This window comes from Coloeus monedula (assembly GCF_965178545.1).
Source record: "Coloeus monedula genome assembly, chromosome: 4".
In the NCBI taxonomy this organism is placed as follows: domain Eukaryota; kingdom Metazoa; phylum Chordata; class Aves; order Passeriformes; family Corvidae; genus Coloeus; species Coloeus monedula.
The window spans coordinates 41035303-41179481 of NC_138784.1; the positions used below are offsets into that span (position 1 = coordinate 41035303).

The 144179-nt window shown below is 39.1% G+C and overlaps 1 protein-coding gene across 2 annotated transcripts; it reads right to left on the reverse strand.

The window, feature by feature from the left end:
* Positions 1–1746: 1746 nt before the first annotated feature.
* CNOT2 (CCR4-NOT transcription complex subunit 2) lies at positions 1747–84501 on the reverse strand. 2 transcript variants are annotated; one of them, XM_082279773.1, is made up of 15 exons: positions 84406–84501; positions 35604–35726; positions 24512–24578; positions 20995–21142; positions 20196–20378; positions 17725–17804; positions 16434–16559; positions 13784–13908; positions 12154–12274; positions 11886–12042; positions 10037–10098; positions 9891–9940; positions 8984–9084; positions 8261–8405; positions 1747–2881 (listed from the first exon to the last, which is right to left on the reverse strand). In XM_082279773.1, the coding sequence occupies exons 2-15, from the start codon at positions 35712–35714 to the stop codon at positions 2795–2797; spliced, it is 1563 nt and encodes a 520-aa protein (XP_082135899.1). In that variant the 5' UTR covers positions 35715–35726; positions 84406–84501; the 3' UTR covers positions 1747–2794. The 2 variants fall into 2 exon arrangements, with proteins under 2 accessions (XP_082135899.1, XP_082135900.1); XM_082279774.1 differs by lacking the exon at positions 84406–84501 and adding an exon at positions 83873–84141.
* Between the last annotated feature and the right edge of the window lie 59678 nt (positions 84502–144179).

Here is a 144179-nt window from a genome sequence, read left to right on the forward strand (position 1 = left end):
TTTTAAAACCAGTATTCTAGTATCTCCCTATTCATAGAGTTAGTGGAATGTGAAAACATATTAAATAAGCCTCAGACCTTAACTGTTGGTCTGAAAATCTCCAGGTCAATTCAGCCACCTACCTGCCACATGAATATGTAAATGAGGGCTGAGGTTTTCTTCCTTTGAGTAAAAAAAGCAGTACCTTCTTTTTTTCAATTTTTTAAATTAATAAGGTATCAGTTAAGAAGTGGTTTCACTCTTACACCTTGTCTTCTGTTTTCTTGCTTCAACCCAGAGTGTAATACGAAATTAAGTCACAGATTCTGAAGTCTCCATATACACTTATTTAATTGATAAATGAGAGCCAGACTCTTCTTCCACCTGGAAGGAGCAAAGCACCAGTTCCATGCTCACAGGTGAGAAGTTTCCCAAAATCAGGCATCTCACATTTCTGAAAGACTGGGCAGTTGAATACAACTGCATCATCAAGTATTTTTTGGGAGAACTTAGGTTCCCAATTTCAGCTTAATTGTTTTTAAAGTGTCACAGGTATTTAGTATTTTAATGTAACTGATCTTGCTCCCTCTACCATATGTAGTTAATTTCCACAAATACAGTAAGAAATAATTACATTTGATTTAAAGATGGAAATACTACTTCAGGAATCCTTACCAAATTTAAAAAAAAAAAAAGAGCAAAGGTCATAGTGAGCCTCTGACCGTAAAAAATGTAACATTAATTGTGGAGGGAACAAGATGCTTTTGGAAAATTATCGTTCTGAAAATTTATAAATTTATGTTTGGATAACCAAACAAATGTTTGAATCTGCTTCGGTTTGAGAAAAAGAGAAAGCCACCATTTTTTTCAGCTGTATTAGCTATCATATGGATATCATATGGATTATAACCATCCCCTTCTTTCAAGCTGGAAAAACTTTGTTTTAATCATAGAAAAAAATATCAACAAGCTTATATTTTTATATTTACTATCCTAAAATAGATATTAAAAAAAGTCCAGAATTTAAAGTTTGCCATACACCTGATACAGAACCACAGCAAGGCCACTAACGGTCCAATTTCCGAGCATAATTCAATACATGCAAACAAGCTGCTTTTGCACTACATAGAAAAATGGGTCAAAACATAAAAACAAAATCCCAGGATTCACTGACACATCTTTTCTTGCTTTGGCAATTTCAGGTATTTTTCAATGATCTGCATCACCAGAGGCAACTCAATGAGAAGTGGCAACCGTATCTAGAAAAAGAAAACCATCCCAACAGCTCAGGTTTTTCTTCCTCCGCTCAGAACAGTTACAGTTTTCAGAACCAGTCTATATTCAGTTTATTTGCATCTGGAAGTTCAAGTAGAAGCGATCACCAAATGAAATGTATTTCTGTTTTAAGTGGGAAAACATCAACATGGAACTAAGCTGTGATCAGTTCTAACCCAAGTTTCTCCCATGCGATGAATTCTTGAAGCATCTATCATTTGACACGTTACCCACCCATTCTTCTAAAAATTATTTGCTATTATAGAGAGGGGATCTGAAACCAAGGTTAACCAAACTTTTTGGCCATGGAAACTTTACTGTGGAAAAGAATATGAAACTCTCATAAATTTACTTGTCAGCAGCAAAAAGACTCTTCAAGTGTCTTAACCACTGTACAGCTCAATAGTTTTAATACTTCAATTTTTTTTTCCATTTTTCATTGTTGAAGAAATAATTTCACAATCTCAAATCAAAGTCAACACTGCAGTGAGGAGAGCTTTTCTACTTTATTACAAAGAGAAGAAGCCTTTATGTGGTCAGAAAATACAAGATTGATCTTTTTTTTTTCTCTTCCTATGAAACGCTGCTGTTCAAACAGCCAGAGTGAATTGTCTCAGTTCACTTCTTTAAGTCCCATCACATTCACTTGGGTATGGATGTCCTTGGCTGCTGAAAATCTGGCCCTTTAGTGCACAGGGCGACAAAGTAGTCCCCTGACCAGCAGTTCCAGAATGTCCCGTTTTCATATATTGCATCCATGCACACCTCCTAAAAATGAGGTACAGCAGGGCAAACATTTTCCAAAATAGATGTCATATATATAATATATACACATTCGTACATACATACCTTTATTCATGTGATGTCCAAAAATTTAAAAAAAATGTACACATTTATTACAAAATCGTAACAAAGACTGGACAGTGTTTTGCTCATTCTGGAAAGATGAAGCTCAGTAATACACAACTCTGGAAACTAACCAGAGACTGTGGCAATATCTTTCTTCTAAACAGTCAGATATTCTTGCATTAAGCTTGGCGAAAACTGCCTTTCAAAAACAGAAGGGGAAGTAAAATGAAGGAAGCAAACCTTGCTCATCTTTCCAAATGAAATACGAGAAGGATCTTCACATAAAAATGCACAAACATTTTTTATTACCAATAGTGCTACAATGAACAATGCAAATTTTGTTGTCTAATTTTTTGTCTTTTTTCTTTTTTTTTGTTTTTACATTTTGGAAAACTAAGTGGTAAACTTTTGTCAGTGTACTCGCTTGTCTTTACAGACCCAAGCTTGTCTGCTGGCAAAAAAGAAAACAGAAACAAAAATTCAGACCCTGCTCAAACTAAAGAAAAACAATTACAAATTTAGTTGTTGGGCAGCACATAATTAGTAAGGCAGGACCTCAAATGGTGACCCTTCACATGAGCCAATTGCCAGATCCTCAAGGAATTAAAACCAGGATGCCTGAGCCACATCAGTTCTGCAGTTATGTTGAGTATTGTGCTGAGACAGCCATACCCCAAGAAAAGGGAAGTCTTTAGAAGGCTTGCTGAGCAGGGTTGTAGTTGAAGGTTGATGGCAGATGAGGCCTTTCTTCTAATTTGTCATATTCCAGGTGGAACTCCTACAGTTAAAAAAAAAAGACAAAACCAAATAAAACAATGTATCATTAGCCTGTCAAGACCTGGTCTACCAGCCATATTGGAAAAGCACAAATACAGAGGAGATCAAGTACTAACTTATCCTAAGGCAAAACCACATGACTTTGCTATCTTGGATTCCATATTTTAAGGAGAAAAAAGGAGTAAATTAAAACAATCCTAAGCCATTACACCCACAACACGTAGGCTCTCCTATTCTTTTCAATGTTACACGACCCTCAGAACCCTTGTTATAATCTCAAACAATTTGATATATGCATGTACACAAAAAACACAATCACAGCATGAGCTGAACTATAAACAAAACATGTCTTTCAACATGTCCGGAGTACAGAGGCTTATTTTGGATGAACTAAAGTTTGGGAATATTTTTGTGTCATACTACCAGACCAAATGGCTTCAAGATGCACCAGGGGAGGCTCAGGTTGGACATCAGGGAGGTGTTCAAGAAACAACCGGACTTAGTGCTAAGGTCTATTTGCCATGGTGGTGACCAATCAAATGCTGGATTTGATCTTAGAGGTCTTTTCTAACCTAAATGATTCTGTGAAAATGTCCCGGTTTCACCTTTGGAAACATTACCTAAAATGCTAGAGACAAAATACTGAGGCCCACTTAAGCCAAAATTTATCAAAATATTCCACCACATTTCATACTCATATTTAAGTCCCTGACCCACCAAACCTGAAAGTTTGTATTTTTCAGACCCTTTCAGTAGTTTTTAACTGTGTCTCATCCCTATTTTATCTTCATTCAAGGAACGGGGTAAGCAGAAGTTTCAGAACTGTTTTTTAAGTGTGGTTCTTGGTAATTCAACAACAACAACCTTGGACATACACAGATAATTTATTTTGCCCAACTTGGTGAACCTCAGTAGAACATCATCTGTGTCTGCAAAACAAACTTACCCCACTATTTTCACACAGACATGAAAACATAGAGTAATGAAGAGACTATTTTAGAACACTCTCTGAAATGATTAAATAGTGTAAAATTCAGTACACGTAAATCTGTACTAAATTAAAGACTAAATCAATGCAAGAACAGAAATAAAATCTAGGGAATCCAACTCTCAGAACTCTCTTCTTTCAACGCAAAACAAAGTCCATTTAGCACAGAAAGAACATTCAGCATAGTAAGGAAACAAAGTAGTGGAAAATGTGAAGCATTCTGTATTCCTCTAAGAATACTGTCCCTAAAACTGGAAAACCCTAGCAAAACCTATGTGGGGTTACAGCCATCTGCACTGAAACATTGCACATCTGCTCCATTTCTAGTTCTCGGCTCTCTACTCCAACCAAAGACTTTTTTAGTTTTTTTTTTTTTTTTTTTGTCTGGTTGTTTTTTGAGGGTTGTTTATTTATTTAGGTTTAGGTCATATATACACAAGTGAATTGCTTCTGGCATTCCTACTAAAAACTGCATGCCAGTTGGTCTATGTTCTCTTTTTGTGCAGATGCTGAGACTGAAGAAATACTGCTCCCTCCTTGGGTAAGAAGTAAGATCAAGGGCTACAAGTCCATGCACATACTTTGGTGTCATAGGTTGGGTGGATCTTAGAGGACCTACGGCAAGGGTGGAGAGGGACTTTTTGCAAGGGCATGTAGTATATGACAAGGGGAAGTGGCTTTAAGCTGAAGAACAGTAAGATTTAGATTGGATATTAGAAAAAAATTCTTTACAGTGAGGGTGGTGAGGCACTGGAACAGGCTACCCAGAGAAGCTGTGGATGCCCCATCCCTGGAAGTGTTCAAGACCAGGTCGGATGGGGCTTTGAGCAAACTGGTCTAGTGGAAGGTGTTCTTGCCCATGGCATGGTGGTTGAACTAGATGGTCTTTATAGTCTCTTCCCACTCGAACCATTCTATGATACCATGATCTCCAGTAATTCTGCAGTCATTTTATAATAAAAAGATACCACTCAAGCTTTCTCTGCCTTTCATGGCTGTCAAGGTTTCTATCTTGCACATAACCATGGAAGGACCTGCAGATACTATCAATCTGTGGTCAGCTTCAATCAGTTAAGTGAACTTCCACAAGCTCTGAAATGCCTTCAAAATTACCCATGGAAAACTGCTAAATAAACTGCTAAGATACAGTTAAGTATCAGAAACCAGACAGTATCAGTATCCTAAAAAAGGGTTTTCCAAACTTACGGTTGTTGCAAGACTCTACTGGCGGTGGTAGCTGTAAACAAAGTGTCTGGAATAAATGCTCAAGAGGCTGATAAATCCTTTGTGTCCCACATTATTTGATTTTTCTTGAAAGAAGTTATTCAGCCTTCTTTACTTTTGTTAAAACTGATCTAGAACACTAATCTACTAAATCACAACTGGTTTATGTTTTTACAAACGTAAGTCTTACAACTTAGTTATCTAAAGTAAACTGCTGTATTTCACTGCAGCAGTACTTCACACTGCAGTGTAATTTAAAATAGGGACAATAAATATGTAAGCTTATAATGCAAAACACACATCTGCAAAGCACAACACATTTAGAATATGCGCTGCCCTATATTTGAGCATCTACACTAGAACAACAACCAAATTTATAAAGCACCTTGAAAAATAATTGAATATGCACATATAAGAGACAGCAATTTACAAGCAAGTATTCCTGTCTGACTGCTTCAAAAAGGACTAGTGAAACTGTTAAACAGCAATTATTATTGTGGCCTTCTAAGGAACTGATATTCTCAACATCCACTAATAATGTAGCAGTTATAATGAGACTGAAATTTATCAGAATTCCTTTTTTTTCCAGCTCCTTATAGGTCTAATTTCCTGAAGTATTTATTAGTTACTTCTGCATTTGTTAGAAAAAAATTACTTGGCCATACTTTTCCTTGCATTCAAAGCAACACAGATTTATCAAATATTGCTGCTTCTTGTTTGGGTAAGTATGTATTAGTCTTCCTCAGAGGAAACCTCAACTCCAGAAATTAATACCAGAGGTAACAATATTACCACAGAATGCTAAGATCTCACATGACATACATCTAAGTTCTTACTTATCAAAGGTGCAAATGTCAAAGAATTATTTCTAGTATGCAATTCCTTTTCCACGCAACAAAAACCTCAGTTTTCCCCAAAATCTTTCTCTAGCTTCCTGTGATCAATGCTCAATTTGCCTGCTCAAAGTTAAATAAAAAATTTCAAAATAACAGTCCAGTTCAATTTTTTACATTAAGGAATACACAAGCCTAGAATAAAAGATATTATTGCTTCTTATGGACATTGGGGGGGAATAAATAAAATAATCACATTCCTGGTGAAAATACCACTGCAAGTGAAAAACTTTAGAAAATACTATCCCTCTCCTTACTAGCTATCAATTCCTTCTTAATGTTGGGGGAATTATTTTCAGCATGCAAATAAAAAAGTGAAAAACTTTAGAAAATACCATCCCTCTCCTTACTAGCTATCAATTGCTTCTTAATGCTGGGGGAATTATTTTCAGCATGCAAATAAAAAGAAGCAAATCTATGTAGATCTTGGGAAAAACCATACAGAGGACAGTAGTGACTCCTATCTTTCCAGCACCTCAGGAGTGCCTAACAGGAGGATGTAGTGTGCATCACTCAAGCACTGGATGCTGAGCTTCAGAATAGCACTCAGGATTCCAAATAGAGACAATATTACCTTAAGAAGTAATGCTAAAGCATCAAATAGCAGCTGCATACATTTACTACAGGTAGAAAAAAGAGACATTGAAGAGGTTACTCTCCTTATACAATGGGCACCACTTCCTCCTAGTAAAAGGAAATGCTGTGTGTCCACACAAGCTAAAACCACAATTCCATTGATATATGAAACTACATGAGGCTCTTATTACTCATAAATAAATGGAACACATTCAGTTGACTCCAGAAAAGAAATCTATCCTTTCAAAAGGTAATTACTTCCCCTCTGATGACCTTCGGCAATAATAAAATAGCTTTAAACAGCACCCTGGGGGAATGTAAGGAAGCATACTACGCAAACGAATAACTCAAGTAGAAACAAAAACTTTCCTTTTATTTGGGTTTTCTTTTTGAGGAGTGACACTTTTGTTTAGAAGTTTTGGCATCACCTTGCACTTAGGAAAAACCATACAAGCAGGGCTCGCCATTGAAACTGTCAGTTACAGACTCTTGCATTTTCCTGTGGCAGGAGAGTCAAGGAGTCACACGTGCAATTGGACTAAAGAACCTCCCATATCCTTCGGGGCAACTGGAATGTTAATTTCTGACGGGAGCTTGCAGAAGCTATGCAAAATTACTGGGTGGAGGGAGTGGGGGAGGAAATAAAAATAGCCTGTATCTAGTTAATGTCTAGATGGCAAACTTCAATATAGACAGAGGAGGACACTGAACTTTATTGTCTTTAAAGCTGATGTTTAAAAACACAGCAGACATGTAACTATTTAATGCAATGTCTCAATCTCCAAGTATATAGATACAACTCGCCCACAGAAATGAAATGCCTTTTCAGCAAGTAATTCATAAATTGGGCTGCAGGTGAAAAGAATTTTCTATGAAATACCTAAGCACATAGAATCACAAAATATAGTTCCAACATGCTGGAATCACATTTGTTGAGTTCAACGTTAATCTGATTTGATCTGCTAAGTGTTTTTTAGAGAAAAGGAAGAGTGTGATACTGTATCTACAGATGGTCAGACATAGAACATTATTGACAGTATTAATGGACAGAATGGGACAGAGATTATGACAGCTGGGAAGGGAAAAAGCTATAGCTTTCTGATTTTTTAATGCCTCTTGGTCTACAATACAGAAACAAGCATCATGGAAATATGCCTCCTGCTCAGAAGAAGTTATTCATTTCAAAGAACACTGACTTTCAAACAACAGAGCATGGAATTCCTAAGTATGGGTAAGGAGAGCCTGCACCCAAAAACCAAAAAAGCATTCCCTGCACCCATCCCACAACCATTTTAAATTCCAAAGTGAGGTGTGGTAGCATCCTATTTAGTTTTCTAATGCAAAGTAATAAAAGGTTTGGAAGTAAAACTTCTAAAATGCCAAATAATGTCTTCCATTCCGTAACTGTACACTGTGGAAAGAGCTTTCACTTTTAACAAAACTCCTAAAAGAAGTTTTATGTCCTTCTATCTGCCAAAGAAAACCGGAAATAAGAGAGACAGCTCCTTATTTTCCGCAAGCAAGCCAGTGTTTCAGACCACCTTTATTCTCTCAGACATCAGAAATTAAGGTAATGAACCGAAATAGCAGGAGGTTAAGTTTGAGATTTTTGTGAAGAAGATTTTTGTGTTTTACTTTTGTCTTTGTAAAAATACATGGCTGATGAACTTAAAACAGCTACACAAGGGAAAAGAGATACCTTAGCTACTTTCCTCCAGTTAAGACAGTCAAAGAAGTAGTATGTTCCCCTCTCGTACGTATTGGTTTTCATTGTTGGCTCCATGCCGGGTGCCCTGGTGATCCATACTCGTTCCTCTTTGTGGTATCTCCAATCCCGGTTAAATCTTCCATTTGTAATAGAAATGAAAAATAATTCTTAGTGTTAGTTATCTGAAATTGACTCAATAAATTAACTTTAAAGGTTTCAATCAGAACTGTACAATGCATTCAAATCCCAAACAAAATTTCTATGACATTGTTAAACCTGTGATTTCATACCTCTTCCACACAGTTACTACACCTCAAACTAAAACACATGAGAATCTTCAAGTCTGGTATGTTCAAACAACAAACTCTTTTAATGACTATTTACTGGTTCTTGTTTTGTTGATGATAGGTAAGTTACACATTCAATAACGACTGGCACCTGCCATGTTTTCCACAGTGCTTCATAATGCAAAATACGTGAGACAGGCTTTTGACTTCCACTATATGAATGTAAAAAAACTCTGTACAAAATGACACCAAGGTTGGAGGAGGTATTTTAAAAAAAGATTTACAGTTCAAGATTGACTAAGCTTCTTGCTTTCAATGTCTAACTTGTTGGGGTATTCTGCTGCTTGGTTTTTTTTTTTTAACATCTGCTGTTTTATTGTTGCAATAGATTAACTCATATAAGACTGACAAAATAGTTTGAACGTACAGCTCTACTGCTGCTAATAGCTGTAATACATCTCCTCCATTCATGTAATAGAGATAAAACAGGAGATCTTCTCCATATCGGCCAAGTTTTATTGCAGCCAGCTGCAAAAGATTGAAGAAAACGAGGATGAAAAATCACAACAGATAAATGTTTTAAAACACACTACCCCACTTAAATAACACAAGGATACATTCAGAACTTCCATCCTTCCATTTTAAGTGTGTTGAAAATGATATTCTAATACAACAAGAGTAATAGTTATTAAAACAATATTTTTTTCTTCACTTTTAGTTAACCTTTCCAAGTTAAAGCATACAATGGAAAAATACAGATGTAACAAATCAGCAAGACAGAATTTTCTCCCTGTATCTATCTGTGTATCCTCATCAACTTATTTGATTTGAAAAAACCCAACAAAACAACTTCTGCATGTATTTGCTCCCTTCACGCCCTATAAAGTAACATTACTAAAATTTCTTATGCTATTTTTCAATGATCCCTACAAACAGTTGAAAGAAAATATATCTCAAAAAAATCCCCTTTCATGTAGATATGGAATACAACAGATAAATGAGAACACAATTCTGAGCTTATCTTAAGAAGAAATACCTCCATTCAATTTGGCATTTGAATTGCATCACAAAAAACTTCATGTTCACGTGAAGGGCAAACTCTTAAAAACGTACTGTGCTTTTTAGCTAGTCTTTTGCATGCCCATTCTCTTTTTGTAAGACATAATGGGTGCTTGATGGGTCCAATCAGCCTGTTAACACACCAGTGTTTCTATAAAGACTGAGGACATGCACAAAATGCACTGATTTTGAACCTTACCTATCTGAAAGAAAATTTCAAAAATTACTGATAATAAATTAACAAAAAATGCACACACACACACACACGTACTCACCTTATCCCTAATGTGAATGTTAGTTAAGTATTCAGATGGAACATGGAAGTCTAAAAAAGAATCGGAATTGATGCAACTATTAAGACATGTAAATGAATATAATTTGCAAATATTGATATTGAATTTAATAGTTACTTCTCTCTTACCTATGTCTTGAGGTCGACAAGGTGATGATGCCCATGGGGATGCAAATTTGGGATAAAGATTTCTGAAGAAAAAAGAAAAGCATAAATTTATAAAAATTAACCCCCAAACCAACCAACCAACCATCGCCCTCCACCACCAACGTCGCAAACTTAAAAGCTGTATCTCACAACTAAATCCTTAGCTGGGGTGAGAAGAAAGAAGGAAACCTTCCTAAAGCAGCTACATTTATTAATTTTCTTTTTAATATGCAGAGCAAGGTTGCATTTAAACTGCCATGGGAAATGACAGGGTCAAGATTTCCTTTTAAATCTTTCCTTCAACTTAGGTGCCAGAGGTCCCAACCTTTTCCAGGTATCCAATGTTATCCAGGGTTTCAATTTAACTAGGAATAATTGTCACAAGCCTGGTGGGTTCTGATTTATTAGCCTATGATTTAAAAGGGGAAGAAAAATTTATAGTGGTAGGTTGCTTTTTAAAACTAACTAGTAAAGATTTTACACTTCTTCAAAACAGAAGTTAGAAGGGTTAATTTAAACCACTAGCAATATATATAGAATTCTACAATTTTGTTTCTAAAGAACATTTATTGTGCTCATTTTTTATGTCAGACAGGTGTTTTTACCAACCAAACTACCACAGAGGGCAGAAAAATTTGCCTTTTCATATGTGACATAGTTTTAGTTTTTCAAACAATTCAGAGGGCAAGCAAAGAACATTTAACACAAGGAAAGATCGCAGGCCAGACACTGAGGTCTGCATGGGCTGTTTTGTTTGCAAAGCTTTTCTGCAGCATAAAGTAAAGCCAGCATCATAATATAGGAACTGTCTGAATTAAATGTTAACCCTATCCTCTCCATCCAAGAATCTAAATACACTATATATAGTAATTAAATACTAAAAATACAGTTAGTTACAGCATAGCTGCTAAGAAAAAGCAGAATAATAAGGAACCATTTTTCCTGTGCTTGATATCCATATTCATCAAGCTTCCCTGATTACATGCAACTCCACGTAAATTTATGAAAGATGGAAACTATGTGTGTATGCTGTCTGGTCTTTGTTTTTTTAATCAGTAAGTGCAAACTTTGCAATACATATACTACTCTGTCTATAATGCTAACACTATATAAATGTGTGCTGAAACAAAATGGTGTGAGATTCTCAGCCAAAAATCAGAGCACCAGAAATTAATTTTTTGTTACAGTCACTTAAAATATACCAGTTTTGTCCATACTGATCTGAGTTCCTTCTGTAACTAGTGGAAAAAGAGAGGCAGCACCCTGTATTGGTTGGTTATTCATCTCACCTGTTGTAAGCACTTCTCCTACCATTAGTGCAGTCACTAACTACTCTTCTCCCCATTGCCTCTACAGCAAACTTGGATGACTAAACTAGTTCACTTAGGTGAACTGAATCACTGGAAGTTAACTATAAAACTACACTTTCATTTAAACTGATCCAGTGCAGCCTAACACTGCAGGTGTTCTGTTCATCATTACACTAATATAAATTGAATGATCCCCAAATTGCCCAGAGTTAAGTGTAGATATCCCCAAGAAATATTACTATTTGAAAAGGAATGTACACATTACACTTATAAACAATATACTATCAATTCCTTGAAGAAAGTCCTAAAGAAGCTAGGAGAATAAGCAAGGCCACTAGGTTTACCGAAAGCTTGCCATGAAGCTTCATTATGAAAATTTTATTTTCCTGTCATTACGTTTTCAAATTTTATTTGGCAAAATAGCTTGTGGGTTTGACAGTCAAGTGAGCTAAGTGAACGTACTATGAATGACGGCATAATAAAACCAAAACTGAAGACAAGATTAAAACACAGAAACTTACTCAGGAGAGTTGAGATTGAGACCTAGTGTTGTTAAATCACTTCCTAGTGCAAGGTGTACCATTCCTGGATCTGTCTCTGCTGCCCTGATGAATGTTAACAAGCCAATCATTCCAAACTGGTCCGTCACCATCCCTTGAGGAATGTTGGTAACCCGACCTAGGCAAGAAGAACAAATTAATTTTCTCCGTTTAAGTAGTGGAGCAATCAACAAGGTGATCTAAATAACTGTCAAAACTTTTAAAACAGAAAAAGTGGAATGACACATACCATCAGGTAACACCTGGATCCCTTTTTTCTGCTGGTTGTTGTTTTGCGTAGTTGAACTTTTATCTCCAGGAAACTTGGGCCCATCTGTGCTGGATGATGTTTTGCCTGATGTACTCAAATTCTATTAAAAATAATTTGCAGAGTTGGTATTGATGAAAACAAACCAAAATGAAAATACTTTTGACCATATATTTTCATTCAAGCACTCTAAGCCAGTACATCAAGTTACTCCAATATATGGCATCAAGCTGAAGCTCCTGAATTCTGTTGACATACCTTTCCAAAGTATACCTGTCATACAGCAATTACTATTAATAGGCTAAAGGTTTCCAGTCTAAGAGAATAAATTATTTTACACTTGAGTTGGAATACACAGTGGATATCCCAAGTGCCTGTGACCAGCGGTTCTTTTGGACTCACCACATAATGGATGTTCCGCATAGTCTTGCTCCTGTATAACACTCCACAACACAGTAACACGTAATACTCAAGCCAATTTCAGGTGCAAGCAATATACAATTGGCCCATTTGAAGCTACCAGGAAAGACATGTAAACACTATGTCTGATATAAACACTATGCTGCACTATGTCTGGCAATAGACTATGTAAACAGACTATGCTCCAGGAACCTATATACTGACAAAATATATTTGCCATATGTATAATTTCTTACTCTTCATTATTATTTACAATTCTACAGTAATACAATTAATCATATTTACTGTCTCTCTCTCCTTACTATACTCAGTACTAACTGTATCAGAACATTTTCCTCATGATAAAACTGCCCACAACATTTGGGGCTAGACTTCCTAATCTCCCTTTGTTTGAACAGTTCATTTTTTAGTTCTTACATGAGTTTGTTGTCATGTCTACTACTTATTCCCCAGTATTTATGCCACTGTCATTAACATACTTTTTGCAATTAGGAGTAGTAAAGCAATCAGAAACTAGAATATCTTGTCAAATCCTGCAGGAAACTGTCCTCTGTCAACTACATTTTATTCACCTTTCATTTGCATAAAATAGCATTTTTTATTACAAATCTTTCAGAGTAAATAATGAAGAAAAACCCATAATCTTATAATCTAAGATATATATCTAATGCACAATAATTATACCAATACTTAAGATATAATGTATCTCAGTAGTCTACAATATAGCTGCCAATGCTCTCTATTAAAAGAGCTTGTTCCCTCTGATTCTGCATCTCCCTTAAGAATTTTACCTTAAAGTAATATTGTACCACCTAACTTTTAAAGGATTTGACTACTTTGAAGAAAAATTACAATGTATAAATTATTACTACTGAGGAGAGGCATCAGTAGCAAAAAATGAGCTGTAATTGAGAGAAAAAAAATACAAATCGCAAACTTAAAAAATATTATCAGTTCTCAAAAATAAGTTTTGACATCTCCAAGAAGAGTGACTGTTTGGACCAAAAAACTTCCTGAGAAATTCCATTTACATAGTTACATTTCAAATGCTGCTTTTACAATATCTCTCATTAATTTAGAGGGGCAAATTTGAAAATCTCTTATTAAAAATATAATCACTGACCATTTTAAAATATAATCATCAAAAGAAATATGAACACTGAAAATAAGAGAGGATTTAAGGTTTGCTTACAGATTTATTGTCATCATTACTCGATGTTGGATCTTTGTAGCTAGAGCCCGGTAATGCTGGAAAATCTTCATTGTGTATTGAAAAGTCCTGGGACTGCTCACTTGCTGGTTTTGTTACCATTCCAACTATCATCAAAATGAAAGCAGGAATAACATTAAATGACTGCTAAGTAAAAAATTTCTCTTCTGCTGATCTTGCTTAATGTCCATTTTCATTACGTGCAAGCTGTATAGCAATGACTTAAAAAAACAGGTAAAGCAAAATAAAGCAATTCATTCAAAACATCCACACATATTAGACTAAAGCCTCTTATTTATGTGTGAGCTGAGAAACACTCTGGGTTAAATTCATCGACACATCCACTGCACCTGTTTCACACATCCAAATAATCAAATAATCTTTTCAGGCATTATTAAAGCTGTATTTAGATAAATCCACTGATCAAGGATGCACTGCTTTTAAAAGTATGATACGTTTTTTCTCTGTCCCCTAATTGCATGAAGAATTTTTTTGCATAATCTCTTCAGAAGCACGTATTCTCAAAGGACAACCAGCTAACTTGCAGCAGAACATGTCAACAATGAAATACTTGCCTATGACATAAAAATGACTCCTACTTTCAGTATGAAAACTGAAAGCATTTAGCCTGCAACTCTTAGTGCTCTGACCCTAATTTAAAAAAAAAGCAGGCCAGTCACATTGGAACATGGACAACTGAACAGGAATTTTTTTTTTTTATAATGCCAGTTCAAACCAAACCAAACAAGCCACACCACACACCCAAGAGTGACTAGACTTTGCTGAGACACAGAGAAATAATATAGTGATTTGGTTGCAAAGAACACTGCACTAGAGGAACAGAAGACAGAAGGAAGTCTAGGTCCTAATTTTCAAAGACTCTTAATAAATGGATAGGACTAAGACGGTTCAGTATGACAACATACGACTTTCTTTAGTATTCTGGAATTAGAGATCTAAGTTCCTTTATTTAAGAAAAAAGAACAACACTGAGTTAATCTTGTTTCTGCTGTTCAGCCTTTTCATCCAGAGTTATTACAATTTCTTCCACTGGATGAATGAAACTGATAATGAATTAACTTTAATGCATATTCTTATTCCATCTAAAAGTTATTTGAAGTATAATTTTCCTGAATAACTAAGCATGAGGAAAGTAGGTCTCTGCTCTGTTTCAAATCTTCTCTTTCTTGTCCACAACCAAAAGTGCTCTCCACATTTTGTGCTGGAAGACAGTATCCTGTGTATCTTACATTTTCATTTTTAGATTGTTTATACCTCCATACTCATCTGCTGCACTAAGCAGATGCTCAGGGTAACTCTTCAGAGAACTTTGTTTCGTGGTTCACCATGCAGTCATGCAAACTGCAATGCTAGCACCAAAACGGGGAAATGGTGTAAGCACAAGAGCAATTACAGATTTTTTTTATGCTGCAGTGCTGTTTAATATTGAACTCAAGCTTCACGCTGAAGTACATCTGTGTGGATCTCCCTCCTATCTTCTAATAATTTTTCACATACTGTCTTCTTTTTCAGAGTTGGAACTAGATGGTCTTTAAGGTTCCTTCCAACCCAATCCATTCTACGATGGACAAAATCTTACATAAGCCTCTAGCTGTATTAAGTCTCCACTCATGCTTGATGTGAGTTTTGAGTGTCTTCATCTGGGGAAGTCACTTTTTTCCTGTGTTTAACATTTCAGTTCAACTTGTTTAGTTTTTTCTCACAGCTATCTTATGCAGAGGGCCCTGGTCATGCCAAATCCATGAGGCTACTTGCTCTTGATAATGTGGTATCTATAATGTCCAATTAAAGTTGGAGTTATCTCTGAAAAACACTAGCTTTTTATAGTTAGAAAACACTAGGTTATTTTTGGTTCAAAATCGACAAGTGTCACAAAAATAACTTATGGTTATAAATGCAACTTTTGACAGTAGCTGATGCAACATGCGTGACAAAATCTACTAAAGCAGTAACAAAAATAAAGTTTTGTGCCTCACACTAGCTTACCTGAATTTTTTCAAGACCCAAATAACAAGATTTGTATCCACCTAAAGGCTTTTCCTTTTATTATTTTTTAACCTGTACAGCAAGAATTATATGACACATGCTTGGAATCTGACTGATAATAATTGATGCTTACAGGTTATTTTTTTGAAATCTGATGTTCATCATAAGGGTGACAGTGAACAGTACAGCAGCCAATACTATCAATAAACAGCAAAAGTTTACAATATGTTTACAGCTTATGACTTTTTACACAGTAACACCTCTACTAATCTAATACTAATCCTGTAATTTGCTACTCAGACATCAACAGCTCTTGTATACACGCAATTTGAATAAAACCTATCACCTAAGAAATTTCAAGAGTGAGCAGCCTCAGAGCAATCATACCATACATACCAAAAATCCCCAACAATCCCTACTGGCAGTGAAACTAAAGCAGATTAGTTCTAATACTTATGAAAGGGAGTCTCCAACCACAGATACTGATTACTCATTTTTTAAAATGAGTCTTAGCAGTTTACGTGTCTGGCATTTTTGAAAAGACTGTCTATTGTCTTATGAACAGAAAGAGGTGAATCAAGCAAATTTCATTTCACTCAAAGAGGTTTCAGAAGTATGGTCTTACCATAGGGTGCCCTTCCAGCTAAAGGGTTTATTAATGGAGTTGGATTGCCACTTCCTTCCCTTCTGTTTCTGTCTGCTAGTGCTGGAAAATCTGAGAGGTCCAGTCCTGTCACATTTTCACTTCCATCTACAATAAAACCAGGTATTTTTAAATCCCTTATGTATTTTTTTCAAAGACTTCATTATGAGCAAGATAAATGTAGGACATACTTTCTTTCAAGTTGATCTTTTTTCTCATTCTATAATTATTACAAGTAACTACAGCTTTTGTGTTACAAGACTAGCCTAAAGAGCATCAGGATGTTTGAAGTTTGCCTTCAAACAATAGCTAGTCAATAGCATTTAGTAAGGTCACCTCCTCTTGAATTAAAGACTGTACACATAAAATACAAGCAAACTATCAAAATTTAAGTTCTAGAAAAGGTATTTAAATTTCTTTTAAATATGCTTTAAATTTGAAGAGCTATCAAGAAGAAATTTGAGAGAATAACCCATATTAGCAGCAGCATCAAACAGCTCTATTGTCCTTAGATAAGGTAAGATAAAGCTTAAGCAGCTGAAAAGCCAATGCAGTGCAAGTTACATGGCAACACTTTTTGATTTGCAGCAGAAAATGCTACATAGGTGAGGCCAGAGCTGCAGCTCATAAAAATGTCACAATGTCCTAGGGAATGCCTAAGCCCTTCTACTCTTGTGATGTCACCAGCACCTCAGGTTGCTTCATATATGCAGCCACATACAGAAGCATCAGCACAAATGAACCTAAATCATTTATGGAAAAAGATATTTTCCCCTCTCTAGTTCACTAAATTCAGGTGAAGAAGTAATTCCCAGAGAAAAATCACAACTTAAATAACTGACTGAAAGGATCATATGATAAAGCAGCTGTTCAAAAGGAGTTTGAGATTAAAAAAAAAAAATAAATAAAATGCTTTCTGACTGCTTTCACATACCTAATGCTTTCATAGGAAATGGATAAATCTTTTCTTCTCTGATATCCTTTTCAGGTTCAAGAGCTATTTCATATTTCTAACCAAACAGGTATAATCTACAGCCATGTGACGTACAGCAAATATACTACAGAACTACTTTCACTTTGTCTTCAGAACTAGTAAAATCCACTGCTAATGAAGTAGTACCCAGTTATCTAGCATTGCTCTTGGAGCACCATTTTTATGGAACAACTGAAAATGATCAGAAAGTTGCATTCCAACAGAACCAAGTATTTTTAATTAGACTTTAAAAAAATCTCTACTGTAGTTTAAGATCAGTATTACATAGAGTAAACTCACCCGTTCCATTAAAAATGTTACTTGATAAGGAGTTATTCATTCCAAATGCCTGATTTCTGTTCATCCCAAATCCAGACATACTGTGAAAAAAATCCAGGAAGTCAGATAAAAGGACATACATACTTTGTATTTCCAGTGGAAGATATTAAGGGGGGGAAAAACCCTGAAATTATTTCAAGCCTAAGCAACCCATATTAACCTGAACTCAGTTTTCAATTATTTTCTGAAAACACTGAGCAGCAGCAACAGGCACTGCTCAATCAGGTCAACTGGAATGACTTCAAAATATCTTAGTTTTTTAATAGCCATTGTGTATTAAGACATCTGTCAACAAACAAGTTATGACAAACATGATCGTTATTCAATATTTCATATACAAAAATGAAGCAGCAGTAAATGCAGTAGTTAAAAATCAGGCTGTAATCCATTATTTGGCAGGTGGGAAGCTCGATCATGAAAATGACCAAGCTTGTCATGACTCATTTATAAGCTAAACAGTTATGATGTACAATCACGACCATGTACACATGGCATTTCTGTGAGCAGAGGGATGGTCTCTGTCAAGAGATGAGCTACAAGTTCCATACAGTCAGGCAAAAACATTTAAAAACATCTAAATATCACATTGGACTACTGTGGTTGCACAGACACCTTCACAAACAATCCATTTCATCCCGCAAGAGCTGGAGAGTTCAAGAAGCCCAAAGGTAGGGCCCCAGCTGAGTGAAATTTTGAATGTCTGCCCTGTGGAAATCACAACATCTAGTTTTCCCCTGTAAGAGGATAGAAGCTGATACTTTGGAAATTTCCATAAATAAAAATATGAAATGCTTCCCTAGTGGAAATTTTACCAATTCAAACTTTTTACACAGTTACAAATCCGAAGCATTTAACTCTAATTTGAAATACCTTCAAATGCTTCATGTTCAAAAATCTAACCTAAAAACTTTCATTGCTCCAAGGAAGCAACTATTCAGAAAATGCTTCTTGAAAGTCACATAATGCATGCACCTTACAAGCCAATGACATAAATTCTTTCCCAAAATATGTTTAACAAAATTTTGAAACTATCAATTATCCATTGGATATGTACTACTATACTTCCATAGGCTAATAAGCTGTGGAATAAGAGCCAGTCATTGTTTCAGAGATATTTCCTTCTCCATTTTTAAGACTTGTAGCTTATTGAACATGAGAAATGCTAACAGCAAAGGATAAGCATTTTAATTCAAATATTCCTACACACAGGGATTTCATTATCCACCCTACAGCTGAATGATATTTAAACAAGAACTTTGTACACATGTATCAATATCCAGTATCATTGTCCTTTACACACAGAGTTTTTAAGTATATTACTATTTCATCCTTTTGTGATCTCACATTTCAAAAATACTTTAAAATACACTATCTTTTAAAATGATACCTCTACTTGCCACTATACAGGACAGAAAAGACAAACTCTGCTTAAACAGAGGGAAGAGACAAAGTCTTTTCACGCTCCAAGACCGCAAACTGCTAGTACCGGATCACACTATTTGCTGTGATTGAGAACAGCATCTGTATGCCTGTTTCATTGTGAAACTACAAAACTAAACAACCTGATTAAAATTCAGATTAACTGTGACATTAGTTTTTACTTTCCTTTATCTATTTTGTAAAATACTAGACTGGGTTAGAGGTGGCACCTGACTGCGATGAGCTTGTTTGTGCTCTGTACAAGAGGCACTCCTCTAAGGAACAGCCTGAAGGGAGAAAAAGAACTTAACTGGGAGCACAGGGATCACGAAGTAATGGAACCCAGCCTCAAAAGCAGTCAGCCATGCTAAGCTGTGACTACACACATTTAATTATTAGAACTAAGACACTACGTACTACAAGTTTATCAGTATGAATGAAGCATAAACACAGCACTGTAACAGTTAAAGCATAATGATGTATGATGTTAGTATCCTGCCCAGAATTAGAAAAGGAAGAAACTGAGAAACCTTTGGCATCCAAATGAGCACTAAATCCCTAAATGAATGGTAAGCCACTCTTCTCTGTATCATTCCAGAATTTAAACAAGTAAAATACTAGATCCTTACTGTGTCTGAATCAGTTTACTACTCTTGCAGAATAACTACTGTGTTTTTAAATTTTGCCTTCCTTCTTCCCAAAGTCATAGATGAACAGTTTTAAAACAGATGCACATGCTGAAAATTCAAGGTATGTTTCAAAAATAAACTTGGGAATATCTGAGAAACATCACATACTTTAGAACAGATGCAGTAGAAATTCAGTAGTCAGAAAAAGAACTTAGCTTAAAGGCCTCAAAGACCTTATGAGAATACTACAAGGAGCTTCAAAGTTTATTGCCCAGACATGAATACAGGAAGCAGGTTTAAAGATTTATTCTAATGGATAAAAATTACATTTCCAGTGCAGCATGTCTATAGCTGTACAGGGATGGTCCAATTAAAGAGCCTTACCTGTTCACAGTAAAAGGTTGTCGAGAGGGTTGCTGCTTTGGCATACATATTATGCTTGGAGAGCTTCTGTTGGGGCTGCCTAACCCTGAACTGCTCATGCTGTTTGTCCTGCTGGGAATTCCAATGCCCTGACCAACCTGGGAGTGGTTCATCATATTCCTAGGATTCATAGGCAATATCCCCCTGAAAGAGAAAAAACATCCACAGAGATGAATCTGTACAACAGTATTTGGCTACTCATTTAGATTACTAATGCAGGATAGACTCCGAGCTGTTGCAACTTAATTTGTGCTTAGCGACCAAACACTGTGTTTGGATTATTCTATAATTAATGCAGTTCCATATTTCTTCAGAAATACCAAATGACCAAATACCAAATACCAAATAGTAATCAAGTCCTTCGTCAGGTTTAGATAAATACTTAAGTATTATGCATATGAAAAGGCGTTACAGCTCTTTTCTAATGAGCACTTCAGACCTACAATCTTTGTATTCTTACACGGTGTATGACACCACACCAAAATTTTAACTGTACAGTCAAATAACAACCTCTTACATTCTGAAGCAGAATTTGCCAGCAATTTGTCCTTTACATACAAAAATAAAATACTGTCTTACAGTAAATCCTTACTTTTTTATGGTATTATTTCCCTAACACAGGCAGAGGTCCATAGAAACTTAGAAACTACTTTTCTTCTTTGTTAATTTATCAGACTGCAAAGTATGAGACAAAATATGCAGAACATTTAACAAGAGCTCTGCAGAAAGACACGCAGAAATATCGGCTATCGATAAATACCTGCTCGGAGATGGAGGCGTGTGAAGTGACATTGTTGGTACCCCTGTTGTTGGCGTTACGTGGCTCGGTAACTGAGTGCCTTGTGATAAGCTGCGATTTAACTGAGGGGTATTGTTGCTCATTCCCCTCATTGGAAGGCCTAGTGCACCTATTGAAAAAAAATTCAGAGGGGTGGAGATACAGAGCAATCAGGAACAAGGTCTTCTTCCATCAGGTGTAGATGGAAACAATTTATGGTGACAATGTACAAAAAAGTGTAAAGACTGAAGGTAAGTACAGTGTAAAAACTAAGTCCTCATTTGGATAGTAGAAACCCAATTATCAAATCTATCCCCACTTCTGTTTAACTCTGGAAAGGCTCTTTAAGGAATTTCTTATTTGAAGCCACTAACAAAATTTTGTTTCCTCTGAGACGTATACTGTAAAGGGCTGAATTTTGAGGTTTTTGATCAGGACATGAAAATCTACAAATTATTTCAAAAGAAGACAGAATTTAGGAAAATCGGTAACTTCACTCAAAAAAATGCTAATTACTTTTGAATAAATAAGTATGTATTTGATGAGTACTTAGAACACTGATTTGTCTTGCTAAAAATTAAGCAAATCTTTGATGAAAAAAGCAAGTGATGGATATCTAATTAACAACAACATTGTTTTTAGGACAGCAAAAACAACATTTGAGGCCAATTCTCTCTTTACAGTTTAAGTAGCTTCTTTATGGCAACAGTACTTCAGTGTCTGTGATCAAGTTTGACCTTATAAGAAAAGAAAGCAAGCAAAATTTTAATGGCCCTCTATTAGCATTTAAAAACATACAGAAGAGTTTTAACAATGTGATCAAAAGTATTTTCTACACAAACAATTGTGTGTGACAGAATAAAGCAAGCACTTCAGTGAGGTAAAAAATTCAATTACTTTCATTGAGAACAGCAGAAAATAGCCAGTTACTGCTCTGTGTTTCAAAAGGTCCAAAAACTTTATGAAGTTTTTCACCATTCTCACATCACTTTTCTGTGTTTAAGAAGTTCCAGAATTATGTTCAAAGACAAGAAAAAGTTATTTAGTGCAACACGGCAATAACAACAAATTTAGCAAATAAAAAACAATGGCTGTGACAACTCCTATTGCTTTGGCATAAGGCTACTGAGGCAGACTGACAGAACTCAAAACCTTATCTTGCAGACCAAACAAAAGAAAATTCTGATGGATCAGCACTCTCCCATGGTAGAACACCCCTGCAGAAGAGCTGAATATGCCAGTGTATAACATGGTTAAATACTAAGAATGCAAAGAACAGACATGGCATATGCTCAAATTATTATCATGGACAAAGCCTGAAGAAATCTCCCAGTCATCCAGCTTTTACACTTTAAGAACTGCAGTCTGTGTCATACCCTAAAATTTGCAATCCAGGGAGTTTGCAGTAAAACTCAAGTGTTTAAAACATTCAGATTTATCTCTATACGTTCAGATTAAGAGGTAGCGTGACTTGCTATAACAAGCATCCTAATATTTCATTAAAAGTTGATTACATTAAAGTGTTCACTGTAAATATTTTGGCAATTTGCTGCATCAGAATAATTTCAATGAGCATAAATATATATTATAAATAATATTTCCCCTTGATTAACAATTACATGGGATTTTAAAAATAAAATGAGACCAAAAAAATTACATACACTTTTGAACGAGATACAGCACACCAAAAAACCCGATTAGGATATTCAACTTAATTTTGTGCAAGCATTTGTTTTAGCAAAGCCAGTTTTAGATGGTTATTTCTTCTTGTTGGCTTTCTTTAAACTTGAAGTTTTAACTGTTAAAGTTGTCACAGTGAAGTAGAACCATATTCCTGGCAAGGAGGGGCAGTTGAAATATTCACCATATGAAGAAAAAAAAATCCCAAACCCTTTTTTCTTACACTTTCCACTTTTCTAATGGACACAAGAGATCTACATAGACTGTGTTGGAGGCAGACCAATGAAATGGCTGATTTCCTTCCTACTTGTCGAGTTTAAGTTACATTAATGCTGTAACATGACATCTTGCTTAATGACTGACAGCCACCAATCATTAAAAGTGCATAGGTGCTATCAGCTTTGTTTTTCCTAAAGTATATTTTAATCATAACCATGACTTTAACACAAAAGTTTCTTGCCCCTCTTTCTCAAGATCAGGTAGAAACTGAAACCTGATAATATTTATTTTCAAGGTTTTAGGCATACATGTCTCCATGTTACAGAGATTACATCCTAGGCACAGGAACCAACTGAATGAACAACCAAGTTGATAAAAAAAGTTTACCTTAAAAAATAAACAACAAATAACTGTGATAAACAGAATTAATAAACTATTTCAGTATCTGTATACAGTTAAGTCTGAAAGGTTCAACAGTGCCAGAATGAGCACCTTGAAGACAAGAGCCAAACGTGACTCTCACACTGGCTAGAAGCTGCTCATATAAATCCCAGTAGCATTAAAATGGCAGTTTATATTACAGGGTCACTCATCAACAGCCACTGAGATAGGAAAAAAACTTCCAAAAAACCACTGCCACCAAAAAACAAACAAAAACAACCCCCAAAACCCCACTGTATTTTTAAAACTATTTCAAGAAAGCCGAAAGAAGTCGGGAAGGCCATGCATCTAGCAAATAAAGCCTTTAGTTTGTCCAGATAAAAAAGTCCAGACTCTCTAAAGTTCTCTGAAGACACTTCTTCTTGGAATCTGAGTCAAATGCACTTAGCGAGACAGCAGAAAACATTTAAAAGCATACAGTGACAAAGGAGAGATGATATTCACAACCAGTTTTACTTGTGGAACTGTATCTAACTCAGATATTCTGAGCCACTGCCTGAGTGCACCTCTCGGTTACCAGAAGGTTTAGTTCTCAGTGCTGGCCCTAAGTTAGGTGGTCCTTAAGTCAGCATTATAATCACTGAGACTGTTGCTCTATAGCTCTTCTATTGCAACAGTGTCCATATGACTGGCAGATACATGAAATCTTCAAGGTACCGGAAAGAAAAAAAAACAGTGATGCAGAAAGCAATAATCCTAATCCTAAAGGCATGTCTCTTTGTCAAATCCAAGTTGCCAAGCATGTACACAAGATTTATTGTGTTCCTGTAGAGCATGAAATACCAGTTACATTTAAGGTATAATTTCCTTCTATTCCTTATATAGTTGTCTGAACTAGGCTCATTTTGGCCCAGCTTTCTTTCTTTAGGTTTTTCCTTCAGAGAGTCTGTTAAATCACAGGTAATTAAATCACAGATAATAGTATGGTTATATTTGGACATTTAGCAGTTATAAAGTGACATATATGACATTTTGCACAGTAAACACTGCAAAAATGCGTATTAAGCAAAGCAAAAATGTATCTTAAAATAATTGTATATAGAGACATACTCTCGTTTTTACAATCACCAGAAAACAAAGCCATCTGCATGTTCCAGAGTGTCAAACTGTAATATATTTAGCATAAAATAAAAATATTATTGATAAAAAGAATTCTTACTTTGTTGCCCGTATAAACTTGCCCCAAACTGAGACAGCTGACCTGATGTTGATGGTGATGCCAGCATCTAAAATGTAAGAAGATTAAGAGGTTATTAAAGACATAAAGATACTGTGCTATCTTGATCTGGAAGTTTACAACACTATGTTATGCCAAGAAAACCAAAACAACTGAAAACTCATTCAAAGTCATGAAAAAATTTAGAAACTCCCCAAAATATCAGTACAGTAACACATGTAGCAGTGTATTACACATCAATAAAAATTTATGACTTCACCTGTATAAACACAGACTTTTACTTGCAACAAAGAGCACGAAGATCTACAAGCTTTCAGGTTTCCTTACAGCTAGAAGACCCATCATTACAGAAAAAGAAATACTGCTTTACTTAAATCAGAGATCATCTTCCTCTGCAAACCATGTCTCATACAACCAGATCACTTCCTGCTCAACAAGTGAAAGTTTTGTATTATCCTTTACAATATAAGTGGATAGGTAGCAGCAGGTCTATATGAACAGATACGAACTTCAGATAAGATTCCATTGTTAAAATTATAATACACTGCCCTAAGAGCTAGCTTCATGCTTGTACACAGATATGAACAGGACCCACAAATGTCAGAAGCAGTATTTCTTGCTCTACCATGCCCACTTTAGAGAAATCATGTATTACTAAATATTTCCATTAAACCCTTTATCAACTTTCAGACACCACACCAGAAATGTGACAAACTCTAGAGACTCTTGGGAAGAGTAAGATCTAACTAAAAATCACCAGCACCATCTATGAAGAAAGATGGAGATTTGGGTTTGCATACCCCAGAAAGAAGGCAACTAATGTAGGCACATGACACCAGATTTCCAATCTCTGTTGCAAGGGGAAAAGAAAAAACTGTTCTCCATGCTTCTGAAGAAATGTAGAGTATGAATTAATTTGAGAAACAGTATTAATAACTTTCTAGACAACAGTCTAAATACTTGGAAAAAAACCCTTTGCAGTCTTGAGGGAAGTTAAATATTGGAACATCCATCCCCATATGCTTTTTTTTGTTGATTAGCTGTTCACCAACACTAGGTATAGCTGATTGTCCCCCTGGAGCAAGAAGAGTTATTAGCTGACCTAATCCCTCCATCCACAACAGCACATGCTACTTCTGCTTAGTAACACATGGGCAAATAGCTGCTTGTTTAGTGAATTAGTCTGGACTTGGACTGAATTTTAGGATGGTTTCATGGAAAGGAATGTCTGGATTCTTAGACATCAGGCAATTTCAACCTTTTTCGACTTGAGAGTAAAGAATTCAAATCAAAATAACTTTACTGTGATAAACGGCAAATTGCTTTGTTGATATCACCTAGACAGATGAAAAATTCAAACAAACCTTATAAACTGAATCTGCTAGTTGTCTATACTGGGGCCAAATCCAGATGGTAGAAATGAGAAAGAAGACATGCAGGGTAAGTCACTAAGTATCAAAAGTAGCATTCACATCTGTAAGTCACAAAGTATTTATGATTTTTTGAATATATACAGAAGGCACGAAAAAAATTACAGCAGGCAATTACTGTAGACCATCAGAAAATAAATCAGTAATATTACCTCAACATACATTATACTCACACATATTAAGAACAGAGTGCACATATTTGATAGTAAGCAACTACAGGAACAAACATCCATACTAGTGTACATAGGCGATTTGAAACAGCAAGATCTTCTTTCTTAGTGAAGAACTCACTGTGAACAAAAACCCACTTTAAGTAACAACCAATGGCTTCAGCTCAGCATTCGTATAACCAAGTTCACAGGCCATAGCTGCATCAGCAAGTGATGCAGCCAGAGGGAAGAACATTTGTAAAAAAAAAAAGTTGGCTCTGGGGGCCTAACAGCTACTGTATGGTTTCCTAACTAAAACACTTGATGCCATGGACTAGTGAGTGGACTAGCCAATTAGTGAGTAGCACATGTCTGGTGCACTGCAGAAACATCACTTCCAACCTGTTTTTATTCAGAAGGAATAAAATTCACTCACACTAATGTTGCTCTGCAATACGAACCAATGCATGATGAAGTGGGGACACTGGGGAGATAAGACTTCAAAAGCATACTTCCCCCCCAAACCAATCAACTGATGTTCATTAAACACTGATAAAACAAGCTGACACAGTAGTTTTTAAGAAAGGAAAGACAAAGTAAAATGATGAAGTTAAAAAAACGGCATTCAAATTTGATATATTGGAAAATCCTAGAACATGTTGCAAGGTGTGAAAAATTGTAATTCTATGGGGAAAAAATGAGAGGCAGAAAGTTATAAGACAATGATAAAGGCACAGACAATGATAAAGGCACACAAGTTCAAAAATAAAAACCAACAAACCAGACACTGAGAGAGAAACATCAGTCAGAAAGTACTACCAGCTTTGGGACAGATAAGCAAAGCAGTTAAGCCAAAAAAGAACATCCCAGAAGCACAGCTGCTCGGGGAATTCAAAAATTGCTGTGATGGCATGTGATGTAATAAGCAGAAGATGGTACAGACCTCAGCATGAAAATCTTTTATTTATAATGTTAATTTAGAGTAAAAAGCTCCATAATTAAACCCCCAAGAGGCACTAGATTACTTTAAAGAGAGGAAAAAAAAGAATCCCACCTCTTGTACAATGAATACTACTTGATTTTTAAAATTCATTTAAAAGCAGTAGCAAATAATATTTATTGAACACTGCTTATTTTGAAACATTGCAAAGTAGGTCACATCTATTGTGCCACTTACTTCTACATGAAAAGTTAATTGCAAAATGACTTGTAGAGAAACCTTTATAGAAAACCATAATAAAGGCCAAGCATTAAATTCAGTAAGTCTGATAACTTCATGTCATAACATGCTTAGAACATCAAAGACAACAAGCCTCAAGAAGGAATCAATAAAAAATCCTGTGGATCTGTTACAGGAAGATTAAATGCAGCGTTTCTCAAATCTCATGGAGAACAAATACAGTCTATGGGTATCTCATTCCATCTCTACTTTATTAAACACCTTTTTCTGTCATATCTAAGTAAGGAACAATTTTAAATTGTCTTGTTTTTCTATTATTTCCATACAATTTAGACCAAGAAAAAAAAATTAAATTCAGCAAAACCCTAACCTATTCTACCAAAATTTCTTGATTTGCATTCAAACCCTCTGCACCACTATGATAGTCTACTCAAACTTGGTCTACCAAAGATAATGAAGATTCAAGATGAATGGCATTAGTATTACTAAAAACACTCCTTCTGGCATTTTGCAATCATTATTTCCTCTGACTGGGCTACTTGCTACATGACACAGAAAATAAAACAGCTCTCCATGAGCATGCTTGCAACTGTGACTGGAAGTCACTTGAATTTCTTTTAGTCTATAACAGCCAAAGGTCATAACCTTAATAAAAACCAAAGCAGGCTAAGACTTAAGGTGACTAAAGCATCTTCCAGTTGTTAAGACCTACTAAGTTTTACACAATTATGTCAGAATCTTAGGGAAAAAATGCTCAGAATTATAGTTGCAACAACCTAAATCAATTTGCTAGTGGTTAACAACCACAAAACCCAGCATGGGATTTCTTCTTTTCCAACCTTGTATCGCCAAACTAGGCAGATTTTTTTTCAATTAGCTTTCCCTATGTTGTTATTAGGAGACAGAGGAGGCCTAAGACTTGCCTCTCCCATGGGACAAGGCGACAACTGATCAAAAACGACGTTGTGTAACATGAAGGGTGCACTCTGCCAGCATACTGGAAAGACCAACACTCAATACTGGCAGGCTGAAAGACTAAGTTGATGACAGTCAACTTAGGACATGGATATCATGTTACTCACGAGCCTCAAACAGTGACAGGGGAATTCTGATCATGGAAGATTATGCATCTAAACTCAAACCAACTGATGATCCAAGTAGATGGCCCAATTTTTCTGGACTGGTCCACACCAAGAATCAATAAGCTGCAAGGGGCTATCAGACAATTTCCTATCCCTAGTGCTGAACAAGATTTTACTTTAACTGCTTTCATTACTCTTGATCAGTTTACTGCAATAAGTTCATTTGAGAGTGTCAACAGATCTCGAAAAACCAGCACCAGGAAATGCTTACATTTGCCAGAACTGCGAAAAAACTGCTGCACTTTGCAACCCTCTCAGCAGAGTGGAGAACATAGGCTGCAGCCCTCCTGAAAGCAGAGGGAGGTGGTAGGAGGGAGGTCCAGTGGCAGAGCTGGCTGAACAGGCTCCTGCCTCCCCGTGCACTGCAGCATCCTGCCTCTTCCAAGCAAAGCCCCAACTCAGTGTGGGGACAGCTGCCTGTCACCATCACTGACGTGGTAGCACACACTGGCAGGGTGGCACCAAGAAAACTCAGTAAAGCAATTCTGTGAAGGCTGCTACATTATGTAGTTATAGCCCAAAGCTACTTTCTTAAACATGAGGCAAGCTGTAGCTAAAATACATTGATCTAGCACTACAAAGTCAACCCCTAAAAGCAAAATATGTTAGAATAAGCAAGTTTGTGAGTAATATCAGGCCTGATAAATGATGGGTTTCTCACAGATGCAAACATCAGCATAATTTTGTATTTACACTACTTTATTTCTGGTATCTACCATCTGTGCTGCACTACTTAATAACAACGTCTGACCCACAGCCTCGAAAGAAGAAAGCGTTATACTGACGTAAAAAACAGTAGTAAAACTAGTCAACAAATAACAGATAAAAATACGTATTTTTCTAGACTGACAGTTTTTAGTAGTGTTATTAGTCTTCCTCTTTAAACCATCTTTTAATACAGCACTCACAAAATTCCCATTTTACATTAAAGTATTTCCAAATCTCAGTATCATAAATCAATGAAAACCTTGTATACATATATAAATACAGGTTATTATCTGCCAGTGAAAATTACTACTGATGTAAATAATTTGTGAAATATAAATCCAAGTACAATACTGGAAAATAAATGAAATTTTATTCTATCTTTCATATTTCATCACTTCTGGTTGGTTGTGATCTTCTGCCTCTAGCAGCACTGGGAAGTACAAGGAGGTAGGACCACACTGTTGATGCCACCAATATCTCAAGATCTTAGAGACAAGATGCTGCTTTTGAATGACAGTGACATTATTTATGTGAGGTTAAGATGGCTACCGAAGTAAAGCTCTAAAAACAAGTTCTCCCTGTGTAGAGACATTGTTTGATAGTACAGTTTATCAATGAGCCAAATGACTACTGAAAGCTCATTGACAAATGCTATAAAAACTGCCAAAGCAATTAAGAACTAGGACAACAAAGCAAGTATTTTATACCAACTAAATAACTAGCTGCATACAAAAAAACCCAAACAAAATGCCCACCACTGAGCTCATAAACCATCAATATTACACAACAGCATGTTCAATGAACTGAGTTACTGGGTAAGAAACCATAACCTTCCCATTCTAGAAAATGCACATGATTTTATGCATGGAATTAAGCTAGTTCAAGGCACCACTTCAAAAGCTAAAGCTGACATATAAAAATTACTATACATTGTGAAGTGGAGATGCAGTAAAATAAAGCTTCTAGATGAAGATGGAGCACAGAAAAGTATAGAACACCTACCATAGTAATTTAATTATTCTATTAAAAGCCTAAATACAAACTCAGTCATAGTGAAAGTTATACTACAGTCATCAACAGTAAAATTAATGTCCTTGTGACATAATTCCAAATTGTAAAGGGATGTGAACTAACTTATATTCAAATATTTATTTGTCAGATACATACTTGCATACTGTGTGAAATAGTATAAAAAAACCACTTTTGTCCCTAAGCAAAATTACTTTATGATGTATTGTTTCATTTGATAAATCCATTTAGGTGTAAACTTACAGGTGACACAGTAAAGGGCACATTTTATATTTGAAACTTTTTTGTTCTTTCAGCATACTGTATATCTTTCTTATGAAAATGCACACTATAGGCAGAAAGACGATAGGCTCTGAAAGGGAACTGCAATAAAACACAGAGTTCCTTGAATTTTTACCGATCTCATTTCCTGCAAGTCCTTCCAACTATTTTCATCAATGGCACTGCAATTTTCATACTCCTAAAGTTTGTTTGTTTCCATCAGGGTTTTTGCTTTGTGGTTTTTTTTTTCCTTTCTTTTGTTGGTTGAGTTTTTTTAAAAAAAAACCTTTTGTGTACACAGAAATACATGCAAGGAATGTTTAATCACTCTTCAGGAAGGTGAAAAGTAACTGCTGCTTTGTAACTCACACTTCAAAGAGTGAAGCCTAAACCATGCGTTTCACAAAGAAAGCAGGGCAAACCAACTCACTACTCAGTCAAATCTACAAGAATGTTTATGTGCAAAGTAATGCATGTGAAAATATTAATTTGCCATTTACAATTAAAGACATTCATCTATTTATTTCTCAAAATAAACTTTAGGGGTTTTTCTCCCTCCACAAATGGATCAAAACTATTCAGACAATTACAAGTTAGGTTAATGTACAGTATCTCCATTCAGCCAACCAGCACTGGTGCGAATGCTACAACTGCTCCTGACACAAGGGGGTTTCATGGGAATTCTTAAATACATACAACTCCATATGAAGCATCTGAAGTAAAATTATGACTAAGGCAAGAAAGATACCTTAGAAAACAAGATATCAGACTTCCTCAGAATCCTAAAATAATAGCATTAGAAAGTCAGCAATTCATCTGAAACAATGAGATTCAGCAACCTTAAAGCCAAAGTTGTCTCCAGAAGACTGACTAAACTCTTAAACATTTAGTTTCCAAAACTTAGCAAGATTCTGGATCTCAATCACAATGGCAAGCTAAGCCTTCAGGTTTTTCTCTCTTGTAGAAGTACCAACTCCTTATAAGGCCAAGCATTTCAAAACACAGTAAAAGTAAAGGTTCTATAAATCAGTTTAATAGAATCACAGTAAAAGGCCTTTGACCACCTTTCATTGTACCAGCACCACTGACATCTGCCTTCGTGCAACTGTCTCATGACAGAGGAACTCCTGAATTTCATCCACCACAGACATGCTTCAGCTCAGGATGGAAGAAACTTCGGGAAAGCAGGCTCCCAGAATCAACAACCCATTTTTCTGTACTCAGTATCCAAATCTGAGAACTTCCTAGTGCCAGGGAGCTAGATAAACAATTGCAATGAGACAAATCTAATCTTCAAGCTAGATCTCACCTGCCACAATTAAAGGTAAAAATCAGAAGTATTACTACTACCTTACAGCAAGCATTTTACTAACTGTTGAGTAACTGGGAAAGAAAATGAACAGCAAAGCATTGGGCCAAGATTTGAAAAAAACATTAACTGAAAAAATCTCCTAACTTTCCTGATTGGGCAGACCTTCATTAAAATGCATGTCTGTCTACTGTCAGATTTATGACAACAGTTCAGACCAACAGAAGATGCTCTGGTCTTACACTCTCATGTACACATTTTCAGTAGATTGGGCTAGATTGGTCAAACCTTGTGGAGCCCTTCTTACATTCTCATACATCAGAAATCAGAGTAGTTCAGACTGAATAGCTCCAATCTTTTCTCAAAGCTCATCTGCATTTTTGTTTTGTTCATTTAAAAACTGTAGTTTCAAAAGTACATGAAGGGCCTTGAGTTACTAATTTCTACCACTGTCGCTCTATCCAAATAAAAATACATGTATTCATGTCCTGAAAATTATTTTGCTGAGTGCACAGACAGCTTAATTAAGTTGGTGAAATTAGCCACAAGTAAGCCCTGCAATTATTTTGTGGGCACACAGTGCATCATCTTGTCAATTTATGTTACAAGGACCCCACTTGTTTCCAGCCAAAAGGCAAACTATTTTCTTAACCTGTTCTGTGTTCTGAAAGTACTATAAAACACCTAATTTCTTTGTTAAAGGATTACTATGACCTGGTTATCATGCACTGACCAAGTGCAGAAAAATTCACAGACAGAGCATTCATGTATATACTCTGTTCCACTTCCCTACTTAGCTCAGCAAGCGTGTAATGACTCAAGGCAAAGCAACTTACTTAGTAAAAAAGAAGCATAAAACGGCTTGAGCAAAATGTAATCTCATCTAAGGAACCATAACTTATCCAATCAGTATCCGTATGATCTTGGAAGCACTTGTGCATGTGAGTAACATGCAACTTTTCCATTTCTATTACCATATTAGTCCTGTTTATCTAGAACTCCTTTCTCTAACGAATAAACAGTAATTTAAAAGAAAACTTCTAGCTCTTAGCTACACTGAGGCTGAAACAAAAGTAACATGTCCAAAATTATTTGCTGCTAGTTCTCTCCCCACGTCAAAAGTCTTTGAAGTTTAAGACAGGACTTGGCTTGAATTTACTGTAAAAATAAGTTTTATAAAAGTAAGTTCTGAAGTTTATACAAATATGCTAGCAGTAATAGTCCTTACTCCAAATCTCAGGAGGATTTCACCATTCCCTATGTTCCTCCATTTGGAGTATACATACACACACGAGCAGCAACAGTTCCTTGGAAAGTAGTAACATTCAAGATCAGAGTAAGTACAACTTCAACAAAGTGAAAACCAGAAACATCTAGTTATATCCAGTATAAGGGTAAATACTAAACAAGCTTTAATCTTTCCTAAAGAACAAAATTTAAGGAGGCCATTCACAGAGGCCTCCACCAAAACCATTTTATTTCAGTTTGAAGAACTCTAGAAGATAAATGAAGCATAAATGAAGGACTCTGCATTCATATGTACATATCATACACTGGAGAGAAAAAGAATTAACATTTAAGTAAATTTTTACAGGTCAGTTGCAAAACCCTGCAACATTAATTTTATCTGCTTTCAGTAAAGACATAAATGAAGCTGAAAATGAAAAAAGAGGAGTAATTTAAATTGCAGTAAAACTGCACCTTGTTTAGATAATGTAAGAGTGATTTACTTCTTTCCCCAATATTTCTTCTACTTTTATTTTATTCACACAGTAGATGTGAAGACAGAAGGATTCAAAGTGCTTCAAGATCTAGAATGCTGGAATTTTTCCCCCAGGTGTTCATAAAATTTGATCTAGCTTTCAAAGATTAGTCTTTATTAGCTTACTAGGAGAAAACTCTGAGCAATTTTACTTTAGCCTGTCAATACTGTTATCGAAACAACAGAGTCAATATATTTATTTTCATATACAACATTTTTAGCAGAATTCTAGATTAAAGACTATTTGAAAACATGGTTATTTTCAACAGGAAAAGGTTTTCAAAGCCACAAAAGAAGTTGGAAACTAAGAGAATGCCTACCTTCTTATCTATGGTGAGCCAAATGAAACAGCAAATGGAACATGTAATACACTATATACGTTTAGCTACACGAGTGATCAAAGGTGTACAGTCAGTATTATCACCGTAAATTTATTTTGATAAAAACTTATTAAGATAATAATAAGAATAGCATGTAACAGTTTAAAATTTCATAAGCATAAACTCAGAAAGTTGTAATGGTCAATAGTGAAGCTACAGGAGCTCAGGGAACCTTAAAAATGATTTGGAAATAAAATTTTAAAAAGCTTTTGCAAATCCACTCTTCTATTTCTTGTCGGAATGACATCACTCTTCTGCCAACTACAGTAGGCTTCTATGCCCCATTTTGGCCACTTCTCCCACAAGCTTTCATGATTTCTCATTTGTCATTCCTGGTGTCTGGAACACCCACCTTCCTTGTCTTGAAGTTCCATTCTAAGATCCACTTCTGCAACTGTGCCTACAGAAAAAGTAGGCAACTAAAACATTCACTGTGTCAACAATGTGCCAAGCCATCAGCTTTCACTGTGTACACTGTGCAGCATAACATTTATCTCACTTTACCTTTCTTACTACACCATAGTGATGTTTCCCTCAGTGCATGAAGTCTAAAAGTGGGGATTTAATGTACAAAAATCACTTTGGAGAAATACTGTCTATTGGTTTTAAGAGTGATAGCTGCACCTCATGGTGAAAGGATGTATATGCAACATCCTAAATACTCCATTGTGCCTACATGCATCTGTGGTACATGCACACATGTAATCAATATAAAGAGAAAAGAGCAGCCCATTTAGTTTTCTTTACACTATACTACATTTTAATCCTTTGCTAGTTCACCTGAAATTTCTTATCAATTTATGGAACTGAATTGGAAAGCTGCATTCATGCTTTTTTGTTCCATTTTGTCTGAAAAGGCCTTCTACTCTCTAAACCTATTTTCTTCTCTTTGAAAATCTAAATTAAAATTCAGCTAAGAGTCTGTAGGAAGTGCTTATGTTGATACAGGTCAAGGTCTATCAAGACTGTGCTCACAACTGCTATTAACTTTATTTCTAGACAGTCTTGGAGGCATACCTGAAGCATTTGCACCTTTGCAAAAATTTGAACAGATATATTTTTTTTTTAATTAAAAAGAATATGTTGCCTACACATTAAATGCAAGCCTGCCATGAGATGGTATTACTGAGCTGCAAGTGACATGAACTTCAAGCCACACTTTCAAGTCCTCCATGTATTTCTACACGCCACTCCATATAAAAGTGAAATACTTTACTGCCTAATTTATTTAGCTTTGGTAAGAAGCAGCAGAGCTTCAGTAATGCCAATGCAGTTCAAACATACAATCTGTCATTACAAAGAGGAAAAAATGTTTAGGAATTACTAGTTTCGTAACTTTGTGGCTCTACAAATAGGAGAAATACCTAACTTAGACTACTTCAGCACACAAATTGCACAAGGCGTTTTCAGAAACTAAAAATGGCTGAAGATGTAAAACGCAAAACCACAACAAAAAAACTTTGTAGACACAGCATGTAAGCACAAGATATAATCAATAACTCAATTTAAATTACAAATACAATTCTTCAAGATGAAAAAAACCCCAGCCACTGGCAAGCATACGGCTGAAGTTCACATGAATAAATTCACTAAAATTAAAGCACTTGCCACTGGAAACAGCCATGTACAGCTTAAAGCTAAATGAAGCCTCTCCTCACGTACATTTCACATACTTGAAACCACCCCAGTACTGAAAGAAGAAAATTTAAGTTTATTCAACTTACATCTTTTTCTGACCGATGTGGGAACATCGACGATTGGCTGTAGTACATGTTCTCATCATGGTAGTCACCATCAACTCCCTCTACAAACTTCTTCCTTGAAGCACCAAACATGCTGTTTGTCACCTAAATAAGAAGAAAACTTATTATATACCATACATGATTTGGTTTGCTACATACTTGGTATATATTTTAAATATATATATGTAAGGATTGTTAAAAACCCCTGCCTCTAAATATCTGGAAATTCTGCGTAAAAATACTTTCCCATATATTGCCAATGTAATGGTTCTTTCAAGAGGGATTTTCATCTGACATAAACTCATATTCCAGAAACAACTGGGGTGGGGAGAGGGGACACATTTCATTTTCTGGAAGAGTGCTGTTATGTTTATTGTTTTTTGAGTTCCATGACCTTACACCCAAGCTTATTTAAAACTACAATGTGTCAGAAAACAAAAGAGCAAACTTCCCTAGTTTTCCTCTCCTCAGGTACACATTTTCAACCTAAAAGGAAATAATTAAGGAATATTCTTTAGAGCTCAGCCACCTTAAAAGAAATAACAAAAATAAAAGAGAGGGGGAAAAAAAAAAAGATCCGTGAAATCTTCCATGTCTCATCACCTGAACTTGGAACACCAGCTTTTCTACTTAACCCCACTCAGATCCATGATTAAGTAAGGGAAGGTTGAGCTTAACCACACTCAACAACCTCATCACAGACTGGCAAAGTTACGGCAGACAGCCCATAAAAGCCCACTAGATTTTATTTTATCCTTACTCCCAGGAGCACACACGCACACAGAGCTGCTAAGTCAGGAAATGGAAACTAAAGAAACAGCAGCCACACAGCTGGTCACAGAACCTTAATTCATTAGCAAATTTAATCCTGCAGCAAGGTCATACAATGTCACTAAAGCATCTACTGCACACAGTGCATACTTATATACCTGACTCTCATTTAATCATCTGACTATGAAGCTACAGCCCAGCACAGTGTGCACTAACCAAGCACTGCTTTAACCAAACAGGTTAACATTCAAACCAGTGAAGCAGCACATGTGGGTCAGCACAGAGCAACCTGCCCAGTTTCTTGTACCATATGGGGAGACTGGAGAGAGTGCAACCAACAGGATGACAATCAACCCTGAGCTATTGCCCTATGTAATTTATCTTCACAAGGATCCTTATCATCTTGAAAGTTAAGGAAGCTAAGGTACAGTTAACTTATGAAATGTTCTGAACCTTAAGATTTATTATCTTCACTACAGCATTAGATAAATTTAAAAAACCAGGATTTTAAACTTTTTTTTTTTAAGCCAGTTTGCACTACCTTAGGCTCATGCTTGAAACTGAAATTTCAAGATATTTCTTTTGGTTGGCTGCAAGAAGAGTTACTTTCAGCCAGAAATCCTCTTGACAAAAATCCCTGCTGACACAAAAGTACTGTGATATTCCTCACCATGTGGCTTATTCAAATTTCACCTTTACTGATGAAGATTTCTAGGCAGTGTTTAAATAACACGGTTGTTCCTATACTGGTAAGAACTAAACCCCATGATTTCAAAGTCATAGTACTTTTGAGTAAAAGCAGTCAACACCTGGGATGCATTTAATACAGCTATACTCACTGAATAGTCTCAAAACATTTGGCTAAACACAAGTCTATTGCACTACTCCTAGAAGAGGATTTCAGATATTCAGTCTACTGATATTCCAGAACAAATGTAAAATCTGTTACAAATAGGTGAAGGATGGCATGTAAAGGTACTGTATACCCTCCCCAGATGGAACTTGTATTTTATGTTTTTTACAAAAGATGTGCAAATATAAGGTCCCACAGTGCTAGAATGTGATCAGCTGACTTTCACACTTACAGTGAAGCTTTCATTACACTGTAAGCATATCCCACTGTGTCAATCCCCTTACAATGCAATTATCACCTACCAGATGGGATGGAGCATTTAACAGGCTAAGGGATTATCTTGTCCTTTGCTCTGCCTGAGTAAAGCGCAGAGAGATGAGCAGTTGCATTTAACTGCAGTAAAAAGGATAGTGAAATGCCTTGGCGAAGCTATCTTCAGCAGTGAAGAGAAGGTGGAGTCTCATCCAACTACTGCTCCTGAGAAGCAGAAAAGCAGCTTCTCACAAGTCCCAAAGAATTCTTTGGTGCTCCTTTAAAAATACCTGGGATACGAAAAGGATTATTCTTTTGCCACATAACCTTTTCTTGTGATACGTCATCAGAGTAACAACTGAATTGTGATAGAAAGCAAGTCACTGACACTGACACACACGGTACTGTACCAATGTAATACCTAACCCTGAGCTACAATACAGGAGCTATATAAGGGGAAAAAACTATTCTGTCTTTGACCCTGCAGATTTTGATCTTATTTCTGCAAAGGTCTACACATGGCTGGCTACATATGTACTGTAAAGACTTCTGAGTCAGCAGATCAGAGCTCTCAAAATATATGTCGATAGCTGCTGCAAGAAAGTTCATATGTCCAAATAGAAAGTCTTTCTACTGAAAAGCTGACAGATATTTTAAATTCTCTACTAAATTCAAACTTTCCAAAAGATTATTTTCTATACTGATAATTATATATGACAGTGGCCTAAAAAACTAATCAAGGCTATACCCTGAAGACTGATGAAGTACAATGGTATTAATATGGAGTCTGACAAGAGCATGGTTATTAAGAAAGAAATGAAGAAAACTTTTAATAATTAGATAAATATTGATATTTTTATTGGAAATCCATATTTCTACAAGACACCTAACAGAAATGTGCTGATGAACTCCAGAGAACAGAGCAGGCTGCAGCTGTAGGGGAAGAGAGGAAGGCTGAGGAGCCTGCAGTGCTCTTGTCTACTACCCAGCTGCATCACTGCACCCAACTACTCTGAAGACCGCCAAAAACTTGTTGCCAAGACTGACACTTCCTCACAGCAGCATTTTTATAAGTGATTTTGTGTTGTTCAACTCTGCCAAGTGAAGCAGTCGCATGCAATGTTCAAGCTATCCAAACTCCCACTGAGGGAAGTGGTACAGGCACTGGAAGGCATTCTGGCAACTGCCTACACCCCTAACAGGATTCCACTCCACTAGAAAGAGTTGTCACCTGTTCTTAGGGTGAACCACAGCACAGATCACAACAGAGAAATGCGGTGGCACAATTCACACTGCTATCCAGCCCTGTCACAAAACTAACAGCACAGTAACATGAGGTGAGCTGCTAAAAGCCAGTAACAGGAAGAGCAGGAACTGGGATTAGAGACTTCAGCTGCAGCTGCTGTAGCCAGGTTGCTTACTTTGTGCTCATTCTGAAGCTGAAACCAGCAGACAATTTATCTACTTCCCAATAGTCACTGGTGACAGTAAATGGCTGGCAGACTTCTGAATCAGAGCACCTATCCCCATGCAGACTTTTATATTACAGCAGGTTTATGCAATGACAGTGTCATATTGATGCCAGGTTAGCAGCAGGCACCTTCCAATCCATGTTAACTTGTTCCGGTATTCACGAACATACTCATTAGTCACTCATGCTACAAGCATATGCACAGATATTGGAAAAACACTGCTGTGGTACTCTTTGTAAGAAGGTGTGAGAATAACTGGGTCGGCACCAAATGCAGGCAGATCTGCAGATGGAACTTAGCTGCTTATTTCCTAGGACAAGAAGCCACCAGGAAACCTCACACAGTTCCCTTTTCACAGACTGATAGATCACTGCCCAATCAGCTATGAAAGTAAATACAGCAAAGTTCATGAAGCACTTGCAAATAAATTTTAAACCCTTTGGAAAGTAACAGTGACCTGAGGTTTTGGACCTTCAGGTACAGGGTCTATACTGGTGAGGTGAAGAAAGGTAGAAATCAGCTCTTATATAAGTTCCTCATTCATACATATACACGCGCGCACACACACACAGAGGCCAACACAATCTGACAGAAATGGTATGGCAACTGCGTGGCAATTTTATTAAGCGAAGAATTCTTGCCTCTCAGACTAATGTCACACAGATCTCTCTCCTAATCTTCTAACTACTCTTCCTATCCTACTGTGGGAACTCAGCTCTCTGTTGCACAAGACACACTGGCAGTGTAACCATTCATTAAAAATGTAAAAACGGTGCATTTAGGTCAGTTCAGACTTTAGCATAATATTGCTTAAGTACTTGCAACTCCCACTGGTAGACCCATGCAAAATATTATTAGAAAATATTCATGGTGACACAGGAAAGAAAGGGAAGGAACCAGATGTTAGGAGTTAAGAGAACTAACCAGCCACGTGGCCACAAACCACATCCACTTCTGATCAAGTGTGCTTCTTTCAAAGCATGAGCTGCACTTGGGTCAGGGCAAGCCTTGGTATCAACACAGGCTGGGAGGTGAACAGCTCGAGAGCAGCCCTGCTGAGAAGGACTTGGGTGTGTTGATGAATGAGAGGCTGGACACCTGCCAGCAATGCGCACTCATAGACCAGAGAGCCAATTGGATCCTGGGCATCCAAAGCAGCGTGGCCAGGAAGGAGGGGATTCTGCCCCTCTGCTCTGGTGAGACCACACCTGGAGAGCTGCACCCAGCTCTGGGGTCCCCAGCATGGGAAGGACATTGCCTTAATGGAATGAATCCACAGGAGGCCACCAAGATGATTACAGGGATGGAACATTTCTCCTATGAGGAAAGGCTGAGAGAAATGGGATTATTCAGCCTGGAAAAGGTTTGGGGGTGATTTAATTGTGGCCTTCCAGTACCTGAAGGGAACCTAGACAAAATATGGATCATATAGTGACAGGACAAGAGGGAACAGCTTTACACTGACAGCGAGTAGGTTTAAATTAATGTTAGGAAGAAATTCCTCATTGTGAGGGTGATGAGGCACTGGCATAGGCTGCCCAGAGAAGTTGTGGATGCCCCATCCCCAGAGTTTTCAGGCTGGATGGGGCTGTGAGCAACCTGGTCTAGTGGAAGGTATCTCTGCCATGGCAGGGGTTTGGAACTAGATAATCTTTAAGGTCCCTTCCAGTCCAGACCACTCTATGATTCTATGTTTAAAACTCACAATTTCAAGCTAACGTTAATTGAGCAAAATGCAGTCAGAAACCTGATAAGACCTTTAAATTCTTCTGTGGAACATTTCCTAACAACCACTACAGGAGAACTAGAAGAGCTGTACAAATGTTATGAACTTTAAGGATCTAATAACAAGTTTGCTGTGGTCATTGACCTTTATCCTTCAGCTGAGAACATAACACAAAACAATAAACATCACTTATTTTAAAAAGATTTAAAGAGAAATATTTTTATTTGTGAGGAACGCTGCAGTATACTGTATTTCAGCACAAAAAAATCTGTCACCAATAACTGAAAATATCTTTGTGAAACTGAATTTGTATGGAAAAACTATTAAAAATTTTGTCTTAGCTGCAAGAAAATCTTCAAAATTTACTTATAAAGTGGTACTATGATTGTATATTAATATGTTAGTTTAACAGCCTGAAGCAAATTATACTATTAAAAAATGAAAACTAATTATATTTTTTGTTTTGCCATATTACTATAGGCAGTGCCCAAAGAGAGCTCACTTACACCACTAACACAGCCAAATCTAAACTAAGATGATAAATCTCACAGGAGAATTAACACTTTCAAATTTCCATAGAGAAAAAAATAAGCAAAAGCAACATTGAACTACAACTGAACTCATCTTCATGAGAACTGAAAACTATATATAGTAATACAAGTTAAAAAAAAAAAAAAGAAACCATTTCAGGAATTCCAGCAACATCTTCCCTTTCAGGCCTCTCCAGTGACTAGGGTGTTTGTCAACATGAACACTTTCATTACATGGAAGCAATTAAAAGTTGTAATCTCAGTCTGATGTTACAGAGCTTCTACCCATTTATATACTATTGCTTCTGATCTTGCTGCCTAGGTCTTAATAAGCAAAGGCAATAATTTACTCTATTTCTTTTCTGTCACAAATCACTGTTTTCACATAGGATAATATACTTGCACATCTGAAGTATCAGCAAAAGTGACCCTTAATGAGCCTTTCAGTGAGAAATAAGTGTCTCTCAAAATGCCTGTCAAAAATCATGTGAACCACCAAATCAGCCTGCAATTTAAGTCAAAATACAGAATTTGGAATTCCATCAGTTGGTTAGCTAGCATAAATTCAATTTATAGTAAAAAGTACTACTGTTTATGGTCCTATTTCTCAGCATCAAAGATAATTCCTATTTAGCCCAAAGTGGAACTGATATACAATAGAATATATATATATTACCAAGTTGCTAAATGCAAAAAATATTTCAAATCCCAAACCCTCACTGATAAATTAAAGCTATTAAAAAAAAAAAAGTACACTGGTACGAATAGATACCTTTAATTTTCTACACGAAAGACAAAACAAAACTAGAAGTTGAGATCCTTTGTTCTCCCATTTCACTTCACAATCACAGTCTGTCCACTTCTCCAAGGTGAATGATAACCTCCACTAGCACTGTATGATTATGCTACAATAGTCCCTCAAACAACAACTTTGTAGCACCAAAAGAACATCATCACAGCAAATGGAATCTTTCACTATATTTCTCTTTTTGTTAAAAGGTTTTTGTCCTTGATTAGCTTAATACTGGCACAGTTTTGCACCCATTATAAGAATACAATAGTATAATAGGTATTTTGTTCATCTTTTGTTTCTGTGTGACCTGCTCTAGGTGACCCTGCCTTGGCAGGGGGTTGGACTAGATGATTTCCAGAAGTTCCTTCCAACCCTAATGATTCTGTGATCTTTAACAACTGGCTTCATATTCTTTTAAGTTACGTAAGTCTTTAAGTTTCAATCTCAGAAACATGGAAGACTAAAAGACCACCAAACCATGAGAGACAAATCTGTCAAAAAAATTTTTAAGTTGGATAGCCTTTAGAATAAACTCCAGTACTTGTGTTTTATGATACAGAAACTGATTATTTTCCAAATTCACACAGCATTGTAGAAAATAACAGCAATTACAGACTTACACAGGTCAAGTCTCCGAATAGTTGAAGATGCAGCTGATCTCCTTGAAACACTGCATAGTCTTTCCTTTCAAAAAGTAACTATGACAAACAAGATGTACTGCAACCTACATGCAGGAATGCCACACAAAAATTTGGAGCATCAAGGAAATAAAGGACATATAGTTATGATTTTAGACTACCCTCCACTCCTATTCTCAAGAACAAACATCTACAGGGCAAAGTTTTACAAGTATTCTATGAAGTATAATAATGCCTTCAAAAGCTACACTAAAACCATGAATGTATGCCATATGCAAACTATACCCAAGCAATGCAGTCCCTAACATCAAAAAAGCCACAGGAATTCTCCTGAACAAGATCGACATGCTGTTTTTAACCATCTTTAACTCTTACAAAATAAACATTATAAAGCACTCCTGAAACAGAACACCACAGCAGGAGCAGGAAAAACTATCCTACATTAAAATAATAAAACCAACATTGAAATTGCTGAAGCTGAACTTGAAATTGTGATTACAAGAAACTCCATTTGGTCTCATAACATGGTTGACACTATGCCCATCCTGGGGCAGAGTCCTGCAGGTTCTCCTCCTATTAATCACAGGCAGAACACTTGGAATATATTAGAAACCAACAGTAGTTGCGGACTTGACTTTTCGTTAAGCTGGATGCCTTTTATGGGTCTGATCAATGAGTTATACTCATTAGGAAAATAATCTTCTGACAGACCATTCAACGAAATCTGAACACCTGTGAGGAAGACTTTTCAAATACAAGAAAGACAGCAAGAGATTTGCAGAAGCAACAAGGGCAAACTAACTTGTGCTCTATCTAGAGCAGCTTGGGGAGAAATCAAGATGATGAGACATGCACTCCACCTTAGTCACTGAATGACCTGACAAAGAGAAGTGTGTCTCCTTTGTAGACGTGGCAAAGAAGTCACGAGTCCTGACTACTGCACACATCTGCACACCCACACACAGGGTAAAACACACAGCTGTATTTTCTGTCAAGGACGTGGTTTAGGAATTTTGTCCACTGGGAACAAAGAATACTTGTCTGACGTTACTATAAAAATAAACTTTCCCTATAAAAACTGGTACTTGGTTAATGTAGGAATGAGTCAATCTTAGAGAGGAGAAATTCAGCTGTAAAGTTTGTAAATAAATAAACAAAAACACTCAAAATTCCATTCCAGAAAGATAACGAAATGTCTTCAAATACTCTCATAATAAACTTATTAGTACAGTGTCACTTCTCCTGGCTCCTCAAAAATTTATTTTGCGAGTTTCTCTCAACCAGTATTTTACACCTCAGTTTTTAATAAAAAACTGCCATTGGAAGGTATCAGAATGGCAACTTCCTACCTTCTTTTGCTTAATAAACTTTGACGCATCCCATTATGTAATTCAGACCATACTGGTTGAAAACTACTTGAAGTTTAAACTAAAAATTGATTTTGTAATTGAAAAACATTGCAGTTTGCCATATGAACTGCATTACTACTTTTGAGTATTTCACTGTTGACACAACAAGTTTCACTGTTTTTCAGAAATTACTCTTCTATAACAAATTAGAATAAGATAACCTCTTATTCAGCAACTTCATCTACTTGAATTTTATTTCCAGTTTCATACCTGGGGCTTGCCTCTTCTGTTGGTTTGTGGCATGTTCTTTTAATAAAATAAATAAAAATATACTTTAACCAATTGGAAATTCTAGATCTAATCAGATGCCCTCTGGAGAATTCCTTAATAGAGCATATACAATTGTAAAGCCCAGCTTTAAAAGATCAGAAAATCCCTGTTACACTAAGTTCTTCAGAAATAACAAAATCCTACTATTCCCTCCAGGCCCCAGAGAAAGAAGTTGGAACTTGACATTTTCTTAAACATTGCAATCCTCAGAGCAAATTGATAAAAATGGAACTTCCGTGTTCAGCAAAATTCTGGTGTAGCAAACTGTGCATATGGCCAAACTCACATGATGTGCAGTCTGAAAGCTGGATCAGGTAACTGGAGAAATGAACCCATAAAGTAAAATCACATTAAGCACGTGCACATTGTTCTGAAGTTCTCAGAAATGTGACAGATTCTATAAATTTCTCATGGAAGCAAAAAAGGAAATGGTGACCAAAAAAAGCCAACAGTTCAAAGAAGTTTGCACTTCCTACACCAAAAACTAATTTCTGCACGAAATAAATCATAGAACTGGTTATAAGTAAAATTAGCTGAAAACTCAAAAGAAGGGTGCCAAGACAAGGCAAAGCAGATACAGGGAATAAGAAGCTTGAGTCTGAAAAAATTTGTTGTCGTTTGTACTGGCAACAGAAAATGGGATTTTAACAGGGACATACCATTCTGACCTCAGAGTACTGGTCCTTTCTTCAGGTAGTACTGCCCCTCTGCCAGAATGCACCAGAACAGGGCAGTTGTTTAATATATGTTTCGCAACACGTGTATGAGCATGCAGCGGAGAAAAGATTCTTAAGGGACATAAATGCACTCCTATGAAGAGAGCTAAGCAGGTTAAGTGATAATCAGACAGGCCATAAGCCAGGTTTGGAATTCTAGCATCTTAACTCTTTGAAACCCCAGACAGGTTAAACATGTTAAAAAATATAAATAAATACAGCATGACTTTTGCTAAAAAGCTTAGAACAGTTCTGGGAGAAGAAAAACGCTTCTAAGACTTTTCATTCATCACTGGTATTTAACAGTCATCACATATTCAAAAAAAGACATTTTTAATATCAATTATAACAGAAGTTAACTAAGTAAGATTAAGTAATTTGGACTCCAGCTTCACAATTAAGAGCGCTGCAGTGCTAAATTATTTCTTCTCTATCAGTTTCGATATCAGCATGACATACTTTGCCACCTCTGATGTTTGGTATCGCTCCCAGCTGCTCAACAATTTTTTCCACAAACAACAGACAACTCAGATGATGTACAAATGGACCAACACAGCTTAAACTGAAAAACAAACCTGGGCCTCATCTAGTCCAAGTCAGCACTACAGTCTGACTTCTGAAGCAGAGATAACTGCTCCCAGTATCAAAGAAATGATACAAAGGTTTCATTATAAGGAGCATCTCAAAAACCTTTATGTTGATGAGTCCTCTAAGAAGCTATCAAACAGAAGAAAACCCCTGGTGGAGTAACATGCAAACATTTACACTGAAATCAGAATCTGCCAAATCAGAAATTTTCACAAGAATAAGCTGGTGGTGAGGAAAGAGGAAACAACGCTCTCAGATTTTAGAGAGGCTGTATCCCTCCAGGGGGTGCGAAAGTGAAAATGGCCTGCACCAAGGACACCGTCAGGACAGAAGCTGGTAGCACGGGGATGGAAGCGGATGAGTTGGAAACATGAAGGTCAGCTGGGCCTCACAGGCAAGGAAAGATGGTTGCAAGGACAGCGTTGATATGCTTGTCAGTAAGCAAGTAAAATGACCACAGGCCTGCTCTATTGCTGGGAGTGGTTTTTTCCCCATTTTGCTTAATCTTATTGTGGTCCCTTACATCACACCTAAGCCAAGCTGACACAGTTTCATCTGCTAAGTGCCTCCAGCTATCTCTGTAGACTCATTACCTTACATACTGTTCAAGCAATATTTAATACTTCCAACACACCCAAATCAGTTGAAACCAAAAATGCCGATTGATAAGCTTTTAAGATCTGTATTTCTGTAAAATATTAAGTCTTATTAGACGATGTACATCACCATATCTATTAGGTAGTCTGCATCTGTTCACTGGACACAGTCCTGGTGGTTCATTTACCGTTTAAAGTCTTTCGCACTATATATCAGACAGGCAGATAAAAGCTTGCAAACCAAATGGAAAAACAAATTCTGAAGCGTGAATTCAATTTTGGTTCATAATCACACGATTTAGGTGTTTCCATCATGTCAAATCTCTTATTGTATGAGAAGAATAAAAGATTAAAAATTAAAGAATAGGGCTCCTTTGACTTTTTATTTACCTACAGCTGAGACTCTCAGCCAGGAAGCTAGATTTCTGCATCTGTGCTTCAGCTAAAACAGCAACCATTGCTCCAGCTGGGACATTTCCATGATGATTTTGAACAGGTTCTTCTTTCCAGGAATACTGCAGGTTGGTTTTTTTTTTCGTTTGTTTGGGTTTGTTTGGTTTTTTGGTTGGTTGGTTTTTTTTTGGTTTGGTTTGGTTTTTTGTAAGCACAGCACCAACTCCACTGACTTTTTAAGACAGCTGCATTGCCTACCTATTTCTTACTGGATAGAGTCAAAACTTTCATGTTTGGTTAATCTAAAATACTGTATTTTAAATAAGCTCTGGTTTCCCGAGCATTTCCTGCAGCTAAGCACTGTACAGTCAGATGCACAGCATGACTGATAGTGTAACAACAGAGTATTTTTTTCTTTCATTACTGTGATGGAGTTGATATTAAATAAGTCAGTACTAGACCCATTTCTACTCCAGCTTCTGCCAGGGCGGGGGGTGGGGGAAGGTATGTTGTTGGTGTTTGGGAGGGGGGGGCTTTTTGTACAGAAGCACAAGGTAGATAAATCTTTTACCTGAATAAGACAGCAGCTACTTTTTATCTTCTATCAGTACATTCACACATACAGTATTTAATGTAAGCTGCTAACCATTTGTTTGAAGCACCTCAAGAAAGAGGTAGTAACAGTATTTTTAATTTAAGCTGAATTTTAAGAAATACAGGCTTCCCTTTGGTTTGGGCTTTTTTTTTTCTCCCAGAGGTATTCTAAAAATAGAAACAGCTGAGACTATTCTGGCCAAAAAATTTATTCTGCACACACAGCACATCAAAATCTTGTCTTACCTTAAAATACAATGGGAAAATTCAAAACATTAAGTATGTTTTTAATATATTAAATCCTTTAAGGAAAAGAAATAGTTACGAGCAGCCACAACCTCCTGGCAGCATACCTGCCTCTCAGTGACTCTCCTTCTCCAGACTAATGTTACAGTGTGCAAAAGCAGAAACATATCCCAGGAGCACAGACAGGTTAAATTCACTTATGGCTTTTTAGAGTGTCCTCCTAAAATATACATATGAGTCTGTGACTCTTTGGGTCAAATACAAAGCTACAAGTCAAAATTATAGACTTTTACCCTTTAGTTATTTATTTACTGGGGTTTTTTTTTTTAAATGAAACTCTTAAGATGTTTCCTAAGTATTCCAGGGCCTGTTTCTTGTAACCTTCTGATTATACAGCCAGGCTACATTATGATTACAGCTGTACCAGGCTCAGACATAAAACAAAGTTTGACAAAACAACTTTGAATGTTTTTACATCGTATCTGAAGTACAAGGCCAAACCAGTCTCAAAAAAAAAAATTGCTGATTTTTTAAGAAAAGACAATGGAAAAGTACCAGAATTATTTAAGACTTTAAGTTTCTGAACCCCAATTCCTCATTATTTTTCATTATTTAAGTGTTAAATGATACTACTCCACAGTGGAAAATGATAAATTATAGACTGAGCTCTCTACTACACTATCACAAATGCAATCAACAAGTAAAATTAAGGAAGTGGTAAATGCACCTATCATGCCCTTCTACTGTACTAATCTTCCACATGTTTATTTTAAACCTCTCCAATACTCTGTTGTCCATTAAAGTTGTCAAAAAATGAATTAGACTAGCTATGCACCCTCTCATTTATGCACATGGACTTTAGTCAGATTCCCATATTGTAAAAACTTCGGCTTTATACTGTAAACTTTGCCCAAATATCAGAAACTGAAATAATACAGCAGTTTTAAATTAAAAGCAATTCTTCTTGGAAGGGACAGACTTTACGCCACAACATTTCAAAACAGAGCTATCTCAAACTGGCAGTCTAAGCTCAGACTGCAAATGTTGCCGAGACCTGGCCCAAGCCCCAAACATGGGCTCGTCCCCTCCATCTCATACCTTCCTCACAGTTTCTCAGAAAACAGTTGCATTCAGAGTTCCAAAACAGCACAGCAATGTTTAATGTCTCAACAGCCTGGTAAAACAAGCAACAGAGCATTGCTTCCTGTTATTCTGGTCTCATATTAAAAAAAAAAAAAAAAAAAAGAGTACTTTTAGTGAAATTGGGACTACTTAATCTTTAGCTAATGTACACACTTTGCTCACAGTTCCTGCTTCTGATTTCACAAGATTCAGAGGTCATCCTGACCAGCAGCATTACTTCGCTTTCATCTAAACTTGCAATAACAAAACACTAAAATGAATTTTAGTTTCAATTCATTTTACCAGTATTCTTTGAAGTATTCTCAGGGTCAGCCAAGTCCAGAAAGAAGTTCTTGCTTCTTGAGTGATAAAATCCTTTTCCTGCCCACCCCTGGCCTGCACAATTTTGAAGCAGAATCTTAAAAGTTTTGCTTTTAAAAAGAAACATCGTTCCAGAATTAAATCTTGTTCAAGAAAGATAAAGACTAATTTCTTTACCATATTTTCAAAATCTAAATGAATATTCTGAAGTCACGAATATGTCTCTCTCTTAGCATCAGGCTGGCAAGAATATGGAGGGTGATACATTTAATCATGGACCTATATACTGGATAACTGGAGGCAGCTACATGTTGCATAAATTTATAGTTATTCTTAAACAAAATACTGCTCAGATACTGCAGCTCTCTTTAAGTGACTGAAGTGTACAGTAACTAGCTCTCAAAAACTGCAAATGTCAAAAGCGATTACAAATATTGAAGTATTCTTTGTGTTTGATCTTCACTACTGTCATTTTTTAAAATATCGTTTATGTATCTCTGTGGTGCCATAAGCTTTTTCTGGTAAACAAATATTTTCCTTGCAGCTTTTTTTAACCCTTTCCCCCTTTTTAGAAGGGAACTTACCCAAATGCTTATTGCTGTGAAGAATAATGTTCCCGGAGGCAGCATACATGAACAGCCTACAGAGCAAGCATGGCACACAATTTGTAACTCCCAAAACCTAGCCACCCACAAAAAAAAGATGTTTTCCTAGCTCTGACCAGCATTTATCTTCAAACTAGTTCAGAAACAGTAATACTATTACAGTATACAGGTAAGTATAAAAGAGCCAAAAATATATATTTCACATAGTGACTGGATATATATTACACATCAAAAGCTTTTTGCTTATTAACAGAAAAAAACCTTGACAAGACAATATCACCCACATTTAAGTGAAATGCAGGGGAAAAAAAAGTCACAATCACATGATTTTTTAAAAATAATTTGAACTTAAATAGTTATCAAACAAATTCTATTGCACACAAACCATTTGCCTCCAATACTGGAGATTCCTGGAAAGGAGGATCCAATACTTCTGAAGTACTGACCTGAATTTTTTTTGAACAACTTTTAAAGAAAGGCCCAGATGATTCAATAAATTAAACACCTAACAAAAGCTTTGAAAGCAGAACAAGGAAAACCATATATACAACAGATAGCTGGTAGAATGCAGTTTACTTAAGTCTCAAAGCATTCTTTGACAATAAGGTTGTTTAGGATACTTTAAAATTATTTTTATAATGACAGTAAATCAGTTACAGGGAAGGTGGAATACAAACACATAACCATGATCCACTACAGGCTGCAGCTAGAAAATTTTAATGGTAAGCAAGCTTTCTGGATTTTGAAGTGACAGAGAAACCTTCTACACATTCAGCAGACAATTCTTACATTAAGAATATAATTCATGTACTAAGGGTTTGAATAGGAAGATTTTTTAAAATTTTTTTTTATCATGGAAGAGTCACTACAGTGTGCATCATCACTGAGCAGGATTTTCACAAGGCATAATGTTTCACAGCAGTGAAGTCTACTGTCACAGTCCTGCTCCTGGCTGGCTCCTTAAGTTTTCAGCCAGCTGGGTTCTTGGTCCAGCTGTGCTGTGTGGTTACACTGTGCCATAGCAGGTGGGACAATGTAATAGCCACAGCCCCAATTTACAGTATCTTAACAGCCAAGAAACTGTATCTGAAGATCAAGGCAAGCACCCTACTGTCCATATTCACTTTATCAAAAGGATGGATTCTTGTATGATGGAAAACACTGTTAAGCAAGTATAGTAAGTAACTGATCACCTGTGGTGGTAAAATTGAACTGGGGTGACCAGTGAAGTTGCCATCCTAAGTTTTTCCATCATGCCTGTTCACAGGGGCTGCTGACAAGCTGCAAACACAAGCAGCAACTGAGGTACCACCAATTTACTTCTGATAGGTTATATTGAAGTTCATACAGGATTTGCTACAATACCTTGTCCAACCATCCCTACAGCAAGTACAGACACCTCTGGGACAGGAGCAAGAGCACAGCCAAGGAGAGTAACCAACACGCACCACCCCACTTCCCTTGTGCAGACGCCAGTCGTACGGTTTTCTTCATTTGCTCAACTGTCTTTTCACTGGGGAAGATTGACAACAAAACCCTAATAAACCCACAGGGACTAAAAGATCTTAATCATTGTTAGCTTCATGCTTCTCATGTAATGTCAAATATTAACCCCCCGTCTAAAATTTCAATTGAAAAGAACAAAATATTGACCAATGCCTGTAAATTAATGATTCAAAAACACTACAGAAAAATAACCTGTCAGCAAGCCATGAAGAACATACAGAGAAAAGAAGCACCTTTTTTGTTAATAAATTTGCTAAACTTTAGATTAAATGCTTAGATAGCTAGTTTGGGAATGCATAGCCCTAATTAAGCAGATAAAATTAAGGGGCTGTAAATTTTCTTTTAAAAAGGACTTACAAGTTTCTACATTTCAGGTTATTTACAGAAGAATTAATTCTATGAAGACTTTCAGTATACCATGGCTCCAGTTTAACAGCCTTCTTTCTCAAAACGCTGATAAATTTCAGAGGAAAAATTATTTCAAATATCAATTATATACAGTGATCCAACAAACCAGGAAGAAAGCTGTGACTTAGCTTAGTTAGGAGAAGGACAGGAGCCCCTCTGGGAACTTTGTGACTTCCAATACTTACCTGATCTTCTACTCCGGATTGATGTTTCTGAATGTCTTCTCATCAAGAGCAAAGTATGCATGCAGTTCTCTATAGCAATTTTCCAGTCCCCTTCTGTAAAGATCACTAAATTTTATAATTGGCCTTGCACTTTAATATAAAGTGGAACTTCATAATTTGCTTCCTCTTCCCATATATGCTCGTAGGGACAGATGTATCTTCTGAATCAGGGGCTCTGAAATACAACTTTCTCATTCTTGTTCAAATCAACAAATCTGTTTACAAGGATTTAATACAAACAAAAATCTGCATCTGAAGACATTCTTACAAAAGCATCCCTCAGTTCTAAGTCCTGTTCTAAAATACCTACTTTTAAAGGAAGCAAAACTGACAGTCTTGCATTAAAGGCTTCTGTAAAATTTCTTGCTACAAAAAGTGCTAAACTGGAAATGAGAGACAACACAGATATAGAAGTGCACAACCAAAGAAGGTTTCTTTTACAAGGCAAACCTATTTTAATACTTCAAAAAGAACAAAGCTGAAGATTACTCTCAATAAATGAATGACTTTTCATGTGTGGATCCCGTTTTTCAAAACAGGTCTGTCTGGTACTGCTTTATGAAGTATCTGATCTAGTCCAAATTTAAATAAGCTGAATCACATCCCATGGGGCTCTCAAGCTCTACCAGTCCTTATTCCTCCTACCCTGGTACCTGCACATGTCTCAAGCATTACTGGTTTTAAAAAGGGATCCTATTGCCTGGTTTAGAATACATAAATTCATGAATGAGAACACTCATCTGCCTTCCTGATCACTGCAATTAAATCAGGACAACTTTTGTTGTCCTGATACCAAGGGTATCTGGAACTACAACTTCTCAAAATCCTGGTTACCAGTCTGCATGCTCCACTGCTGTACTTTAAACACTGGCTCTCACCTGCACAGGAAACTGCAATTCCATACCACAGGCTTCTCCAGTCTCAGCTTCTTTTAAGCACTACATGGGAGATTGAAGAGAAACACACTTTGCCACAAAAATAATTTTCAGAAACTACTGGTGAAAGCCACAGTCTCTAGTGGCAAACTACCTACCCAGCCTTGCTCTAGGAAAGCCAAAACAATCTGGGGACTATCTGGGATGCAAAAGCAGCACTGATAAATTACCCTGAGGAACAAGAAACCAAACTGTGCCAAGCGTAACTTTTTCCCAATCATTTGGGATTCTGGGACATGAGCTAGGAGCCCATAGGAGAAACTTCACATTCACACTTAAATCCTCAAACTGAATTCTAACTGAGCATAATAAACAATACATGATAACAGAAAGGAAAAACTCTTCAAAATTACTTCTGGGACTTTCCACAGTGTATCATTAAATTCAAACACATATTACCAAAATGTAAAACAGAGTAATCACAAAAGCAAGCTATTCTTGAGGTTTACTGACTCTTCTGCTCATCTTAGCTTAATGAATCCTAAGCATGTCAAGACATGTTCCTGGGAACGTGACCATGCTACTTTCAAATCCAGTATTTTGGGGTTTGGCAAAACCCCAAAGCTAATTCATCTGTTTTTAACTTCATGCTTTATCATATTCACTTTTTTTCCCAATAATTTGTTGGCTTTTCCTAACCCACAAACTGCAATCCACTCAACTTCCTCCCTAATTCACAAGTACGTAACAAATTTTACATTTAAAGTGCCATAATACCCAATTTAGAAGTGTCACCTCCTTTCTACTCTATGTTCAGGCCATAAATACAAAAACTGGCTACACTGCATAGCACCACAGTTTGAGACTTGCAATAAAAAACAAAGCCACGGAATTTCTACTTATTGATGTTAAAATAAAAACCAAAACAGTCCTGAAATTGAAACTTTCATCTTCAAAGATGATTTTATTGAATTAAATGCAATGCTATCCCAAAGTATTTCATATAATTATTAACAACACACATATCTGTACGAGAAAAACCAAGGGGTTTTTTTGTGGATCTTTTTAGCCTTTGTCATTTCAGCCGAAGGAACACTAGGGATTCCAAAGAATGTTTATGTGTAAAGCAGACTGTTAATACGAAGTATTTATTTCTTTTTTTAAGGGGATAAACAAAACATGTTTCTTATCCATATTCCAAAATGCAGAACTCATCCACTCACCGTATGATACAGCTGCTGCAAATTTACAATCACAGAACCTTGACTAACTTTCGTTATGATTACAGACTGCAGTAAATGATACTGAAGTGTAACAATTACTGCACCATGTTTCAATGCACTGAATGCAGTAAAACACAGATAAAGATGCCTGTGCCAAACCGCTTTATATAGTTATGCTCAAATTTGGGAAGACTACCACTTTTGGGAACGCTGTGTTTACAAATCCTAAAGAAAAGTATTTGCAAAGAAATCTAAAGCACATGTAAAAATAAACAGACTTGTTTTAATTTCTCTCGACCACTCAAATGTACGTATGCATCATTCTACGTCACTTTTTAATAAAAAGTCAAAAAGGTAGGGGGCACATTAATATACTTCAAAGCCAGTTCCTTCAACACCTCATTGTGGAATATACTACCTAAATATTTTAAAGAACAAAATCTTAACATTCTGAGAGCTAATCCCCCTCCCTTAGAATAAGGTTGTCCTCAAAGAACCTTAAGCTCACTGAAAATCACAACCTACCTACACACTGTACTTTTGTTCATTAATTTTTTGTCTCTGCTCAGGTAAGCCAATTTTGACTGATGACCACTTCCCGTAAATGAAGTGGATCGATAAACCATTATTAGTAAAATATATTGTTATCTTCCAACCTTCTTACAATTCCTACTGTTCCATAAACAGGAAAAAATCCATACTGAAAATAAAATGAAAACGAACTTATAATAAAAAGGTTCTGAGTAGTTTTAAAGCAAAACCTAAATGCAGTAAAAAACAATTATCACACTCAAACTAAAGCAGGAGTCATTTACTAGAGAAATTTCATTTTAAAAACAAAATTATTACTTGCTTGAAGATTTAGGAAAAAGATGGATCAGCAAGTTAAGTGCTGGGGTCTTTTTTTCCAGAAAAAAATATTAAAGGCTGCAGAGATCTAGATCTACAGCATCTAGAGATCCTTTCTCCAAACAGAAAGCCATAGATGCCTTCATCCTGTAAAGACAAGTTATTCTAGTAATACAGATTTGCCTCATAAGAAAACCACATAAGAAATCACAAATGTCCCCAAAGTTATTTTTAACCGTGTATAATTTATTCTCTGTTAACCCCAACAGAACTTGAATACTGACAACTCTTTCTGTTACCCACCTTATAGGGAACTTTTCCACCTTACAAAGAAGACAGAAATGCTTCCAAACCCAGTGCTTGGGACAACAAAAGAATAACTTCAAATTCATGAACCAACAGTTTTCAGAGATGACTGGAAGGACAAAACCAGAAGCTGAAAGCACAGAATCCCTATTTCCAAATCCAAAGGAGAAGAGGGAAAAGATAAACCACCCCCAACAGAAAACTTAGTTTACTGAGAAAATAATGGAACGAAAAATAAAAAAATAATTAAAAACAAACAAAAAAACCACCAAAACTAAAAGAACACCAAAAAGCAATTGGGAAAGCAGATGGTGACCTTTCAGAGTCTCGAAAAGGAACCTGCTGTTGCACACAATCACAAAGTTGTAATTTTTTTTTCACCAAAAAGCCAAAGAGCACATCCGCATTGTAAGAGTGATGCCCAGAAGAGGCATAATACAACCAGCTGTGGGGTCCTGCAGTTGCATGGTTGAACTCCACCAAGCGTTTTGCATCAGCCCTTCTCACAATGCTTTCCTAGGGTTCCTTACCTCAGAAAAGTGGCAACATTTCAAAGGAGATTTGCTAACTAATTTGGATATGCTTATTCAGTAAAAAAATTTTAAGCCATTCAACCGAAACACTTCAGTGAAATTATTCCTGAAGCACTGACACTTTAGAGGATCTATTCAAGGAGGCTACCACCAAACACAGCCTAAAAGAAAGCCTGAAGAAAGCAACCAAGTTGCCCAAGTCCACAGCAGTTAGTCCTGTGGTCCCTGAGCAATTCGAGTGCAGCCACAGGTTCAGTGTACCATGCAACACAACCCAGTCTGGCAATGGTGAGGCAATGGGAGGAAGAAAAGCAGGACAGGCTGCTGTCTCCAATGCTGCTACACAACTGAACAGCACACCCAGCCCCATCACATCCAGCAAAGAAAAAGCAGGACAGCAGGCAAATGTCTTCCTCCTTCCACTTACGAAGTCAACATACACCACCAAAAAGCCAACAGGAAGCTTCAGATGTCCCTGGTTCTGTCAACAAACCTGGCCTCTCAAGTTAGGTAACCAGATAATCCAGACACTCTTCCTTCACCAGCACAGAGCAGTACTGCTGCCCAAAGCAAGTAGGACTCGGCACTGCTGGATACAAGGATGTGTCTGACAGCTGGCTCTCCATCTGACAAAAGGAAAGTGGTATCAAATACTGCAGCAAACCCATAGGTTTCTGTTTTGAGGAAGAGATTTCTATAATGACTTCATAACCTGTAGAAAAATACAAATCATATCACCTAAGTCTTACAGGAACAATCCTTCTGTCTGGAAAGGGACTGGATCCTTCAGGAGCTACAACATGTAGGACATAAAACTTTACAGCTTCCACAACTCCCTTCTGGATAGATTCTGAATTCACCTCACACTCACTAATGCTGCTTTCTTTACTTGCCTTAAAATGTTACGATTTCAATTCTAGCATCCCTATACTTGACAATATTAAGTATTTCTTCTAACACTGTAAACATTAAAACTGCATTAGGTTTATTTTATTATGTAAGTTCAAACTGGCTACACACGGAATGGCTCTTGTCAACGAGTCTTATATACCTATTGATGGAAGCATGCATCATAGCTGGCATGCAAATAATAATAAAGTCATAAGAGAAATTGGAGAGAAAGGGTTATATGCTTTACCTGAACAAACTTAATCACAGCATAAACAACCGGTATTAGGGTATAATGACTAAAGTTTCACAATTTCAACACAGAACTAGACTGCTCCTTTGCCTTGCAGGAAGGGAAAGGGCTTGGGTTGCAAAGCCTCTCTAGGCAGTGTTGCAGAAAGAGCTGGGTTTCACTCAGCTCCTCCCTCTCCTCTCTTTACAGCATCAACCAACTACACCAAAGCAGCCTTTTGTTCAGTTCCAATGGAAGAAAGGCATCTCACACCATTACAATGCGAACTTCACCAGACCAATTAAAACACTATTGCTGAAATTCCACAACACTCCAGTCCCATAATCCCTAGGACAGCAATTGATAAAACATGAGTGGGACCCTACTCAAGTACAAAATATTTAAGACTTGAGAAGACTATAGCCAAACCAAATAGTAAATAAATACATTTTGAATGAGAAAACGCCAATCTTCATTATTTTGTTACGTATGTATATAACGTTATATTAAGATAACATGCTAATCCAAATATTAGTCTAGTTCACCCATACAAACACAAACGCTATTCTCATAAAAATCACTTTATTATTACAGGGCTCATTTTCCATGTTTTATGGGAAATTAGAATTCTTCAGCCAAAAGGCTGTGCATCAAACTGTGCTCTTTTTTTCCCAATCAGATGTTAACTTATTAAAAATTTTTCAGGAAACATCAGATTCTCCCTAGCAAACAGATACCTCATACTCAAGAGGAGCAGTTGCTATCATATTCTGCATGGTAGTTTCTGGCTCCTGAGCTTTCAGTTCTCCAGAAGGTAGAAGCCAGTATCTACTGGGCAACACAGTTAAACGGCTCATGAACCCATGAGAGCCCTTATACAATCTCCCTGAGGAACCTATCCCCAGCATCTGATCACACTTAACCCAAATTCTCTCCAACCTCCTGAAAACCCTTTCATACAAAGCATCATAACAATCTTGTCCCTTCCCTTTTCCTCTCACTTTCCTTTTGCACTTGTGAGGCTAAGTATTGTACTTGTTCCCAGCAGAGAACAGCTCCAGTTCTTCCCCTCTGCTTTTCTGGTCCAAATTGCTAGAACCATTCCTTTTCAGTCCTCATAACAGTTAATAGACTTCTGTAAGTACAGTGTTCCAGGTGAGGTCCTAACATCGTTGAACGCAGCCACTGTATTTCCCTACTGTTTGGACACATGCAGTCCTATGAATACATCCCAGAACAGTGTCAGCTTCCCTCTTTCCCTCAACAACATACTGCAGGTTTGAGTGTCTTACTGTTCACTACAAGGACTACCTCCTTCCCTGCTAATTGAGCAGTACTCCTCATCACAGATTTGTACTGTTTGGCATTTCTGTACTTGCTTTTTTATGCAAAGTGCATATATTTACTTTCTGTTCTCTCAGCCAATAATTCAGGAAAGTATTGACAAGTACTAGGCTCAAGAAAATGCATATGAAACCTGTAATTTCCCCTACAACTTCACAGTGAAATACACATACTAGTTTTCCAGACAACTTAGAGAAACTTTAGTCTATGACACACCTCCTTAACTAAGTTATGTAGACCACACCAGCGTGTGCCAAAAGCTCTTGTTGAAATACACAGGATCTACTCCTCCTTCTCTACTCAAACATTCTGCTTCACCACTGGAGAACACAATTGTTTCAGCACAGTTTGGTTTTGCATAAAACCTTTCAAAATAAGCTTGAAGAATAACACCCAATCAGACTCCATCTGCAACCTAAGTTTAGGCTTCAGCTTTACAAGCCCTAACCAAGAGACTCACCCTCCGTTCTAAGGAACTGAGAAAAAACATTTCGAGGTGTTTAAAAATCTTAACAATAACATTATAAGAAGAAACAAAGAAACAACAACAACAACAAAAAAAAAAAAAATCAACATACACTAAGAACTATCTTATTTTAGAAGAAAGTAAGACAGAGCAGAGGTCACAGAAAAATAATTTTTTTTTTAAAAAAAAGGGCTATTAATATTAGTTTTGACAGAATAAAAATATCTATATTTTCTCAAACAACAGCTTCTTTTCCTCCCTCCTCCCTCCTCCCTCTGATTTTCAGAAAAACTACGCAGTATTCACACTGACAAGTCCCACTTTGAATTTCAGACCATACAGCTTGGACAACTGTCTCCATACAAAGAAATCCTAGTTAAAAAAACCCCAAAAGATACATTATAAGGGCCAGAAAAACTGAAAAATATTTCTTCAAGAATTCCAATCTTTAATACAGATTAATGCAAGGCCAAAACAAAGATGCTTCTGACATTGAAACCTTAGGCCACATAGAGCAAACACAACAGGAAGTGTTTTACTATTGGAAAGATTTCATTATTTAATTTTCAAATTCCAGTAAAAATTACAGTCAAAACTGTTTATACTGAAGCACATTAAAATATGCATGTAATTTTGCATAATTTCCTTGACGCTAAACTCAGATACAGCTTTTTATAGTCTGCTTCTATTTGTGATATATTAGTTTAATATTTGCATTTTGAATACTGCCTGCATTTTTCCCTGTAGAAGAATTACTTTGAAAGATCTTTTTTCTGTAGCCTCAGACTCTATAGTCTTGACTGATGGACAATTTCATTATTTTTAATTTTGATTTGCATTTGTCATAGTTGAGTATTAATTTTATTCCAGCATTGTTCTTTAAATTCAAATATTCTAATACTGCTTTGATTTCACACACCTGAAAAACCTTCATCTGATCAGTGATCCTAACCCAAATCACTTCAGGTCATTTTCAGGAACAAACTGTCCAGACAACTTTTTTTTTCCCCTTACAGAGAAATAGCACTGTTCTCCTGTGGGCACTAATGCATAAATTAAAAAAAAAAAAAAAGTTTGTCTAGGTAATAAGGCCCTTTTGTATGCTCCACCAAACCAACCAATTCTGCAGTACAGGTTTTTTGCCAGTAATTGAAGAACTCAGAAACAGCTGCATTAAGAATCCTGCTTTCAAAAGCAACACTTAGGCTTGCCTTACCAACAGGCAAGAGAAGTGTCAGGGAAGGAATCGCTCCTGGAGTGATCTCAAGCCACTGCCTATAAAAGAGATGTCTGAAGAGGCAGGTGAATCAGATTTCAAACTGTTAGTAGTACTTAAATATAAGTGAGGTAGACCAAGTCACTGCATCTAACTGAGCATACTTCACATTTCCTCTGATCTTGGAACAAAGCCAATAATCCTAAATTTGTCACACCAGAATTCTAATGGCTCATGCTAAAGAGAATATGATCATTTTATTTGTCACACAGATATGTGACCAGCATCTAAAATTAATAACTAAACAACCACATAAACTAAAACAAAGTTTACCACTTACTGTATTTATCTGCAGCTCATTTACTCATTCTCTCACATATTCTATTTCAACTGCATCTTACACTAGCCTAAGACAGCTCTACATTGCCATTAGTATCTCAGGACACAGCACTTAAAGCCTAAAGTAGAACAGGCACCAATGAACCGCACTTAGGAGAATCAAAATTATTTATAAACTGCCCAAACATACAGAGCTTTGGCAAGAGCACAAAACAACTACACAAAAGACAGTTAACAGAAAACAAACATTATGCACAAAAGACCAGTAATCTTGAATCATCTTTTACTACAGATACTACCACTATTAACTTCAGTGGGAGACAGCTCTCAAAGCAGAATCACCACTGCTTTGCAGACAAGCTCACCTTCAAGACTTGAGTGTCACATTTAGTAAGTACAGATGCACAGAAATATCCAAGTTAATCTTCTAACTATCCAGGTAAAATTAAGTAGGGAAAAAGGAACACTTGGAGCTTGTTTTAGTGTAAGTTTCCCCTTTAACCACTTCATGAAATAAAATCACCATCGTCTTTTTTTGCATACATAAATCCAAATTACAGTAACAGTTTCCATTCAGAAAGAATCACCATCTGATAATTATGAAGAAAAATAATGCAGGATTATGAACTACCAGCTTTAATAAATTAACGGAGAGATAATCCTAAAACTCACATTTCTGTATACTTTTCTGTCAAGTATACTTGTAAACAAAAATAAACCTCTCTACGCCAGGCACCAGCCTTACAACCACATTCTTGTTCACATAGACAACCTAACCAATCCCAGCAGAACAAAGATTCTCATTTCACCAAACTCAGGGGACAGGGGTATAACAATCCACAGATCAAGATATAAAGATATAAACCATACACACAAACACATGAATGTGTGTTCATGCAAATCTCAATAAAAAGGTCTCCCTACAGACTACAGATTTCAAAAGCTTTACCAACTGGTAGGATTTTTTTTTTTTAATTTGTTAATACAAAACCCTTATAAGGCAAGCTTTCTTTTATCCCTCCTGCCCTGAAAAGATCACAAAGAGCAATGGAAGAGTATTCAAACCCCTAAAACCTAAGACAATATTCAGTTTCTGGCTAACCATATTCACATTCAACTGCATTTCTCAACTGCTTCTTTCAAAATTCTTCATTAGCCTGTATAACTTGACAACTCCTTCTCATCTTTCACTTTTAATTCCTCCACATATTGCACCTCTGACAAGATAAGAGATGTTGATTTCAGTTATCTGTGCACAAACTCATGTCTTTCTCAGTATCTGGGAGAGCATATACACCGAAGATTTCATCTGGGGACTGAATTTCCAATGGAAAGACTACTTATTTTTAATAAAGATAACTAAAAATTACAAAACGTTCATTTAATTAGATTTCAGATTGCTAAATGGATAAAAAGGGGCAAGTAAATGTCACCACAAAAACACATAAAAATACAGAATTCCAAAGACACTGACTTGGTCCACATTGCACAGATGTAACAGAGGTTCCCTACAAGGAGGGATGGTAAGAATGAATACCAGTAGTCTTTTCAGACAAGAAGCTAGCAAAAAAATCTTAATGTGCTAAACAGGCAAAAGTGTGAAAAGTGGCTAAATTGACATAACTGTAATATTGAGCCATTTCCAGTGCTGAAATAACCCAAAATGAGAAAAAACATGCAGATGAAAGCAACTTCACATGCGTATATGGTCCAAAAAAAAGTAGTAACTGGTTTGGTAGCAGTAATCTGATTTGGGCCAGTGTAAGTAACTGTTTACAATGTCAGTGAAACTACACAATTTCATGTTGATACTACCTGCTTTTATCGTCTCATATCTCTTCTGTTACTTGGAAATTACAGCTACCCAAATCATTAAGCTGTTTTACAATGTTCTTCTTCTCAATAAGGATATTCCAAAATACCTATTGTAGGTGATCACTATTTTAATTCAAGAAATATTGGATTAATATTATCCTAAAAACTGGAAGACATTACTGCCGGAAAAAGGAAAATGGAAAGTATCTTCAGGCCTCCAATAAGCAGAAGCAAGTCTAAACAAGGAGCATGGATATTACAAGAGCAACAAACTTTCTCATTGGTCTGAGGGAAATTTTGAACCTGGTGTGCTAAGGTGTTCAAATCACAACACACACCACTTCAACACAACCATAAACCAAAATGCTACTTCAAGAATTATTCTCTGAATGCATAATAGAGATGACATATCTATCTGTAGATGTACCTCACAGGTCCCAATCTCCCACTCAGGATCCAAGGCATGAAGTGACTGAGACTTTTGCTAAGGTGCTCACAACACCCAGAGAACAACTAAAAGGCAAACTCAATCCCTAATATGTTAAATTATTTTGTCTTGGTGAACATCATGTGACTTTACAGCATTTTCTTCAGTATTGCTATACTGTAGTGATATACACAATCATTGTCACGCAAAGACAGCGACCTCTCAGTCCCTTCACTTCACTGACCAGCTACAGAAAGACGATGTGACATTTCATTTTCTCTGGGATGAACAACTCTAAAGTGTACGACCTGTGCATCCCATCCTAGATTAAGTAAAACTAATCCTAATTAAACTTTACATTGTAAAGAGAAAGCCATTATGAAAACAAACCTAAGGGCCTTACTAACACCTGGGGATGGTGCTCTCTCTGATGGACAAAGATGGCTGCAGACCTGCATTGTTTATGAAGTTATTTCATTCCCAAATGATGTGAACAAGACAGAGACTCATTAACGTACCCCACAAATCCGCAGCCTGAAGCACATGCCTGCACAGGTTAAATAAACAAACATCAATCTCATATGCTGTTTTGCACCTAGCCACCATCTTTTGGCCCTGCCCTACAATACACACACCTTGAAGAGACCACAAAGCCACTATCACAGATGCCAATGACAAGTAGGGCAAGTAGATTTAAAGGCCAGAAACTTCAAGTAAAAAACTGCACAGCTTGGGAAAAACCAAAAATAGCCAAGTGTTGTCAGCAAACAGGGGAGGGCACCAAGAATACTCCAGCTAAATACCACTTACAAATAGAAGAGGTCTCTAATTGAAACAGCTGTGAGCATACACGGATCTCTGTGTGAACACCTATGTAACTCGTGCCTCAAAGGTAAAGCAACCTTCACATCTGTTAAAAACCTGCAAAAATAATGGCTTTGTTTGTTTGTTTAGTATAGTTAAAGGAGTATTACATTCAATTAGATTGAGCAAATAAGTGAACAGGTTAACTAAGTATTTGTCCAGCTGTTCTATGCAGGATTCAAGGTCCAGCTGTAGAGCACATGCAGACAGTCCCAACAGCAACAACCCAGCCTCTGGACAATGGCAGTTCAGCACACATCAACGCCACTCATCTGAGCACATCTGCAATATTCCTGCTTTTTTCTTTGAAGTTGATCAGTATACACCATTGCAGCTAAATGAATACACACACTGAAACTGAATTTCGTTCCATTACATCTAATAGATTCTGACTTCTCGAAGTTTTCTTCAGCTTAATTCTTCAAGCATTATTTATATTTCATATATTTATGTAGAGCTATAAGCACACACCTGTGCCAGCCTAGCCCAATCAGGCACTGATGCAGATCTGTTTTGTTTAAGTTATTCAAACAACACAGCCCAGACATGGACGTATTTTTTTTTTCTCCAATCGCTCCATTTAACTCAACACCACAGTACATTATCCCATGCATGTTTCAGGAATTTTATTTACTGATGTTTAAGTGTATATTAGATAACTCCAAAATGCCTTTATTTGTCAGCAGAGCAATTTTACAGTAATGCAGCAACAATAACAGAGCAAAATAAAAGTGCAATTCATTATAAACAGCTACATAAGCAGGACTCTGTAATACAAAGGTAAAGAGATATGCCTTCACCCTTAATACACACATACTTCTGTAGAGAATCAAAAGCACACTGACTTCACTAAACACCTCTTGTGGACTTAATTAAACCATGAAACAGTGGTTTATGCTCTTGTCAGCTCTGCTAGCAAACAAATGCCAAATCACTGAGGAAACTTAATTCAAAATATCATTACTCTCTTTGCTTGTTTGGTTCGAGAGCACTTTGCAGATCACTGGTTTCACTCTTACAGGCCCTTCGTGGCACTCCCACCTGCCCAGACCAACCAGTGTACAAGAGCAACAAACAACTCATTTAATAAGAAGGAGCAAGGTAGTACTGACAATTAATCAAACTGCACATCTGTTCCAGCTGATCAGTGTCCAGGTTATTTTGCCTTTGATTAGGAAACACCTTTTTATTCCTGATTGGCAAATCCAAAGTACCTAGAAACAACATGAAGTTTATTCACTTCATCTCTCATAAACCTTCTCAGTTCTCAAGTCAGTGAACTATTCAGCCTTTTGCTCTTTAAATTGGAATAGCTAAATGGCAAACTTTTCTTTTGATGTATTGCAGGTGACAATACAAGAACTCTTTGGGTCAAATTATTGCTTCAGTATTGTCTATGCTATCCCACACTCAAATTCTTGATGGACCAGAACAGTAATTCCACTCACCAGTTCATAAGGTACTAGTAATCAGATGGCAGCTAAAGAGAAAAAAAAACTTTCTAATGTAAGCACATCTGAAAGCACAATGACCTTGTAATTAAAACTGTGTCATTACACAGGCACTCTACTGAGCACTGCTTTGATTATTTTACAATATATTAAGAACCATTCTTTTAAGGGAAGATACACTAGAACACTTAAGACTAAGTCAAATTTCTTTATTACAAGTGTTACTATGTATGCTAAATCCTTCTCCTGCAATATTTAATTAAGCACTAGAAATGAGCACCCAGAGATTATCCTGACTGACTATATGTAATTAAGATTAAAAGATATTTATCATCCAAAAGCATTCAAAAAATGCTCCAAAGACAAGGCTACAGATCATGATATTTATGTAGATTTAAACATAAAATATATAGTATTTTTATTAAGTTTTCCCAACAGTTTCATCCCCAGCTACCTTGTATTCCAATACTTCTTGCTACCTGTCAGCCTTTTGTCCCTTAAAAATAGCTCCTGTAACAATACGATAACAAAACAAGTACTCAAAAACCTTCCATGGCAAATCAGTTAAAACATAATGCTGTTATAATCTCTGTTCTTATACATATCTGGACTCTGAGTATGTTTTAAATTACAATACCAATATGCAAAACGTTTTTTGAAAGTTAACACACTCTTAAAACAAAAAAGCATAACAGAACAAATCAAAAGATTTGAAAAACGTTTAACATAACAGTTCATGTTTAGTTAAGAATATGATTAAATAATAGGTCTCTTTTAGAGTTTGCTTTTAGCTGAATTGAACATGCCTATATTCATATTTGCTCACTTCTGACAAGAGCATAAAAAGCAACTGAGACCAGGGAAAAAACCCCGAAGGCCTCAGATGGTACCATTTAAACACCAAAAGCAGCAGATTGGTAATACTGCGAGCCCCAATGTCCCTAACACTGGCAATGAGAATTTAACATGATAGGAGTTATTTTTTCTTCCTTTGTATGTTATCAAAGAGTTTCTAAAGCTGAAATCTTGCACTGATTTTTTTTTTAGTACTGGACAGATCTTAAACAGCTGAGAGTTGTAGCACAAACAAAAGTTACATAGTTGCGTATTTTGCAACTATGCAGAAGAGCAAATCCCAGGTTTATACCCTGTACTGAAAGGCACGAGTTCCCTCCTTCATTTCCTCACTATGGATAGAATGCAAAGAATGCAGCTTCTGTCTCCATTTAAAGTTTGAGAAGTGAGACAAACAGAACTTACTATAAAATCTGCTACTCTTAGCAAAATAAATTCTGTAAGTCTATTATGATGGATACTCAGCCTACAGCAGCCAAGTGCTAGACTTAGGATTTGCCACTACAGACAAGGGTGGGTCTGGCTCCTGGAAACAGACACACTTAAAAATGAATTTGACTGTTAGGATAAGTATCAGAAAATCACCTTTGGATAAGACATGCATACAGACAAAAACTGAACAAACCAAATCGAAAAAACCGCTGAGAGGCATGTAAGATGGCAGATTTGAAGATTTTCCGCCATAAAGCCTAATTTTACCATAACTCATTTTGCAAATTCATCCCAACTGAACTGTTCTATTTTGGGTTAGTAGCTTACTTAGTGATGTTTGTAAAAAGCTGAACTTATTCTGGAAATGTTGTGTAAAAGAAGTATACCTGCTACAGACAGTTACAGAAAAAGGCATCCTATATAGAATCTTGGACTTCACCTCGACTCAGCCAATTTCCAATGGATACTCTGAAATACCACATCAGTGACACCACGAACAGACCAAAAACATCTTAGTTCAAATGACACGTTTAAATTAATTGCCAAGCCAAGATCTTGCGCCATCTATGAAATACTCCCACCTATGATCTCCAAAACCTAATCCAAAACCAAGAACAGCAATAGCCTCCTAGATCATGCTTAAACTGGAGAAAAACACAGCAAACTACCTGAAATATCTCTTTAGAAACTTGTTCCTCTTTTCCAGATGTAGCAGTTCTCTTTAATTCAGCTGCCTTGCCGGAAATCAGAGATAATTGTTAGAGCCTTAGGCAGGGCTTGCAAGCCTGTCTAGCAAGGAACAGTTTTAAAAATTACTTTCCTCGTTTATCAGAGCAGACTCTACCAACCAACTTTTCCATTGGTTCTCACAGCAACTTTCCAGCCAGTTTTTTGACTGGCAGGATCTCCTGGGTTTGTTTAGTTGCTCACTTCCCTGTCACACAGGTACCTGTGCTGGCAGACCATTGTTTGCCAGGAAGCATTTATGAAGGCAGGGAAAAAAGGAAGCACAAATCTTTTTGTGGTGGTAATAATCATAAATAGCTTGCTCAGACATGGCACCTTGCATAGATGGTTTCTGTGTCTTGCTTCCAAAAGACAAAAACATGACACTGTTCTGAACAGTCCACACTGTTCAAAACCTTAATTCCCATAATTTTTCTAAAATCTCTTCATCTAATGCTTTTCACTTCTGTGGTGGTTTGACCTTGGCTGCACACCAGGTGGCCACCAAGCTGCTCTATCACTCTCCCTTCCCACGTGCACAGGGGAGAGAAAATAAGAGGGAAAATGACTCTAGAGTTAGGTCAGTTTACTAAAGCAAAACCAAAAGTCAGCATGTGCAGAAGTAAACAGGGAAAAAAAAAGTTTATTCTCCACTTCCCATCAGCAAGCCACTTCCCAGGAAGCAGGCTTCAGCATGTGTAACAATTGCTGCAGAAGGCAAACTCTGTAAAATAACAAATGACCCCCCCCCCCTTCCTCCTCTTTGTCTTAGCTTTTACATCTGAGCTGACTTCATATGAAGAATATCCCTTTGGTTATTTTGGGTCAGCTGGCCTAGTTGTGTCCCCTTCCAGGATTTGGCCCACCCCCAGCCTACTGACGTGGGGGAAATGTCAGGAGATACAGCGCTGATGCTGTGCCAGTGCTGCTCAGCTGTAGCCAAAACACTGTTGTGTTATCAATCCCTTTCTGGCCACTGATGCAAAGCACAGCACTGCGAGGGCTGCTGTGGGAAAATGAATTCATCTCAGCCAAACCCACTGCAACGTCCTATAGAAAACACCTTTGCAGGCTGTAAACGGTAACACCAGCATTCTCAAGAAATGACAGGTAAGTAAAAATAATTCTAAGAGACAGAGCTTATTCCTTTCTGCCCTTGGAATGGTGAGCTACAAGACCAGCTGCAAGGAATCAGAGAAATCACATAAATGAAGAACAGCTTAATAATAATAACTTCCACTTTATAAACCCTTAAACAGCTTTCAGGGGACACCCTCCTTCCAGTCTTTAATCTGTTTATCAACTACTAGTACCTTCCAAGACACTGAAAGCCAAAACAGGAGATGCAGAATCTGTTCTCCCACTCCTAATTTAGCTGCAGCAGTGGAATCCCTGGATCTGGACATTTACTTTTCACAACAACCCTATGGCAAGTTCCTTGGAGTTAACTGAGGAAAGCTAGACTTAATGCCTAAGTAATGTGTGTGTTAACCCCTTAACAGAGACCTTATTTACCTAAAGGGTTAATAGAGACATCAAAGACAAGACCTTACTTAGAAAGTCCATCAGGTTATTTTAAGCATCCCAATAATCCAAAGTGTTCGCTTAACAAAGGTGTTCTCTGAAACAAATAGAAGACAGTACTCTCTGTCTCCTATCTGGACACAAGCTAACAATATTTTTAAATGGATATCATGCTTTTCATTTTGGTGTATTTCCCATAGGAAGGCTCTATAAGGAAGACATTCACTTGAGAATTGCTTACTTAATTCTGGAAAAAAGAAAAATGTGCCATATCCACAATCTCAGGTTATATCATCCCTCAAAACAAATCTATAGGTAAAAAAACCCAACTGTCCAATTCTAGAATATATACCTGCTGGCATATCAGTTTGAAGATTGCAACTCATGTTTGCAAATTAAGAGTAAACACATACTCTTCACTAAAGAATTAGCAAAAAAAAAAAAAAAATCCAGAAATCTCAACACTTCTCTGTAAAGAGGATGAAGACACATATACACACACACAAAAGGAACCTTCACCATTAAATTTATTAATTGCAATATTGAGAAACTACTGGTTTCTGAAAAAATAAACTAAGTCCAGCAAAGCTGACAAGTAATACAACAGATATTTCATCTTTTAAAAGAATTGATCCTTCAAGAATCTTCGAAACACTTGAAACATAAGTTAAAAGTTTTAAATAAAGTATGAAAGAGTGTCACAATCTTTTCTAAATGGCTTAGTTAGATAAAGGCCTAAATGAAAGAAATTGTTTCAGTAGTTTACTCTTTTGAAGCACACCATGATTAACATGTGTCAGTTACGTGATGTATATGGGAGCAATGTATGTCTGCTGCCCTCTTTTCAGAAAATCTGATTTCTTTCCATTACATTTCTTAATTATCCAGAACTCTTTCTTTTTTTTAAAGAAAAATTCAAGTAACTGTTTATAAGCAAGTCCACCAGTTTACATAAGCCCATCAGCATCAAACACATTTCTACAGTTACAAAGCCTAATAGACATTTTAAACAACAAAAACACCAGAAAGACAAATTTTAACACTGGTAGAACTCAGAGATTCTTGAGTGAGTATGTTACATACTTGAGAAAAAAAAATTCAATTAAAAAAATTGAAAAAACTGGAAAGAAATGTAGCCTGATTTTGAACTTTGTTAGGACACAAACTGGTGACAGGAACTACGGCTCATATTTTAAGGAGGTTTTTGCAAGCGAAGTCTGTACCTTGGGTTAACTTCATACTGTCAGCTTACTGGCCCAGTAGGAACTTTCTCACAATAGATCTCAAGAGACATGCACAACTAGAGAGGACACTGAGTCATTGACTGAGTAAAAATTACAGTTTGCAAACTTTTTATTCTGAATGTTCTACTCCTAATCCAATTTATACTGTTCTGATTCACTGAAAAAAAAAAAAGAAAAAAAAAAAAAAACCAAGGCATGAAACTAACTTAAACACATTTTTTAGTCAGAACTGGTAACTATGCATCTGAAAGGGGAAGCACACATTGAGACTGCAAAAGCAACACTACACATCCTTGTAAAATTATACATTAAAAAATTATCACATCTCTCAATCGAAAGAATCAAAGTAAGTTTTATGACTACAAATTCTGGCTTTGCCAGACAAAGAAGGTTGAAGAGGAAAGATCCCAGAGGCACTGTGCCTAAAAAGCAGGCAGTAAGCAGCCCATGAAGAGCCAGTAAACAAACCATAATTCAATACAGGCCCTTCACCAAGAAGGGCAAGCACCACAACACAGGGAGGACAGAGTGGGGGAGAAGAAATGTAAGTCCAGAACTGATCCCTAACAGGAAAATATGCTAACCATATTCCCATTCGAGATCTCGATAATCACTACTCACACAGGCACATAGAGGCAGTCTTCAAAAAAATGCACAATCCCACAGGGATCCTACTGACTATAGATCGCACGGGGTTTGGTTTTGGGTTTTTCTGGGGGATTTTTAAGATTATTCAAAGGTTTCTCAATCATTATTATACTGTAATTGCCATAATGATAACAGCTTTATTAGGGTTCTTATGTTTTAACACAGGTCTAGCAGCTCTACTGCCTACTTACATTGGAAAATTTTTACCAAAACCTCGGGTTACACACAGAAAAAAAGACCTGCATAATAAGAAAAAATATCTCTATCTGAAAATCAAAGCATAAAGAGGGGAAGTTTAAGTTCAGCAACTGACAATGTCAGCAATTCCCACATTTAAGTCCATCCTAGTGAAAACCCCTGATTATTACTTGCAGTATATCTGCACAACATAAAAACTGGCTATACATGTTTTGCCATAAGCCCAGTCTGAAAAGGAGGACATGGGTACAGCAACATTTACAATGTCTCTGTGACCTGTTATACACATTGCCATAACACGTACACTCTCAGTTACACTTGTTCATTCAGAGAGCAAACGCTCATTTCTGCTGTATGCATGCGTTTTCAGGGACACCTAAGTTCTTGCCTTTCTTTACCTGGACTTCCAGAGGCCTACATGCCTACCTCTTAGCCAGCTGAAGTCAGAAAACAGCCATTTCATCTCAAGCAATAAAACTAAGTGGAGAAAGATATGTGGGATAAATCTGGATCATACAGCTGACACCCAAAGACTTACAGCTGAGCCTGGGTATTAAGCCTCACTTGTAAAAAACAAAGAAGTGGAGAAAATGAGTCATTTATTCTTTAAATAAACATCTTTACTATTTTCACAGTAGTTTTAATGCAGGTGAACACCGCAAATAAAACTAAAACCTTCATCTCACCTGAGAACATTCACTCCTCTTGTAACACTTTCACTTTTAATTGGTTCACCCTTTTTCTCATGACAATCCTCCTATACCCTTACTTGTAAAGTATCTTCATTAACAACACAAACAATGGTAGTCATTCTTTAACAATGAAGTTACAGCTAGCCACTTTCCAATCCATTTCTAAAAACATCAATAATCTTCCTACGGATACAACTTATCTCTTTAAGTGACACTCCCATTCAGAAATAAAATTAAAAACAAGAGCACAAAAATACTTTTTCTAAGCATATCATTCCAGAGCCATTTTCAAAAGAAATCTTGGGCAGATAGCTCCCTTTGAAAACTGTATTATATTTTAAAGTTGGGAATTCTGAATAAAATCCTGTAATTTGAATTTTATCCAACACTTCTAAACTAAGGATTTTCAAGAAATTTTCTACAGCTCTTCTTATACTTTATGTTCAGAACAGCACAATGAATTGCATGCACATGCAGTGCACTTTAATCTAGGCCTTGTTTAAAACTGCCTTCAAAGGCACTACTTTGGAAGAAGAAAAAGCTATGAAAACACACTGATTCAGTTTTACTAAATTAAGACCAACTTAAATTGTTACAGAAAGCACAGGCAAGTAATACTGTGTTGTATCATTTTAGTCATTAAGACCCCATATTCATTCACTTGGCCAAATTACAGAATGCACAAGCCTATTAGGACCAAACACAACCCTTAACCATCTTTCAGGCCAAACTGATCAAATTTATTCTTTTTTAGACCAGCTAAGACAGTTTGATGTTTTTCAACAGAAAAATACCCTCCCCCAGCTGAACACATTCTAAAATCTAGTCTGTTGGGATGCTCTAGTACTTGAATGCTGTGCAACAGTGACAAGTACAGTATGTTCTTGCCTTAGGAAGCCACTGTGTACCATCACAATGAAGACCCGCTCAAATCTGCTTCAGCTGAAAGGCTCTGCACCACCCTGCTCACGTGCTATGCTGGCATCGTGCAAGCTCTCTGCTGATCTACATGTTTCATCTTCTTGTACACTGTGCGATGGCGTGGATGTAAGCTTAGCCATGAGATAGCTAAGGACCCGTCATCCTAGGACTGAGAAATACTTGTCTTTGTCTTAAAATACCAGTTGGGTACTATCAGGAGAATAGCTAGAACACAAGGGAGGAGGAAACCAGAAGAGGAATTAGAGTTCAGAACAGCAACAGAAAAAGAAATTGCAGAAAGAAAGAGATAGAAGAGTAAGATACTGATGGGAAAGCAGAGTCCCAAATACCCCGACACTACAGAATGCAGAGCTTCAGATCCTGGACCCACCCTTTCTGGATTTTCTCATTCTTTTGGCCAATGGACTATGGACCACTGTCAAGATGTACTTCTATTCCTCTTCTAATTAACAACACAGAGACTATAGAAAGAAAATGTGTCTAGCTAAGATATTTAAATGCTACATATCTAAACTGATTTTAGGCCTGTCTATTAAGGTTTGTATTTTCTTTTTTTTTTTAGTAATGCTGAGGGAGCCACACAAAGATTTTTCACAAGTGCCTTCTGCTTGAAATATTCCATTAGTCTATGGAGAAGCATTAACTATTCACAGCTGCAAATTAAATGAAGGTATTTCTGTTATGAAATACTAAGCCAGTGTCTCAGTTTCTGTATTTGTAGTGCATGGCTGTTACTTCAGTGAGGCAATATAAAAACATAACTTTTCAAAAACATATTATAAAGCATTTCCATGAATCTGTAATGAAGAAATTGGAGAGAAAATATTAATCCTGTATTTACCTATACTTTTGGATAGCATGATCTGAACAACGGGATTAAAAAAGAAAAACCTCAGTGTGAGAACACCATGAGTCCTCTCTAACCAATGAGACCAGAGTGCTCTGGGGAAAACACTATTTGATCAAAAAAACCCCTGTGTAACAGTGACATGCAGATGGAACCTGACTTAAGATAGGAAAGAAAACCTTCATTCCAGCATTCCTTGAGTTCAGATTCCCCTGAGTTTGCAATTTTAATAGCCACTGAAGCAGGGTTTTATGTACTGATGGAGGGGTTTGTTTGCAAGAAAACTTCAAACACTCATTTAAACAGTGACCTAAATGCCTCTTGGTTTATGAACTGAAAATGAGAGAAGTCTGACACTGCAATATAAAGCATCAGGAAGAACAATGAGGTGATCCAAAACTTCACTTTTCATTCTTAAATTGTTGGGGAAGAAATGAACCTCAGTGAAAAGAAGTGATGAAAGAGTTAGAAAAGCACAAAAAAACCCCAAAACAAACCAACAAATCATAAGAATATGTAAGGTAGAAAAAGACAGGCTTCTGGCTCTGAATGAAGACCTCTGTCTTCAGACAAAGCTTTCATTCTCAGCATCATGTGCCTATATTAACACTGAAAAGCCTTCATCACTTGATGGAACACAGCTGCTCCTCCCCAGGTTTATGTACTAACCCAACTCAAAGCTTCTCACACTAAGTGGAAAAAAATTTAACTTCTGATAGCTAAGATTTTAAAGCATATTTGATATTAAAGTACAAATACGTGAAGAATATGACCATTTCAGCAGTGTGGCACAGATTTCTATCACTTCAAGCATCAACCTCAAATTTAGATTAGATACTCATAACAGATGTGTAATTACAAGTTACCACCAGGAGTCCCATTCTTACTCAAGGGACACGTTTTCATTACTAATCTTGCAATTCATAAGTCTGATTTTTTGCCGATTTTACTTTGCCAGTTTGGCGGTTTCCACAGAAGTCAGACAGCTGACAGGAGCAGGACCTGGTGACATTTCCCACAAATAACAAGGCCTTGCTGTGGAACCCATTCTATTAGCAGCTGTCTGTCTTGTTCCAAGATAGCACCCTTATCCTCACCACCACTGGACTCTCACCTCTGAGAGGAAAATAAAGAGAGAGGAAAAAAAAAAAGAAAAGAAAAAAGTATAATGTGGGCAGAACCATGGCAGTTGCACTCATAGAGAAGAAACACACCACCAAAGGGAACTTTGGTTTTGCAAATCAAGCAAAATTTGGTATGTCTTCTGGGTTTGACACTACAAAGCATGAGGGCAACTGATTAAGCAAGACCATTTTTACTTTTTTTCCTGCTTCAGTATTAGTTTAACACTGACAACTGGATTATTTTGAATAACTTCATGCATAACTATTTCAGAAACTTACCTTCTAAGCAAAATCTGTCATTCTCTTGTGGTCTTACGCACTTTTTGCTTTTCCAGTAAAACCAGTAACAGATACTTTAGAGTGTCACTACAATTATTAGTGACTAAAAGTTTTCACAGAAAACATGTTTGCCTCCAAAATATCCATATCTCAGAAGGATTAAAACATATCCACACAATTTTATAGCATGCCATGGCAAGGGCAACATTAGAGGGATGTGAGCTCATTCTGACCCTGTGTTAATCAATAAAATAGACTACTACCCATTCATTCTATAAGCTGCAAGTCAAAAAGGTAGACATTGAATAAACCTCACATAAACTTCAAAGTTTTGCTTAATTAGACAGGAAAAGGAGGTTGTGCCATCTTCCACAAAACTCTAAAGCTTTTCATAAATAGCAAGTTATATGACGAGTGCGGGATAAACACACTAACTTCATAAAGATGAATTGTATTAACAGGACAATTAAGTGTTTAAAGTAAGAAGTGTCTACTGATTCTCCACACAAAAATAAAAGGTACATTATTTTCACTAAATTCCCCTCATCTAACAACCCCCCATGAACCTGGTGATACCAACATTTTCCTGACACAGCCCTGCTCAAACCAGGCCAAGAAGGTGATAAAATACCAACTGCAGGACCTACTTCACATTAACAGTCTTCTCTTACCAGTGAACGAACACGTGACAGACAGCTAGAGTGAGCAAACTCTGGGATACACTCTTAAAAAAAAAGGACTGGGCACAAAAATGCTGAAATACACAAGCAATGCATTATTCTTGCATTTCGCTCCCTGGACTCTAACTCAAGAAAAAGAGGAAATAATAGCAGACAGAAGAACATATTTGCTATAAGAATATTGCATTTCTTCTCTACGAGCACAGTATTAAGTGACAGGCTAGGCCTGGGCTGACACATGAGGATCAGAACAACATGGCATAGTCTGCACAGGCTCTTCCCCTCTGGGATGCTTCTCCCCCCTTGCCCACCTTCTCGGTGCCTTGCCTATCAAGAGATGCATGCCTGTGCCACCAGGGCTAGGGCACAGTCTTGAGACCCTCTATGCAAAGAACAAAACCTATACATGTAGAAATGGCGCGTATCTAACTACCCAAACATGTATATGTGCTGTTCGGCCTCAGGAAGGACAAAGGTAACCCATACTTTGCCAAGGGTAACCCTAACACTGAAGCTTGGGCTTCTGGTGCCATAATACCAAGCTTTACATTTTCAATCTTTCCAGATTACCTCCACAGCTGACAAGAAAGTCTGAGGGCTGACAGTGCTTCCCCTGCCACAAAGTTATGGATACCTGACCCAGACATTGTAAGAAAATTAAATAATTTGAATTGTTCAAATAAAACAATCATTAAAAGCATCTACAAAAATCTCACTTATTGTTAAAGATGCAACCTAATCAAGAGACAACCTGTTTGTTTAGTTTTACAAGTATCTATTTCTTCAGATCCCTTTGAATAAATTTTTCACTGAAGCACCAGAACTGTCAGGGAAAGAGAAGGACCTTGTAAAGTGAAGCATTTGGGGTGTCAGTAAACAACACTATAGAAAATTCACTTTTAGAACGCCACCAATAGAATAAAGAATGCTTGCCTCTGTTTTGGCCTCAGACTTTGAGATGAACTTCCAATCCTCTACTCTGAAATTCCAGCTGTGCCCCTAACATAAAAGTATAGCACCTACTTCAAGAAATGGTGAAAAATGAGAACCAAGTTACTCAGATAAAGCTGTAATTCTTGATAAATTTGATTTCTGTCCCTTAAATTATTTACATATGACAAGTTTGTTCTGTACAGGTGTCATCCTATCAGCAAGACATGATGCATTTTATCATCTAATTTGACATGTTATTTGCAGCCTGAATTCAAAAAGCACAAGAAAAGCCACATTAAAGAGATCAAAACATTGCTAAGACTAAAGCAAGAAGTGTACAAGAACTAACAGAACAGTGTAATTTGATCATAAATGTCACCCTTCTTTTCAAGAAGATTTTGAGTTTGCCCTCAAAGCTGCATTAATATGATTAACATCTTGTTTTCATGTCTGAAGCATCCACAGACTTTTAGAACTCTTACAGCTGCAGTGCAGAGCCAAATTAAGGGAGAGCTCTCTTATAAAGTGCACATACCTGTGAGCAGGAATCCACGAAGCTTCTTCAGGGAAACAAATGTCTACTGAACTATATAGTACCTTTCCAACTGTTGTTTTGCTCAGATATGCAGAGGATTAACATACTTCACCATGCAAATGAGACACCTGATATTCCTAAAACTACTACTCATTCCTAAAACACAGCTACTCTTTGCCCATAGACACTGACAGAGAAAATATTTCAGATGTAAATACCCACAATCAAAAATTATGTAGGATGTGTTCCACTTCATACCAGTGGAAATGAAGCCTCTAGGTGTTAACAATACAAGATGTGTTACATAAGACTATGCACTTATTTTTAGAAGCACATTACAAAATTAAGTACTGCACTGGAATCTGTTGCAGAGCCATGGACAGTTACATCAATATGCACAAAGAACAATTGCTCAGTTGGAGCAGAATATTAGATTCGATTCAGAATGAAGTTCTCTCCTGACAGTCCCAAAAAATACTGAACCATCTGAGACTATAAAATTTAATTTACATTCAGCAGATAAAGAAAAAACAAACCAAACCACAAAAAAACCTACTAATCATAAAGACCTTTGTCATGAGCAGAAGAATTAATAAAAAATTAGTTTCTTAGATTTGTTCTGTTTCTTAACACTTAAACCATGATAATCCTCAACCTCCTTTTCCACATCTCTTTGTGACTTTCCCCCCCACTTCAGGGAAAAGTGTTGTGGTGCAGACACTCTGAAAGTCTGCATGTGCTTACAGGATGCCTGACCAGCTGCCATCCTACCGAATACATACCAGATCACATCTGACTATTTCTTTTCCAAGAGGGTGCACTAATTTGAAATTCCTTCTTTCACCTAGATGCAATTTTATGAGGTCTGTAGGACCATAATTCCAAACTTAACTTCTCCTTCTGATTTAGGTTTCCATGTAGAAGCATATTTATATAAAATATAAATTCAGTTAAATACTTAACTTTTGAGTTAACTCACAAATTGGGTTACCTATATATACTTGATCTTTTTTAAATGCTCATGTTTCTTGCAGTTACAAACATAAAATAATCCATGAAGTACATTCTACTATCAACAGATTTTACTACCACCATTTATTCATTTGCAGCCTCTGTTACTCCTCTCCAGGCTCTCTCCTAAGAACATCAACACCAGGACCTGTGAAGCACCTTTAGTCTACTAAGTTTTAAAATACACTGCTCGAAATGGTTTTGTTTTAATGATTGGACTTGGCAGATGCAGGTATTCATTAGTATAGGAAAGGCCAGCAGCTGTACACTGGAATACTTTGTTAAGTGGGAGTTAAAGATGCCTGCTCTTAGTGAGTCACCCCTGGTTACCAACCAGACCTACACTTGGCCATCCCAGTTTTCAAGACTTGCTGAACTCTTGCTATAAAACCTAACTCAGACTAGTGTGAAACTGAATCTACCCTGTGGACCTTGAAAGAACTGCCAGCTGCATTAAAAAAAAAAAAATCATTTAAACTAGTCACATATCTTTCAGAGACAATAAAAGATTAGGATCACAGCTAATATTAAGAGTTCGCAAAACACTAATTAAAATGCTAATGGCAATGAAAATACTACTTGCCATCAACCATATACTGCTGCTATTCACAACATACACTGACCTAAGGCAAGCTCAGAAGAGCACCAAACTCCTGAAAACTAAATTTTATCCCTGCAAGAAATTTGGATATTCCCTGTCCCAACACAGATGTCTCACAATATTTATGTTCTTGCCTAACTAAACTTCTGGGAAACTGGGGGAAACAACACATGGATTTATTGTCCAAAACATATCATCCTGAAAATGTCAAAGTTTCCTAAAAAAACCCCCAAAAATTTTAAAAAAAATTAAATCCATACCACAGTAGCAAAGGGACCTGAATTTACTTCAACTTCCACCACGAAATAAAAAGTGATACTGACTTACTCTCATGTGTAATGCTGAACTTAATCAATATGATCTTGATCAACTTACTAGAAATGTGGATCCACATCTAGAAAATAAGCCAACAAATTAAGATTTCAACATAAGGTACCTTTCTACTTTACAATGGTGCTTTTGACATGTTAGAAAAGGTACATCATGCAGCAAAGTATCAAGACCAGTACCAACATTGCAATAAATAATCAAACATCTCATTGAAAATATTTTTTGCATCCAGCAGTTTTACAGGTGGACATGGTATCGCAAGGTACTTTAACATTCAGAATTGCTCATTATCTTGTCAGTCTTTCAAAAGCTGACATAGCTTACAGCTGGATTTCTCTTTGAAAACCTTTCAGATTTCCACTTCTCCACATCACATGTTACAAACATTCAAGAGATGACCTTCTTCTATACATTTTTTTAGCCTACTTGGTCATTACATAAAATACCTGCTTCACAGCTATTTTCCTGTATTTTAACTTTTTCAAAAAGTAAGTATTTATATGCAACAAGTACTTTCTCACAAACCTCATCACTACTGAATGGTAAAAGACTTGAGGCACATACCCAAACAATTCCCCTACACAGCAGAGCAACAGAAGCAAGGTTGGCAGACATTTTTTCCATCATCATAATTCTCTGGCAACATTTCCTTTGCAAGAATAGTTTTCATAATTCGAATAAAAAATGCATTAAGAATCCTTACAAGGAATAGTCATTCTGCCCCAAACAATGCAAGGTTTTTGTAAGTTGGAAGGGGAAAAATACTATTCCATTGAAGCTCAAAGCAAAAACTAACACAGTCATACAGACTGCAAGACAAACAAACAGTCCACTGACACAAGCATTAGCTGCTCACTTTACACCAAGACAGGCATCTTCCTACAACCCTTTGACAGAAAAGATAATATATGATATTATCATCTGTGTTACAAAGACAGCCTTAGAAAAACTTGTTTGCCAAGCTATTGCCTACATATCTAAATGTTAACATTTTATAATTCTAAATAGTTGGCGGTAATGAGTCCGGCTGCCTCTTTTTGATGCCTGAAAACTCCCTGCTATTGTTTCCAAATGCACACATATTTAGATTGTAATGAAAATATTGTGGACGTGCCATTCTGAAACACGTAAGGATAAACAATACAACTGCCACCTACCAAACTTGGTACAGGGCCATTTTGGGGGGGTTAACATTGTTTTTGCTAACTATATGTATTAACTGCTACTGGTATGTGGTTCCACAGAAGTCTTGAACCAGGCAAGTAAAACACAGAAAACAATTATCCTCTTACCACAGACTAGAACGTGGCTGTAAATTGGTTAAATGACTTACCCAGAGTAACCCATCACTTCAGTAGGTAACTCAGATAGAAAGCATGGTCCAACTCAATCCATTGGATTACTGTCTGCTCAGCGAGAGCAATGCAAAGTAAGAGTTTCCATTTTATGTACCACAAATACAGCAGCATTTATACCAGTTTTCAGTTTAAATAAACTACACCTTTTGACAAACAACTTGACCTCAGTGAACTACATTCAAACATCACTGATCGATCTCAAGCACATAAAAAAAATCTGGAAGCAGGATTTAAAAATGCTTCTGAAGCTCAGTAAACCAAAAAAAACCAGGAAAAAAATCCCAAGTGACACGGGGTAAAAAAATAATAGTTAAAAATATCCTCCCACAAATCATCCCAAATCAAAAGGAGAACAGGAAGAAACAATGGTTTTACTTACTACTGAATTTCTGATTAACAATTCTTGCATTGCAATTTAACAAGAGAAGGATGTGTATGAAAAAAAGTCTTCATTACAATCAAATTTTAACCTACCAGCATAATCTGAAAGGAATCCTCCTAGGAAATGTAGAGTTGTGAAATTATACATACTAGCACTGCAAAAAGCAATCAGATGGCAGAGTAACCAAATCAGGGGGAAAAAATAATGCACACTTTTCTGTAATGCTACTGATAACCAATGTTACAGCAAGACAGATTAGGGGTTCTCAGTAACCCCTTTGGGCAAGAGCCACTTACACCTTGACTTAGGGCGTATAATACAACCAGACCAGAAGATGAGCTAGTGCACACCACCACAACAAAAAAAATTCTATTTTATGAGAGTATTAAAAATGAAAGATAAAATATAAATTATAAGCAATATGAACATTTTATGGTTGGATTTTTGGTCTCTTGGGTTGGTTTTTTTTTTTCATTTTTGCATATACAAACAAAAATATTTTCAATCCTATGTAAGAATCTCTTGCTGATTAGCACAGACCACGGCTGGTATACACACATCTGCTCCAAAACCAAAATAATTCCACAAGGACAATTTAAAATATCCCACTGTGCAGTATTTTCATTTGACACAATTCTTCCTACGCTATTGTAATGCTCAATAAAAGCATAGTTAACTGTCAAAATACGCTATCCATGCTGAAAACTCTCATGCACAAAGTTAACCATCAACACGAGAGCACGTGCTTTTAAGCCAATGAGACTGCACACAAACTTTCAGGTGCTCATATGCTTTTCCAGGAACCTGGGTCAGGAGACCAACGAAACGCACACAAACACTGCATCTAATGTGCTACTGCAGACCTGGGAAAAAAGGGGCGGGGGGGAGGAAGGCCAATTCTATTCAGGAAAGACAACTAAAACAAGTTGTATTGAATTGTTCAGTATAGTGCATGTGGGACATAATATATTTGCTTGAAATTTAACAGATTTCTGTTGTATAGCAGAATGCTCACATACATTTTTTTACTTATTTATGTGTCAAAAGCTCAAATAAAGCAAAGTAAACCTAACTTCAACTTCTATGCTTGTGTCAGTCCTTGAAATTTACATACACACTGTACTTACAGTAATTTTTAAAATGAGAAAAATTGTATAATTTACAGAGCAATCATTTAAATATGTCGTAAAAAATATTGGTTTGACTTCCTAAGGTACTGTATTCCTATAGAAACTGGTACAGGGGTTTTTATTTAAGCTAACATTTATAAACACACATAACAAATGTGGCAAATATTCTGCCAAGAATTTAATAATTTTTCTTCTTTTTTTAAGAACACATTTTTTTCAGGTGCCTTTTAAGAATCTGTATTCAAGCACATTAGAGCTTTTAAGAAGACATAATTTTAAGAAGTTAGATACAGGGGTCCACTTCCATTAGAACAAAATTCTGTACTTGGGGCACTTTCTATCCTACCTCATGGGAAAACAAGCCATTCAATATTTCTCTTCAGTTTCCAGACAAAGTCAGAAAGACAGGTGATAGAAACCTCTATTTTAATTCAACTAGGGTGTATTTTTAAGTTCTATTCACTTCTTGAGTCCATAAAAAGAAGGAGGTGGAAGGTATTTTTGAATAAACAGAGTTATGATACAAGGCCTCTTTAAAGCCATAATGAGGTTACAACTTAGCAATTACTACACAACAGACCTTGCACCAACACTAATATTAGGGTAATTTTTAAGAAAGCTACAGCACAGGCTAAAAAAGCAATAATGTTCCTGATTTCAAAGCTAATCTCTATCTAGACAGAAATGCATTTAGAAATATAAAAAAATATAACAGAAATAGTTTCTGAGATCTACCAGTCTGCTGCGGGCACATAGAATTTTCATATGAAGTGACTGAGGTAAAGACCAAGATTTTCAGGTGAAAAGAGCCATTTATGGGACAATTTTTTAGCATCAAACTTCAGGACACACTAACTACCCTATTTTCTCCACTAAATAACAATTATCTAAAATTAGATCCTGTTACAGAGAATTCAAATTAATTTTTTTAGTATAAATTTCTGGGGTTTCTTTATTTTCACTTTTTAGCCAAGGGCGTTTCTTTCATTTGTTGATAGAACTGACACACAAACGGGTTGCAATAACAATGACTACTTTGACAGCAATATTAAGTGTCTAGAAGAGATGTATAGACAAGGTTTATCTACTACTACACTCTTAGCTTTATCAACAGCTTCCTGAAAATGAAACGGAAATACACTTGCAAGACAAGTCAGTCAGCTCTTGATAAGTGAGTATTCAAATCCCTTTCTAAAATGAGAAGCAGTCAACGCCTTGAGGTTTAGCATACCAGCTGAATACTCAACATAAACAACAGTGGAAGTTGGGGGCAAAAAGAAGAGAAAAAAAGGTATGGGACAGATACATCGTGTTTACGATCACAAAACTTGATCCTGTGAGTTGTATTCTATTAATATGCTATTATAAGAGAACTTAAAGTACATCAACACATACACAACAATTCTTCCAGGATGAAAGAAAGATGCCTTTGCAATATAAACTTCAACAATTATTTTGCTCTTACAGGTCACCACAAGTCTTATCAGTCTGAAACAAATCCAAGCTTCCCAAAACATAAAGTTTTCCAGTAACAGATATGACAGCAGGTTTGATCATCTTAATCTTTCCCCAGCTGAAGAGTTAAAACTAGCAGCCAGTCACCAGCACAAGATGTTGCTGCTGTGCAGGCACACAGGAGTGTCTCCTTCACACACTCAAGTCACACGCACACACACATATATTCATTCACGAAAGATACACAGAAAGTTCTTATCCTCGCCTGGGGATAAAACAGCGCAAAGTTGGAAACAACTTTTTCCCTGATAAAAAAAGACAGCAGCAATGAAAATACGCTTGTGTTAGATGTGAATAAGCAGCAGAATACAACTAACACCTTACACAAACATATTTTCATTTTCTCACATTACAGAGCCTTCAAAACAAAGTTACTTGTAATTTCACCAAGAAAAACCCACCCTAAAACCGAGAATACCATTAGTTGGTACCTTGTTTTCACCAGGAGCCCACATACACCAACTAGACTGCTAACACTGACCCTTGCATCTTTCCCCACCGCCCTACTGTCCCCCTCTTATCCCTAACCTGTCACCCTGTGCCACCTCCTCTCCCAGCACGGGTCAGGTTCACGCCAGAGCTTGTCATCGCCGCCCAAGCTGGCCGGGGAAGGCTGGCTCCTTACTCCGGCGACCGCGCTCGGTCCCTTTCAAGTTTGTTTTACACACACGTCCGAGGGAAAGCCAGAACCTGTTTACACACCGCCTTAACTGCCGCCAGGAGGAGAGTGAAACAGGCGCGAGCAAAAAAAAAAAAAAAATTTCAACCGAAAGCCAGCCAGCAGCAACCCCGTCTCACCCCCTTTCTCCGCCCGGGGCCCGCGGCGCAGGCCGCACGGCTGCTCGGCGAGGCGCGGGGCCGGCGCAGCCCCGGCCGTGGGCGGCAGGTTCCGCTGCCCCGGCGCCGGGCCCGGGGAACGCGGCGGGCGGGGGCCGGGCGGCCCCGCGGGGCCGGGTTCGGAGGGACGGGGGAGGCCCGGGAACAGCCGGCGGGGCGGCGGCGGGAAGGAGCCGTTCGGGCGGGCCGGGCGGGCCGAGCGGGCCGCAGGGCGAGCTGCCAACGGCGGCCGCAGGGATGCGGGGCCCGGGCACCGCCGGGCCGCGGCCTCGCCTGGCCCGGGAGCGGTGCCCGGGGGCTGCCGCCGCCCGCGGCCGCGGAGCAGGGCGGGGGGTGGCGGGCCGGGCCGGGCCTGCGGCTGCGCCCCCGGCTCGGGCGCCGCGCGTCCCCCCCGCTCCCCCTCGGAGACAAAAGCAAACGGAAACCCGGCGGGGCGGCCCTAGGCCCGCCGAGCCCCGCCGAGGGCCGCGCCACCGCCCGGGCCTCCCACATCGGGCCGCGGCCGGGACGGCGGCGAGGCCCGGGTCGGCGGCGGGGCCGGGGAGGGGCGGCCGGGGCCGGACTCACCGCATGAATTTTCTTGTCCCGCGAATCCAAGATGGCTGAGTATCCAGCACGGAGGATGCTGGGGGAGCAACCTTTACCCTCTGACCCGGCCGCCGCCGTGACCCCGCCGCCGCTCGGCCCGGCCGCCAGCGCCGAGGGGCGGGGGCAGCGCCGCCGCACCGCCCGCAACGGCCCAGCCCTGCGGAGGGGCTGAGGGGGACGGGGAGGAAGGGGAGGAGGAAGGAGCAGCGAGGCTCCCTCGGCTGCGCTCCCTCCGCCTCCCGCGGGAGACGCGGCCCAGTGCTGGGGGCAGGGCCCGCAGGCCGCGGGGCTGCCGGATCTCGCCGCGCTCCGGCGGCTCCACTGAGACGCTGCTGGCCTGGGACGCGCCCGGCTCAGATCCCGTTCTGTTGAGGGGAGAGGGCGGCGCGCAGGCCTGGAGCGCCGGGCCAGACCGGGGCGTGGGGGTGAGCAGGGTCAGAGCGCAGCAGGGCTCCCCGATCCTCCCCTCACCCCTGCACCCCCAGGGCTGCCGGGGGCCTGTGGAGACCTACCCCAGGTGGACGCGCTCCCCAGGGAAGCGCCCCAGCTTCCAGAGGGGATGTCCCATCCCCCGTGGCGCCGGTCTGTCAACTCCCTTTGGGTTGCAGAGTGCAGAAGGAACGGCCTGGCCTCGCCGCAGGTTTTATGTTACCCTGCGGGCGATTTAGGTCAGGAACGACCCGGCGATGGGGTAAATTGTGTGAAAGTTACTATTTTCTCTGCAGTGTGGTAGCAGTGGAGAGACAGATCACACTATCCACTTTGTATGTTAATAAAGTGGAAAAGTATTTCCAAGAACCGGACGTTTAATTTATCGACCCTCAAAACGTATGTTGCAGCAGTGGCTGGAATACAGCAAGTGCTGATGTACAAAACACTCATGCAAATAATCCCCTTGAGTTCAATGAGACTGTCAATGGTGTAAGACCTAAGCCTGTGCACAAGTGTTTACAGGATGAAGGCCAACATTTTTGTGACTTGGCTGCTCTGCTCCATCAAGAAAAACAATGTCACTGACACCTTAGTTTTGTTGTAAAATCATAGTAAAGTTTAAAATTTCAAGCAAAAATATGAGTGTATAATACTTTGTCAGAAATAGCAGGTTTCTTTCAATAGTTTCATGTGTGCTTTTTTCTCAGGTTTGACTTTGAACCTCCAAACTGAATTTAGAATTACTGAAGAATTCAGTAGGTTACACAATACTGATATTTTATAGAAGCACTGGTACTACAGTAACGTCTGTCAACATAAATATGTTTTGAAGATAAAAGAACAGTCTTTCATCTAAACCAGGAGACCAGTTTCTTAATGCTACCACCTTTTGTACAGTATAGTTGTGTGATGAGCATGGCTGCCATGTCACTGAAATGAATGTCTACATACACCATCCAGGAAAGCACTGCATTTTATTATTCTGATAATAAACCCTTCATTTGTGACTCAAATATTCATGCATTTGCTAAAATCAAACCATTAAAAAGCACCAAAAGTGGCATGCTGTTTAGAGTATGAACTTCTGGACTACTTTTGTTGTTGAATCTGAAAAATCAAACATTTCTTCTTACCACAAATCAAATATAAAAGCAGTACTTTAAGACTGAAAAATATGATCAGTGTTATTAGTGTTATTATATAAGTGTTTGGATAGTCTGATTCTTTTATACCCATTTATAAACATTTTGCTTCATTATGTTTCACACTCTAACGGTCTGAGTTTCTTTTTCAAAAGCTAATTTTTGTTCCATTTTCCTAAAGAGAAGTCATTTAAGACAATACCCAACAATATGATGCAAGTAAACTAAGAACCCGATATTGTCATTGCATCTACATGGACCACTCTCTCTGTCCTTTACAAAATTACAGTTTACATGCAAATCAATTAACATTTATAGAACAAGAAGCCTGAATAACTCAACAGAGCTAGGTAATGGGAAAAAAAGTGTGTTATCTTGTCTTAGACTGGTTAGCTTAGTATAAACAACCTAACTAGCACTCACATTGTGTGTAAATTGTGATTTAAATTCTGTTAATTGAAAAAATCTAACCTGTCCTTCTGCCTAAAACTGTGTTTAGTTGAGGAAACTCATTACTCAAGCTGGAGTAGCTGTGTATTCTACTTCCGCATTTGTTTTCTTAAAGAAAGTGAAAGCAGTTAGTGTTTTAATGTGTTAAAACCTCCGAAGCCACTAAAGAAGGTGTATTGTCAAGTATGTGTTCATACATTTGCTACTTCTAGTCTTGAATCAATACCTTTTGCTACAAAGGTAAGGCCTGTTTCCCATAGTTGCACCTGCTTAATTAAAAAAGTGCCCTGAGCTCATTTAACATAAGGACTGCTAATTTGTGTGGACACTCCTAATCCATTTTGAACCATGTATGGTACAGTTTTACCTCCTTGTTTGTCTACAAAAAGATATGCATCTGTTCTTTTTAATCTCATTTAATCAATGGTCTCTTTCTTTTGACTTATTTCACAGGCTAGGCTGATACACATCCATCTTAAATCAGTGTAACAATGCCTGTAGGAGTCAATCTGAAAACTTTGTCTATAGCAGCACAGGTGAAGGAACTATAAAACATGATTATAGAAAACCTGTCCTGCATGTGATTGTGTGTGCACACCCCTGCAGTCAACAATCCATGTGTTGCTGTTGACAGAGCCTTCTACCTAACGTTCCTGAGAGCTGGGCCCTGAATGTGCATGTCCTGCAGCAGTCACAACACTTGTCTACCAGCCATTTGGGCTTCACTGGCTAATGATTCTGCTAATACCTACAGAGGGCTAGAAGCCTACAGCACTTTGCTGGAAAATTTGGGAAGAGATCCTCGAGAGAGTCAGGTGTGGTTAGAATCCCCAAATGCTTTATGGGTTTCAATGTTCATTGGGAATTCTCTGCAGTTTTTCTGCAGCTTAGCTCCGGAGAGTTTGTGGCTCGGTGACTCAAAGTATCACCAATAGATGTGGGCAATGCAGTTGCAGAAGTGGGAGAAATTGCCCAGAGTATGTGCAGGGCACGGTTAGGCTGTTCACTTCACCAAAACATGGAATTAAATTATAGTAAAACCACCATCCTCAGTTATGAGTGCAGGCAGAAAACATGGTAAATAGGCAACCTTATAAGTAATTTTTAAATAGAACTAAATAGTTAATTGGAATGCAGCAGGGGTCTTTCCTTCTCCCACCTACAAATTGTCACAGTATTCTTCAGGAAAAACAAATACAGTGCAATCACCTAGAGCAAGAGTTGGCACTTTTCAGCAGGGGTGAAACAGGTTGTATTTTTCTTTCTCAGATTAGGGATTAAGTCCCTTGGAAGAAACAGCTTGAATCAGAAGACACTGCCCTTTGATTGCAAGGAGCATTTGATCAGCTAAAACAGTGAAATACCACTCTGGCAGAAGGCAGAGGTTTCTAATTTCTGCTGGACTTACAACTGTGAGTGTGAGACTCATGAATTTGGAGCTGCGGCTTCTCCCTGCCGTCTTCCTTACTGAATGGTGTTCAAAAGTCTCTCCGTTGGTTTCTTTGGAAGGTTGAAGGGTTACAGCACTGCTCTGCATTAATCGTTGCCCTAGAAGAACGTAGCAGATTTTTTAGGTCAGTATAGTCTATTTGATTTTTTAAATATTTATAAAACACAATGGTAAAGGTGTGTCAAAGTGTACACCAAATCTAATACTAGAGATGTCACCCCGAAGAGGTGTCGACAACACTTTTTTTAAGAATAAAAGCACTAAGACCCCACATTTTCTTCCTGTATTTTCTCATAGTTCTTAATTATTACACTTAAACGAGCACAAAATATTTAGATTTGTGCAGATTTGTTTAGTTATTTTGACTTTTACAAGTTAGTCTCCAGTTGCTAGTGTACTTAGGAAAGGTAAGGGAAGGATCAGCTGTTTCCATGGCACTGTCCTTATCTATCCTTTCACTCCTACAGGGGATTTCCAGGGATGGCTGCTGGCAAGGGAAGCCCTAGAAGTGCAGCTCAATTACTATTTTAGCGTTAAAATGCATCACAAGGTATCCACACAGATGGCTTCTCATCTGCTGGATTTGTAGTTTCCAGGAGGGAATATTGGGAGCAGAAGTATCTTTATCTCAGTCTTTCATATTTTTACTACCAGGAAACCCTTTCTCAGCCTTCTGCTCTAGTGCCTTCAGTGTCTGATTTAGTGCTAATTATAACAGAGTATCAGGGGGAAAAAAATACCAAGTTTAAAAAGAAGTCTTCCAATTCTGGAAAATAATATGACCCCAAAGAGGAGATAAAATGTAGCATTTTCCCAAAATAAGATGCTTTGCACTGCTGTATAGCAACTAAGAGGTCTGCCAGAGTGCTAGTAAATGAGAGGATAAATCAAGAATTAGAGATAGCAGTTTCAAGTGTTCCTTCAGACAAAGAGAAGAATAATGATGCAGATGAAAATATGTTTTCTGGAGGAGAGAAGCATTAGAGACACAAGCAAGTGCAAGAGTAGGTGCTGACTGACATTCCCAAACATTATCCCCAAGGAGATGGGAGTTACAGGTGAAAGAGAATCTCTTCTTACGTTAGTTCTCAAGGTTGCCATCAGCTGGTGTTCATTGGAGAGCCACCTGGTCAGAAGTGCTATTTCTCTTTTGAAACCATTGAATCATGAAACCATAGAATTGCTTAGGTTGGAAAAGACCCTTAAGATCAGAATTGTTAACTAATTGTTAACCCAGTACTGCCAGGTTTGTCACTAACCTGTGTCCCCAAGTGCCACATCCACACATTCTTTGAACACTTCCAAGGACGATAATGCCCTCATTTCCCTGGGCAGCCCGTTCCAATGCCTGACCACACTTTAAGAGAAGAATTATTTCCTAACTCTCAATCTAAATTTCTCCTTGAGTTGCAACTCAAGGCCATTTCCTCTTATCCTGGTGCATGTTACTTGGGAGAAGAGACCAATCCCCACCTGGCTACAAACTCTTTCCAGGCAGTTGTAGAGAGGAGTGAGGTCTCCCTTAAGCCTCCTTTCATCCAGGCTAAACAACCCCAGCTCCCTCAGCTGCCTCCCATCAATCTTGTGCTGGAGACCCTTCACTGGCTCTGATGCCCTTCTCTAGACACACTCCTGAGCCTCAAAGTCCTTCTTGTAGTGAGGGGCCTAGAACTCAACACAGGATTCAAGGTGTGTCTTCACCAGTGCCAAGTAAAAGGAGACAGTCACTGTCCTGGTCCTGCTGGCCGTGCTATTGCTGATACAGGCAGGATGCCACTGGCCTTCTTGGCCACCTGGGCACACACTGGCTCATGTTCAGCCAGCTGTTGATCCAGGACCTTTTCTGATGACCAGCTTTCCAGCCACTCTGCCCCCAGTCTGTAGCATTGCATGGGGTTGTTGTGACACAGGTGTGGGACCCGGCACTTTGCCTTGTTGAACCTCATAAAATTGGCCTTGGCCCACTGATCCAGCCTGTCCAGATCTCTCTGCAGTGCCTTTCTACCCTCATGCAGATCAACACTTCCACCCAACTTAGTGTCATCTCTAAACTTACTGAAAGTGCATTCAGTTCCCACCTTCAGACCATTAATAAAGATATTAAACAGAGCTGGCCCCGATACTGAGCCCTAGGGAACATCACTTGTGATTAGGTTGAAAGACAGGCAATGTTTTATTTCAGGTGTTGGGGTCTCCTTGGCATGACTTTTCCATGTGTCTAACTGATGTAGATACAGTGACTATGAACCACATAGGACATTCTCTCCATTAAGCTGCAATGTCTATTGATAAAAATATAAACTTAAGTGTTTAAGATGGTCATAATTATAAGTTAAGCTGGGAATAAAGAGTTATTGCAACAGTTTTTTCAGAAATGATGGGCAAATATAAAACCAACAGCCTGAGGAAATCCATCACAGTATCTAAGGCAAGAGGGTGATTCGTTTCCCTTATGACAGGTCTCACCTGGGGAAGGGAACAGCCTGGGGGGCTGGAAAGTGCTGAATTCTAGTTCTTGCTTTTTGACATTTTTTCAAGATTGACAGTCAGGCCTATTTCCAAAAATGTGCTCTCCCCTAAATAAGTGTTAATGACCACAACAAATGAACTCTAGCTACACCAGCTGACGATAGTCTGCCATCCCACCAGAAGCCAGAGGACACCAGTATCAGTGTCCCACTGCGCAGCATGATGAGACCATGGCCCCTACCCTGTTCAAGCACATTGTCAGCATGAAGCTACAGAAGACCCCAAGACTGCTGCCTGGGCAGCCCAGGTTAGCCAACTCATTTCTTTATTAGAAGATTGGTCGTACTTGGGGAAGAGTTCCTGAACTCCCCAGTGGTGCTCTTAACTCCCTGTGTCTCATTCTGGCTCCGCAGCCTGCAGATAGTTTCACATGCAGACAGACCCAGGGTACTTCTCTGCAGAAGTATTTGTCTGGGCTTTGCGCTTCCTTGAGAAGGAGAGTCAGCTGTTAAGCTACTTTGAAAGCTTTGCTGGGATGCTGATCATCACATTGGATGACTCTGAACATCAGCAGAGTGTGGTGTATCTGTGTTCATCTCAGTGAAGGCTGAAACCCAGGTCGTAAGTCCAGAGCTGTTGCTTACTTCCGTAGCCAGTTCAAGCAGCAACATGTTGCTAGGCCAATGAGAGAGGGAACTTCCTGCATCAAAGCTGATCTCTGTCTGCAGCCAGCACACTGAATTGTATTACTTTCTATTCTGGCTTATATAAACCCAAACCCTGGCATTTCTGGGAAACTCCAGTAGCTGTTACCATCGCAGGGCTGCGACTGAGCCTTTCCAGCTGAGCAACACCACTGTATCTTGGATTATAGTGTTTTCTAATGGAGCAACAACAGCTACTTTTGACCTCTCATTCACCTTCGTTACACTGCCCAACAAGATATATAAATATATGCACATCCCATCTCAGAACCCTCCAAAAGTTTCCTTGGTCTGAGTTTTGCTGCAGCTGATCGGGTGCTGGTTTATTACAAAACTGTCCCAGACACCTTGGTTACCATCATGGTTCCCTATTCCTGTCCCATACAGGACCATGAGTTCAGACTTTTGTTTACCGTGAAGCAAGCTATTTGTGAAGTCTCATGATGCAGAAATTCAGCTGTAAATATTGCTTTCACAAATATTTGAACCTGTCTCTTCTTCCCACTCCAATCCTGCTCTTCATTTTCAGTACTCTTAGTGGAAGAACTGCTCACATCTGAGAGCAACAGAGTTGCTCTGCACATGGAGATCAACTGACCAAGGCAGTTTGCTGCTTCCTCAGTCAGACGTGTCTCAGCAGAAATAAGCAGAATTTTAGATTCAGTGGCTTGCCATGCTCGCATCATCTCCAGCAGAGCCCAGGGCTCCTATTGCAGCTATGCTCCTTGCCTAGCTCTGCTTCTTGCTTGGATTGGCACTGAAGAAAGTGGCAGCATCTTCAGAGAAGAAAATTAAGATAATATTTTTTTCCTCTTTCCCGCTCTGTCTCTCTTCCTCTCCTTCTCTTTCTCTCTCTGCCTCTCAACTTATCTCTTCCTCTCATCTTGCTGTCTTTTGTGAGATCACGGTGCAGTGATATAAATATTCTTGCAGTAAGCAACAAATCCTTCTAGTACAAGAGACTAACCTCACTCCAGCTGTGGCTCCTGTGCAAATAAACTGCTCTGCCAGTTGAGGACCCTTACAGATTTCTGTACAGGCCTGAAACACACAGCTCCTATTGTGCAAAACTTCCAATTATGATATCTGCATCCAGGATGTTTCCTATTTCATTATGGATTGTGATAGCTAGAAATGGAAACATTAAAGCCTCATTTATGGAGTATTTCCTCAGGCAGAAGCTGTGGCAGGTGGTGCATGCCTGGGCACAGGGACAGGTACACGTGCTTTCCCATCTAAGCAATGGAGTAACACTGGTTCCCACTGGTAACTGAAAGGCTATGGTATCACTGTATTGGCAGGAGTCATGTATCTCATATACACAAATATATTTTATTTTTTATATTTTCTTTTGATGTTAAGTCAGATGAATTTGAAAGCTAGGGATATGATTAATCTCACCACCTTTAGCTGTCTGAGAAGGAGGTGCCTGCTCCAAGCGATTAATCCAGTCTTCCTGCAAGTCAGTAGGGAGAGAGAGAAATTTTTATTCATTCTGCTGCCTCCTGAGGGTGGGTGTCCCTGCTAGGGTCTGGCATAGGTGGGATGTGTGGCACTTGGGTGGCTGGTGCTAGCTGGGAGAAATTGTACGGTCTGTTTTCTCAAATGAAAAGCTAAATATTATTTGTTCTGCATATTCAGGAGGGGTTTCCTAAAAAATAAGTTTGTGCAGAAATACAAAGATCTGCTGCTCAGGGCCTGTGTTTGGAAAGTATGCACAAACATCTCTTTTTTGTACACTATATGGTAAAATATATGGTGAAATATTATGTTGTCATAAGAAAATCAGAAATATTCTCTTGATTGCAAGATTTAATTTAGTAGAAAGATCCTAAATATAAAATAGTGTAATCCTAATGTATATTCCTAAAAAATTTTCCAAAGGACGCTGTCTTTTTTAGGGCTGGAAAAATCAACTGCAGGAAAACATTTTCTTAACATGAAATTGGTTTTAACTTCTTAAAATGTAGGCATCAACTCTAACATCCTCTGTTTTCATATTGATTAAGTTATGTCTGGTTTTTTAGTATGAAGGCATATTTATTTTAAATTACAAGCTCCAGAGATCAAGATTCTAGTGTTATAAATACATAGCTGGACAAATCTTTCCTGAGTGCTTACTGTCAAAACAGACAAGACAGAAATGTAGAAGATGATGAAAAAGAACTGAAGTGGCTTGGTAAAAGTCATGTAACTGGATGCTCTGCCAAGCTCCAGTGAGGGCGTAAAACAGCTGACTAGGACTTCAGATGGACTAGATGACCCTACAGTTGGCTTGGCCTTTCCAGTTCAAGTGTTCCCTTGGGAGAAAAACAGTATGACAAATCATAGTTTTATTCTAACATGGAATATCATGAGCAAGAATTTTATTATTTTTAGTATTGTTAGAATGGCAAAAGATTTTGTGATTAATAGTTCCTTGTTAGCAATCTGTACTGGCACCCAAGTAAACTAGTAGCCAAAGGCTGATGAGTATGTTTGTGGTTTTTTTTTAAAGTGTACAAATATGAGATAATTGAGATACCTTCAGTGGACCAAATATACTCTAGCCCTGTGCCAACTTCCCCACTCAGCCTCCAGTGTTGCTTTATTGAGGACATTTGCAGATATTTCTCATGCTCAACCAGTAAAAAGATGGTTGGTGCTCTGAGCCCTGAAACCAACTGAGGTTTGGTCAGAAAATAAACCTGACTCTGTAAGTCCCAATATTGTTTCCCAAAGACTGTGGCCTTTCTTCTATTGGTTCATATTTGCTTAGAAAAATGTAAATGAATAATTTTGTGGCAGCAGACTTTGTGCCAAATCAAGAGCCCAGCTTCATGCCAGACCATGTACTGTCCATCCTTCAGCAGTAAACATAAAATCAGGAAAAGCTTTGAACTAGCTCTGTGTGGGTCAGCAAGCCCATTCTGGGGAGGACCAGAGAGTGCAGTGATCCAGCAGTGTGGAGATCCAGCATGAGCCATCATGACATCACAGCCTGAGTGTAGAGAGCCGTAACTTGGGTTGGGCTTTTTTTCCGCAGCTTGTTACATTGCAAACTGACAAAAGCTGCTTAGCCCAGGAACTCTAATAATTAGATGTCTGTGCTCAGCTAACAGAGTTGTGTTGTTTTCAGGGAGGATGAGCTGTGGGAGAGGCCTCACATCTGTCTGCAAAACATCAACTGGACCTACCCTGAGAGCACTGCCTGTGCGTTGCTCTGCTGTGTAGGGAAGCACTAGGAAGTTTGGCCTTTGTGCTTCTTCCCCCTTTTCTTGGGTGAAGTGTGTGAGTCAGCCACGATCACAGCCTTTGGGGTACTTGAGATGGCATTGCTCTTTCCTCTGGTGCAGATGGGGGTTTCACTGTCCCACCAACCATGGAAGCAGTGTCTGTAGCCATCCCTTCTAGTTGTTGAACCAACAAAGCAATGAAGGGGAGTGCAGTGTAGGACACTCATTGCCAAAATCTTCTGGGTCTGAGCTGAAACTGAAACATCGACTGCTAGGCATTAGCTTCTGCTGGCTTCTCTTTTCATGAGTGAATTCACATTTACCTATGGAGTTTTATAGACACCCTTGCAATTCCAATAGGCCTTTATAAGCAGGATTTGGGGAGACAAGATTCAACATTATTATTGGTATTATTATTGGTATTATCATTGTTGTAGTTGCTAATTACCTGTTGAAGATTTGTGTTTCATTGAGCCCAGGTTGCAGTCTGCTAGGTCAGGACCTGCCCTGAAAGGTTCCCTGAACAGCAACCAGCTGCTGTGGAGCCAGGGTTATCAGTTTTCAGCAGAGCCTGGGGCAGATCACTTGAGCCCTGCCCCCAGAAGCAGCCTGTCTTCTCTGTGTTTCTCCAGATTGTTGCTCTGTTGCAAGTGTTCATCCTCAACTTTTCCATCCATTATCTGTTGCTGTTGTAAATAGAGAAATGCATGATTCTATGAAATTTTCAGTAGTTATCAGGAAATAAATATCTTAAGTCTAGTGTCAAGTGACTTCTGTGTCTTGGCCTCACAATAGTTTCTGTAGAAGATGTTCCTGATGCTATAGATAAAAATAAAGTTGGAGGAAGGAATTAACTCTAGTCATAAAAATGTATATCTTTGTATGTTTTTTACCACCACTGAGCATTTTCATACATTTAATCACATCTAATGCATTAAAGAATTTATCATTTGTAACACATAATTAAAATCCCTGTGATATAATATAGGAATAATTTGTGCAAATTAATCTGGAAAAGTGCAAACAATTATGTTTTTGTTTACAATGTTATCAAATATTTTACATTTTATGGCAGTTTGGGGAAAAGAAAAGCCATTGAATTAGTTTAGAATAATTCCTCATCTGTATTCTCCAAACTGGACAAACAGTCTTTCACTTCTTTATAAGAGCATTGAGGCTTTACCCACCCACAGCAAGGAAAATAACTAAGAATTGTGTTTTAAGGGCTGTGTCACATGCATGTGTGTCATGTGTGTCAATACTGTACTGTTACAGTTCTCTGGAGAAAAACAGAGAATTTGTGGATTCTACTTTCTAAACCCATCTCCTGGGATGGAAATAAAAGCTCACTGCTGCTGCATATCGCATGACTTTCTTTTCCTTTTGGGTTTCTTGAAAAAAGAGATGATTGGTTATAATTTTCACACAAACATTCCCTCCCTGAAATTCTGGTATAACAATTAACTGGAAAAATTACTTAAACAAAAAAGTTTTAAAAATGCATTCTGATTTCTCTTGTCTGCAAGATGTAGCTGGCATTTGCACTCATTGGCCAACAGACATACTTCTCAAGTCCAAGTTCTTGTTTATTTTAGACTGTGAACTTTCCAGAGGGGATATACCCTGATTATTGTATATCAGTGGTGGAAGTATTGAAATACTACTTCTACACCAAACCAAAATTGCCAGAGAAATGAAATTCACTTCACATACAGAAGGAACCAAAATGCCATAACACAACAAAAATGTCTGAGATACTCACCTGCCTACATCAGTTCTGCTGTAGATAGATTGCTGTTTTGTTTATACCTTACATATAAAAATATTTTCCTGTTTACCTTCTCAAAGGAGTGACCTGCAGTGATTTTCTTTTCACATCTTATAAGAGAAACATTTTTCATCCATTTGTACTCTCTAAATCGTATATTCAACATTGAATTATTTTAAGTCCACCTTTCACAATGAAATTCTGATCTTGCATGAAATGCCTGGAGAGTGTCATAAGCTAAGACAAAATTCCATGCTGGCCACCTGCTGCATGTCTAGGTGCTGTGTGCCTGCACTGACCTGTGTAGTTGCCAGCCTCTCCTGGGCTGGGTAACCCACAGCATTGCCTCTGCCATTGGTCCCTTCAGGCCACTCTCTCGATCCCTGTGTTAGTGTAGATAACAAAGGTCTGTCATATACAGATCTCTATGTCATGATCTACCAACTGTATGTGGGATGCTACCATAGAACTGTGGTGAACATCACTTGGTGACAACCACTGAACACACCCCATTAGTTTAGTTTGTGTTGTCCCAGAATCCCAATCCTGTGGAAACTCTAATTCTGAATTAAATATGTTCAAGTGAATTTCACTTTAAGCAGCATAAGAAATATAGCATATAAATCTCTGCTTGATTTCCCTACTGCATTTTAGTGTTCTTTGGGATTTAGGTCAGTAAATTTTTATTGTTCATGACACCATTCATCATACCTCCTCCCCTTTCTTCCGGTATTCACTTCTAGGTTTCTCTTCATCTCATCAGGGACTCTTTCTTTCTCTCTCCCTCTGGCCTTTGACAATTTCTTCAGCTCCATTTGGCTCATCACTGGAAAAGGGCATTCTTGCCCATAAACCTCTGTCTTTTAGACTGTTCTCAGTGTCTCAAATTTTGGCAAACACTTTGCTAGCCTGGATACTTGCTTGGACCTTTGTTTTGTGTTCTCTGCTTGGTATAGTTCTGCACTCTACACTTGCCTCCATCCAGCACTTTCTTTAACATCCCCCCTCTCTTTTCAGTGAGAAGTCTTAATGACCTTTTTAGCTCCTCTTTACTCTTTTGCATGACAGGATCCTTATAAGCCTTTAGCTGTGATGCTGCTCTCAGAGGCAAGGTATTGTACACAGATTTCTTCAGTGCCATCAGAGCACACTGATACATCAGGGATTGTACTGGTCCCCCACCATGCCAAGACAAACTTTTGCATCTGGTAACCCCACCTTGAAGGCAACTGCTTCTTTCCAACAACAATACATCATGGAGGATCACCTTTAAAGCCAAGGATGTAGTGACCATGACTACTCATCATGAAATCTCTCACTGTGGATGGCTGGAGTGCAGCTTCAGGCCCACCAGGATGCAGCCTGTCATATGCTCTGGCTCTCCCCAGCCTTGGCCTTGCTTACAGTCATGCTTTGGTGTCACATATGGAGTTGCATCATAGAAGTGAGAAGGATTGCAGCTAAAGAAGTGCTTGGATTAGAAAAAAAGTCTGGCATTGCTATTAGTAGCCACACACATGTGAGTCTGGCAACCCAGGACGTGCAGTACTTAAAGGAGCACAATTCTCTGTAAATTATGCCCCTCTTTAGCCACTCCTCTTGCAAAAGGAGACTGGAAAAAGAATAATAAAGACAGAATCCACAGTAGTTAGCTCCTTTACATTTTGCTGCTTACATTTTCTTTCTGTCTGAAAGAACTGTGACAGGAGGATTGAGTCTAAATAACTGCAGCCTTGCTCAATAACATAGCATTTTTTTCCTGGAAATGCACTTTATGCACCTCAGCTTTAAACCCTAGTGACCCTCCTAGTCAGATGGAAATACAGCATTCATGTTTAAAAGGTAGATAAAAGCTTTTGCTTTCCTGAAACATCCTTCTAATTATGAACAAACTGGGTGACATTTTTCCTTGAAAGATGCATTTACGTAGATATTTTGGTTTGAAAGAAGAAAAATGTTCAAAAACCTGATCAAAATTCAGATGCCAATCATGCTAGTCATCTTCTAGTGTGAAGAATTCAAACAGGATTTCTAATCTGATGACTCTGAAATGCAAAAAATCTGACAGCCTGAAAACCCTCCAACAGATAAAACCCCTGCCCAAACCTTCCTTGCAAATAATTGTTACCTCTTTGTTCATTTAAAAACTCAATCCAACAGTTTCTCACATGCAGCCATTAAACTCTTGCTTAAAATTTTCAGGATAATCTACTTCTGGCCTGGAGTGACACAAACATGCTCCTCTGTCCATGTAGCCCACCCGTTATTAACCTCAGTCTAAAATCTTTAGCCAAGCACATTGGCACCAAGAGCTCGCAGGTGTGATGCTGCTGACCCTGGTGCTGCTGCTCCTGGGATGAAGTCAGCCAGATCCCTGGCATGGCTGTGTTGCTTTTCATCTGCTCATGTGGCATCCAGCCCACTGGCAAGGGCTTGTGCCAGACTTAGCCACCAGCCAGTGCTGTGATGTGGGCATAGACAGCTCCATCGCAGGCACTGCTGCATCCAGGCAGCCGGGTCATGGGGCTGTTTGAGCACACAGGCATTGCAGGTTTCTGGGTACCCCACAACAAATAGCAGCTTTTGGGGTTACAAAAGCCTTTGCTCACTCCCCTGGATTTCTTTCCTGCAGTGTTACCTAGCTAGTGGCTACTGAGCCTTGAAGGAAGCTGGGGGCAGCTGGACAGCTGTTGGGAGGGCACTGGTGCCAGCTCTGCAGGTGGTGGGCAGTGGAGCCAGGGCCATATCCCACTGGTATGCCAGGGCCCGTTGCCACCACAGGGCAACCTGGCAAGCTGGTGTGTTATGCTGCTTCCTTAGGAACCTGTCAGTGTGAAATACAGAAAGCATTTGCTGGATTGATCCTTTGAAAGCAGCAGGAATCTTTGAGATGGTATAGGTAGAAAAAACACTATTACTGTGTGTAAAGTTGGTTTTATAAAAGAGAAAGGGGTTATTGTAGCCTTGCACTACATGAAAAACCTGAAAAAGGCCATAAGGTCTTGCCTACCATTTTGCATCCTGCAGTTGTTCAGGCCCACCTCTTCAGAAACATAAAAATATAGTAGCAAATGCCTCAGCGTGCCCCTCCTCTAACAGAAAACAAGTTCCTTAACAACTAAATATCTTCTAGCAAGATACAGAACATTCATATGTAAGAGTGTTGTACTGGAAGATGCATAACATTTATCTGTATATTTTTTCAGGCATTCAGTAAAACTTTTAAGAGCAGTCCAATTTATCCAGACTTACCCATCTTACATTGATGGGCAATCAACGTAAGTGCCCATGTTTGTCTTCTGAAATGTTTTTGTCCTGTGTTGTCAATACTTAGAAATAACTTGCAAAATACAGATTGAGAATGTTAGATTGGTTTTTGATTGGTTCAGAGACAGGATAATGGCCAACTTGTCAGATAACTTATGAATAATTTAGTCTTAATCAGCTAAAGTTTTAATACCTTATGTCTTTCACTAACCAATCTCACTTAGCATATGGGAAGTCAAGATGAATTCATCCTTTTGATTAGAAAATCAAAAGCCTTTATATGCATATTGGTTGATGACAGGTCTCATAAAAGTGCATCACTAAACTGCTGATGTTTCAGAAATTCTGTCTCATACAGTGCAACTCATTGTTTATGCAAGGTGTTTTTAATCATGAGAATAAATTCTGCAAGGATGCCTGATGCCAGCACAGCAGCACTTCTCTCATGCTCTTTGACTCCAGCCATCTTTTAGACATCAGTGGTCATTGCTCTGTGGCACCCAGGATGGGGTTTGGAGTGACACAGCAAAGGTCATGTGGCACCTTATGGCAGGCTCTCATTTTTCAGGTGCCTTAATGGGTTTGGTGCCTTTTCAAACAAAAAGATTTAAGATCTTCAGGGGAATGTGATCCACTTCTGGTAAGAGATTCAGAAGCAAAAACATTTTATGGTGTTTTACTACTAGAAATACCAGCTTTTAGAGAAGCATCTTTCCCTTAACAGTGTGCTACTGTATCTTCTGGTGTTTTCTGAGTAGCCAGACTGGAGAGGGAGGGGCAATTGTTAAAAACTTCAGCACAGGAAACAAAACACCCACTTAAATTAAAAATTATTTAATTTTTTTTTAAATTAAATTAAATACTAAATGTAAAAGTAAAATAAACAAAAAATTAAAAAGTAAAACTCAAAACCTTTATCTAAATGGAAACTGAGGGATTGTTTACTGCATTACGTCCTCCCCAGAAAGAGTTGATATTATTTAGGAGTAGTTTCTTTGGGGCATGTTTACTTTGTAAGTGAACTGATTCTTCCTTGTAGTAATGTTTTTAATAGATTAAAATTTAAAAAAAACAAACCCCAAACCAAAAAAAAAAAAAAAAGCAAAAAGAAAAGGACACATTTTCCAATATTTGTCCAGCTATGGACCATAGTTAGATATCCATAGTATAAAGTGTATGTGAGTATGGTTGATCCTTATCCTGATAGTGGCTACAGTGTACTGAAAATTCTGTCCTGGCTTTTCATTTCTTGAAAACCTGAGCAGGTGTTCATCCTTATTAAAAACAACAACAACAACAACAACAACAACAACAACAACAACAACAAAAAAAAGGGAAGAAGAGTACAAAGTATTTCAGATGTCAAACTCCAAAGTAACAGCTGAGCAGTCTCCATGATATTTTTGCCTCATAGTGATGATATCTCTTGCTTTCACTGTCCCTAGGAACCACAGGTAAGATGAGGTCACTGTCAGCTTATATAGGATGCCTAAATTGCTAGAGCAGAGGGGTTGGGAGTAGCGATGCTGGTGACTCATTGTGTGACACATTTCCTTTTGAGTCACTGTAGAATCAATGCCTTGTCAGGATGCTGAGAGGCATCAACAGGGGCTGTCTCTGTCTCCTGAAACCAACAAAAAGTAACTTGTTGACAGTGAGGTTCTTCAGCACTCACTGGCTGGCCAGGAGAGAAAACAGAGGGGAATTGCAAAATTTTTCTCTAACAGGAGCACCCCTCTCAGAACAGACTGTCCTTATTCTCTGCACCATGCTTAGGTCCCTGTAGGTCCCTGGTGTTGGCAGTTCACAGCAGAGTCTTGTAGGCAACACCCATTGTGCAGTAACCTGGGGTTATGCAGTAGGCACCTTCCACCAGGATTAAATCCTGGCATCTGCTGAATTTTGCTCTTTTTTCAGTATTGAACCTCTGACATTTAGTTATATTATGTCATAGATTTTTAGACAGAGCTACTTCAGTGAAATATTTAATAATGGGAAGGACAGTGTAATTCACTGGTATGAACAAAAAGGGGCTGTAACTCAGACCTCTATACACAAGAAGAATCTTCCCAGGTCTAAGAAAATAAAATTCCGCAGTACACTTCTTTGATGATACAAGCACTGAAATGGATATTTACTGGTAGTGAAGCAAAAATAATCAATGATGCACAAAAAAATTTATCTTAAACTAATATTAAAAGCAAATTTTGTCAGGTAACAAAGAATCAGTTTTTTAGTAAATACTTGTCATAGTAGTGTTTTAAGCATGATGTTCCAAAATCCAGTACAAGCAAGTGCTTGTAGAAAGAGGGGATATTTTTGTTAAACCATCTGCAAAAACTAGAAGAAACTTTTGACCACACAGTATCTCCATCAGGCAAAAAAAGGGTCAAAAGCCCAAGGCTAGAAATATGTTCTTCTGATGTAATGTTGTTAGATTGAGATAAGAAGTGTTTTTCTGACAGTATGTTCATTTAATTCAGCTGTGTCAGCTAATTTAATTAATGTGTTATGCCTACCTACACACTTCATAGTAAGAAGTGAAATGGAAGCCATCACACATCTCATTGTTTACTTTATTTTAAAGGCAATAAAATAAGATCACATTACTTACACTGGTAAACTTGGATTTCTTGGTATTCTTTAACTATGTCATGATGTCTTCATGATAAAATTCCCTGTACTATATTTAAAATGAAAATAAACACAAGCACCCTATCTGCAGAATCAAGCAGGAATTTGATGATGCTTAGACAATGCTTTGTTTTGTAGGTAGATAGGTGATAATGAGAACATGAACTATGAGCTCTGTACTTTAAACTTACAACTTAAATAGTGAAAATAAATAGGAGTACTTCAGGTCGTGCAGTTTCCTTATGTGGAAGGTTTTTTTTGCTTTTTGCATTATTATGTATCTGGACTCAGAGGATTAGGGCCCAGGAAGAATCACAGAAAAAAGCAGACAGTTTTAGCTATTCAGTGGAGATGTTCTGCTACAGTCACTGAGCTAGTAATCAACATTAAAAAAAATTAAAATTTGACATGATGAAATCTTATGTCAGACTTTTATTTCATCTCTTATATGTTTTAATTGGAAGACTCCTACAAAATATTTATATTTTAATGACAGAACACAGTTCAGCCAAAATGCTTTTGAACAGCTTTCACAGGCTGTGTAAAAAAATATTGCAGAAATCAGTTATTTCAACATAAGCAACAGCTTGCCTTTTTATTCAGTATTTGAGAAACACAGATAAGCTGCACACAATATAACCTGAAACTGTGACATGATTCCCTACTGTATTACCTTTGAAGTATTCAGTATATTATTACCTCTTTTTTTTCAGTAAGATGAAAGTAGAAAATTTTCCAAAATGGGAAATCCCCTGTAGGTGGCAATTTGGAATTCATTCACTCCTTAAGTAATTGCTTTCAACTTCTGGAGACTCAGTTTCAGTAACAATTAATGCCCTGCACTTGCAAATAGGACTCGATGATGCTGAGATGCATCACTGAGTAAATTGACTGATGTTCCAAACCCACAAGAAGATGTTTTGCAGATGCCATTTATTCCTGGTAGTGGTCACTGAAGTAAACACCACAGTAAATCACAGAGGTATGTGCTGCAGCGATGACTGAGTCGCAGTGCATGGCAATTGTACTGATTTGAGTGTCCCCGCAGTAGCAGTGTCTGAGCCCTCTAGTGGCCCTCTCGGTATTTCACTGGCCACCAGAGAGGCCACCCCTGTGCTGAGATGGGCTTCTCGCAGTAAACTGGGCCAGGGAAACCAAATCTGCTTCCCTCTTGTTACATGGTACGAGTACAGGGAGCAAGGTGTTCCTCATGCTTCTCTTAACATCCCTCCTAACAGCCTGACAGTGCACAGAGAGGGATGCTGCTGTGTCCCATTGCAGCTGCCGCTGCCCTCTGTGGGTTTCCAGGCCTTTCAGTAGCTAAGGGCATGTTCTTCTTCAAATTATGGTGGACATCCATGCTGAGCAGGCATTCAGGGGGCTTCACTGTCTCCTTTCACACTGCTTTCCCTCCCAGGAGGAAGGTGGGAGGGACACACATTGGTGATAGCAGGCGATGAGGCTGGAAGTACAAGAGAAAACCAGGGGTGGCTCTTGGGCTTTCCAGCTTAGCTCTAAGTTTGAGATCACATGGCCACTGCCTCTAGCTGCTGAATCATGTCAACTGCCTCAAAACGACTCATTTGTCTGTCTTTAATAATTTCTGGCCAAATGATTAGCTCTTTTTCATGTTTCTTGGCCATCTTGAAACCAGAAATAGCCTGAATACTTTTCCCCATGTGTGTAAAATAATTTCTGAGACTCCCTACCCAGCCATCTATAAATAATCCTGGTCCTCTGTGATTACCACGTTATAGTGGAAGTATTAGTGAGATAATTTTAGGCATCCTGCCAGCTCTTAACAGCACTTTGCATCCCATCACACAGATCTCTTCTTCTTTCCTCATGAAAGTTACCACTACAAAATAAATCCTCATTATGCTAATGCTATGACAGCACATGTTAAAGCATGGGAATGACAGATACACACACCTCATCATGCATCACTTGAAAAACATAGCTAAATTTGGCTGTTCCTGGCACAATAGATAGGCACCAGAACTTGGTGGCAACACCTTGGTGATATCACAGAAAACCTTTAACGAACCCACGTTCAGGACATCAGTGAAGGTTCAGCAAAGATGAAGCAGAGCTTAAAAGTATGAAAATGGAAAATGTCATGTCAGATTAAGAGTCTATTTGCCAAATGAGAACTTGGAGTGTGGCTGACTGAGCAGTAGTGTGACATCCTGGGAGGACACCAGAGAGAATTCGTGGACACTGCCTTCCCTGCTTGCTGCTGCCTGATGCCACTAGATCCAGGTGCTTGTGCTGAGTGGAAGGCACCATACCATGCTTAGTCCTGGGACAAATTGTCTATTACAGCTGGGGATGGGGTCAGTGGCTCTGACCCAGGAAGAGGTGACCGGTCTGGGGAGATGGTCCCGAAAGGAATCGCCTTCCCGAGGCCCGGTGTCTTCCCTCAGCTGCTGGCAGGAGGGCCCTTGCAGAGACTGTCAGCTCTTTAGTGATTATCAGCTCGTGATTCCAGCTCAGCTCTGCAGGGCAGCCTCCAGGCCAAGCCAGACCGGAGAGAGAGACGAGAGGTTCGTGTGGCTGGTTCCGCACAGAGGCAGCTTTATTGTGGGTCCCCTCCGGCGAAGGGGAAAGCCAGGGACGAGAACCCTCTCTGAGCCACAGGGGCCAGAGGGCTTGCTTTTATAGGGATACAGAGGATGGGTGAGGACCAATGGGTTACAGAGGATCTGGGATGGGTGAGGACCAATGGGTCACGAAGGATCTGCATAGTGTCTCCTAAAGGATCGTGGGTCTGTCTTTTCTTGCCGTGACCAAAGAAGTGGTTGTCTTTCCAGGGAGTCCTGCTGGGTGATTGCAAAATCTCTTATCTCAGCAGAGATCCCTCCAGGGCAGGGACTGGGCATACCCCACAATTGTCTATCCCCATCTGGCCCAGGATATCCTCTCTGGTCCTAAAAGAGAAAAAAACATCCACAGTTAGGCACTTGCATGGCACAGATGAAGTCAAACTCTACATTGCCTCTAGATCTGCACACCAACCAGAGAAACTTTTTTCCCTGTTAAGGTTTGTAAAAGTGAACACTACAAGTACTTCATGGTAATACACACAGCATTTGCAGCAAATATATATATATATAGCTAAGCTATTTGCCTTCCCAATATTTTCACTTTATTCTGTCTTTTTCTATCTTTTTAAAGTGGAATTTGAAAGAAAATAGAGGGGTATTTTTCCCCTCCTCTCCAATTTAAGTCCTTTTTTTTTCTAGTAAAAATTTTTGCAATCAAAATTTAACCAACATTGTAATGTTTTTGAAATTCTTCATGAGGAGAGTAGTAATTCTGCTGCTGTAATGTAGTTTAAAGTAGTTCATCCCACAAGCAAAACAAAATAGTCACCAATGTTAATGCATTGTAACAGGTATGACATAGTGATATATTTTTCTGAAAATTTGAAAGACCTTTAAAATACCAGATCTCATTTTTCATCTGTGTTGTTAGTATTTTGTAAACTGTAGAAAATTACTTGACTAAGGCACATAAAACTTAAGCAAGTTTAAAAATCTGGAGTATCAGTCAAGGGATTTTATTTGATCATGCCTTGCTTAGCCTCAAAATGATTTTCTCCTTCAGTGGACTTTATGGAAGCAAGAGCTTTATGGTGCGTATCTGTATCTGCATTTTGAATTTCACACTAAACACTGCAATTATATAATGTGATATTAATATTCATAATCTGTTCTCTCCATGGTGAGCATGTTCATCTTAAAGTAAACTTTACTAATAAGTGGCCTGACAAAATTCATGTACAGGAGAATAGGCTTTTTAGAGTGTCTGGAGCAGTGTGTGATTGAGTGCACCTGATGGGATCATATCAAAACCAATACCTAGGCCTAGGAGATTTTCTGCTGGATTTCACTGTAGAAGAAAACAATGGAACTATTATGAAGTTCAGATAAATGGGGAGACTAAAAGTGTGTGATCCAACCAAATAACCTTTGCAGTTGAAAAGATAGGAGTGACTCAGAGATTTCCTCTGCAGAAGTCTGGGCAGACAATCTGTATTTATATAATTACACTGACCTGATGAATGCATTATACAGGGAATTACTTGTCAACATTTCATGCTCCGTAGATTCTTTTTGTTAAAAAACATAGATTTCAGCTGGTTCATAAAGACTGACAAAAATACTTTTTAAAGTTTTGTAAGTAGATGGTTAGTATTGCTTTTGACAAAAGAATCTGTAAATGCAGTGCCACATCCTCCATTACCTTATATGTAACTGGTTTTACAAAAAAAAAATCTGATTTAATAAATTCTAGGCAGAAATGGCAGCAAACAACCCTCATAAAATATGAAGAAATAATTTTCCCTCTAAATTATAGATTCAAATCACACCGCAGTACATAGTGTTCTTGCATGTTTAATGAAAATAAAAATTTCAACAAGTTCCAGATACCACTGGTGAATAAAGTACAAGTATTTTCACATATCCATCTAGTCGGATTCATGAAAGCTATAGGCTACATGTATGGAGCACTTGCAGCTATAGTATCATTGAATTGAAGGTGACAGCACAGACAGGTTTTCCAGCCCCTTACATACAATGCCCAGCACATTATATTGGAGACATCCCTTTGAATAGGGATACATTAGCTTGAGTGGTCTGACAGAAGCACAACATTACCAAAATGGCTTTGAGGAATTTTTGGGGAATAATCCAAAGTGGCTTTTTGGGGAGTAAACCAGGCCAACCAGAGCAGCAACAAATATTCCTTAGCTACCTTCCTAGATGAGAACCAGAAGGTAAACCACCTCAAGGGTGTATATAGTTGTGGTGGATCCTCTTGCATCCCTCCTGGGAAGTCTGGATGTTTGATTACCTCTCTGCAATGCCTGTACTCCAACACATGCAGCACAGGGAATAAACAGGAATAATTAGAGATCTGTGTGCGGTCACAGCGCCATGACCTCATTGCAATTACAGGGACATGGTGGCATAGTTCATGGGATGGGAGCGCTGTCACAGATGTCTACGGTCTTTTTAGGTAAGACAGGACAGCAAGACAAAATAGTGGAGCTACTCCTTATGTGAGAGAGCAATTGGAATGTGTGGAATGGAGTACTGCCTAGGGGTGGATGAAGAATGAGTCAAGAGTTTATGGGTAAGAATTAAGGGGCAGGCTAACATGGGTGGCACTGTTGTGGGTGCTGGCTACAGGTCACCTGGTCATGAGAAGAAATTGATAAGACCTTGAGTTTGCCAAGAAAATCACAGTCTTTACCTGTCTGTGACAAAGACTGATCAGTGAGGCACCCACAATCGTCATGGTTCATTTTGTCATGGAAGTGATATCACTAAACTCGAGAACGCCTTAGTGTTCTGTTAAGATCATTTTGTGATCCTCCAGGCCTGATCCAAACTCCATGAAGTCAAAAAGCTTGACACCTCCAAATGCAAGCTTTGCCATCTTTATTGTTGAGGTTCACAGGTATGGCAGGGCAGAGAAGATGCTGTGGAGAGGCTAATCTGTGTGAGCAAGCAAGAGGGTGTTTAATCCACATTGCTTTTTTTCTTCTACACTCATGTAAAATCTCGTATTTTGCTCTCCTTTTTGTCTAATCTTTCATGGCTACATTCTGAAATGAACTATAAGAAAGCATTGCCACAATGGTAACAAGACGCTTATTTTGCAATGATGAAGTTATTTGTCATTCCATGGATGGAACTATATTATTTTCTACTAATCCTTTTTAATTCCAATACCTTCTCAGTAGCTGGATGTTTCATATATTTAGCCTAGAACTCTCACAAAAATGGCAAAAAGAAAAACAAAAGTAACCCCCAGCTTTCTAGAGATCTCCCACAAAGTGTCTTTCCAAGATTATCTCATTAGCACAGCAGATTAGCTTGATAGATTGAATATAATGCACTCTCATTTTAGCTAATGCTGCTTTACTAAAGGGACTAACAAACTTAATTCTATCCAGGCCAGGATTGCCTGACAGAGTAACTGAGTACTTTTGTGTGCTTACAGATAGGATGAAACAGATTGACTCTTTTCTTTGCTCTCTTTGCATTACTTTGTTGGAAATTATTTCTCCCTGGATTTACCCCTACAGTCCTCACTGTTGGCTTGAGGCTGCAGTGAGGTCTCACCACTTGGAGGGGTTTGTTGGTTGGGTCCAGTAGCTGAAGGCTCATCAAAACAAACAAAATATGTTCTAACTACATCTCTAGCCACAGTCCCTTGCTGCCAGCACCTGCCTGCTCCTGCACAGAGTGGGGTGGCCACTGGAAGGACACCGGGCCAAGAAGTGAAGCACTTCTCCAGGACCTTGCCCGGACATTGGGGCCCTTCCCCTCCCCACTCTGGGCCCATCACATGGCTTCTGAGCACCCCGGGAGGTATTTTTAGCTTGTACCTGCTTTGCTGAATGATGGAAACCCCCTTGGGGCAGGGCCAAACCACCTCTGAGTCTGTCCTGTCTCTGTTGGACCCTAAGGTCAGTGGGCAGCCTCCCAGCCCAGACGTCCTGCGGTTGCTCTGGGAGGTATTGCACTGCATGGGTAACCTCACATTTACTGTGCAGCAGATAGTCACTGGTTAGCAGGGAAACACTGAGGCTGTGACAAGATGCAAGAGCCAAATCCATCTGGGAAACAGTAAATAACAAGGCAGTCACAGCATGAGTCGCAGGGCTATAGTTGACCCAACCTGTAGTAAAGCAGAAACCACTGCGTGAGTAACCTTCCTCTAAAAGACAGACTCCATACCTTCTCATCATTTTAATTATATGGTGGCTACCAACAGTTTAAACAAACAACTCCTTCTCTGTGTGTGTGTTTTTGGTTTGGTTTGGTTTTGGTTTTTTTGGGTTGTTTTTTTGTGTCTGTGTGTCTGTGTGTCTGTGTGTCTGTGTGTCTATGCTCATCATTACTATGACCATGCTGTGGAGCCTCGTGCATTTCAAAGCCCTTCTCTGCTAATAGAGGCTGGAGTGGCCATAGCAAGGCTTCTTTGAAAAATACATGCTAGCAGTGAAAAACTTCTGTAGCTTGCTGCTGACTTCAAACAATCTCCACAGTGTTAAAATGCAAGAGAGGACATGAAAGAGGAAATTCAGGCCACAAGAAGAGACTAATGGGAGATCAAATTGCATATCCTAAGAAAGTCCTCTATGTGAGGCTAAGTGACAAAAGGAGTTTCATTCTCAGGGAGTTTAAATTATTAATATCCTTGTAAAGCGGTCACTGTAAAGTCTTTTCTACTCTCAAAAATAGTAAAATCATGTCAAAAGCAAGAAAGTACTGGAGAGAAAAATAATGATGGCAATCTAGGTGGGATGGCACAGCAATCTCACCAGGAAGGAAGAAAATTCTTCATTGAGAGCTAAGTCTTACAACACCTAGACATTGTTCTCTGGTACATTTGTCCATGGACTTGAACTTGCTTTACCAAAAGTTTTCTCCTAGGTTCCCCACTTTTACCAGAGAGGGATCTTAAATACACTGAACAGCTGAAAAGCGAAACAGCTGATCGCAGTTTCCTTTACCCAGTTTCACATCTCTGCAGCATGGCTCTTAAAAACTGTGGAGGACCACAGACTCCATCTGATTAATTTGTTTTGGAAGAGCATGAGCAGTACTGGTGTAACCAAAATCACCCCAAATAACAGTGGAAAAGCCTCAAATAATATGTGTATGTCACAGTTCAGCCTGGCAGCCCTCCCCAGGGAATATGTGCTAGACATTAGGTCTAATTGAGCCATTTTGGCAAAAAAGAAAAAAAAGAAAAAAAAAAGAAAAAAAAAAGAGAGAAGAAGAACTCACATATGCAATGGCAAAACTAAATATCTAAATAAATGTTGAAATCTGACTCTCTTGGTCTGTCTTAAAATAGCCTGTCCTACAACACTAATTCTGCTACATTTGTATAACTGACAGCAGGAACATAAAGCAGATTTGAAGTGTGACCATTTCTGAGACTATTCAGTGTTCCTCAACTTTGGCTGCTCTCCCCTTCTGAGCTGCCTGACAGGTCTTTGGGAAGTGGGATGTGCAACCTTTGCAAGCAAACCTCAGGCCCTGGCTGGACCATGCAGTAAGGGTATTGGTCAGGTTCCTGGAGCTGGATCAAAAACCACACTGGGCAACAGTATGTATCCCGTGTTACACACTCATAATTCAACTTTGCTCCAAAAGTATTAATGATTAGACTTTGCATCAACAGTGCTTATATCTGATGGTGTATTGTCTCTCTTTGCTACTTTTAGTTTCTATCAGATTAGGTAATGCTTCTGTTCCCACAGCCGGGCTGGAAGCACGAACTTTCTGTCATGTGGATGGGTTAACTTACCTCCAGCCTGCAGACAAGCCTGGGCAAGACTGAAGTTGTGCTTCTCCAGGCTTCAGCATTAATTTACTATTAATGAATAAAAGATGCCAGGATCACTTCTGCAGGCCAGCCTAAAGGACTAAGCACTAGTGAAAGAGTTGTCTTCAACTCTGAGAGGTTGTCTCTGTAAGCAATTGGTTAAACACACATACTTTTCCAAATGACATTTTGTTCTTGTGAGCAGTTTGAGGTACTGACAACCAGCTTTGCCCATCAATAAACCCTGTGTGAGGAGGGCAGAGCTGCTGCCCTGGCAGTCTGCCCAAAGCCCATTTATACTGCCATTTGCCTTAAGGAGGAGGTGTGGAAGTTTCCATGCACTTCAAGGTGAGCCTGCAATGGAGACACTGTGGCACAAGGATTGTGAGACCTGCCCAGAGCAGGGCGAATGCGCTGGTAGGAAGCTGGATGCAGGGGGTGCAGGGGGAAGGTCAGGGAGCAGAGCTACAGGAACAGCTGGAGGTTAAACAAAGTTATGGTTTCCAGCATCTTGTTGCAAACTTTAAAATGGATAAGATAAAGCCTATCCTAGACCAGCCCAGGCAATGTACAGATCACGTATGTCCAACAGTTCTACTTCTTTGCATCAATATGGTCAATCAAAAACAAATATAAGCTTTGCATTTCAGAGTTTTAATCTCTGAAATGCTCTATGTTGATTTTTCCTATTGGAAGAAACTACCTCATCTCCTGGGAATTTTTCCTCACAAGTCTCCCTTTGAAAAAGGAGAGGAAATTCCCATACAGAATTATTTTTCAAGTTTTTCTATAGAGGTTTATTATTATAATTGAAAATTTCCTGGCACCATTAATAAATAGAATAGTTTCTATGTTCTGATTCATGTACACCAATTTATCTCCTTGGAATGCTATGTTGTTGCAGGGAGTTCCCAGGATCAAAGTCCAGCCTATACAAAGACGCTGTCTGATCGCCTTCATGCTGCCAGCGACTGAAATAGAAATTTAATACAACAGGAAAAGAATGCAGTAGTTCCTGCTGTAAAACTTCTTTCATAACACTGGCCAACATATATGGCATTTTGTATGCTGGTTAACGTGCCATCCTATACTAGTTGGTTCCAGCTGCTGCAAGTAACCCAATACGTCATCGTGTGGAGCAGCTCCAAGAATAATGCAGATATTGCCAGATGCTGGAAATCCATATTAGGAGAAGTATTGCTCTGTCCTTCTGCATCAGCTGTGTTTATGTGTCTTCCTTCTAAGACAATTTTTTTTTATTTTCTTATCCATTTATATGTCAGTCCATTTTGGGGTTCTGATTCATTTGTCCAAGACAATGCTCCGGTCTCTCAATTTTGGTAAAGGAAGTGAGCCTTGCTTTCAGATATCTGAAGGTGAAGATGTTACATTTTGTGGGATCTATAAATGTAGCTCATATTGACAGCAATCAGTATATTTCCATATAGCAAACTGTTTTATTAATATTCATGAAAATGTGTATGCATCCAGGCAAAAATATAGATAGTTTCAGGGTTTTTTTGTAAATGTAACAGATCCACATGTACCATTATTATGGTCAGAAGGAAAGAGAATACTTTTGATTAAAGACAAAAGCATGAGAATGGTCCAGGTCCAAATTGGTATTTTAACCAGGAAACTTCTGTTTCCTTCTGCCATCTCCAGTAACTTAAATTTTTCTTTCTCTTCATTCTCTAGTAAAAGTAGATACACATGACAATATTTTCAATGTAGCTGGATAGCCAAAGACCATGGAAAGAAAAAATATTAGCTTTTGATCTGTACATATATATTTCTTCCAACTCTTGAAACATTTTCCCAACACTTCATTTTTGTTATCTGTTTGTAAAACACCTTCGAAATTATTTGGGATGGGGATAAAAAAGTATATACCAACAACAGTATGAAATTAAAACCAAAGATTTTTCTCACATGTTACTCAATGCTGTTAGGAGACTTCTTGAAAATAAGAAATGTTTAGTGAATGCATTTTCTGTATACTCACAGAAATGCACTTCTTTCTTTAGTGTAACTTTGAAAATCAAATAGTGGCTTTTAAAATATAGCTTATAGTAAAGTCTGCTTTTCTTCTTTGAATTTACCAAGAGGTTTTGGGATACAAGTTTTATTGGTGCTATTTTCACTGATTTTCGTATTTGGAGATTTTCACGTATATGATATTTCTTTTTTGGGGAGGGGAAGAGGGAGGTGACCTCTGCAAATGACACTGTTAAATTTTTTTAATTTCACTTACGCTTTAAGGAGTAAGTGAAAGAAATCTTGCACACAATACTCAGAAGCTTTTGAGGGCTTTGCAATGAAACACTGCAAGTTAGGAAATTCTTAACACGGACTCAGCCATACGAATCAACTTCGCTCAAAACCTCAGACTAGTTTATTTAGAGATTTTAGGCTAGTGTAATTCTGTTCACTCTTGGACTACCAAACATAGCACCCCCTCAGAGACAAAATGGAAGAAGACACTTGAAAAATGGTGACTGGAAGTTTCTGCTGGCAACTTCACTCTGGCTCTTTGCCAAGCCTCCACCACGGAACACACCAACCTCATGATATATTAATTGACATCCTGTCAATCACAAGAGAGGACAAGAAGCAGAGAGCAACAGAGTGCTACATCCATACAGTGTGTAAGTCCTGTTTGCCAAGCAGTTAAAGATTAAGTTTTTTTGCCTGCAATATCATCCTTTACATGGTGCTTGCTTTTGATGGAAGATTCCAACCCAAGCTAAGTTTATTGATTTTCCTTTCCATCAGGCTTCTATCTAAAATATTACTTTTCGATGCACTATTAAGTGACCTTTGATGTGGTGTGGCCTTGAAGGACCACACTCAAATTTTTTATATTAAGATCTAGTTCCTGACATTGCTTTCTGAGATAAAATAGTGTGCATTCTCCCCAAATGAGCTTTAAAAACTCCACAAATTATTTTAACTTTTAATTTAAATTTATAAGAAGTAAGTAAAAAGAAGAAAGAAGTATCTGTATACCAAGCTATGATCAACACCACCAGTGTGGAGAGCAACATGAGAAAGAATAAATCCTAACTTTGACTGATTGTTGTGGGCCTTTTTTCTCAAGAAAGATACTGGCTTTTTGACAATTCTGTGAACTAATTTGTTGAGTATATGCATATTCTGCAAGTGAACAGTTCAAAATATTAAGCATATCTTAGTTCAGTGGCTCAGATTCATCTCACCTGTTTCAGTGTCTGGACATGCTCAATCATCAATAAGGGACATAGGCATCTTCCTGTTGTCTTATTAGTCCACTGAAATTTCTCCATCGGCTGGGAAGGAAATCAAGGTGAATACATGCTTCACTTCATTAAGTGTCTCATTTCAACAAGATGCAGTTTGCACCAGTGAGCTTGCAGTTATACACACGAGAGCAGAATTTGGCACTGCATGGGTATGGTATCAAACCGTATGAAAAGCGTCCAAATTCATTCAGCAGGAAACATCAGAGTACTTAAAATGCTAATTAAAATAATGTCGAAGTCACATGTCTCTACAAGGGAAAGGTTTATAATGTCGTTCTATGAGGACTGCTAAGTATAGACAGCCTTACTAATATAGGCTTCATTAATAATCACGAGTAACAAATGAAACTAAAAAGCAGTGAATTTTTGTTGCAACATTAAACTTAGGGAAGCTCTCAAACCACTCACTGCAATGAAAGGCCATGTCTTGCTGCAGCAGCAGTACGTTTGGATACAGATCAAACAGCTCTGCAAGTAGCACGGTTAGAAGCTCCAATTTAAAAGTCCTAATTTGCAGGAAGTCATAATTACAACCAGTCCTTATCAACAATCTGTCTAGTCCTTGCTTGAAATTAAAATATTTTATGTACCTGAATAAACTCTAAGAACTACAGATGACTTATCTCTCCACTGACACATGCCTATTTTCTCATTCTAGTCTCCTTACCCTTATATTTTTCTCTCATAGCTATTGTGAGGAGACCCATAATAATTTGGGCTAAGGGCTTTACATCAGTATCACATCCATGTGCTTTCACTCTCTTCCACCTTATCTAGGCAACTGAGAGCACTGCAGAGTGCTTGGGGCCAGATGCTTATATAACCTTAACTAGGTTCTCTATGTCACCCTTAACTCTTGGAGCACATAAAGAAGTCAGTTGGATCACTCTACAGGAAGGCTGGATTTGTTGTTTGACAATATGCAAGAACTTGGCTTCTGTGATTACACAAGATGCGCACGTAAAGCCCGTTTTAATGTAATGGTAATTCGATAAATGTTGACTCCTGCTGATAGAGCTGCTAATTATATGCTGCAACAGTGCTACTAGATCAGAGGGATTAATACATGACATTCATAAAAATTCCTATTTTCATGGATGTTGTGCATAATTTAGTAATTCTTCATACATTTCTGTAGTCCAGTGAAACAAGCAACTGGCTTACCAAGGGCATATAAAGCAATACGAGTGTTTATGAAGATCCATCCTTTTAAGACCATCTCCACTGCTGCTTTTTATTTTTCTTTGGTATTTACATTTTCAGTGCAAGAGTAGGATTTCAACTCTTGTGCTGTGAAAAATAATGCAGTGCTTATTGCAAGCAAATAAGTGGCCGGAACAAATGTAGATTCAACAGAGTTCAAGGCCTCTTCCTCCAAGCTGTTCCTTAACTCCAAGAACCACCTCCAAAAGGAAGGGGATAATCCAGGCTACACACCCACTTACTACTTAGTCCTATAATTGGGATTACAGGCAAGGATGCAGTTCTTGGTAATTTCTGTGATGCATCCGAATGTTCCTGGGGAGTTATGCTGCCGGGACAAGAGTCACTTGCAAGCATCAATTAATAAAGACCTGGGTGAATTTTGGTCAATTGCCTGCAGATAGACGAATGAGTCTGTAAATATCTGAGATCCCCAAGACATCCAGACTGTGAGGAACTCTGTTCATATAATAATGAATAGCATCCAAGTGCTTAAGCTTGTGGAACTTAACTTCCTTGCTGCTGTACTTTTAGTACAAACTATCATCGGTGATGTGTCTCATCAATGCTCCAGGCTCTGATACATCTTTGAGAAGAATCTTCATTGTTTAAAAGTCAGCTTCTAGTACAGTAATGACAATTTCTGCCATAACAGGTGCCACTGGCTCCAGGATGACGATGTTTTTATAGGATAGACAGATGGCCTCATTCTCTTTTCCTCTAGGATCACCATATAGATGGTAAGTAGCTTCTCTGGAATTAGAAGAAAGCTGTGAGTGCAGGACTTATGCAAGTAAGCACAGAAACCAAAGCACTGCAGATGAGTAATCTTCAGTGTTAATTGTGACAAATGTGGGCCTGAAAGTTGCCTCCCTGGTGCCACACATCATCCAGCAGGCTCAGGTCAGGACCCTGCTGAACTGAAGACAGGTGTTTCAGAATGGCAGCTTCACTAAATGCCAGTCTCCTTAAAGAAAATTGATCCTTACAGAATGAATACTGGTCTTCTCTAGACATTGTATTTCTTATTTCTTTGCCAGCTTTTCCATTTTCCCAGGCTACTCCAATCCAAAAGCTTTCTGCCTGCGGAAATGGAGAGCTTCATAGCATGAGTCAGCCTCAGGGGCAATCTTCGCTTGATGCAGTGACATGAGCACAGTCTAAACTGAAATATTTGGAAGTCACTATAAAGGGCACATGAAGGGATAATCCCTCATTTTTTTCACATGGTTTTAAGAGACTGTTTGGCAGGGCTCCCACAAGGCTGTGGGAGTGGGCAAGCAGAGTCTGGCCAGAAACATAACTTATTAGGGAAACAATTAATCTTCATTCCAAACTATCTGCCATTACTGACTGCATACATGTGCACAGTAATTAATCCCCTTTCTTGCTGAGGGACTGATTCACTGGAATTTAACTCAAGTTTCTCCAGCCACTTTTGCTGCCTTCAGCAGCTTTGCTGGGGCTTTCTCCTGATCACACTCTTCTTTCTCTCCTCCTGATGCAAGGTTCAAAAGTGGCAGTAGAGATTCAAATGCTATGCCAGAGGTAAATCTATTGAATAAGGTAAATCTATAATCATCCAGTTGAAAAAATCCATTAGAGATTATGTAATTTGTTTCTGTATCCCCTGGTATGTTGATACATTAGACAAAAATACGAACAATGCAGACACATTACTAGAGAAGCCTTTAAAAAACTTACGGAGTGAGAGATCAAAGTATGTGACTTTCTCCCTGTTTTCATTCAGATGAGTAAATCTTTCTTACATTCAGTCACGTGTAATGACAGAAGGTGGGTTTGGATCAAACCCTTCTCCTGAACACCTTAAAATAATTCAGACTTAAATTGATGTTGCTTATGTGTTGTTGTATTCCAGGTAAGCCATCTACCCCACAGGTGAGATGCAAAGACAATTTTTACAATATTTAGAGTTCTTTATACTTTTTTATTGCTATCCTAGCAATAATGTAGGATTAGGAATTTGTTACCTTGACATTATTTATTTGGTTGCTTTTTTGTAAAGTGAGGTGGGAATCTATGAAAAAAATAATGTATTTGGTCCACATCTTTATTTAATTTCTACTATTTTTAAGTCAAAATTTGAAATCTTGTTTCTACACATTTTAGCAGAAATCGTTGCCTGATTAGAGTAAAACACATATCTATTGACTAATTATTTTATAGTTCAAACTGCGTTTGCCAAAAATGGAGGAGTCTCTTCCAAAATAGAAAGACTCAATAACTCCTTTGTGCAGAATACAGTTAGCACAAAATAATTGCTACAACAAATAGTCTTAAAAGCATTACAGTTTAACAGTTCCATGTATCCAGGATATAGACAAGGATGTCTATGCACACAATTAGAGATTCCAGCTTTTTCCTTTAATACTCTCAGTAGCATTTGCACAATTAAGCAAAGTGGTTGCAATATCAAGGAATGCCACCTGGGGAGGGATTGCTCTGAAATTACACTTTCTCCTGTTTGTGCCACACAATACTGTTTACACACAACAGCTTACATGTAGTCAACCCAAAGAACAGCTTTATGCTGGTATCTACCACTAACACCTGGTTAATTATGAAGCCAAATAGGGGTATGCAGGTGCTACCTTGGGGTCTGCAATGTCCTGAGATGTATTTTTGCTGTTCAACTGTTAAGGGAAGTGCACACTGAGGTTTTGCATTTCCCAGTCTTACTTTCCCAGAACATACGTTTTCTGAAAACTTCTATCTTCTTTTATCTCTAAACACTATCTTATATTTTGGCTAAATAATTATCCTAAATAATTATTTGTTGTTAAGCTTTTTAGCCTAACCATTCTTCTCTTATTACTACACAAGCATAAAACTAAAACCCAATTTCATCTGTCCTCAAACTTTTTTCCCCAATGCTTTCAGCTTTGTAAGAAAGGAAAAACAATTTGAAACATCTTTAAAATGAACGGGGGGAGGGGGGGTGCCTGTACTCATTTGAACAGTTTTGTCAGTAAACTTAAAAACCTGTCATACCACAGCTGCCTTAAGTCGTGAAAGAAGGAATAATTTTAGCATTTGTTAATGTAACTTGAAGGAGGGAAAGCAAAACATTTAAAACATTGAAAGATAACCAGTAATCTTGCCTAACCTTTCTTCTATTTATCTGTAGTTCAGTCAAGTGGATTATTTGGAATTATGCTGAAGATGTTCAGATATCTGGGGTTTAGTTGGTATGAGATTTAGCAGGAACATCCCTCATGCTTCTTTTCCTGTCTGGGAGATGCTCATTGTAAACATTCACAGAGTATGGGTAAAATACAGCTTAGACAAGCTGCCTTTGTAGAGCAACACAAAGTGACTGCACAAAGAAAGGCATGGTGAGAACAGCCAAGAGTAAGTCAGCTTCTTGTTTGAAGCTTGCAGATCATATGGTGCATGACCCAACTAGCCACCCTTGATCTCACATTGGCTTCACTGCCACTCAGTCTTTGGCTAAGTTACTGTTGTTTGCTTCTGGCTGGAATGTGGGAGAAAAACACTTTAGTGCATGATTAAATTAGCTCCAGACAGCTAAGCTGGACTCTTAGACAAAAGTCCTGTTTGGGTTCTCATTATCTCAAAACAAAGGTTTCATAGCATGCTTCTGTTTGGCCTTGGCAGAGCAGGGCTGCAGGGTTTGCTCTTCTTGCTGGCCTCCTCAACAGCACCTCCCTTTCCTCCCTCTTCTGCAGCACAGGATGCTTGTCCTCACTGGTGCAGCTCCCCGGTGTTTATTCCACTTCCCTATCTCTACTGTTCCCATCCCTTGACAAACTTTCTTTTCTCCTTATGTATCAGAAGGGGATTCTGTTTCATCTTAACCTTTGTCACTAATTTTCAAATCAGGTCCTTCATGTGCATTTTCCTGCTTGCAGGATGCTCCCTGTAACCACCTCCAGAGCTACCTTGTCATCCTTTTATGGTCCCTTCCTTCACCCTCTGCCTGGCTTTGATAGCAATAGCAGACTTGATGGTAGCCATGTTGCAAAAGTTCTGTAGTTTGTTGCCTCTCTGTAAAAGAAAACCAGAACAAACCTGCTGCAAATGAAACATTCCTCACAGAGGAGAGTTTCGGGGAACATGTATTTTTTACCTGGAGCTACATGAATATTTATAGTACATTCAGTAGTGATGGCTCCATTCAGAGTTAGGAATATCCTGCCTAAATATACCAGGCATCAGCTTATTCTCACTGCTTCTGGGGGATGGTCAGGGAACCTTTATCCATCTCCTGAGGTCAGTCAGACCTTCAGGAGGCTCCCAGTGCATGGGCAGGCTGCCTGGGCATCACATGAGCTCCCTGAAGCAGTCACACAGCCCTCTTGGACAATAACTGCCTGTGAATAATGGATCGCTGCAGCCAGGCATGCTGGGGATATATTAGTCAAATGGCAGCAGTACCCAAAAAAGAAAAAGCCACGCTTGGATTCTCTATAATCACAGGATAGCAATCGACCTCTGAACACACGGGTGGCTGCTTTCCTGGCACCACACGTCTGGTAAAAGAATGCCAGGCTTGCAACCCTTAATTAGTACTTAATAAACTGAAAAGGTGTAATTTACACTGCTCATTTACCTATAGAGACTTATTCTTCTTGCTGCCTCTGTGCCTTTCCGGACTTCAGGCCTTCCTATTTTCCTTCTGTCCTCAACAGCAATGGAGAGAAAATACAATGGCATCTTTAAGCTGGGTGAGACTGTTCATTTGTTATGGTTGGTGACACTGTTCTTGCAGCTAGCAAGCTAAGCCAAAATCACGTGTCTTTTTATATACAACACTCAGCTAAATCAACTCAGGAGCTGTATTTCAGCACAATGTGCAGTGCCATGAGGGCAGTACCCTCCAATGGCACAGACGCAGAGTTCTCCCACCAAAGGGAGTCTCCAATTGTCTGTGCTTAACTTGAGGTGAACACGGTCTTTAGACACTTTATGTAATTATTTTAAATTGTTACCTCTATCCAGAGACATACAGTCCCATGGCAATGGGGCAGGTTATATTCTAGCTGTTACAAAAAGTCTGAGGACTCAGGACTTCCAGTCTGACTCTGGCTGTACCCTTTCCACAGCTTCACCAGATCTGGCAACTTGTATGTCTCCTCTCCTTAAATGCCGGTTGTACATACAGAAGTAGGTCATACATGCATACATATCTCTGCAGTCCCTCCTGAATGTCAGGAAACTCAGTAATTTCCATTTGCTCTGCAAATACAATGCCTGGGATGATAAATCTTAGCTCACAATCCTTTTGTATAATAGGACAACAGTCACCAAGAAAAGGGCATTAAAAATACGATTTACTCAGCCACAGACAGCAAAAAGGCTTTAACTGTGTCCTTATGTTCAGTGAAAATATGAAGAATATTGACAGGGTTTATTGTGAATGATTCAAAAAAAAGAGGAGCTGCTAAATGTAATTGCAAGAAAATTAATATGGAGAGCAGTTTTATAATATAAAATATGTGAAAGCTTAAGAACAAATAAATTTTCTTTGTCCCAGAACAGACATTTTCTGAAAAAACTATTACAAAATACACTTTTTCTGATACTACAGTAATGCTATCATTTTCAAGAAATTAATTCATCCTCTTATATCTCTAAATACAGACTTTTACTCAGCCTTAATAGTGCCTCTAAATAAACGATCATTAAGCTTTTCAGCCTTGACATTCTTTTCATGTTACCATGTAAGCATAAAACTACCCAGCCCTTTCAGATGACCTTCAAAAAATGAAGCAGTACTGCGGACAAAGACCTAGAAAATCACAGTTAAAGCTCTCGTTGACTTTAGCAGAGCCAAGGTTTCATCCAGATTTTCTCCAATACAATGCCTTTGTGAAGCTATGAAGGCACTTGATTATAGGTAGCAAAGTACATGCTGATGACCTCCAGCTGAGATGCTAATCCTTGCACAGTGGATTTCAGCCTGTTGGCAGTAGATTTGCATTCCATGGTTGTCTTTCAAGCCGTATGTACCTGTGGACAGAAGACCAAAAACCTGATCCCCACTGGAGCAGCACAGACTCATATCTGAATGACAGGTTCAGCAAATGGCAAGAATTGGTGGTGTGCAGGTACAAGGTTCTGAGGGCAGTTTTTGTATGCCACAGAAAGTGATGTGGAGCTATCTTTTCCACTAAATTTGTACTGTTATTTCCCAGTATGACTGTGACACTTTCAGAAGTCACAATGTCATTTTAAGACTAAGTCTCCTTAGGTTTCACTCCTGGAAGTCTTGAAACACCTCCAAACATTGGACAGAGGTTTTTCCCAATTAGCTGCCAGAGTTTAGTGCATCAAAGGAATGTTGAAGTTGAGACTATTCATGTATTTAAAGGTGCCTGAGCTGATATATGCCTCTCATAGGCTGATACTGATCCTTCCGCAATGCTTCTGGAATCTGAGTGCTGGCTGGTGAGGATAGGCTTGCTTTTCTGACCTATATATATAAAAACACAGATGGTTTTGTATAAAACCAAACCAAAACAAAAATTTGCGAGGTCGCCTTTCAAAGTGTTCTGCCATATCCAGATCCTGTATCTGCAGAATCCCCTGTGCATCCCAGTGTGCCCACAGAAACAAGTCAACAGGGCTCCCAAGGCTCAATGCTGACTGAAGAATGTAGAGGTTTTATGCTGGATCAGGTGATGAGAAAGCTCCGCTGGTCTCCAATGGTCATGGAGGTGTTGTGTCTAATGCAGCAGAGGAGATGAGTTTGCAAGACACAAAAGTGACCACAAAAGGAAATTTTTAATATGGACCTTTGATGGAAGAGAAAGAAAAATTGAGTCCTGAGCTTCCAAATACTGAACAGAGATAAAAGAAAGAGGGCTTCGTAGAAGTGATCATTAATCAATTTGCAATACATCTCATTATTTAAAACATTAATTACCTTTCTGCTAAGTTGAGCTGAATCAGTATCTCTGTTTAATTCTGCCTACTGTAGTGAAATCCATCCTCATTTTCTGACCACTCCCCTACCCTTAGCCACTCTGTGAGGCGAATCTTTGATCGAAAAAAAGTAAGTAAACATAAATACTTTGGTTATGACCATCCCATTTAGAAACCCAATGCCTTCAGAAAAATAACACTGAGTTTTGATCTGTGATACATTTAAGAAACAGGATGATATATATATTCATGTTAGTGGTTTGCACCTATAGAATGACTTAGGCATGTAGATTTTTAGGTGACTCTGGAGACATTTTCCTCTTTATTACAGCTCAATTTGTTCTTTTTTGTCTCTTCTTTTTCTTTATTTCTTTTTTCTTTTAGCAGAGACCTTGCAGGATTTTTTAACATGTCTTCCAGCTTTTTTTTTGTTACAGAATTGCCTATTAGTTAATGGACAAAGTTTAGCAATACTTGTTAACCTCACTTCAGCCCATTAGGCTTTGAAAGTAATAAAATGTAAGGTTGTGATATGAATTAAAAAAACCATTTGAGAGATTGTTTGCAGTCAATGCCAAGATATTTATTCTGGATAAATAATGAGCCAAACTGATTTATATTTTTCATGCTTTCTTCTTAAAAAAACTAAACAGACAAAAAGCCATACCACCCTATTGCTCTAGTTCAGACAAGTAGTTTCTAGTTTAGAATGTAAAACTAATCAGTAAAAAGCTTAAAAAATAGCTTAATTAATGAAGAATAACAGAAAATGTTCATTCTCTCTGACTGTCTTTGGAAATTATATATAAAATTAAATATTCCTAGTTCTGAACATTAAGCTGCTTGTGACTGGCAACATTGCTCAGTCCCACCTGGGATGTTTCACACAGTAGTCACTTTGGAGTGTTGTGAGGAGCAGAACTGCCTTTATGGAAAACTGTACAAAACAATCAGATTTCAGCACAAATCAAAAAATAGTGATGAGGGGGGGCTCAAGTAGGGAAGTGATGGCGGTGGTATCGCTATTCCTGGCAAATCAGCTGTGTTTGTGCAGATGATCCTCTTAACAACCAAGGAAAGTGGAGGTGCTGTTAGGAAGGAACCTGCCCTCCCCTTCCCTTGAATTTCAAGATTTAAAAACCAAAAGGAAGTATTTTCTGGTAGCTCTGTAAGCCACAGTTATGAGAAGGAATCCAAGCTGTTGCTTCTGTGGATGTTTTTCACTTCTCAAGTTAGGTCTGGTGTCTGTACTAGGACACTACCTGAGCATTTTGACATCTTCAAGCCCAGAGGATCACAAGGGTACTCTAAGGGAGAAGATGCTAACAGGCAAGTGAAATTCATGTACCACAGTTTTATTCCCATGCTAATACTGGCTCAAACATTTCCATCAGACTTCAGCCTCCCACTCCTGCTCCCCATCACTTTCTCAGCTGTGCCTCCCCAGCTGTTTTTAGAGCCACATATAAAATGGTATCACATAATTGATTCACAATAAAAGCAAGCCTGCATGAAAAGAGGGAAGGCTTTGTTTTCCACCTAGAGCAGTGCCCTGGTAGACTCATTGCTCAGCCCCACAAACAGCAGTGGCAGCTTGTCACCAGGATGTGTCGGGGAAGGAGAGCCTGAAGCTGACAGTGTGGCTGAGGAATGTGAAGGAAGAATCAAACACTGTGCTTGATATCCACATTTCTCAGAATGCACTGAGACTCTCCTGGCTGAAAGCAAGATAGCTTTACTTTGGTTCATTGGAAATCTAGTGAACATCTGCATACTGCAGCCTGCTGTGGTTTAATGAGGTGTTTTACACACTTACCTCTAGTTAATGCGGATTAATTTCCTGAGGATGTATCTATACATGAAGTTACTCTGCAAAGGGAACGCCTGAGCACTTGTGTGTGCAGTACTGCTCCCAAAGATGCCCCAAAGCCCTGCTGCAGGGCAAGGGCTGCCCCAGCCTCTCCCCCAGCCCCAGGGTGTCCATTCCTCTCCTGCGTTGGCCCCATGGGTGCAGGAGTTAGGAGGGCAATCCCAGAGGATTGCTGGGAACTGGGATTTGCACCCCCTCCACCCAGTTTGTTCTCCCTCTGGCACCCCATCAGTGGACAGGCTGCTTGGCAGAGACAAAAGAGAAGTTTCTGGCCCAGGGACAACTTGGGCCCCTGCAATATATCATGGAGGAAATTACTTTGTTATAACTTTGTCTGTACCAAATAAATTCACCATAATTAGTGTATTCACTGTGAATCCCAGTGGAAGCAATAATGATTTTCAGTTTATTCAAAACGGTTGCTATTTTCCCTGACAAAAAAATTATGACCTAAAAATATCTGATGTATTTCTCATTACTTTAGTGACTGTAATGATATGTTTGGAAGAAACACCAATTTTCCTGTCTACTGCTTTTGACACAACAACAATTAGTCATAAGCAATGAAAAAAAGACATTAGTTAAGAAAAGGTAAGAAATACACAATGTTTCTGTATTCATAGCTATTGGATTATTATTTGGTTACATTAGTCTAACTCAATTTGTAGAATCAGGGATTTAGAAAACACACCCTGTAAAAATACAAACCTGTTGATTGTAAAAAGGCAAAAGAATTCTATCTCATCAGTATTGTCCTTCCAGAGGAAAAAGACACTTTGGTAACAGCCAGGTATCACATCATGTAGTGAAAATAACAATGCAGTTGTCAGGAAACCAAGCTGGGCTTAGGATGGTAGTGTTTGTCTAATTGCAGAGAGAGAACATAATCACATCGTGCAATCTCTGTGCCTTGTCACTAAGTTTGGCTGCTATATCTCTAGTTACTCAAGTAAGTATATGGAAAAATATATTTGTAACTGTTCTCCTTAACCATTTACTTTGTTGGCCTGCTTGTTGGTCACTCCTTTTATTCATCTATTTGATAAACATAAAAAACTATTATGAAAATGGTCACTATTAATATTTCAGAAAACTAAAACCCCTTCACTATAACAACTTTACTGCATTGATTTTGGCCTTTATTTTCCCTTTCTTTACTCTTCCCAAGTCCTTTGCCCTCCAGACATTGCACTTTCAACCATTCTCTTCTCATGTTATCTTACCCTTGCTTTCCAATGTTGCGGCATTTTCCGTGTATCCATCTTCATAAATAATGTATGGGGGAAGAATCTACAACTTCTCTGTCAGTCCTTATCCAGAGGGCAGGTTCATTCCCCAGCACCAACAGCGGAGTCATTGACACACATCACCCTTGTCATATAGACCAGTCCTCTCAGACTGAGCTGCATCTTTCTCAGCTTTCCCTAGCACCATGTGCTCGTGATATAATTATGGATTTACTGCCTGTGAAACATAAATCTAATGTGGTTTGGAAGTCTAGATTGCCAAGGCTGCCATCTATACTTTTAACACAGGAGGGATGGTGGCTGAGGTCTGGGGCTTTGTGAAGGTGCAAGATGAAGTTTTACTGCTTCGTTGGAACTTCAAGCCTTCTCATGTGATGATGGGACATGGGTTAGGCTACGTATGCTGTCTCTCCCTCTCTCTCTCCCTCTGTTAAAAGAAATCCCAAATCTGGCTGCTCTCAAGCAGGATATTAATCCGAGCATGAGCTAAGGCTATGTGGTTAAGAAGATACATTGTCACGGGCTCAGCACAGGCAGCTCTGACAAGAACTGAGGTTTGGCTCCTGTAAAAGTCAAAAGGAAATAAGCCTCTTTCTCAATGCAAAACCAGGTTCTACCACAGCATGAGGCTATTTCTCCATTTGTTTCCTTTCCTTTCCTTTCAAAGTTAGATAATTTCCCTCCCCCACTTCTTCATTTCTTACTATTTCTGGTAGACTGGGAAATCTCATTTTGGTAGTTTTTATATCGTGAACACAGAAGAAATTGGTTTTGTTTCATTACTGCTCACCCTACAAAAATTGGGTTTCTGCTGTGCTCTTTGCCTTCCAGTTTCCAATTACACAAAAAGATACACTATTAAAATGTGGAATAACTTGCACTACTTGCACTTTTCTAAACCTTACTGCTTATAGGAGTGATTTAAACAGCACCTACTGCATCAGCTAAACAACTTGGTCTTACTATTTTCTACAGATAATGGGGATCATCTGTTATTAATGAAGCTTAATTTATTCACCTCATTTTCCTTGCTGTGCTCCCTCAGCAACAGACCTCAAACAACAAGCAAATGAGCATGGAAAGGTTTTTTAAATGACACCCCAAGCTCTCCAAACAGACGCTGTGCAAATGCTGCCATTGTAAGACAAGTCCTCTTTGAGGCTTCTTGTTTACAAAAGTCCCTCTGAAAGTGTCCTGCCTCTGATGCATGGGGTCCAGTGAGTCCCACCAGAGCTTGTGTCCAGCAGTTCTGCAGCTTCACCCACTGACTCTCTTCCTCTGCCCTTTCTCAGATGGTCCCGGGGCAGAGAGTAGGTTTTATATAGCACCAAAATTAGGAAAACTCACTAAAATGGAGAACTGCCTGCACATCTGAGTTACGCTTTGAAATACTTTACAAAGTGTCACATCCAGCCACTGTTGAAGAGCTGAGTTGTTTAAAACTCATTTTGTTTTACTCACAGAATTGCTAGCTTCTCATATGGAGCAGATACATATGATTATATGTCATGAAATGAATGTATATGAAAGTTTCCAGGTCTCCTGAGCCCTTCCTTCAGCATGTAAAGTTCTTTGAAGTTAAAACAAAAACAAGCCTCTAATTATCTCAAGAAAACCCTGTGAACAAAGAGCCTTACCATCAGAAAGAAATTTTCACCCATCATCTGTTCTATGCTGGTATTCCCATGCAAAATCTTTACCTGCACACTTTCTAAGGCATCTTCCTTCTGCGTGACTTCTGAAAGTCTTCAAGCACAGGAGCCCAGGACAATATGATTTCTCACTTTGAGTTCCTTGATTTTAATGTGATCCCTACGGAAAAGTGGAACTGTTGGGATATTCTGTAATGACAACACCAATCATGAAATATTTGCTTTAAGAAATGCAATGAGAAAATCTTACATTTATTAAGTTCATCAGCAGTTCAGACTATTTCACACTATTAAGTGACACACATGGCCCCAAACCTGGATTGTACATTGAGAGAGCCAAAAAATGTGTTTGAGGGAGACTTCTCTGCTGGCACTGACTGAATTTAGCAAACAGTTTGCAAATCATTTATCAGGTAATAAATAAGTTCCAGGTGTTCAGAGAAACATCCAGAAACCAGAAGATGGTTTCTATATCTCTGTGGGTAAACAAGTGATCTCACATCCATAAACTGCCACTGCTGCAGATGCTAATGTTAATTTTCACTAATTTGGAAAATCAGGCCAGCTGTGTAAATCCTTCATGATCAGTCCATCCAGGGTCACCAGTCAGGCTCAAGAAGCCCACCAGGCTTCAAAAGGCAATAGCAAAATAAGCTGCGTTTCTGAAGGACGGAGGTGGCTTGGCAGATGAGGTGAAGCTGTACCATTTTCTCATTTGTCAGAGCACACTAGGCTATTTCTGAAGTTTTACACTGGCTACACCCTCTCCTGATCCTGTGGGCACCACAACAGACCCCAGGGGCACAGATGGTGAGTGACAGGAGGTGAAGTGGTTCATGGCTGCCTGTGCCACTCCCTGCTGCTGCAGAGCAGTGCTGGCCATATCTTAACTGCAAATGAGGAAACTTGATGGTTGCCATAAATTACATTGCCAACCCTGGGGGCAGTTCCAGCAGTGCTGAGGGCTGCCACCTTGGAGTGATTGCCAAAATGCCAGTCCCCAGGCTGTGGGGGCAGATGCAGTAGCTGCATGTCCCCTGGGGGCTTCCCGATGCTGGAGATATCTTCAGAGAGGCAGATGAACCATGTTAAGGGCTGATTTGCATGTCAGTCACTCATACCACTACTTCAGAACTAATGATCTAGTTCTTAGCATCTTTGAAAGTATCAGTTGCTACTGAAAATAATAAACAGAAGTTTATGCATCCCAAGCAGCTAATGCCCGTAAAGAGATCACGTAGCATGAAAGGGATTGCCAAGGAAGCATTTGAAGCTTTTGGCAACAGCCAGACTCCAGACTGATTTGCTTAAAATTAGCCCCAAGGGCAACTGAGAGTAGCTCCATACATCCCATGTCACATGTCAGAATTTCATTGCCTAAAATGGAAATGGTTCATAAATCACAAGACCATGCAAGAGCATGCCAAGCAGAGGACCATTAACTGCATATTAGAAGAAATAACCTTTTTAACAAGCACGTTTACAGGGGCTACTGTAACCAGAAGGGGGAAAAAAAAGAAGTTCTTTGTACTGTCCTTGGAACTATTTGCCTTCATATGTCCTGCCCTGAGAAGCCTCTGGGTTTCCTTCACAGTGTAGTATTTCATTCTCCTTAGCAGCTGGAAGGTCGGTGTTCAGTTTGTTAATGCACAAGGTGCAGAATCAGTGACAGCTGTGTCTGTGCCTGACCAAGGGCCATGGCACAAGCTGGCATATGCTGTATAGAGCATGTTTTACTTGCTAAGGCAATGGCATTTTTGTTGTATTTCAAGCCTTTCATTATTGAGCTTCAGGGTAACTATATCTGTTGGGCTTGCTGTACTAAGGACGCATTGATGGTTATGTCATGTGCAGGTCAGATGTCTCTCTGGAAAAACATGAGTTAGTTAGGAATGATGAAAAGCAATAGCTGGTCCACTTTGTGTGTGTATGCCTACATGTGCCTGTATATCATGTGTAATATTATAAAACCTGGGTTTGCAGATAGAGGTGTTGGCTCTGAGTATTTGTGCTTCTACATGGGAGGAGAAAGAACTGATGTGAGTAACTTACGTGTCAAGGGAGAGGCATGTGCATGCTTGTGGACTTGAAATACAGAATAATCATCTACACACACACACACACACACACGTGCTCTCAGACAGGACTAAAAGCCTGCAGACATTTCAGGATTGACAGCATGCCAGACTCTCCAGAGAGCTGGTTTGGTGGAGGGTTTGGTCTTTTTTAAACTTGTGAAACAAGAATTCCCAGAAGGCAGCCAGTCTGCAGGCAATTAGGAGGAGCCTGCAGTACCTCTGCTGGGGTGCTTCACTTGTACTGAGGCCGTGCACAGCCAAGTGGGCGTGGATGGTGTCACACGTGCTGCTGCACATGGGACAGTAGGAGCACACCAAACTGCTGCCTGAGCTTCATCTGCATGGCCCCACTGGAGGGTTTTCAGCATCATTTTTGCATGCAGACCAGCCAAGGGCTGCAAACCTCCATGCTGTGCCTGGGAGGAGCATGTTGTTACATTTGGGGAAAAAGAAATCTCTGTCTTCCAGCAGCTTTAAAATTTTCCCCCTGTCATTACGACCCAATAAAACTGTTAGCACCTCCTCAGATAGCCTATTTCCTCATGCCATCTTTCAGGTCTGCTCTATGGGCTTCCCTGTTTAGTACATGCAGGATACATTTTAAGAGCCTCATGAATTATTTTGGGTAAAGCAAAAGGAAGTAAACTCCTGGCTTCAGAGAGAGGTTAATGTGGCAACAGCTCCACAAATGGGTATCCTGGACCTCAGCCCAATGCTCTGTCCTTCTCAGTCTCCTTTCCACTTAGGTATGATTTCCAGGCAGGCAGCTAGAGCATGGGAGGCAAGGGACTCGCTGGAGCTGCTGTCCAGGGCCAGGGACATACCTGCGGTCCCTGAGCTGCGTCCAGTGCTGAGTGCTTGCCTTGAGGCTGGAGGGCATCCCTGGGTCTCCTGCCCTGCTTGGCTCAGAGTTTGGATACAACTGGAGACGTAATGTGGAGAGAGCAGAGATGATTTAGAAACGTGAGCACATGATGCTAGAGAAAGTGCAGCATGCAGAGAGAGGACATCTCCATGAACAGCATTTGTAGGAGGCAAAGGAAGGTCCTGCAGAAGCAATCTCATTGGATTTATCAGATTGCCTGCTTGTGTCCTTGGGGGTTTGTTTCACTTTTTCAAATTCTGGACTTTCTTTTGAGTTTTATTGCTCCAAAGGGATAAAAACTAGAGAGCCAACATTTTACAAAACTCTTTCTAGCATTGTTCCAATACAAGAACTTTCTGCTTTCTTTCCTTAGCACTGCAAAGACTTGCATAAATTTAACTACATCTATTTATTTTGCATTAGCATATCCCTTTTCCCTTTGTCAAATCACCATGCATTGGATTCTCAATTTAGGATTTATTTTATTTCAGAAATTAGCACAGTAAGGATCATACTTTCAGGGGGAAAAGGGCATTAGAACTATCTTAGAAAAAAAGATTTTCTCACACAAACACATTTTTGCAGATAATTTTCTCTTTTGGAAATTTTTCTGGTTTTATCACTTGAAAATTAAATGGTTTCATTAACAAGTATGGATCTGGGTAGGTTTCAGAAAAGAAAAAGGGGGGGGGGGGGGTATATTTTTTTATTACTTTTCCCCAAACCTGTTGAAAACAATTGACATAATAAGCTACTTAAGCACTCAGTTTGCATCTGTCCCAATAGGAATTAGATATCTAAGAGCTAGACATCTAAATAGCTTAACTAATTGCCTCCTGACAGAGAAACTTTATGGAACATTCAGCCCACACAGTTGTCTTCCTTACCTTCAGAGAACACCCTTACAGCTGTCAAAGGGCTCCTAGACCTGGTATAAGCTAAGGATTAGTTGAGGATAGAGGGATTGCTAAATATCTTGATTTTTGTGCATTGATCTGATATGATTCTCTGCTTTCCACAAGCTTTTTTGTACAGAATTAATCAGCCTAAAGATGGAACTGCAGATGCAATATTGGTACCTTCCACAGGTGCAGCTGTAACGATGGGTACTTCTTCTCTTTCCTCGCTGACAGAATAGTACTGGCATGTTAAAACTGCTGCAAATGGCTGCACATCTGCTGCATGGGTATAAATGACCCCTCTTTAATGAGGCTGCCACTCCTCAGTAGCTAGCCCAAGGTGCTGTCAGCTAATCCAGTGTTCATCTTTGGAGGTCATTTGAGAGATGGAAGCAGGAGCAGGCACTGTCTCCCTGGGGACTGCAGAAGTCCTCATTGAAGACAGGTACCAGGGGATGGAGAGAGCAAGGTCCACTGCATAAAACCACTGCATCATCATCTCCAGGGGAGAGGGAGCTGAGAGCTGGGAGGGATCACAGTCTCGGGCTGGGAAAACACATACTAGGCTGAGATCCCCAGCCTGCTGTGGATGTTTAGTTTTCTGCCGTGTCTCAGTCCTTATAGCAAGGCTGGGCTCATGCCTGAGATCTGGGACACTGTGCTCCAGTGGCACAACCAAAATCACTGCAAAAGCTGCAGCGAATCCAGGTATGGGCAAGAAGTCCAGGCTGGGCACTGGACAAGAGAAACAGCGAGCACACCAGACCAGAAGACAGGTCAAGAGTATGGTCAGGCATTGATACATGGTAGAAAGACAAGATACTCATGCTGGACCAGGTGCTGGAGCAAGTCAAGGGCAGAAGCAGGAACCAGGGTAAAATAGGAAGAAACACAGCTTCAGGTTTTGCCAGAAAGAGCTGCAGTGACCATATCTTCCAGCGTCTGGGTGGGGACAAACCTAGGGCCATAGCTGGAAATGAGGTTTACTCGTGCCCTCAGATCAAGCAGTAAAAAAGGGGGCACTGGCAGCCACTGGAGACAGGGAATGAATGGAGCTGACACTGCCAAGAAAAATGAAAAGATAACACCATCCTGCTGAAAGCATATTTAAAAATACAATATGGGCCTGAAAACCACAGCTAAATAAAATGTTGTTTTAGTTAATTATATATTAAGAACCTTATTCCCAGAGACAAGCAGAGCCTTGTTTAAATTAGCATGTTGCCTGATAATTAAAAAATTTGCTACAGTAATAACAACAACACATCTACCCAAAACCAACATTCTAAAAATAACTGTGAAAGAGCTTTGACTGTTTATTAAGGTCATTAATTAGAGTAATTATGTTGCAAGTATTCTGTTAAGTTAGTGTCAGTGTAAACCAGCAACTACATACAGACATAGCAACTTCAGGTGAGCAGAGAATTTAAGTGATAAGAAAGGAGGGCATAATTACAAGCAGACTATGAATACACACCGACATAATAATCAGTGGGCACCTCATGTATTTTCAGTAATCTTAAACTGTTGTGTATATGATATAGCTAGAATTGCTATTGACTTCAATGGTTTCAAATGAAAGGCATCACGCAGCTAAATCCTGTGTGGATATAGAGTGGAGGAATTCACTTTCAACAAATCTGGTTCTGTGACCACAGTGTTTCCTCTGGCCTCTCATTCTGGCATATATTTACACTTTTTTTCAATTTATGATGCCATGGGCATGACAGCCCTCAAAGGCCATTCCAGGGTTGGGTTTTGCTCCTCTTTCCTTATTTCTGCACCTTCTGGGAGAGTGAGTGTCCCCATAGTGCTGTCTGAGAAGACATCACCTGTTCCTTCTGTGTGTTGCACATTTGTTCAAATCCTGCCCTGATGCCTGCTCTGACGATCCCTTCCAGCACTGTCCACCATAAACTTCCTGTGGGAGTCTTTTTATTGCTTACAATTTTACTGTCCTTTCACGTATGCATCATTCTATTCCATAATTAAAAAATACAATTAAGAGGACTGATTGATCTGTGCTATACCCATCATAATCAATCAAGTTCTCACTACATTCTTTCTACACTACTCTTCATTCACTACATTCAGTCTTTCTCCTCAGGATAACCATTCCCTGATTTTGTAACCTCTTTTTAAAATGTAAGTCTCACCAAATCTCTAATTTTGTTATTCTTTGTTGAATCTTTTCTAAGTTAGGTTTGTTCTTGATATCAGAAACAGTATTGAAGAAAGCATTCCAAAGACTTTATAAATATACACACGTATATTCTGTTTGTATACTCAGTGCAGTAGTTTCTATTGCTGTTTAATGAGCTTTTACAAGCATTTAATCAGCGTTAATGTAATTAATGATGTTGTCTGCTGCTGTACACTTCATTGATATCCAAAAATGCTTACAGTGTTTTCCACAGACCCAGCCCAGAAACCAACATATGAATATATCACTTTTTTCCTTATATTCCCACCTGCTATATTTAATCAGCTACAAACCTGACTTCGGTTACATATATATTACCTAATATAAAAATCTGTTTGAATTCTTTTAATGAGTTTCTTAAAATTTGCCCTGATTTTTACTAATCAAATTATTTAGAATCCAAGTTCCTCAGTTCATGTAACAGGCACAGCAGGAGGGTGTGAATCTAAGGTCTGCTCAGCGTGGGACCCTAAGTTATTAACTGCATGGATATGCAGGTCTACGTGCAACTGTATTTCTAATTCTCTAATGCTGATTTACATCAGTGTTTTAAATGGGAGGACATGTGTGAGAAGGAAAACGTTGCACTTTCAGGGAAAAGATGCTGTCCTCTCTTTCTGATGTTTAAGCTGTGTCCCCTTATTTCTTTTGTGCTTTCTGTGTCTGACATTTATGCCAAGTCTTTCAGATTTATCTTCTTTGAAGAACACGGTCTTGGTGGATTTTACTACACACTTGTGTCACAGGTTATAGGGTTTGAATATATGCACCCAGGAAGTTAATATTAAAAAATTAATTGCTTTGTACTGTAAGGAGTTCTGCACCTCAGGGTTGTTCATCAGGATGGATGAAGCAGAGGATTCATTTCAGAAGACAGACGTAACCCAGGTCTTTCAATACAATTCCTACAGACACATCTCTCAAACACACGTTTGCCAAATGAACTTCCCTGTGTAAACACCAGCTTCATCATACTAATTACACTGCAAAATTCATATGCACTCACTCAATATTTGCAAATTATCTCCTTGCAGCAGAGTCCTTCTTATTTTTTCATTCTGATCTGCACACACACGCTCTGTGGCCCATAAGAAAGTGTATGCTAAGAAGAAATTTAAATACCAGCTGGCCCAAGCCTATATACATTTGAAGAGAGCTGCAGTTTACTCAGCTGAATTCATTTCCCAACAGTATATTTAAGGGTAGAATGCAATTTCAAGGTCTAACGGCTGATAAAGTTAATGTGCACATGGGAGAAACAAAAGGTGCTGTCGTTGCTGCGGATTCCTGTGCTGAAATGATTCTCCTCAAAACCATGACATACTCAGCTGCATTCTCCAGGGAGCACAGGGGCTGCAGGGGGAGCCAGGAGGGGCAGTGGGGTGTGGGAAGTACTGTGGGGAGGAAACAAGTGGGTGAAGGCACTGGCAGCCAGTGACTGAAGGACAAGGGGGCAAATGGGAGAAAAGGGGTTTTGGACAGGGGGTCAGAGCACAGAAAACACCCTTTTGTACACAACTGGAAGGAGAAAAGAGATGAGCAGGATGAGGGATGTGAAAAGACAGGGATTAACTGCTGTATATAGCCTGTGATCCTGTTCCTGTGGTGAGGACAACCCACAGATGACACATGGTTCACTCGACTCAGCCTGAAGAGCCACCATCACTTGATGGCCTCACTGCACTAAAACTGTCCTCCCTTCCAAAGGGACCAGCTGGCTGCAATGCCAAAACCTGTCTGAAGATCGGTTTAAAAATGAAGGTCTGCTTTTTTTTTGTACTTTTCTTTCATGAGGACTCCTCATTTATGGTTAAGGCTGGGAGTTGAGCAGATGTCAAGACAAAAGAAAGGCTTTATTAAAAGCATTCTCTTCAATAGAGCTGGAAAAGCACATTTTGGGCAGTTCTAACCCAAACAATCCTCGTTTTGCTAAGCTGAACTGTGAGAGCTTTCAGACACAATGACCCAAAGCAAATATCTTATCTCTGTGTATTTATCAAGAATGGGAATTGAGTTTACAAAGAGTGGTTCAATTTGGCCTTAGTAAAGAAAATAAGACCAGCACTGAAACACCAGGGAAAGCTGCACTTCAGTTTTGAAGAAGTCACAAATGTGAAGGGCCAAACCCATTCCGGAATGTTGGGACAGATACTAAAGGAGATCCTGGTGCCTGAAGGGGAATGTGGCACCTTAACCCCAAACCCTGATCTTCTCAGCTGAAGTCCACAGCACCTTGTCTGCTACCAGAAAGCTCTCCTGCTCTCACCATTTATCCCACTGAAGCTTTTTTCCCCCCGTGAAAAAAAATTTGGGGTACTTACGCCCAATGGCACAGCCCAAGAACAAAAAAGGCACTGTCTGGAAAAAAAAGCCTTCCCCAGCTCAGCCCTCCAGTGTCCCCAGCAGATATCCCTGTCCCTCCCACAGCCTGGTGCACACAGTGCCTGGAGGAAACTGGTAGAGGGACACAGATTCAGTCCCTTTTGGGAGCATGACCAGAGCACTGTGGCATGAGAGAAAATAAATACCAGAAAGGAAGGGGCACAGGCATCCCCATGTGTAAAGAGGAGCCATCCTGTCGGGAGGGAGCAGCCACTGCAAAGGCACCACCACAGAGCCACCCTTAGCTGCAAATACTCAGTGCTGAGCCTGCAACAGTCCCAGCCAGGGAGCAGGGATGTATGAGTGTGTGCTGTGCTGCACATCCTCTGCATGGCTCTCTGGGGGAGAAAGTCTCTGAGACCTGTAAAGGTTGTGTCATACATGCCCCAGGCCAGAGTGCTGTGGCTGTGCGAAGAGCCTGTCAGAGCTATGAACCATCACATCAAACAAATGAATGTTAATCTCTGCTCAGAGAGGGTTTCAAATGCTGTTGCACAGGGCTGGAGGTGGCAGAGCTCCTGTTTAACCTGGGCAGAGAGCAGCCAAGGGGTGGGCTACTGAGCAAAGGAAGCAGCAGATGGAGATCCAACAGCAGATAAAATAACTGGACCAGCAAATTCACAGCAAAACCCTGAATGTTTTCTGTGCTGAGCCAGCCACAAAGCCTTGTGTTAAAGAAGCAAATCAGACTTAGGAAAGAGGAAAATTAAACCCAGAAAGGCAATGCTAGTGATACATAAAGAAGAGCCAGGGGCTGGAACTGAAAGATTTGTTGCACGTTCACCTGCAACATCGAGGTCTTCTCGATGGGCATGAGAGGCAGAGGTGAGCAGGAGTGCTGTCAGCAGGTGCCCTGCACCCAGCAGCACAGACAGGGCTGCCCAGGGCCAGACTGCCAGCATAGGGCTGAGAGAGGGGGGCCCATGGGAAGATGTTGTTTCTAAGCATTTGTCTGTCCCACCAACATCCAGAGCGTCAGTCTGGCAGCTCAGCCTCTCAAAGCATTCCCCTGCAAATCTGGGCTACCACAGCAAGGCACCAGTAGCCTGCAGTGTCTGCAAACAGTACCAAAAATGGGACCTGAGGTCTCCCTCTGAACAGAGGGATTTGGGTAGATATGGTGGGACAGATGAGTTGAAGAAAAACTGGCAAATGTTCATTTTGCACAGAATGTTGTAAGAAACAAGGATTTAAAACCAGTTCTCCCTATCTGCAGAAGCATTTGTCATTCATATAAAAAGGGTTGTGATTAAAATCACATTCATAAATGGGAAAAGGGACAACTTGCTAATCCTCACTCTAAAAGGGAGGGAAAGCAATTTTGAGGGGGGAAAAAAGGGAAATTAAGTAAGTTATAAAACAAGATAGTGGCAGCTGGTGACAGCTTAGGACAGTCTGTCAGTTCATCCGCTCAAAATCCTCCTGTGTAATGGAGATGTCTGCCTGAGCACCCTGGCCTTGATGCTGCACTCAGAGCCACAGGCTAGATGACTGTGCAGAGATCTTTGTTGCCTGCCTGCCCTCATTTGCAGGGGTTCTGTCTGCTACAGAGGTGAAGCCCTCTTCACTGGGCAGGGTATTGCCTTATTTTTTGAGCTCTCCCTTGCACACCCCTGCCTTTGCCTTTCATGGGGTTTCTAAGTGCTACAGCCAGGTACCTAAAGAGGTAAAGCACTTATTGTCTGCTACTGAGATTCACAATTAGGCACTGTAATACTACAAACAGTCGAACAGTCAGAGGAGACCCTTTGATTATGCCATAAAAAAACATCATTAAAAAGTTGGATTTAAAAGAAAAACCCTTAGCTCTGGAAAAACTCATTAAAAAGTCATTATTAGGTAGAACTGCCATAGCAGAAGGAGGTGGGTGTTTGGGTAATGGACCTTGCATATGCACAGAAGGACCTCCTGGTGATGCCATTATGATGCAAGATTACAGTGGCTAAACAATTTCCCTGCCAATCTATGGAGACCCCATTGAGTTACAGAAATAAAGCAAGGTTCTGCTGTGCAGACATCCCGCTACTTATTACAAAAGTAAGAAAAGAATAGATATACATTGCTATGGTTTTATTCTGCACCAGAGGTTGTCTCATAAAGTGAACCTCCCACCTTTTTCAGGGTTCCTGTGTGCCAGCTGTCAGAGGGTGCTTCAAAACAGCATGCACTATCAGTACAGAGCACAGACCAGCAGCACACGCTGGGCAGGATGTCTCAGCAAGGGATAATACACCTAAATACACTGAGGCATTTTTAATCTACCATCAGCAAATCAGTAAGTGCATAGAAAAGAAACATATCATATTTTGCTTATAAAAACTGCTTGCTTTGAGTGTTGGGTGTAGCCTCTACTCTGTGCTCATGAGGAGACAGGGGCACCTGGTGCACTGCAAGGAGCCTGACTGTAGTTTGCTAGAGAGAAAAAATCCCCACGTTTCCTTACACTGGTCACAGTAGCTTCCATCCATCAGGGACCTGTAGCCAAAGATTGTGCCACAATCTGTTCATTTTTGTTTTTAAGAAAAATGTTTGTTGCACACAAAGTCGTAGATGTATTTAATGCAAGTAAAGCTTTTTAGTTTCCCAGCTGAACCCACTCAGCTGTGGAGGTTGATGAAGGGAATGGAGGGTCCTGGAGACCTGCAGTTCAAGGTCAGAATCTGAGCCAGTATGTGATGTTTCTAGCTGTGACCCTGCTGTCTGCTCTGAAAATGCTCTCATATACATGAAGTAAAACATCTTTGATCAAGGTGTGTAAGTGCCTGGTCTCAAAAATTCTCAAATCAGTAAAAGATAAGATAACATAGAACCCTTTCTTTCCTGCCCTGTGACTGAGGGTGCCCTGCTCCATGCAGATGTGGCAGTCCTGGCACAGCAGCAGGAAGCGCAGTGTTGCACACTGGCAACCTGGAATTTTGGACATCTGCTTCCCATTAGCCTGTAACTGACAGTCTACATCTATTTTACAGAAAACCAGAAACCATATCATCATGGTAGCTGGAATAGACTCTACTAAAAAAAAAATCCACTCTCAGGACAAAAAGACTGAAGCTTCTTTTGTTTTCTATTTCCATCCAGCTGCAGTCATCAGGAAAAAAACGGTGCAAAAGCTCAGGTAGGTTTACTGTTATACATAGAGAAACTTGTGAAGCCATCCTCCAGTTCACAGGGATATTTTTCTACCCATTTTCAAGCCTTCTGGCATATTCACGGGAAAGGTCACCATAAATGGGTTGCTCAGTCACCTGTGTTGCAGTGACCCAAATTCTTATGCCCACTGGCAGCCAAGTTGCTGCACTTCTTCAGCAAGAATTAGGGTAAAGGACCTCACTTCTTGCTGCATTTCTCTGGGAGAATCTTCCTCTGGGCTTCAGAAGTATTTCATGTGCTCACAGAGGTAAACATTGGCCAAGGGAGGAGCTACCAAACTGCACATAAAGTGCAGGCTGTTGTTCCACTTTTAAACATATTTCTAATATTCCAATAACAGTGTAACTAAATATGTAATTAGAGTGGAGCCAAGTTTCTCAGAGCATAACTTTCCAACTTAGCTTTGACCATACCCTGAAATAGCTACATGCAGGCAAAGCACCATTTGAGGAGAAAACCTTTGCTAAGAGCGCTTGCCTGAGAACAGCCCAAACCAGGTGGCTCAAAGGGAGGGCTGGCCTTTTGCCAGGATTTGTCCTGTTCTTTGGATTAATTCCCAGAGTAACTTCAGGAAACTTCCTGGACCTTCTGCATTAAAAAACACCTTTTGCTATAAAAGGTTAAGCCTTAAAATACCCACTGGGGAACAGATCTTGGAAGCAATTGGCATTACAGGCCAGTAATTGTTGGCCCAAGGAGGAAGAAGACTGAATGGCTGTAAGACATAACACCTCTCCTTGCATTTCCTTGGGCCCCTTTCTCTTCGCTTACAGTAAAGGAGCTCATAGTGCTAAGTTAAGACAGATTACTTGGGTTTCCTCTGCAATAGACAGGCTATTTAGTGAAGTGGTGAGCAAAGGTGTGAATTCAGCAGAGGTTACCAATGTGGACAAGCTGTGCTTGGATTTGCATGGAATCTACTCATCTACCACGTCTGCAGTGTGAAGCTGGTTGTGTGGATCTGACTGCTGCAAAAATACCACTGACTTAAGCTTTTCACCCTGATTTCTTCAGGGAGGAGAGCATCACTGCAGGAAGACTCTTGCTAGGTTTGTTGAGACCAATGACCATCTGCCAAAGGATTCCTCAAAAAAGGGTCTAACACAAAACCTCAGTTATGGCTTCAGATCCCACTGTAATATTTAGCTGCATTAGCTTTGGTTGCTGTTAAATGTTAAGAAAAAAATGGAACAAACGGGAGCTGCCTTCATGCCCTCAGGGGTGCAGATGTGGAATGGATATAAAGGGGATTCTAGATGCAAATGCCAGCCCGTATTTATTTGTTGTGGAACCCTATATATCATATCTATACTTAAAACTGCTAATTTTAAGAATTCAGAAAATCATGCTAGGCATAAAAATATCAGGACGCTCTGTTAGCATTGATTTCATTATTGACAAAATTAATTGGTTACGTTCTACTTTGAAGGTTTTGGTTAATCTCAGCTCAGGTTTTTAGGGCTTTTTGTGCTATCAGGAAGAAACCTGGATAGAGTAATATAAATGTGGACCATAGAGCTAGGGCTGAAAGAGATATTGAGGATCATGTAGCTGACCCTTTGCTCTGATGTCTGGATTCCATGCTTCTTAAATCACTTCTGCCAGTTCTTAAATATCTCCAGACATCTTTGCAGAGATGGCATAATTGCAATTTATTTATATTTGTGACAGAAATGGTAAGTCTGAATGGAGAATAGATCGGATAGTCCAGAAGAAATGGCAGAAGAGTGGCAGGGGTTAATAGCACCTTTCTTAGCAGGTCATCAGAATCCCATCTGCAAGGAGTTTCTCCAGACATCAAGACTAAAAACACAAGAAGATACCTAACACAGGGGACAACCTAGGAGCAGACTAAGAAAAGTCATCTAGAGGTGATCCTCTTAATGCAATCCAAGCTGGAGGTCAGGGTGGTGGCTGCAAAGGATGGCTCATGCAGAGATATCCCAGTAATCAGGGAAGACAAAAAAGCAGGTGAGGCAGTGGTCTAGGACTGTGTGCTGAGCACCTCCCACCCAGCATCACTCACATGTCCAGGGCAAGATCTGGGGGGTTGTAGTTTTCATCACAGCAGAAAAAAGAAAGCAAATTTACATGTATGACAACTAATGACATCAAATGTATTAACAAAAAATTCAGCACTAGAAGCCACTCTCCTGTGTCCACATAATCAGGTCCCTGTGACATCAAGGCAGATATACCTGCTGTGAAACGAAACTCCAGTGACACAAAACAATTATATTAGCGGCAACTGAATCTCTGGCATGTGAATATTCATCAGCAGCCACTACCCAGCAAATGGGCAGTTTTAGCAAGATTAATTTATCAAGGAAACCATAACCTGAGGGTTAATACTTTCTTTATTCTATTATTCACATATTAAGGTTATATATGGAATAGGCATGATCTTCAGTTCACACACATTCTATGACTTTGCAAGCAGGAGCTCCTGCAGTGCTCTCAACCTCCTTCTCTCAACCTTCTGCTTTGCAAAGGCACCTTTTATAGCTTGGGGTAATTTCACTAACCTGTTGTAGAAGATGGAACTGTGGTGCTATAAAATATCTTTGCTCCTTAGCATCAGGCACTGATCCAGTGCTGAGTGCCAAAATTACAATGATGGGCACTTAATTTTGTACTGCTGTGAGTAAATCTAAATGTTCAGAAAAATGTTCCTAATTGCTGATTGGTTTTGCTGCATTTGTGGGTTTTGTACCTCTGCTGAAAATTAAAGCCCAGCCTCTCAAATACGGGCAACTCCATTTTCATCAGTATCAGGCTTGATGCCTGCAAGTTTACAAACTGGGGTAACAATAGACTGGAGCATAATACCTTGGTACCTCATTTACCATCACTTGGTTCCTCTAGGCCACAAGTGTCTGTGTTATTAGTCCAACACTTTCATGGGTTTACACAGTCCTTTATGAGCTGCTAATTACTTGATTGTGCTGAACTGTTGTAGGCTGTGGTATTTTGTACAACACTGCCTGCCAGTGCACTGCTGTGAGCTTTGCAGCACAGCCCGGAACACAGGCCCAGCTTAGCAAAGCTACTTGACCAGGTGGCTGCAGCACGAGGTCATTCGTGGATGCATTCTTTCCTGGATGCATTCTTTCCAGATGCATCTCTCATGCCCCAGCATCCATTCATCACAGCCTTCCCTGTAAGCCCAAAGCAGTCAGAGTAGAGACCTGGCAGCTTGCTCTGCCCAGTGCAGGGGATCAGCACAGAGGCTGTGGTGGTTCCAGGGTGCGTTGTGGCCCCAGCACACAGAGGCCATGTAGGCAGTGCATCTGGTTTGCTCAACAGCAGGAGGCCATGCACACTGATGTGCAGCTGGGCCGGGGCAAGGAGATAGCCAGGGTGGGCAGGATGTGTCCTGGAGAAGAAGGGATCCCTGGGAAAGGTGGGTGGGATGCCACAGCCCTTGAGTGAGAGTGTCCAACCTGTGTGCTTGCCCAGCACTGTATTGCTTTGGGAAGTACTTCTTTTTGACAGGTTGCATCAATACTGGTAGCCCAAGGCTATTTCTTATGTATATAGTGCTGATCACTCCAGAACGTGTTACACAGAGTGCCCAACGTGCCAAACTCAGCACTGCTTCCATGACTGCCAATACCTTACCTTCACATGGAGAGGGCAGTGGAGAGCCCAGCCCCTGAAGTGGTATAAAAGCTACATGGAAAGTTACGATTTCTGAGCATTGTTTGCTTTAACCACAGAGACTACTAATAAAGATTACTAATAAGTGTTAATGTTACTACCACTGTCTGGGAAGTGGGAGGCACAGGTATGTCATACACACTAAACTCAGGATTGCTGCTGCAACCCAGAGGCAGAGATAACACCAACAAGCTTTGTGCCACCAAGCAAAGCCAGTCAGGGAGACCATCCCATACGGCAGGTAGTGGAATAGATGGAGTGACAGCCCTTTCACTTTTTGCAAGCTTGCACACAACCCATGGCTCTTCAGGTGATATTTTTCTACTCTACCCTGCACCATCTTTCTGATAGTGCTCAGCATGGAGAAATAAGGCTTGGCACGGCTCTAGCATCAGCAGACACCTGGAAACTTTGTCTGGTATGATTTCTAGCAGGTGAGAAGCTCCAGCCTCAGAGAGAGTGGCGGGAAGTCACTCCTGCATCTCAGAGTTGGGACCTCGCCGAGCACTGGAAAACTCCACAGAAAATCCTAACAAACAGCCCAATAAAATTGTTATGTTTGATGTTTCTCATCTCCAGCTTGGATACATCAGAGATTGTATCAGACTGTACTTTTGCAGCATGGTGCTGCAAAAAAAGCATAAAACCAGCACCAAACATTTCACTCAAAGGGTGTGCCATGGTTTGTCAGTTGCCAACCAAGCATCTCCCAGCCCTCACTCAATCCCCTCCAGTGGAATGGCAGAGCAAAGAGTAAAAGTAAGAAAACTCATTGGCTGAGATAAGAGAGTTTAACAGGACAGAAAAGGAAGAAAATAAATAATTGTAATAATAATAAAAAAATTATTAGGGTATGTGAAACAATTGCTCATCCCATGCCAACTGATGCCCAGCCAGTCCCCACGCAGTGGCCCCCAGCCCACTTTACCTGCAGTTTATATACTAAGCATGATGTCTCATGGTCTGGAATATCCCTTTGGCCAGTCTGGGTCAGCTGTCCTAGCTGTGTCTCCTCCCACTTTCTTTGTGCCTCTCCAGCCTTCTCACAGGCAGGGCATGAGAAGCTGAAAAGTCCTTGGTGTCATATAAGCACTGCTTGGTAACAACTAGAAACATCAGTGTGTTATCAACATTATTCTCATATCCTAAACACAGCACTCTACCAATTACTAGAAGGAAAATTAAGTCTATTCCACCCAAAACCGTGTTAGGCAGCCATTCATAGTGTTCTCCTGGAGACAGACAGCTGTTTTCTCATTATTTAAATAGGACCCAAACCCTGTAAGAGAAGCTGCAAGTAACAGTCTCCTTATGTCTCTATACAGGAGGCTTCCCAGTTGCTGGCACTAAACCATCTCTTATTGGACAGCCAAGCTATAATTACATCTGGGTCAGAAGGCATGAACTGACAAGTTTTACTTGGAAACCATAATTGGGAAAAGAAGAAATAACTAAGCAGAGATAATAATTTCAGATCCAATTTACCCTCCTGAAAAGACTTTTCACAGATTCTTGTTACCATAGGAATTAATATAAAATCCACATCCTGAAGGGTACACAATAGAAATTGTTCTAAGAAAATAGGCATAACCAGAAAAATATGTAATGAGTTCTGAATTCTCAGCTGAACACTATGGAACGGGAATGTGAAGCAGTAGTCTGAAGGCTGCTGTGACTTCTGGGGAATTTGGCTAGTCTGGTAGGAAAGAAAAAGTTCCCTTTTCCAGATCGTTGGGAGACAAGACAGCAATTTGATCATTCATTTTTTTATTGCATTCAATGCTATTTCTGAACTCCTGCTCATGACATTGGCTGTGTTATTATACCTTTAAAAAAGCCCATTGTAAAATACAGCCAGGTGTTTAAGCACTGGCTATCATACACTAGACCACAAGATACTTGAGGAAGGCAGTTTTTCTTCCATACTTTCGGAACTACTGGTGGTGCAAGCAGATGCCTAACTGAATTAGATCATCAGTGACTGAGCTGCAGCCGTGACATATATTTATAAAAGCAGTGCCAAGAGGCCAGCAAGGATCAGGAAAGAGGGTCATAATGGGATTACCAACTGTTTGGCCTGACTTCCTGTGTGATGGATGCCAGTCAGTCGTTTCAGTGTACAGGCCATTTCTGGTATTTGTGCTACAAGACATAAATTTGGTCTAATGAGTAACAAATAGACATGGAAATGAGACCTTCCAGGGAAAAGCTTCAGACTGCCAAGCTTTTCACTCATGCCAGCTGCCCAAGCTCTGCACATACCAGCTGCAGACCACATGTTCCTCTGGGGTTTCAGCACACCTACCTTGGCTTCAGAGACACAAAGAAGGGAGAGTGGGTGGTCACACCAGGTATGTAAAGCTGAGCAGCGTGATACCTCTTGTGTGACACTGTGGAAGAAAATGTGTCCTGAATAAGTGGTGCCATCCTGAGTGTGCCACAGAGACTGAGTGCTTCAGTAGTCTATATCAGGGAGAAGCCATTCGACATTTGATCCACTGCTGAAAGGTCATGGTAAGCACATCCCTGTCCCTGGCCTTGGAGCAAAGTGGAGAAGTCCTTCAAATTCCAGGCTAAGGAGAGAACACTTATGGAAAACTATGAGCTCTACCATTTCTGAGACAGGTTAGCTTCAGATGTGTTTTGAGAAAGTTCCCTTTCTAGAGAGGACCGGCAATGCCAGGCATAAGATCCTCTCCCTGCTTTGTTAGGGAGGTAGACAAGACATCAGCAGATCCAGAGGCAAGTGGTTGGTCTGTCTCCTTTTGCTGTGGTTGTAAAGCAGTGCAGTACAGGTTATGTCTGTGAGCTGCAGACAGGGGTAGCAGCCACTCAGCTGTGTGGCTCCTGGCCTGGAAATAGGTCAAGCACAACAAGGCATCAGACAGCAAAGAGCAGAGGAGACTCTCCTCCCTCATGCTTTCAAAAACCCAAGCATCAGGCTCAGCCTGGGGAGCAGCTGTCTGGGGAAAGTATAACAGGAGAAAGGGAATGGGGCTGA

Bases quoted from the DNA above. Each gene is read 5' to 3' on its own strand.
- CNOT2 (XM_082279773.1), bottom strand. From the start codon at position 35,714: ATGTTTGGTGCTTCAAGGAAGAAGTTTGTAGAGGGAGTTGATGGTGAC. The intron at 10,099-11,885 runs GTAAGTTTCTGT...TTTTTTCTTCAG, and splicing joins CTCAATCTCAACTCTCCTGA to AAATCTTTATCCCAAATTTG. The intron at 9,941-10,036 runs GTAAGAGAGAAG...ATTCTTTTTTAG, and splicing joins TTGTCGACCTCAAGACATAG to ACTTCCATGTTCCATCTGAA.